Consider the following 121,896-nt stretch of genomic DNA (forward strand, 5'->3'; position numbering starts at 1 on the left):
CCATAACAGTAACAAAACAATCCATAACAATCCAAATAAAAACACTAGCATCGTTTTTTTAAAAAAACTCATTAAACAGCTAATAGACAAAGGTTATAATATGAGGTAAAGGACTTTACCATTATTGAAAACAAAAAGGGGTAAAGCTACTTTGCCTAGGTGAGGAAAGATGGAAGCTGGTGGTTTATGGAAACAAAGCAGGGGGTCGTCACCAACAGAAGCTGCAGGATAAGCAGCTGAGACTTTGTATAAAAAGTAGGTGCCGATGCTGGTGGCTTTGGCTCCTTGTTTGTGGTTGTTTCTTTTGTACTAGCATTTCTGGGCTTATCTTACTACCTTCTTTCATTTAGAATCCGCTTACAGAGTTACAATCTTCTCCCACAAAGCACAGACTACACCACAATCATGTTTTTCTATCACTGCAAATGCATCTCAGCAGAAGACACCTAGGAAAGCTCTTGTAGGGCAGCCTGATGACATTTTTCTCCCGTGCTTTTGAGGAGCGCATCAGCAAAAAAAGTTGTTGCCGCTCTTGTGTAGAATCAGCCTACAGCAGCACCTTACTAGTCTTGTCCTCAAAAAATTCTTGAAGATCAGGATAATTATTTCATAAGCACTTCAAGACAGTGAGTCCAACTAAGTGGAGAGGAAGGAGACGCCATGATGAACGGCATCATCTAAGCATCATATTCCCTCAGCTTGTTCGGCTCTATTGCATTTGGAACTTTGCATTCAGCTGCTGCTACTCAGCGCAAAACATTCACGAACTGGGACAGATACAAGTGACACAATGCAGATTCCACGTTATGCTGACACCGTTCCCTTGTTTATTTGCCGGAAGAAGCACTCTTTGCCACAGTAGAGACACTGAAGGGTCTTGCTTACAATCCCGCCCACCATCTGTCCCGTTCAAGCCTCAATCCCAAATAGGGAACCACTTTCCTTAGCTTCTTGTGTACTTTCCAGCTATGAAAATATCAAGAGATTCTTGGTTCCCATCTCTCTGTTTTTTTTTTAAAAAAACACAAAGATAACCTATTCTACAGTTTTTCACCTTACTCTTTCCACTTGCAATATATCTTTGAGATCTTACCAAAGTACACAGAGAACTCCTGCATTGTGATTAGTTTTTCATTGCGTAGTATTCCTGTGTGTGTGCGTGTGTGCATAAAATTTTAGCCAGTCTAAAACTGATGGATGCATGGATTATTCCCAATCTTTTGTTAAGACAAACTGTAATGAACAAATTTTATTATGTTTTGCATGTATACAAGCATATCTGTAGAAAGAATTCCAAGAAATGGAACTGTGGAATTGCAGGGTTTAAAGGGTATATACATCTACAATTTTGACATGCACTGCCAATTGTTTTTCTAAATGTTTGTCCTGAGTTGGATTCCACAAACAATAAATGAAAGGAGGCCTTGTTTCTTCACAGCCTTGCTAATCAAGTACATGCCAAACTTTTCAATTTTTGCCATTCTGACAGCAAAAAAAAAAAAGAAAATTCCTTGTATAGTTATTTTATTTGCTTCTTCTTTATTATGAGTTAGGTTGAGCATTTTTTTTCATCTTTCAGGCTATTTTGTTTTCCCTTGCTGTGTGAACTGGCCATAGGGCTCTTTTATCAACATGTAACATAACAAATATTTAATTTATATTTCGTCCATTGTTTGTCTTCTCCCAATTGAATGCTAGCTCCCCTGAAATTTTTGTCTGTCTTGTTCTGCTGGAGCCCCAGCATCTATGAAAGGACTTAGCACAAAGTAGGTGCTCAATAAGTACTGGAGAATAACTAAATGAATAAATAGCATACGATTAGAGCTGGCACTGGGGCAAGGAAGAGCTATGCAATAGATGGTCCTGGGATAATCAGATAACCATCAAGGAAAGAGAGAAACAAATCCATATCTTGCTCCAAACACGCTGCTGCTGCTGCTGCGTCGCTTCAGTCGTGTCCGACTCTGTGCGACCCCGTAGACGGCAGCCCACCAGACTCCCCCGTCCCTGGGATTCTCCAGGCAAGAACACTGGAATGGGTTTTCATTGCCTTCTCTAAACATAAAAATGAATTAATCCAGATATACTAAAGGCTTAAATTTGAAAGACAAAACTTTTAAGTTTTATAAAATAATTTTGGAGATTATTTTTGTGATCTCAAGACAGGAAAGAATTTATTAAACTAGACACAGAGTCCACAACATAAAGACCAATAAATTTGGCTACTTTAGAATGAAGAACTTCTCTTCGTCAAAAAAAATCAAGACAAGCCAGAAACTGAGAAGGTACGTGTAACACAGGAAGCCAAAATCGTTTTTCCTGCAGCGACTCTCTACTGCCCTCTAGTGCCAAAGCTCTCTGCCTGCTGGCAATGGAAAAATATTTAAAGGGCTCAGGTGCATTTTTGGAGCTGAGAAACAATAAATTCATAACAAATCCCACGGGGAAGGAGTGATGAGCATGACAATACCTGAACCTTTCATCACACTTGCCATCATTCAAAGTGGGATGGAGGTCATATACCTCTTTGTGTGTTGCAGTAGGTACAGGAGCACTTATGAAATATTTCTTGCCTTAATAAATGGGACCCAAATCTGATAGAGTCTCTAGATCTAAGAATGAGCTACAAGAAATACAAAAGACAGAGATACAAATTAATGGACATTATGAGGAATCCAGGTAAATCCAGACTGGAACATTTTACAGGATAAATGAACTGGTTTCTTCAGCAAATTAATAGTATGAAGCTAAAGGGAGGGTGGATTGCTATAAATAAGAGGAGGATTAAAAGACATAATAATAAAACAATGTATTGTCAAAGTATAATTTTTAAAAACTTAAAAATAATGGTCCTATACACATATCAAGTGAGCATTTATCAAGGAAAGATAAAGGGAACCAGTAAAAAAAGAATTACAGCAAAAATAATTCAAAAGATTCAATATATGTGGGCACTGGACATATGTCTTTTATATCTCTACTGACCAATATTCATTTACATTGCTATTGACCAAGAAGCATTTGCATCTGTGTCATTTTTCTATAAATTCACGTCTATCCTTAAAAGAGTACACTAAATACTCTAAAATAACAAGTCACAGTAAAGCTACACTAGAGAATGAGATAATCCTTCCACGGGCCTGTTGGCAAGCACTCCAGTGTTACACAGAAAGGACACACAGCCATCAGTTTGCCTATGTCCAAGTTTGGGATTTTTTTCCTTAATAGTATGGACTTTGTTTGCATCTAGATTCCTACAACTCAACTGCCAAAAAACACCTTTGAGAAAATCAAGGAGTTTAAATATGGTCAAGTAAAGTAAAACATGTCTATAATTTGCTTTAAAATATTTGAGTTAAAAAAGAAAGTAGGGGGGAAGGAATAGATAAAATAAACTAACATGTTGATAATTGTTGAAGCCAAGTGGTTCATGATATTTCCTCTATTTTTATGTAGGTTTGAAAAATTCCATAATACTTTCAAAAAATATGTCATGATGGTATTCTACTTCACGCTGTGCGGTAACTGCACCCTCACCACATAAGGTTTAGAATTCTTAATTATAAAGTTAAAAGTTGAATTTCTCATTGTTTACTAAACAGCATATTTTTACTAACTTTTGAACAAAAAGATGTTTATATAAACATACCTAAAATATAAATAAAATGTAAATGGAATATAAAGTATTTTAAAGAACCACTGAAGTCAAATAAGAGATTGGCTCAGTCTACACCTTCTTTCTGTTCAAAACCCAGCAGTTAATGCTGTTAGCATTCAAAATGCCTTTTTTTCCTTTGAAAGGGGACAGTGAAGCCTGTGGCTTTTTAGCCTGTAGCCAGGTCTTAGTACAAAAGCAGTCAGTTGTTAGCACACATTTATTTCTTTATTCATTAAACCTTTGCTAGAAAACAGACATATAGGCTTAAAGCCCTGTTTAGTTGACATAACTTTTAGCTTTTCCTTCAGATATGTCATTTATTTATGACATGTCATGGCCTTGATAACAAGGTATCCTTCATACAAAAGACTCAAATTCTTTGCCTCTTTACCAATGTGAGCTTCGTATTTTTAAGTATTCTGGTTTAGAGGCCTCTTTCCAAGCACTCTAACATTCTTAAGACCTTGAGATTTCTGAAAACCATATTTTAACTCAATAAATACCATAAATAGTAGAAACATATCTACTAAATTATCTTGCTTGATTTAAGATTCTCATTTCAAATGCAAATAGTGATATCCTTTGCACTAGTCAATACTTATTGCTTCACAGGCTTTATATATTATCTCATTTAATCCTCACAATGATTCTATGAAGTGGATATAATTATTATATCTATTTTTCAGAGAAAGAATCTATTGCACATAGAGGCTGAGCAACTCCAAGAATCATGAAAAAAGTGGTAGAGAGGAGGATTTCCACTCATGCAGAGACTTGACTAGAAAGCCAAACTCCTAACCAGCCCCATATGATGCTTTGGTCTCAGGTGGTATGGCTGGAGAGCTGGAGGAAGGAACTTTGGCTCTGCCTTCAGACACTCCAGGGATAGTGAGTTTGAGCAGCCAGCAGCTACAGGGGCAGTTATCTCTGTGTGCTGCTCCAAAACTGCCATTGACTGTAAAGCAAGCCTTGGAGGGACTTCCCCAGTGATGCAGTGTCTAAGACTCCACGTTTCCAATGTAGGGGGCCCAGGTTCCATCCCTGGCCGGGGAACAAGATCCCACATGCTGCAACTAAGATTTGGCATCTCAAAACTAAGGATCCCGTGCAAATAAGTAAATTCATTAATTAATAAAAGCAAGTCTTGGAGTCACCATTGCCCTTACTTGATCTTGAGTAGCTGCATCAACCAAGGTGTAGTGTGGTGGGAGAGGGGAATGTGTAAGTGACACTGCAGCCAAGCAGAGCCACAGGGCTTTAGAAAGCTTCCAGAAATGCCCAAGCAGAGCCTGTTCATTCACCATGTGTGGGGAACACAGATGATGTCTCCACCCTCATGGCTTACATTGGTGGGTCGGGGGTGGGTGATAAAGAAATGAACAAGATGCTTTCCAATGATGAGAAATGTACAAAGAAAGTGAAACAGAATGCTGTGTCATGAACTGATTTAGACTGGTTGATGGAGGAAAGCCTTATGGAGATGCCAGCTGAGCAGAGACATGACTAACAAGAAGCTGGCAGCTATGCCAGGGGCTATGGCAGAGAGTTTCAAGACTAGAGAGGTTGCAGCACCGGGACTTAAGGAGAAATGGCAAGAGGGAAGTCAGAGAGAGAAGAAGGCCGGTTGTGTCAGCCCCCCAGGCCCTGCAGAAGCCTTCCTGTCTCTCTAGGTTGGCTGGGAAGATGCGGAGAATTTTAAGCAGGAGAAAGGACCTCTGTGGCTGGAGGATGCACAGAATGGCTTGTGGGTGGAGCAAGTACCTCCTCGAGACAGAAAGTGAAAGTGAAGTCGCTCAGTCCTGTCCGACTCTCTGCAACGTCTGTAGCCTACCGGGTTCCTCCGTCCATGGGATTTTCCAGGCAAGAATTCTGGGGTGGGTTGCCATTTCCTTCTCCAGGGGATCTTCCAAACCCAGGATTGAACCCAGGTCTCCTGCATTGTAGGCAGACGCTTTACCGTCTGAGCCACCAGGGAAGTCCTAGAGACAGGGAGAGGACAAATTAGTAGCATGAGATCATTTAAGGAACATTTTAAACATGTCTTCCAAAACACTAACTAAAAAGAATAGGTAGTTGGAGGGCCTATGTGCTGACCGCGGTGACTGTCCTGACGGCCCAGGGGAGATTGTGCCTGGGACACAGTAACAACTGCAGAGGAGTCGCTGCACAGCAGTGGAGCGAGCGGCCCGGACACTGGGGCTGGTCAGCTTCCCTGCCTGGCGGCGGGGTGGACTTGCATGAGCTTCTAGGAAATCTCCCCACCAAGGATCCTGGGACCCTGAATGCCCGTCCGTTTTTCAGGCTCTGTGGTTTCTGAATCCAGCACCAAAGAGGGAAACAGTCCAGGCCCCTAAGCTCTTGGAATCTCAGTTTTCCCTTCTGTCAAATGGGGACAAAAATGCCTGCCTGATTTAAAGATAGTTTATGTAAAGCGCCTTACTCCTCGTAGACACCTCAGAAACGGTAATTAATTTTTGTAAATAGACCCCTGAGACTATCAGTTTGCTGAGATCCTGCCTGATCCAGGAAGCAAATGTAGGCCAGGTTGGGTCAGGGAAGTGCAGTTGCTCAGTAGTGTACAACTCTTTCTGATTCCATTGATTGTAGTCTACCAGGGAATCGAACCCAGATCTCCCGCATTGCGGGCAGACGCTTTACCCTCTGAGCCTCCCGGGAAGCTTTAGGGTCATGGAGTCCTATTTAATGTTGAGCACCTGGCAAACGCCACTTATATGCCAAATGCCCTCCCGGTGGGGCGGAAATCGGGAGGCGGGGAGGGTTTCACCCATTGCAGAGTCCTACAAAGGGGTCTCATGAGGCCTTAAGTTTCGCCTTCTTCCACCCTGCAGAGCAGGTGCGCGTACCACGCGCCAAACTCAATACAGCAGCCGCTAAACCTAGGCTTTGCACCATTTCAGTTTCGGTTTCTCTGACCCTGCAGTCCCACCCTCCGCGACGGCCTGGGGATTTGCCCAGTGATCAGTGACGTAAGGGAGCTAAGGCTCCCATTGGGAGGCGGCGTTCAGCAGCGACCAATCCGGGTGCGGGTCCGGGGGGAAATCTCGGTGGAGGGCTCCGGAAAGCCGGGAGATTACCGGGCGGGGACGCGCGGTCGCCCTGGGTGCAGGCGGTGGAGCTCGACCCGGAACTGACCGCTGAGGGAAAGATCGACCCCAGCTCGGGATTCGCGGCCCGGAGCTGGGGACCGGTGAGTAGGGGGTGCCCGGTGAGAAATGCTGCAGAGCAGCAGTCACACACGCGCCCCGGGGTCCGAGCGGCCGAACGTGGCCGCGCGGGCAGAATGGGGCCGGGCTGTCTGGCGCGCTCGGAAGAAGGGTGAAGTTCGCGCCGTCCTCCCTGCCGGCCTAATCCTCCTGCTTGGCTTGGGCCTCCATTCGCTCTCTCCTCGTGGGTCTTCCTCGCTTTCTCGTGTCCAGCTCGGGCACCCATCCATTCTTGTCTCCAGATGACGGTCTCGTTTCTTGGAGCCGTGTAAACTGCCAGTCTGGCCCCAGGACCAAAGTCATGGTGTTTTTTGTTTTGTTTTGTTTTGTTTTTTAATTGGTCAGAATAAACCGGTTTAGCCACGTATACCTGGAGCTTTGCATTCACTCCTTCCTCTGGCCCATTAGTTCAGCATTTTCCCTGCTGCTTTTCACCCTTAGAAAAGTGAGTAAATTTATCTTTGTGGAGCAAAGGAGAAGCAAACACCTCCAAATTCCCAGTACATTATAGAGTTTGGCACTACGACGGTTTGTGCGCGCTTCCCGAGAATGATATTGGTTCATTCAACAACAAATATCAATGTCAGGGACCCTGAGCTAAAAATCAAGATTCTTAGAGTTACCCCTGCCCCAAGTTTAAAAGAATCAACTGTTTAAAAAATTGACTTTATTTTGTACCTCAAATTGTAATTCCGTTTTTTTTTAATAGACTTTATTTTTTAGAACAGTTTTAGATTTATAGAAAAATTGGGAAGCTAGTACAGAGTTCCCAGTACCCCCAAACCTTTCCCCCATTCATTTATCAATATCTTACATTAATATGGAACATTTCTTAATGATTAGTGAACCTGTACTGATACATTATTATTGGCCAACATACATACAGAATTCACATTTTCATAGTTTTTACCTAAGTACTTTTTTTGTCTCATCATTCTACCCAAGTTACCATATTCTAATTAGTTCTCATTATGCTCCCCTTGGCTGTGGCAGTTTCTCAAACTTTTTTTATAATCTTGAGAGTTTGGAAAATACTCCTTATATATATTATATTATGTTATATTATAGGCTGCCCCTAAGACTGGCTTACGGGTTCTTGGGAGGAAGACCACAGAGGTAGATTGCCATTTTCATCACTTCACATCAAGGGAACATGCTTTAGGACTTGATGCTGGTCTTGATTACCTGGCTGAGGCAGTGCTTGTCAGGCTTCTCCATTGTAAACTTTCTCCTCCCCCCTCCCCCACTCCTCCCTGCCATACTGTACTCTTTGGAGAGTAGTCAGACCCTGTGCAGAGGAGTGGGGAGTGTGCTCCACCCTCCTTAAGGGCAACTCTGTACCTGTGTTATTTGCAATTCTTCTGCATGAGAGATTTGTCTCTCTTGCCTTATTTATTAAGTTATTCATGTATTTTTATCAGTGTGGGCTCATGGATATTTATTTTATACTCAGGGTTATAATTCAGTACTACTTCATTTTGTTGCAACTTTAGCCACTGGGAGCTCTTTTCGGTTAGCTCTTGTGCTCCTTTCTAGGATGTATTTTTATAGCGTATTTTGCTGTTGAGAACACTTTTCACTTGTGTGACCTCACATGAAGTCAGCTTGGCAAACTTGACATTATTCTTTCTTGTTAAGCGGTAAGGAAACTGAGGAGCAGAATGTGGCTTCTTAGATGTCACTTCCCCCAAAGTGGGGAGGGAGTGACAGGCTGGGCTCAGACAGCTGCAGAAGACCCTGCGACTGCAGTGGAGAGCCCATAGTTGGAGTTGAGGCTTCTTGGGGTGACTTCAGACTAGGCTCTGAATAGAAAAATACATGGAGAATGGGAAGAAATTAATTTTGAAAAGCAAAGGCTTATTGGCTGGCATCCAGAATGAAGGACTCTGCTTGCAATGCGGGAGACCGGGATTCGATCCCTGGGTCAGGAAGATCCCTTGGAAAAGGAAATGGCAACCCACTCCAGTATTCTTGCTTAGATAATTCCATGGACAGAGGAACCTGGTGGGCTACAGTCCATGGGGTAGCAAAGAATTGGACACTACTGAGCAAGTAACACTCACTCACTTACTCAGAGTGAGTTCAAATTTGCCAGGTTGGTAGAAGTGCAGTGACCCTCCCCACCCCCCCACTCCCAAACTATATGCGTGAAGAGAGGAAAGCTGGGCCAGGAGTGTCTAATCTGAGGGGAGCCCTTGGAGCCTCCTGCTGAAATGAGATTGCAAAGTGGGAAGGGGATTGTGTTGACGGGAGAATGAAGAAGATATGGGACTCTGGAATCATAGGATAACATTTAGCCTCACAAACATTTACAGACTTTGTGTCTAATATTGAAGATATGGAAAGATCAGTGAGACATGACCCTTGGGTTCACATCCTGCTTGGGAGAAAGATGGGTAAAAATATCAACTAGGAAGCAGTGTGACTGTAGCTATAATAACAGCGTCTGTAGGAGCTTCCTGAGGGAGGGAATTCATTCAGCTCAGAGGTGGGATGGTCACTGGTAGGACCACAGATACTGGGGCATATCTAATTCAGGCTTTCAAGGATGAGCTGGAGCTGACAAACTCATGTACAGGAGCATGGGGTGGGGAGTAGGGGTGGTGAAGAAGGGGCTGTCTTTCTGGCTCACTGTCTCTAACATTAGGCTGAAGCAGGATTCAGGCCTGGTTGGTAAGTGGGGCCCAGATTATAGGGGGCCTGCGTGTCCTGCAGTACAGCTTTGACCTCAGGAGTTTTGAAGCAGGAGGGTGACAAGATGAATTGCACATGTTGGATGACCCTGGCAGCGTTTTATACAAGATAAATGCTACGTTTCATCAAATCTAAGATGTCATCCATTGTTTTATGTTTCACATAGAAAAAACCTTTTGCCAGTTATATTGTGGCATGTCAGTGACCACATTTGAAAGATGTAAATGTGTGATGACATAGGTGTCTCAACTTTGATGTAAAGTAGTAACTCCCTAGCTGGTGGCTTAGGGCCCTCCTGCCTCTGGAGGTTGAATAAGACTGTCTCCACCTCACTAACCCATAGTTGTTGATTTCACTGACTCCGTTTATGATCTTGAAAAAACTAAATTTGTTAAACTGGCTTTTTCCTGCCTAATGGCCAGTTGTCAAAATGAAAGAAACCAATTTGGTGACTCTTGATCTCAGCAGTGACTTTATGTTGCACAGTAAAAATGCTGGTGTCTCCAGTTTTACCTGGTTCCATGGAATCACAGCCAGCTTCCGGTTTATTGAAGGGACAGAGGACCTGTCCACCCTGAGCAGAGGTGAATGGCCTCTGGTAGAAGGTAGTTCATGAAATGACTTCCTCAGGTTTCAGAATTCTCATTTGGGTAAAGGGAGTAGGGTGGACCGTGCCATTGTGAAGACTTTTTCTGGCTCTTATTTCTATGGTTCTGTCCTTCCGAGAGCCAGGAATGGCGAGGAGAGTGATAGTTTTACCCCTTATTGTGGACGTCTGTCGAGATCATCAGGCTATGCTGAAGGCACAAGTGATAGAAAGGGCAGAATCACAGGGGAGCGTGATAAGCTAGGGAGGGGTTTGCCAGAGGGTCAGTTTTGCGTTGGCTCGAAAGGGCTGGCTATGAGGTGTGAGTGGGTGTTCAGGTCCACCCGCTCTCGTACAGGAACCGCACTGCCTGTTGAATGTGAGGAGAGGGTGCTTTCACTCAGCATCAGCAGTAACACGTGCCCCTTCTGTCAGCACACTCCTGTTTACAAAGCCCTTCCATTGAGATGACCTCATTGGCGCCTCCTGACAAAGGAGCTGGTATTAGGGCCAGTTGTGCAGCTTGCCTGGGCGAACAAGGGAGTGTAGTGGACTGGGCCGAGGCGTCAGCACCAGACACTGCATCCTTGCCACGTGCTGTCGGGCAGGTTGCTTCCCTCTGTGAACCTCAGTTTCCTGAGAAGAGTATCCTGAGCGTTAAATAACATGAGGTGCGTAAATGGCCGGTAAGGTGGATCCTACAGAAATACTGTCACCAAGACATTGTCAGTCACCAGGCTGTTGAACCTAAACCCGAACCTGGATTCAACCCAAGGTTTACACCTTGGATCTTACATGTTTTCAGCAATGCCAGAGTAAGCTGTCTTCAATATTTGTTATGCATTTGTGATGGAGCCTATATAATGAAGCAATGGGATTGAACATAGAAATGTACCGCGTTTCTTTTATTAGTTTCAGCAGACTGTCAAACAAATGCATATGCAATTAGCGTTGCCTTCCAGTCCTCTGAATTTGATCGTTTGTTCAGCACTTGTGTCTTGAGCTTCTACAAGTGTCAGACACAAACATCTCTCTATTGTGATTTCCAGGGTCTTTCGTAGTTACAGACCCTTGTACAGATTATTTTAAGAAGGATGGAAAATTCTAGCCCCTCACTTCAGAATTTTTCAGATTTTTATTTTTTCTTGTTGAACTATTTAAAAGTAAGTTGTAGTGGTATTATATTATACATGTGCATGAGTGCTCAGTCTTCCAGTCATGTCCAATTCTTTGTGACCCCATGGATTGATTGTAGGCCACTAGGCTCCTCTGTCCATGGAATTTTTCAGGCAAGAATACTGAAGTGGGTTGCCATTTCCTACTCCAGGGGATCTTCCTGACCCAGGGATCGAACCCGCATCTCTTACATCTCCTGTATCGGCAAAGTTCTTGGCTGGTTCTTTACCACTAGCAACACCTGGAAAGCCCCTGTGCAGTCCTAAATCCTGTAGCATGCATAGCCTAAAAATACGGACATTCTCATACATAACTTTAATAAATGCCATTAAAAATCAATAATAATTTCTCAATATGATCCGAAACCCAGTCTTTAGTCAAGTTTCTCCTAATTGTCCCCAAAGTGTTTTATAACTTTTTAAAAAAGCCAAGATCCAATCAAAGTTTTTGCATTTGGTTGTTATTTCCCTTTAGTCTATTTATATCAAGAACAATCCTGCTTTATTTTTCATAGCTTGACTTTTTAGAAGACCATGCCAGTTGTCTTGGGGAATGTCTCATGTTCTCGATTTATCTGATTATTTCCTGATGATGTGGTTTATAGCTCATCTCTGTCCTCTGTATTTTTGGTAAACTGCAAGTTAGGTCGAAAGATTTGATTCATTCTCGTCAAACACTTTTGGCAGGGCTACTGCAAAGGTGACATTTTACAATTCCTGTGGCTCCACACTGAGAAACATATGCCAGTCTGTCCCTTTATTGGCGATGCTGGATTTGGTCACTGGCTGAAGCCATCACCAGATCTCCCTTATCAAGGTGCATTAGGGAGTAACCCACTGGGCGGTACCTTGGCACCATGGTACCATCCTGTCCCCTGGTACCCTTCATCTCATGGTTTTAGCATCAGATGATGATCCTTGTCTTATATAGTGGGGGTTGCAAGATGATGTTTTTCTAATTCTATTATCCCTCCTACACTTTTTCACTGGTGTTCTTCCATAATCCCTGGACAGGTTTGTTCGTCTAGTACATATGCGATCATTCATATAATGTTGGGGGTTTAAAGATGCATCAAAGTCCAGCATGGAGCCTGGGTTAAGAATCCCTGCTCCAAGTGATGAGGGTATCAGGTTTTGTGTGGAGTGGGAGCCATAGCTAAGCTCTTCATAGTCATTTGCAACAGAATTAATTTCCTAGCCCTAAAGATAAACACATGCCATTCCCCATTACCACAAAAGAAACAAATAACCTCAACCTTTGAACTTCCAAGCCCCTAGCAAAGTGATTGCTGAAGGGCTCCAGTGCCCACAGGAATCACCAACACTGCCGCCCACCGGTCCCAACCTTGTGTTGGGACGACAGACGATGAGATGGCTGGATGGCATCACCAACTTGATGGATGTGAGTTTGAGCAAGCCCTAGGAGTTGGTGATGGACAGGGAAGCCTGGTGTGCTGCAGCCCATGAGGTCGCAGAGAGTCAGACATGACTGAGCAACTGAACTGAACCTTGTGTTACATTTCCAAGTGCCGGGTTAGGCTCACTTCCTCAACAGACAAACCAGGGAGTTGCACCAGGCAATTCCTAGACTTTATACCATCCTTATTAACATTCTAAAAACTTTATTACCTGCATTTACCAGTTAAATTCTTATTTCATTTGAGCTTTGTAGGTACAGGTCTTTTCCACACTCGTTACATCTCTTAAAGTCACACATTTCTAAATCTGTTGGAGCTTCTAGTTGGAGTTCATTGTCAGTAGTAAAATAATCCCTTACATTTGTACAGTACTTTCACTTTATAAAGCACTTTTTATATACTGCTGTGTTAGATCCTCAAGTAGACTTTGTATTCCTGTGTTGTTTTCTCTTTGGGGCTTTATTTCTAGCTCATTTGTGTCAGTACGTGAAAGAAATTGAAGGCCACTGAACTCTGTTGTAATGAACTTTCATGTACATAATAAGTAATCAGATTGATTTGCCTGTGGTTCCAAGAGCTTCATTCCAGCCTGGCAGTTACCTGTGTGCCCTGTCTGCTGGCTGTCTTCCCAGAGACTGCTCCGGTGGCCTACCATGGGTCTCTCCACGAGACTTTAACTCTGGAGCCCATGTGTCACCGTGGCGTTTCATCCACTTCCTCTCTTGCTGCCACTTTAAATTTCCACTCTTGCTTTTCTTGTGCTTTGAATACGCACTGGATTTGGGAGCCAAGGGTTCTGGATTCTCTTCTAGATTCCCCCTCAATACCACGCTTATGCCTAATACTTCTAGCATAATTCTTTTACTCAATCCATGTAGAAACCCCTTGAAGGTAAGTATGACTCTCCCCATTTTATGGATGGATAAACTGAGGCTCAGAGTACTTAAATGAGTTTTCTCTTGTCACACCGTGTAAGGGCAGGAGGCAGCTGTTGGTTTAGGTGTGCTGAGGCTCCTAACCTCAGACAGGAGGTGCACCAAGGCTGCAGAGGTAAACAGAACTAAAGTCCTCTGTGCTCAACTTCTGTGCTCCCTCTGAGGGCCACGCTCTCATCCGCACATCCCTGTCAGAGCCACCTGAAGGTTCCTCCCACGTTGGTTTCAGTCACGCTTGTTAGCAGTAGGGCGACCAGGCCAGCTGCATGGAGGGGCACAGCTGAGACCAAGTCCATTGTGGCCTGGCAGTGCTCTGCCAGCAGACTGCGTAGGTAGGGACCAACTCTCTAGGGCAAGTGAACCCAGTCAAAAACTCACACAGCCCAAGGAAACATCTATAAAGGAGGACACCTGAACTCAACCTCTTGATGCTCCTTGAGTCTTAGTAAAGAACCTCAGGGTACTTAGTCTTTGCAACCTGAAGTCTGCAGGGCAAACAAAGGAGTCTCTTGACTCTGTCAAGGCCCCTCATGAACAGCTGTGCAGCCCATGCACTGCACAACTCAGGGAGCATGGTGCACATAGTAGGTGTTGTGGATTTGTATATTATGACAGTTCAGCAGGTAGTTATCTGGTGTCTTGTTCTCATAATCGGTGCATTAGAGCAATTTTCCAGCAGATGGAAGGAAAGGGTCTGGAGATAGGAGTGTGTTCCCAAGAGTACGGCATGGGCTGGTACCTGCACTGCTCTCCCTTCTTCCCAGCTACACACTCTGGGCCTCAAGTTTCCTCATCTGTAAAATGAGGGCGTTGGACTTGAGGATCAGTAAGGTCCTTTCCCTCTGATTCTGGGGGAGCCTCATAGGAGCTGCAGTTGACTGGTCGATTGCTTGGGCACGCAGCCCCATGTGAGGCTGCCACTCCTGCCCCTCTGCTGGGCCTGCTGTTGACTCCGTGTCTGGTCCCCAAGGAGGAGAAGTCCCAGCCGGTGAACAGGGGCCCCTCTGAGTTCGGGATACCATGGCCGCATCGGCACCGCTGCGGAGTCTGGAAGAGGAGGTGACCTGCTCCATCTGCCTCGATTACCTGCGGGACCCAGTGACCATTGACTGTGGCCACGTCTTCTGCCGCAGCTGTACCACTGACATCCGCTCCATCTCAGGGGGCCGCCCCGTCTGCCCCCTGTGCAAGAAGCCTTTTAAGAAGGAGAATATCCGGCCAGTGTGGCAGCTGGCCAGCCTGGTGGAGAACATTGAGCGGCTGAAGGTGGACAGGGGCCGGCAGCCAGGGGAGGTGGCCCAGGAGCAGGCGGACGTGAGGCTGTGCGAGCGGCACCGGGAGAAGCTGCACTACTACTGCGAGGACGACGGCAAGCTGCTGTGTGTCATGTGCCGGGAGTCCCGGGAGCACAGGCCGCACTCGGCCGTCCTGGTGGAGAAGGCGGCCCAGCCTCACAGGGTAAGCCCTCCGCTCCCCCGCAGGGAGGGATGCTCTGCTCGGCACCCACCCGGAGGCGAGGCCTGGCACAGGCCCCTTGGAAGGCTTCTTGTTGGCCAGGGACTCGGCCCGAGCCCACCCTCCTGCCTCAGCCCAGAGCATCCCCACTGCTTGTCTTTCTGCAGGAAAAAATCCTGAACCACCTGAGTACCCTAAGGAGAGACAGAGACAAAATTCAGGGCTTTCAGGCCAAGGGCGAAGCTGATATCCTGGCTGCGCTGGTAAGTGAGGCTGTCAAGGGAGAGAGAACCCTAAGGCAGGTATCAGCCGTGCAGATCAGGAGCTCTTGAGCTTGTAGAGACACAGCTGGGAGGCTGCTGGCTCCCTGGGAGAGGAGCCCCGACCGGACTGGCAGTGGGAGACCTGGGTTTTGGCCCACGCCCTGCCAGTCTGAGGTCTGCGGGCTTGGCCTGCTTCCTCATCTCACAAGTGAGGGGGTTGCCTGGATGTCGGCTAAGGTCCTTCTGTGATTCACCTCAGCTGCAGGGCCTGTTTGCTCAGCAGAGTCAGGGTGTGAGCAACTGAGGAAGGCCTGGCTTTGTCCTTCCTTTCAAAGAGCGGGAGACATGATTCCTGAGAGTGAGGGGAGCCAGAGGGTTTGGAAGGAGGGAACTGGCTCCAGGAGGAGAACTGAGAGGGGTGGGCTTGGCCAGGCCTGACCAGCTCTGAGGACGCTGTGTGCAGTGAGTCCATGGTTGCCTGTAGTTAGAAAACAGAGGCAGCACATCGAGTGCTTGGTTAGAGAGGTGATCAGGAAGGGAAAAAACTGATAGGAGATTCCAGTTTTCTCGGGCAGAGTCTGTTGGGGAAGCGGGCATTGGAGGGTGGAGGGGTGTTGGGGCCAGTCCATGCAGTGAGCAGGTGGGCCCCGGGAGAGGGACGGTGAGGCAGGAGACAGCCCAGCCCGAGCAGTGCCTCCAGGCGCCCCGTGTGCGAAGATGCTGACCAGGTCCCAGCCTGGACTCAGCAGGGAGATTGGGAGACAAGAAAGAACGTGGTCCCGGTCGAAGACATTCCAGAGTTTCACTGAGGAAAGAGGAGATAGTCCTGTGTGGCAAGGGTAGTGTGCACGCAGATATTTTACACGTACCGGGGAGGATTCTGAAGAGAGGGTTAGTCAGGCTTGAATAAAATTAATCAAGGGAAATGTCCTGGAAGAGGCAGCACACGCCAGTTGGAAACTGTGTTGACTCATAGTGTTGTTCAGAGGGCCCCGGCACATACTGGTTTACCTAGAAGAGCTGATGGTAGGCACTCAGGCTTCCAGTCCCGTGAGGGGACTGACCTGGCTGACTTATATGTCTTTCCTGAGGAAAGGAGGTTGGCCCAGGAAGGCTCCGAGCCCCTTCCAGCCCAGACACTGTAGAACTCATGAATGGGGTTAGCGAAGGCGAAGAGCCAGCGTGTGTACTCCACGCCAAATCCTGGAGGGGTCTTCCCCTCTGGGGCGGCGGTGTCACCCCCTTCTCCCCCTTCCCACCCTGCAGAAGAAGCTCCAGGACCAGAGGCAGTGCATCGTGGCTGAGTTTGAGCAGGGCCACCAGTTCCTGAGGGAGCGGGAGCAGCACCTGCTGGGCCAGCTGGCGAAGCTGGAGCAGGAGCTCACAGAGGGCAGGGAGAAGTTCAAGACCAGGGGCGTCGGGGAGCTTGCCCGGCTGGCACAGGTCATCTCCGAGCTGGAGGGCAAGGCGCAGCAGCCAGCTGCAGAGCTCATGCAGGTGAGAGACCTCCCCGGGGCAGGGAGCCGGGAGACCAGGGCGGCAGGCATGGCCCTGCCTCTCCCTCAGGGGACCTTAGAGAGTCTCTTCTTCCCCGGGCCTCCGTTTTCTCATCTAAGGCATGGAGACGATGATCCTTATCCCCACCACTCACTGTGGCGATTGCGTGAGCGTAAAATGAGACAGTTGGCACGGTGTCACTTCAAAAAGTAAACTTTCTACGAGCAAGAGTTTACAGTCTTGAGAAGTGCTATAGAAATGGAGGAGAAGCTTATTAGTATTTTCATTACTGTCCTTCATTGTCATTACTGCTGTCACGAGCCTGTCTTCCAAAGTCACTGGCAGATGCTGGTTAGGGGGAGGCTTTTTATGGTTCTGGAGATGAAGAAGTCTGTGGGGTTGGGGGTGGCTGAGGGATGGCTGAACGGCGGCTTCTCTTAAGAACCCAGAGGATCTGGAGGAGATGGGCAGCTGGGGAAGGGAGTCAGAAGGCAGAGGTTTTCTCTGGGCCTGTGACATCAGCCTCGGGGAATCGGGTGGAGAGCAGGCAGGGTGCCTCTGGGGCACCTCCTGGAGGAGGCAGCTTTGATGCTGAAAAAGGGAGGGTCATGGGTTGGAGTCATGGATGGTTGCTAAGTTGAAATGACACCACAACCCCTTCTACCGGGAGCCTCCCAAAGGAGTCACACTGCCTTGAACAGGGCTTTGAACTGCCTTTGGGTGGAGCATGTGTGATCCCTCTGCCCCCGACCCCACAGGCCGGGAGAAGGCCTGTATAATGAGCTCCTCTACTTGCATGGTGCGGGGTGGCTGGCCTGTCTGTCGGCAGCGGGACCACCCAGGATGTCTAGGGAAACGCTGGCCCTGGCCCGTGGCAGGGCAAGCCGGTGGCGGGATGTCAGGGGAGATGGTGAGGCCCCCAGGTACGTGTGCCGTACAGGTGGCCCCTGCCTGCCTCTCTGTCATTGTGGATTCTGACTCAAGCATTATGAACTCTTCCGCTCCAGCCCTCAGTGATGAAGTCTCAGAGGACCAGAGGGTGGAAGAGTTCGTCCCAGGCTGTGGGGCAGATCAGGAAGTGAGTCAGAGCTCCAGCCCGGGTGTCCTGACTCCCAGGCCTCCAGCCTCTTGCTCTTCTTTTCTCTCACTTTGTCCAGAATGTCTCTCTGGCTCCTTCCTTTCCTCCTCTGTCATTCTGTTCCCTCAGGTTTGTCTCTCTGACTAGATCACTTGCTGTCTCCCCTCTCCCTCTCTCCCTCCCCTTCAGGGGTGCACATCCTTCCTCTCCCCACAGCGGCCAGCCACTGCCACCGTGTGGGTATGCACTTGTTGTGCAACAGAGAGGGGCACAGCTAGGGTGCTGGGGCGCGGGGATCTGGTTGCGTCTGCCCAGAGGGGAGCTTCTCCCCAGTCCTCCTGGAAGAGCTTTGTGGACCGACAGAGGCCCAGCCTTCAGAGCCTCTGAGACCACTCAGATAGAAGGCACCCCTGGGGCCGGGTGGGAGGGGAGAGGGAGAGAAAGTGGGTGTCTGCTGGAGGTCAGCACGGGAGTGTGGTGCTGGTGAGTTTTGTCTGTGTTTGGGTCTGCCTTTGCTGAAGGGAATGGGACAGCTAACTCCTGCCCTGGCGTTAGTATTTCCCCAGAGATGACTGTCAGTGGACAGTAAGGATGAGGCCCTACTAAGATGCGGGTCCTGATCCAAAATCTGGTAAAGAAATACAGGTGAGGGACAAGCAGCAGGACAGGAGATAAATACAGAGGCCTTTTGACAGAGGTGATAGAACAGGAAAGATCTCTGGAGCGGCTCTGTCAGGAGGAGGTTTAAGGGAGCTAGGGGAAGTGGGGGCACCTCGAGGGTACCAGGAACCAGCTCCCTGGTTCAGCCCAGGGTGGGCCTTGCAGGGTCGAGTGGCAATTGGTGACTCTGCCTTCCACTGTTGGGGGCCATCCACACCCATGAAGAACCTTCAGATTCTTACTACCCAGCATTGCTGTGACTCCTGCCCCAGGCTTGCTGCTCTGACTGCCTCTTTCACCACAGCCCCAGGAGCTGGAGGTGGTGGGGGAGGCCTCCAGGAGCCATGGGCAGGTGGCTTCCCTGTGGAGGCCCCGCGTGTGAGGCTGCAGGTCATCTCAGGACTTCCAGGTCTCCCCTTGTGCAGCCTTTGGGAGACGGGCTCCTGCACTGGTGCTCTGGGCCCTGTCTTCTCTGGGCGGCTCACAGCCTGCCCTTAGATGAGCCTCAGTCTCTCTCTGTGAGACTGCAGTAGTAACTCCTGTGTCCCACCATGCACCCTCTTCGCTCCCTAATCCTGCCCACCTCCTGCCCATTTATTTGCCTTTTTATGCCACGTATCCCTTGCGGCTCAGCTGGTAAAGAATCCTCCTGTAATGCAGGAGGCCTGGGTTTGATCCCTGGGTTGGAAAGATCCCCTGGAGAAGGGAAAGACTGCCCACTCCAGTATTCTGGTCTGGAGAATTCCACAGGCTGTATAGTTCATGAGGTCGCAAAGAGTCGGACACGACTGAGCGACTTTTACTTTCCTGGCAGAGCTGTTGTCTCAGATTTATCACCACTCTGGAACTGGCTTGGACTTGTTTTGAGGGGCCGAGTAGACGGGCAATAAGTCTCTGGGCAGTTGCTTCATGGTGGCACACCCATGTAGCTCTCACCTGTTTGATGGCCTCTTGGGAGCAAGACCCCAAGTTCTTCCTGAGAATTTGCTGAAACAGTCCGTGATTTCATTTGTTTCCCAAATTTCACTCTCTCAGAGGTCACTCTGCCCCCACCCTTACCCAGTACCCCTCCAGACTACTCTCTTCCTATAGCACTCATCACTTAATGGCATCATCTCATGGATTTGTTAGGTTGATTCTTTGCTCTCTGCTTCCCCCTGTTAAGAGATTTGTGTCTCTTTTTTCTTGCTCTATCCCCACTTCTGGAGTGGCACCTGCCACACAGGAAGCACTTAATATTTGTGGAATACGTGAAAGGAAAGCAAAAATTAAACAAAAAATAAAAAAATAAAGTGTTATGGAGGCTTTAGCTCACAAAAAGGAAATGACCAGCATCTCACAAGAACCGCCTCCCCATTCTACCATGTCCTGCCACTCAGGTAGCACCATTCTCCATCCTGCACAGACTGTGGCCTGTCCGTAGTTGTCCTTTACCAGAATGCCCAGTCTGTTCCACACCTGGCGTGTGCTGCCTCCCTGGCCACACTGTACTGCCCTAGTCAGGGCATCATTACTCTTGCCGGTCCACAAAACAGTCTCCAATCTGCCCCCCATGTTGGCATTGCTTCTTTTAATCCATTCTGTACAGGATGGCCAAGAGCTTGATCACTTAGGATTTTGGCTAGCTACTATACCAAACAAATTATTTCTCTCCCAGTGACAGTTCAGACACGAGGGGTCTAGAGCTGTCAGGGCAGCTGTCCATGTGGTCAGCCAGGGAGCTGGTTACTTTCATCTGGTGGCTTCACTAACCTTAAGGGATGTTGTCCTCAGCTGTGTAGCCAAAGTTGGGCTCACCCTTGTTTCCAAACCTGAACCAAGCAAAAAGGGGAAGAAGAATGGAATTTTTTTTTTTAAGGGCACAACCCCAAAATTATAGCCATTGCTTCCTTTTACATCCCATTGGCTAGAACTTAGTCACATGACCACACCTGGTTACAAAGGGATCTGGGAAATGTAGTCTTTGGTAATGCTCTGCCCAGCTGTTACTTCACAGATTCTGTTACTACAAGGAAGAAGGGGAGAATGGATTCTAGAGGGTTCTTAGCAGTCTCAGTCACTTTGAAGCAGATCACATACAATAACTCCCCTATTTGAAACTCTTTGGTGGCTTTCTTCTGAATATGGCACAGAATTTGAACTCCTTACTGTGCCTGCCCAGCCCTGCATGATTCAGCCCCTGCCACCTTTGCCAAGCCCTTGCGCACCCTGCTTTCCTGCAACTCTTCACATCTGAGCACAAGTGTCATCCTCTCAGAGAAATTGGCTCAGTCATCCCCTGGCCCCCCCTCCATTCACTCCGTCATTGTGATTATTTTGTTTGTTTTCTGTTTTATCCTTTGCTGCCGCTAGAATGTCAGCTTCATAAGGAAAAAACTATTTGTTCATTGATGCAGCCTGGTCTCTAATAGTGTTGATACATATGAACGAAGTGTTCAATTCACACTGATGCTTGTACTTTCTTCCCTTCCAGGACACCAGAGACTTCTTAAACAGGTAACAGAGTTTCGTTTTCACAGTGTGCCTCATTCCCTTGTGCCCGTGTCCCTTCCCTTGTTCCTTGGCCATGATCCGAATTAGTAGCATGTGATACGGGGTTAGACGTACCCACATCCCAGGGTTCATCACAATGACCTTGTCTCCTGGAAGCAAGTGCACATCCTTGAGAACTGGTGGAGACTTGGTCTGTACTAGGGCAAGTTCTCTGTGTAATCTCCACTCCTGGGCCCACTATCCGCGTCTGCGACCGGACAGGATGGTTCAGGGACACACCTTGGTAGACAAAAGGGCTCTGGATGTTGAGTCTGCTGGTGGTCGTCAGTCCTGGCTCAGCCTTGGACTGAGTACCTTTGAGGGCCTGTTTCTCTGTTACCTGGGATAATCATACCTATCCCTCCTCCTTCATAAATTGTCACAAAGATTGAGAGAAGTGTAAGAGGAGCTAAGTAACAGGTTTGTCTGTCATCTCAGGTATCCACGGAAGAAGTTCTGGATTGGGAAACCCATTGCTCGAGTAGTTAAAAAAAAGACAGGAGAGTTCTCAGATAAACTTCAGTCTCTGCAACGGGGCCTGCGAGAATTCCAGGGTAAGGGTTGGGGAGGGTCTTGGGGTGGGATCAGGATTGGGTGCTGCTTTGAGAAGAGGGTATCTAGTTCCTTATTGTGTGTCTCTGACCTCATTCCTCTGAGGTCTCCTGGGGTTTTCTTTCTCCATCTTCTTCACAGATGGACCCTTGGCACAAAATTAGTACTGACAATTACTGTGAGAAATAGGCTCCTAAGTTTGCTGAGCTCAAGGGTCATTGCTGTCCATTTTTCCTCTCCAGGGAAGCTGCTGAGAGACTTAGAATATAAGACCGGTGAGTATCCAAAGGGTTGTTCTCAGACAAAGAGTGCTCTCCCCACAGGGTTGTGCTGCCCCCGCCTGCCCGCCCTCACATCCAGCAGGGCGGTCTCCCAGCCGCACATCTGCAGCCCCGCCTTGTATTTTCTGACCCGTCTGCTGCTCTTCAGGTGGGAGGAGAGGCCTCCGCTTGATAGTCTGGCCCCTCCTGCCCCAAGGTTGGTTATTTTGTCCTCAGAAGTCCTGCTACCAGTCCTTTGACTGAGTCCCTGTGACTGACTTCTTCGCATGTGCCTGATCATGTGGCTCCTGTATTCAGAGCAAACTGCTGTGGCTTCGTAAGACCAGAGACCTCTCTGTCCCAGGCCCCACCGTGTGCTCCCTTTGGCCCTGCCTTCACTGCAGACCCACGAGGGGCCTGCTCACACTGCCACAGGTGTGGCACATACCCCTTGGATCATGCAGCGTGGCAGCCCTGCCATGGAGACTGGGGTCCCCTCCCGGCCTGCTGGTGACACCGTTGCTTCTTCCTCTGTCCCCACAGTGAGCGTCACCCTTGACCCACAGTCGGCCAGTGGGTACCTGCAGCTGTCGGAGGACTGGAAGTGTGTGACCTACAGCGGCCTGTACCAGGGCGCGTACCTGTACCCCCAGCAGTTTGACTGTGAGCCGGGGGTGCTGGGCAGTAAGGGCTTCACCTGGGGCAAGGTCTACTGGGAGGTGGAGGTGGAGAGGGAGGGCTGGTCCGAGGATGAAGACGAGGGGGACGAGGCGGAAGAAGGGGAGGAGGAGGAGGAGGAAGAGGAGGCCGGCTACCGGGACGGATATGATGACTGGGAGACGGACGAGGATGAGGAGTCGCTGGGGGATGAAGAGGAAGAAGCGGAGGAGGAGGAGGAGGAAGTTCTGGAAAGCTGCTTGGTGGGGGTGGCCAGAGACTCGGTGAAGAGGAAGGGAGACCTCTCCCTGCGGCCGGAGGACGGTGTGTGGGCGCTGCGCCTCTCCTCCGCCGGTATCTGGGCCAACACCAGCCCTGAGGCTGAGCTCTTCCCAGCACTGCGGCCCCGGAGAGTGGGCATCGCCCTGGATTACGAAGGGGGCACCGTGACTTTCACCAACGCAGAGTCACAAGAACTCATCTACACCTTCACTGCCACCTTCACCCGGCGCCTGCTCCCCTTCCTGTGGCTCAAGTGGCCGGGAACACGCCTCCTGCTGAGACCCTGAGCCCCAGCTCCAGGCCCACACCCACTGACGCTTCTCTTCTCTGGAATCCTGGGCTCTGTGACAGGAGAGGCGGGTCTGGCCAGAGCACCTGGAGTAGGCGAGGGAAGGGGCCCCATGTCCGTTGCCGTTCCCTCCCTGTGGCTGTGGCCCCTTCGGGACCTCTTCAGTGCTCTTCTACCCATCCTGCCCTGGGGCTCTTCTCCCTGCCCCTGGGGTTCCTGTGCTGACTTCCAACTCTGAAGTCCACGAGGGCTCCTCCCTCCTCCTCCCCACTGCCTTTGACCCAGCTCTGCCCTCCCTCGCCCCAAATGGCATCCCGTACCAGCTGTTCTTGGGAAAGACCAGTTGACTATTACCCCCAAGGCCATTTTACTGCCCTCCAATCCTATGGCTTCCCCTTTGCCCAAATCCCCTTCTGCTGCCTGCCTCCGTAGCACTTTGAGCACGCCTCCCGCCACCCCAACTCAGAGTTAAATGTACATGAAAATGTCCCAGGTCAGTTACTTGCACTGGAGTGCAAGTAGAAAGCATCTCCTTTTAAGGTACAGGGCAGAGTCCATGCTTCTCTGAGACCAGGGCTGAGGTTTCCATCACTAGGAGGCGGGGCTCCCTGAAGCCATCTGTGGTTTCAGGGGAATTAATCTAGATACATATGTCTTTAGGGTAACAGTTGTGGTCAGTGGTCAGTAAATTATCTGAGTTGGTCCTTGTGAGGAGAGTCTCTAAAAGAATCCAGAATATCCTGCTCTTGGTCGGTTCATATAGAAGCACCAAGGCAAATATTCAGTCAAAACCTCCCCTGCCTTGGAAGCCCTTGTGGGTGCTACAGCGGAATATTAAGTTTCTGTCACTAGCTTTCCTCAATATCCAGATTTTCCTAGGAGTGAGGCTGTGAGAAGGGCAGCAAGGGTCCCCAGCAACGCCCCAGGTCTGCCTGTCGAGAGGGATCACAGCGTATCCTCGTTGCCCATGGGCCCAGCCCCCAGTCCCAGCCTCTGTCCAGGCTCCGCTCATGCCCACGGTTTAGCACAAGCTTGTGCTGAATTACCAGATTACCTCGCAGCCTTTATTCTTATCCATTCCAGGCATTCTGCCAATCTCCCGCTGACTAATTTTAACCCCTCCCCTGCTCTAGGAGACTGTTCCCAGCTGCTGTGGATCTCGGGGTCTCTTAGCTGCCTCATTGTCTGAAGTTGTGCTCTTTGTATATTTCACATGCTGCCTGAGTCACGTGTACATTCTGATTTCTGCCTCTAGTTTTGTAAGCTCATCGAGGACAGATACCATGTCTTCTACTTCTCTTGTATTCTCCATGACACCTAGTTCAGTGCTGCGCACAGAGTAGGTGCTCAATAAAAACTTGCTGAATGAACAGCCTGGATTCATATATATTTAATTGTGACTCATATCACCAGACCTTCACAGTCTGTGGCCACACAAAGGTTCCATTGATAGGAACCTTGGCAGTAGGCCAAGGTTTTTCTACAGTGCCTCTTCTGGGTCCTTTAAAACTGCAGCTTTGCTCACTGCCCTCAGCCTGCACACACATGCTGTCATTGCTGGAAGTCCCCAAAGAAGAGCTTCACCTGGGGCACAGACCAGCCAATGCCAAGGTTCCAGCTTGTTCTTCCTCTCCTGCAGTGGTGACCCAGTGCTGAAATCTAGCTTCTGTAGAGCAGGGGCTCCCATGAGAAGGTTGACATCTGTACAGCACCCCCACAATCCTTCCCTGAAAAATAAGAGTGCCCCAACGGAGATATAACCTACAGAGCCAATTCTCCCTCCTTACATTCAGTTGTTTGACCATTTCTTGTCTGCTCTTTTTTGATTTTTTTAAATTGTCATCTAAAGGTAGGAAAGGGAGGATTACAGAAAGTGCCTCTAAGATTATACTAAATGGCAAAGACCATATTTCCTCCTTGAACTCACGTGTGGGCTCATTAATGTTTTTCCTTTTTAAAATATTTTATTTTTTCTTTCTAAATACATATATGCAAAATGTGTTGATTCCTAGAAATGTTATGCATTAATTATAGTAAGGTCTTAATTCACATTTGAATCTTGAGAGAATGTTAGTTTCAGGCGTGCAGTAAAGTGATTCAGTTCAGTTCAGTTTAGTCGCTCAGTCGTGTCCGACTCTTTGCGACCCCATGGACCACAGCACACCATGCCTCCCTGTCCATCACCAACTCCCAGAGTTTACCCAAACTCATGTCTATTGAGTCAGTGATGCCATCCAACCACCTCATCCTCTGTTGTCCCCTTCTCCTGCCTTCAATCTTTCCCAGCATCAGGGTCTTTTCAGGGTCAGTCAGCTCTTCGCATCAGGTGGCCAAAGTATTGGTTTCAGCTTCAGTCCTTCCAATCAACACCCAGGACTGATCTCCTTTAGGATTGACTGGTTGGATCTCCTTGCAGTCCAAGGGTCTCTCACGTCTTCTCCAACACCACAGTTCAAAAGCTTCAATTCTTTGGTGCTCAGCTTTCTTTATAGTCTAACTCTCACATCCATACATGACTACTGGAAAAACCATAGCCTTGACTAGACTGACCTTTGTTGGCAAATACCTCTGCTTTTTAATGTGCTGTCTAGGTTGGTCATAACTTTCCTTCCAAGGAATAAGTGTCTTTTAATTTCATGACTGCAGTCATTATCTGCAGTGATTTTGGAGCCCCCCAAAATAAAGTTAGCCACTGTTTTCCCATCTATTTGCCATGAAGTGATGGGACCAGATGCCATGATCTTAATTTTCTGAATGTTGAGCTTTAAGCCAACTTTTTCACTCTCCTCTTTCACTTTTCTCAAGAGGCTCTTTAGTAATATTGAGCTCTACTCAATATTCTATGATAACATGAGAAAACAATCTGAAAAACAGATTTATGTATAACTGAATCACTTTCATGAGAAACGCTGGGCTGGAAGAAGCACAAGCTGGAATCAAGATTGCTGGGAGAAGTATCAATAACCTCAGATATGCAGATGACACCACCCTTATGGCAGAAAGTGAAGAGGAACTAAAAAGCCTCTTGATGAAAGTGAAAGAGGAGAGTGAAAAAGTTGGCTTAAAGCTCAACATTCAGAAAATTAAGATCATGGCATCTGGTCCCATCACTTTATGGCAAATAGATGGGGAAACAGTGGAAACACTGTCAGACTTTATTTTTGGGGGCTCCAAAATCACTGAAGATGGTGATTGCAGTCATGAAATTAAAAGGCTCTTATTTCTTGGAAGGAAGGTTATGACCAACCTGGATAGCACATTAAAAAGCAGAGACATTACTTTGCCAACAAAGGTCCGTCTAGTCAAGGCTGTGGTTTTTCCAGCGGTCATGTATGGGTGTGAGAGTTGGACTATAAAGAAAGCTGAGCACCGAAGAATTGATGCTTTTGAACTGTGGTGTTGGAGAAGACTTGAGAGTCCCTTGGACTGCAAGGAGATCCAACTAGTCCATTCTAAAGGAGATCAGTCCTGGGTGTTCATTGGAAGGACAGATGCTAAAGCTGAAAGTCCAATACTTTGGCCACCTGATGCGAAGAGCTGACTTACTGAAAAGACCCTGATGCTGGGAGGGATTGGGGGCAGGAGGAAAAGGGGACAACAAAGGATGAGATGGCTGGATGGCATCACCGACTCGATGGACATGAGTCTGAGTAAACTCTGGGAGTCGGTGATGGACAGGGAGGCCTGGTGTGCTGCGATTCATGGGGTCGCAAAGAGTCGGACACGACTGAGAGACTGAACTGAACTGATTCCACATATAAATGATATCTTACGATATTTGTCTTCTCTGATTACTAGCATATCCTTGAAAATTTAAATTTATTTTGTTGGTTAATATGAGCTGTACCCTAAAATACACTACTAATTATTTATAAAATAATTTCATCATTCTCAAAATGCCTTTTATCCTTTCTTAAAAAGAGCTTTTATACAATGAGAGACTTTTTAAACTTTCTAAAGTGATTACTATATAAAAGCTGCTGCTGCTAAGTCGCTTCACTCATGTCTGACTCTGTGCAACCCCATAGACGGCAGCCCACCAGGCTCCCCCGTCCCTGGGATTCTCCAGGCAAGAACACTGGAGTGGGTTGCTATTTCCTTCTCCAATGCATGAAAGTGAAAAGTGAAAGTGAAGTCGCTCTGTGGTTTCTGACTCCTAGCGACCCCATGGACTGCAGCCTACCGGGCTCCTCTGTCCCTGGGGTTCTCCAGGCAAGAGTACTGGAGTGGGGTGCTAGTGCCTTCTCCGATATAAAAGCTAATACTTACTAAATAGGGAATATTTCCATTTGAGCAAAATGTTAATGCCTTCAGGTCGTTGTTTTAATGAGTTATGAGTGTCATATGTCTAAAATAAACTATAGAAGATAAATTGTCAGCATATAAGACCCTTGCAAAATAATAAAAATGTGTGATAATAAAAATGTATGATGCCATCTTAGCACAGAAAGTTGCCAGCAAGATTTACTCAACAGATGTTTTTGAATTTTTAAATTTTTTGTATTCTTTTAAGTCTGTTTGTTTGTTTTTTAAACAGTGCCTTGCCCTATTCCTCTCCCCAGTCACCCAGTTTATCCTTTTTGGCAGACTACTTCACTGTTCACCTTCATTTTTTGTAAACAGCATGGATTTGGGGCTCTATCTAGCTTTGCACTGTGGAGAAGGAAGATTTAGCTCTGTTCTCCCTGTTCCTTATCACACACACACACACACACTCACCACCTATTCCCATCCCTTCAGTGTAGGCCTAGCATCAGTTAGATAAGTACTAAATATGTTCTTTATCATGTTATGTCCAAGCGATTCTATACCTGAGTCATAAGGTAAACTATGAATACTTTTGCTTCCCATATAGGTTTTCTTTAATATTTTGATGTCTGAAATTACACTTTGATGTCTGAAGACAATCTTGTACACACTTTGTTGTAATATACCCCCAATTAGTCACTATGTCATTCTGCTTCTGTCTCTGCTTATGGCTTAATCTCTGTCTCTGCTTATGGCTGCCTCTTGCATCACCTCCCTCTTCCTCCTGGGTTTAACTTTGCTCTTCCTGAGAGGAAAATGTTAGGAGATCTCTCAGCAAAGGTTTGTGGTAAACTACATTTTCTTTTCTCATTTTGGAGCTAGAGTTTAACTGAGTGGTCGTTTAGTTTAATGGCATTTCTTTCAGAAGGTCAGGGACTCTTCCACAAACTCCCTTGTTGCTGTTGAGAAGTCTGCTGACATTTGACTTGCTTGCTCCTTGGGATATGTTCTCCTTCTCACTACTTTTCAGATTTCCCTGTCTGTCTTTTGTTCACGTTCTGTCCTAGGGGTAGGCTTGTCTTTATCCTGTTCAGCACCTGTGTTTCTTGAATCTATGCTTGGTAGCTTTTATCAGTTCTGAAAAACTCACACTTAATGTCTCTTAAAGTATTACTTCTCTCAATTTCTCTCTTCATTCCTCCCAGAGATGTCGACATAGATGTCGACAACTTACAAGAGTTCCGGGAGGAGAGAAGAGAGAAATTGAGAGAAGTAATATTTTAAGAGGCATTAAGTGTGAGTTTTCCAAAACCTAAAAGTTGAGAGTTACATTTTATTCTATGGAAATTTTTAGGACTCCAAGCCGGGGAGACAGGATCTCAGGTAACCCTGAGAAGACTGCTCCAGAAAGGCGAGGGGAGGAGCCAGGTTATGTAGATAAGTTTTATAGCAAAGGGCAAGTAGTCTGACCATCAAAAGATTATTGTTAATTAAAGAAAACCAGATGTCCCTAGTTAAGGAATTTAGCACTTTTCTAAAGTAAGGGAAGATGCAAAAGTCTAGACTCACTGAAATCATTCCTTTGATAGACACCTCAGCTGTCTGGGGCCATTATCCCGTTTTCACATCCTAAGCTTCCTTTTCTCAGGGCTCACTGCAGGGAGCGACTGTAATCTGGTGGCTGCTAGATAGCAGGTATTCTCCTTCCTGAGTTCCTTTAGGGCTCACCAGCTCACATCTGAGGGCTGTAGTCACCGGTGACTGTGACATTCTTATCTACTGATGTGGCGGGAAATATTCCATTTCTCACAGCCACCAAGGATTTAAAGAGCAAAATGAAAATTCTTTGAGCATGTCAGTATACTCATCTGTTTTCTTGTGAAACTAAGAGAACAGTTCTAACTGACCACTTAACTCACAGTGCAACTGGAAGAAATGTTATTTTTGTTTTTATAACACAATGGTTAGCTTACAATATGGTGAAGCTCAGGATGAGTTCTACTCATCAGCTGTAAATTTAAGATGAAAATTTCAAAAACTCCTGTAGCAAGTCCACAGTGCCTCTATGATCATGGTGTGTGCTCCAGCAGGGAGAGAATGGGGCCTTTGAGGAACACAGCCCCGATAGTTCTTGACTTCCTTAGGGGGGGAAAAAAAGGTCTTTTATTCAAACAGCTCTTGTTTATTGGAGGAAATACCTATTTTCTCAGTACTTAAATTTTCTTTATTTCAATTGCCTTATCTGTAAAATGGACATCAGATTCTGGCTGAAGATAGAAGCCTGGATCTGATCATCCCTTGAGGCTCTTCCCAGCTCTAAGATTTTAAGTCATTGTTAGCAGCAGCAGGGCTTTCCAGACCAATGCAGGAGATGTTAGAATCCCTGGGGTTGGGGAGATCCCCTGGAGTAGGAAATAGTGACCACTCTAGTATTCCTGCCTGGAATATCCCACGGACAGAGGAGACTGGTAGGCTAAGTCCATGGGGTTGCAAAGAGTTGGACACGACTGAGCGACTGAGCACACACAGCAGCGTTGTTGACACTTACACTGCACCAGGCAATGTGCCCAGCACTTTTACATGTATTGATTTCTGATAATAATCCTAGAGTGGATTTGAGGTAGGAGATAGATGGGCTCCAAGCTAGGTATTTACAACTGGCTGCCTGTTCACACCTGGGGTGAGATGATGAGCCCCAGGCTGTCCATTCATCAGCAGCCCCTGTTACAAATCCTGAAGCACTCCTGCTTCAAATGGGCCCTAGGACTGTATGTTTATGACTGAACTCCTGTCTATATTTTGAGATCTATGTTGTGGTCTGTGTGGGGGTTGGAAAAGAATTTCCAGATGTGAGGCACAATGAGAGGAGAATAAAGTTTACTAGAGTGGGAGACGGAGAAGGCAATGGAACCCCACTCCAGTACTCTTGCCTGGAAAATCCCATGGACGGAGAAGCCTGGTGGGCTGCAGTCCATGGTGTCGCTAAGAGTCAGACACGACTGAGCGACTTCACTTTCACTTTTCACTTTCATGCATTGGAGAAGGAAATGGCAACCCACTCCAGTGTTCTTGCCTGGAGAATCCCAGGGATGGGGGAGGCTAGTGGGCTGCTGTCTCTGGGGTCTCACAGAGTCGGACACGACTGAAGCGACCTAGCAGCAGAGTGGGAGAGGCTGTTAGAACAGCAGCCCAGCTCAAAGGAGAGCTAACACTTTCAAAGACTTGCAGTCAATTTTTATAGCCTTAAGACAGAGAAAATTTCTACTGAAATGGTGGCATTAGGTGATTAGTTAGGATGCTATAGGGTGGATGGTAGCGTGGGTATTTTACATAATATGGGGTCAGGGAACTGGCTGGTTTTGATCTGGAGGCTCATGGCAACTTTTGCTTTTGGGGCTTGGTCAGTTCCAGAGATTTTTATCCTGTGACCTTGGTGCAGGGTTCCACAAGCTACACCTCAGTATAAAAACCAGCAACAGGGCCTTCCCTGGTGGCTCAGTGGTACAGAATCTGCCTGTCAAGGCAGGAGAGTGGGTTCAATTCCCGGTCTGCAAAGACCCCACATCCCATGGGGCAACTAAGCTCGTGCAACACAACTATTGAGCCTGTGCTCTGGAGCCCAGAAGCCGCAACTACTGAAGCCCCCACTCCTTGGAGCCCGTGCTCCACAGGAAGAGAAGCCACCACAATGAGAAGCCTGTGTATTGCAACTAAAGAGTAGCCCCCACTGGCCCAACCAGGGGATCCATCTTAACTGAAGGATGCGTGAGTATCCAGGGAAGGGTCCAGAGGCAAATTAACCATGGGGTCAAAAAAATACAGTTGGCCAAAAGAAGACAAATACGTGGAAGACTGCCTCCTAATAGATTTAAACTTCCCAAAGGTGTCTCTCTCTCTCTCTCTCTCTCTCTGAGTTCGCCTGTCTTTCTGCAATATAATTTTCTTTTTGATAAACTTTCTACTTTTACCTTCTGCCTCTTCACCTGCATTTGTTTTTGACAAAGCAGGCAAGAACTAGAGACTCAGACGTAACTGCTGACCCCTGTGGTCCAGTGGTAAGGACTTCCGGTCCAGGGAACGAAGGTCTTGCTTTCAGCTACTGCTCACTGCTGCTTGCTGTTGCCTACCTCTGAAATCAGGTTCTTGTTCCCAGTTTTCAGACCAGGAGTCTACAAGCTCAAGGAGATAAAGTAAACCTCCCTGAGGTCACACAACTAAAATCTGAGTCAGGATCTGAATCGGGGTGTCCCTGTTTCTAGAACCCATGGTTTTCACTGAGCACAAAGGTATGAGGTCATTGCTTTCCCAGGAGACTTAGAAGGAAGAATCTGCAATCTGTCCCCATTCCTATGAGAAACAAGGGGTAGAATCAGCACTCACTCTTCAGTCCCTCAGATTGACAGCTCCCTGGGGATAGGAGGTAAGTCATGAGGTCTTGGAAGGGATCCTATTACTCTTTAGGCCCTGGGGAAATCGGTTGATTTTTCCAAGGTCAAAGTCATTGGCTGAACCAAGACCAGGACAGGAAGCCTTCACATTCCCAGGGTGGGTACCTTGACTTATTTGCATTAACTGTTTCTTCTCTTGGGGCCATTCACCCCGTCTCAGAATCCCTATACAAAGAGACTGCTATGAGGGGATGATGCTGGTGGCAATGGCTTTATTGTCATCATAAGGATAATTAGCTCTTGTGTCTTCTTTCTAATGAGGGGTGGGAGGGAGAGAATTTACAAAAATAATATTCACTGGTGATGTTACTGAGTCCAAACTCGCTCTGCTTGCCACACGACAGGCCATTGAATCCAAGAGACGAGGTGTTGAGGCAAGGAAGAGACTTTAATCGGGGAGCTGGCAGACCAAGAAGAGGACAGGCTAGCGCCTCAAAATAACCATCTTATTGGGGTCTGGATGCCACGTGCTTTTATAGATCAGAGAGGAACTAAAGTTAAGAGGCAGGATAGAGAGGGAGATGCAGTGGGGAAGTAAAGCAAAACGGTCTTCAGTCTTGCAATGTTGTAGCCACGCGTTCCGGGAAACAAACTCACTCAGGACAATGCAGATGGTGGAGTGCAGTTTATTACACTGGCAGGCCCAAGGCAGAGTGTCCTCTTAGCCAAGGACCCTGACCAGTTTTCGTGAAAACCTTATATACCCTAAGTGTACGTGCTCAAACCCACCTCCCCAAATTCTCTGAAACTAGTCTGAACAAAGGAAAAGAAAGATACAATCCAAGTTAACCTGTGATTTGTATGACTTAATCCTAGGTAGTTAACAGTGGACAATTATCAATAGGCCTGTGGTCATACCCCAATAAGCAAACTAGAATTTATGATTCTATTCAGTTACACAGATAATTAGGGTATTCTTTTAGGCAATGGAGAGTCTAGGTACAAGCCCTGGGGCTCTTCCAACCTGGGGTCTGATTTTCCAATTGGTATGTCATTTCCATAGATAATGGGCATATAGCTCAAAGTCCACAGTCCGGCCCAAGATGGAGTCCTGCTTTCAAGATAGGGCCCTGTTCTGTTTGTTTCCTCCTTCAATGCTATTTCCAGGTAGATAGTGTCGGAACTGAGCCAACTTGTAGGACACCCAGCTGGTGTCCAGAGAATTGTTGATGTGTTGAACTCCCTGCTGCTATTTCACATTGGAATAAGGTTCCAGAATCATATTATATTGTTAATCCATTTTTAAATAAAATCTTTTTCACTTAAAGAGACTAAGATTCAGAGGCCTTATGTAACTTGCCTCTGGCAGGATGAGAGTTTGGACTTTCTTAATAATGAAGCCAAAGGGCTTTGAACTGTACCAGGGACCTGGCTACAATGATTGGCCCTGAGATGGCTACCTTATTGTTGTAGGAAGGCGGGGGCGGGGATGGTGGAGCCCTCCAGGGCCCCAAGAGCGGGCTCTTGTCTAACACTCAGAAAAGAATTGTCCGAGGAGACATGTTGACAAAGCAAGAGACTTTATTGGAAGAAGGCACCCGAGCAGAAAGCAGTAGGGTAAGGGAACCCAGGAGAACTGCTCTGCCATGTGGCTCGGGTTTTATGGTGATGGGATTAGTTTCTGGGTTGTCTTTGGCCAATCATTCTGACTCAGAGTCCTTCCTGGTGGCTCACGCATCGCTCAGTCAAGATGGATGCTAGCGAGAGGGATTCTGGGAAGTGGTCGGACACGTGGTGTCTCCTTTTGACCTTTCCGGAACTCTTCTGGTTGGTGGTGGCTTATTAGTTCTGTATTCCTTACCAGGACCTCCTGTTGTAAAACATCTCATGCGAATGGTTACTAGAGAGTCTGGCCAGGGTAGGTGGTTTCAGTCACTGTGCTTCCCCTAACATTATCAAGGGTCATCCAGACACACTCTCTAGTGACCTGCAATCTGGCACAAAAATCAGCACTGAGCCAATCAAAAAAGCCTTTCTCTGGAATTTGGAGTTTGAATAGCTCAGGTAGGACCTGAAGAGTAAGAGTTGTGATCTTGTGGTGATGATAAAGACCTTAAAAACATAAATAGCAAAGTGAAAATTTATGAAATGTATTACCAAAACTCAAGATTTTAACCTAATGAATAACACCATTATCAGAGCTAATGAGTCAGTTTCAAGTCTAAAATGAGCAGGAGATGAATGTCTCAAATACGCAAGGAATTCTGGAAATCAATAAAGAAAAGATGGAAAACTGAAAAATGAGAAGAAGACCTGAGAGAAAATTCCAGAAGAGATAGGCACCCTCATATGTAGTCAGAAAATGAGAAAAATAAAACAATAGTGAGAGATCACTTTACAGTCAGGAGATTTTCAGAAATTAGCAAGTTTGATAGCACCTGTTTTTGGGGTGGGGATGGGGGAGCAAGAATCTCAGAGGTCCTCTGGTGGAAATGTAAACGGGTATGTTACCAAATTGAAGCTTGGTCTGCTTGCCGCAAGACAGGCCAGTAATCGGGAGATGATGTGTTGAGGCAAGGAATATCAACTTTATTGGAAATCTGGGTGTCCCAGGAGGTTAATGTCCTAGAGTACCATCTTATCAGGGTCTGGACACCAGTCTCTTTTATAGAACAGAGCTGGGAGAGGTGAGGAAATATAGTATAAAGGCCATAAATCTTACAAAATATCTCCTGGCCAGACCAGCATCAAGGAGGGAATGTGTTGATTTCTTCTTTTCTGCAACCATTCACAGGTGGACAGGGTCTGAATGTCTCCCTTGGAGCTGAACAAGGGCACCTTAGCTTAACATTCAGGCAGAAGGGCTGGGTTTCCCAAAACAGGCCATAATGTATGTTTACAGCTATAGACAGCATCCTTTTAGTGGTTATAATAACAAAAGCAATGGAGAACAAAGGTTAAAGTGAAAAGAAGCAGATCCAACATGGAGTCAGATTTGTTCTTCCTTGTAACAGATATAGTTCTAGGGAGCAATTTGGTGGTGCTTGAGAAATTAAGAGGGCATTAGCAGCCATCCTCTTCTGGGCTGTATCTGAGGCCTCTTATGCAGGGAGGAGTACTAGGCTCTTCATCCCAGTATTGCTTCCCCACCCTTCTCCACACTGTGGCATGTGGGATCTTGGTTCCCTGACCAGTGATCTATGGAAGCACGGAGACTGAACCTCTGGACCGCCAGGGAAGTTCATCACACGTTGCTTATTGCCAAAGGCAGATGGAGGTAACCCAGAAACCCTTTGCCAAAATAAAATATGATAAAATATGGTACTGTGTATTGTAGAATACTATTCTGCAATTAGAACCTATAAATTAGATGTATAAACAGCAACATGATTAAACTTTAAAAATCATAGTACTGGGTTTTAAAAAGTAAGAAACAGGTCTAGTACAGTACTATTAATATATTCAAAGATTGTTCTGTATCCAAGGATACATGGAAAACATTAAAGAGTAACTGCCTGCAGGGGTGAGGACAATGTGAGAACGGAGATACAGGAGAAAATATAAATAAAACAAGAAGACCTTGCATGGGCTGATGATCATGTTCCTAGAATGAAGGAATATGATTGCGTTAACTCTGCACTGAAAGCCAGAAAAAAGGAAAGGACTGAAATGAGCAGGAAAATAAAGGACATGAGTAAGGACAGAAAGCCCCACTGGTAGGCTCAAAAATGGGCCCTGCACGGAGAGCAAGGCAAGAATCAGAGACAATGCACTGCCATGGCTCCTGTTCCCATCACAACCAGCCCAGCGTAATCACCATTCTTGGGCTTCAGGTTCCCTATAATCACCCCTCTAGTTCACTAAGGCACCTTGAGTGTATGTAATCCAGCAGCCTGGCAACTCTTTCGTGGGATATCTTTGTCTCTCTCTCTTTTTTTTCTTTAGCCCAGTCTCTCAATTATCCCATGCCACCCTCTGCTCCCTTGGTATCCATACATTTGTTCTCTAGGTCTGTGTCTCTATTTCTGCTTTGCAAATTAGATCATCTCTACCCCTTTTCTAGATTCCACATATAAGTGTAAATATATGGTTTTTCTGATCTATTTCACTCTGTATGACAGTCTCTAGGTCCATTCATGTTTCTTCAAACTATACAATTTCGTTCCTTTTTATGGTCGAGTAATATTCCATTAATAAAGTGTCAAAACAAAAAAAAAAAACTTTATTTTTGGGGGCTCCTAAATCACTGCAGATGGTGACTGCAGCCATGAAATTAAAAGACGCTTACTCCTTGGAAGAAAAGTTATGACCAACCTAGATAACATGTTGAAAAGCAGAGATATTACTTTGCCAACAAAGGTCCATCTAGTCAAAGCTATGGTTTTTCTGGTGGTCATGTATGGATGTGAGAGTTGGACTGTGAAGAAAGCTGAGTGCCGAAGAATTGATGCTTTGGAACTGTGGTGTTGGAGAAGACTCTTGAGAGTCCCTTGGACTTCAAGGAGATCCAACCAATCCATTCTGAAGGAGATCAGCCCTGGGATTTCTTTGGAAGGAATGATGCTAAAGCTGAAACTCCAGTACTTTGGCCACCTCACGCGAAGAGTTGACTCATTGGAAAAGACTCTGATGCTGGGAGGGATTGGGGGCAGGAGGAGAAGGGGACGACAGAGGATGAGATGGCTGGATGGCATCACTGACTGGATGGACGTGAGTCTGAGTGAACTCCGGGAGTTGGTGATGGACAGGGAGGCCTGGCGTGCTGCGATTCATGGGGTCTCAAAGAGTCGGACACGACTGAACGACTGAACTGAACTGAACTGAATATTCCATTGAATATATGCACCACATCTGCAGAATGACCATCATCAAAAAAAAAATCTACAGACAATGAATGCCGGAGAAGAGGTGGAGAAAGGGAATGCTTGTACACTGTTGGTGGGAATATAAATTGATACAGCCATTATGGAGAACAGTATGGAGTTTCCTTTAAGAACTAAAAATAGAACTACCATATGATCCAGCAATCCTACTCCTGGGCATATACCCAGGAAAGAAAATCACGGTTCAAAAAGATACACACACCCCAATGTTCATTGCAGCACTATTTACAATAGCCGGAACACGGAGGCAACCTAAACATCCATCAACAGAGGAATGGGTAAGGAAGTTGTGAGATCTCTTTTTGCCTCCTGCCCAGTAGGGGACGGGCTTCCCAGGTGGTAGTAGTAGTAAAGAATCCACCTGCCAATGCAGGAGATGCGAGACGCAGGTTCGATCCCTGGGTTAGGAAAATGCCCTGGAGTAGGAAATGGCAACCTGCTCCAATAATTTTGCCATGGAAAATTCCATGGACAGAGAAGCCTGGTGGGCTACAGTCCACGGACTTGCAGTGAGTCGAACATGACAGAGCAACTGAGCACACTCTCAGTAGTGGACAAAACTCAACACTCTCTTGTTCCCAGGAAACTGCAGTGCTGACAGAAATATCGAGATCAATGGAGATTGTGCCAAAGATCCCACAGAGAAGATAAAGGATGGCTTTACAGCACAAACACTGCAACACAGATATTCTCCAACTTTCCAGTGGGGCCATCAAATGGATTATTTTCCTCTGCCTTTCCTCCAGATAGCTCCCAGTCCTCATCCTTGGGGCTTATGTACTCCTAAGCCTCCGCTTCAGGCTTCTGAATCTTTTCTTCATTCAGGGCAATTTTATTTTGGCCCAGAGCCTCCACATGTGCATATCCACAGCCCTCTGTCTGCTGGTCCACCCTAAAAGAAGTACTAGAGGCCTGGAAATACAGTGTAAGTCGTTCATTTGTTTTTTTCTATTTCATACTCAACTGAAAAAGTCTTGTCTGTCTAAAACAGTAGTTCAGGACAGAGGAAAAGAAACAAAGCCCCATCGACCTGTCTGGCAAGTCTGAGCTTCTTCATCAGGTCACCGGCCTGAGGATTCCACTTCCCGCAGGTTACAAAGACCAGCTGAGAAGCCTGTCAGACAGTTCCTTTAACTTGTGCCAGTTTTCTCAGCCACGGGATGAGAAAAACAAAGTAAGTCCTCGTATTTCGCAGGTTTGTCAAAATGTTCAAAGGAAGATATGTATTTTTGAAAAATAACTTTTGATTTGGGTAATATTTGACAAATGTTACAATGAGGCATGTGTTGCGTATCATGAGAGGGGGATTGCAAAGAGTATTTATGGAATAATCTCATAAGTTCGTTAAAAAAAAAAGGTTAAATACACTTGTCTACAAAACTGGCAGTATACACAAAATGTTTAACCAGGGTTTTATGAGATGTGATAAGAGGAAGTAAGGAGAGTGGGACTTTTCACTCTGAAAATGTTCGAATCTTTTAAAAACCAGGAGTATATATTGATACAGCTTTTATAATAAACATTAGGTAATACAGCTGAAGCAGAAATTGCTAGACAGTATAAGACTTTGAGACCTCAATTCATTTTTATTAAATTCAATTTTTCTCTTCTTAAGTAAGCATCTCACTCAATTTTCAGGCATTCAGAGGAATGCTTCCCTGGTCTGGAGGATCATAAAACATTCAGACCCAGGAAAAGACAATCATTAACTGCTGTCCAGTTTATCAAGGAGAAAAACTCCAGGTAGACAATTAGCTACAATTAGCTCCTAAACAGACATCTAGCTCCTAACTAATGAGCTGGGGTCTTGAGAAAGGGTCAAGGGATGGCGTCGCAATGTCTGGAGAAACTGAGAAACTGGGGGATCCAAGAAAACCATAAACTGACAAACTGGACATTGAGACATTTAAACTAGTTGGTCAAAAAATGCCATATATTAAAGTCATGAGCCAACCAAAAATGTACAGATCAATACTAGTAAAGATACAAAACTGCTGTAATCCCTGCCTTTTGGGGCCTCTTCACCCCCTTTCAGTGTCTATACTGAGGGCTTTGTATCTCTATCTTCTAAAACAAACTTTGCCTGTGTGAGTGTTCGAGAGTTAGCAGAATTTATTCTTCGGCTCTGTGAACAGAACTCAGGTTTCATGTTTCACTACTACTAGTACTAGGTTGGACAATCAAACAATTTGATTTTTTTCTGGGTTAGACACAGAGTGGTTCTGCCTGTGATGACAGAAGAGCCTCGGATTCGCTTCTTTTGTATCAAGGACTTATATTAATCTACTGAAATTGGCAGTAATTATTCACATCACAATGATTCATATTACAGTTTAGTAATGCGGTTCACACAGGGTACAAGCACTTGGAGTATCTTGAAAACATCTGACCCCATAGTTCAGGAACAGGGCTCATAGGATACAAAAGGTAATTTTGTACATAGATTTCTACTAGAGAGACCCTGATAGGGGAAGAAGGTAGATTTTTTTTCCAGGGTTGGGATGGGAGGATGGGAATATAAGTGTTAAACTTGAAAGGAGAGAGCTAGAATCAGAAAGTATAGTCGAGGTGGTGATGGTGGTAGTGTGTGAATCGTCATCATTCTTACAGAGATTCATACTTTGTGAACTTACTTGAATGTGTAGTCAGATTCTGTGTCCAATAACAACAGTAACAATAATAAATGTTTAAGAGGTGAGTTGGAACTGAACACAAGCCTCCTCTTATTGAAAAGTAAGGTCTGGCTAGCCTGCCCTCAGGCAAGTCCTGAGTAAAAGGGACAGGATATGTATTGGTCACAGAGATTCCACTGGCCTTTCTGTCCACCCCAGCAGCACCGATTAGACACATGGGACGCAGGAGTCTGGGTGGGTTGCACACTTTATTAGGACATACTCTACAAGAGAAAGGACCAGAAAGAAAGGGGACCTGGGTCCACTTGGGGCTGGATGAAGAGACTCTAAGATCAGAGAGACGAAAGCATCTCCATGTGTATGTCCAAAAAAAAAAAAGTCAACTGGATACATTAATGCAAGCTCCACACAGTTCTGGCTTTTCCCATGATAGTTATTTCGAAACTTTAAAAAGTTTTATTTTAGTCCCCCACAAACCAAAAAAAAAAAAAACCACTGACTACTCAACTTTGGTGTCTTGGTGGCAACCTGCCTGTCTCTGGTTCTTCCCTAGGGAGTGCACAGAAGGCAGGAGCGTCAGCAGGGTGACCAGGGACTTCTGAGAGTTGAAAGACATACGATAAATAAAATGAAAAAAATTACAAAACTATAGGGACTTGGAGATCCCATGTCCTAACGAATCTTCCAAGGGTCGGCGCTGGATCCCCGGGCGCCGCACTGCCCATCGGAAGGCCTGCTTCAGCCTTTTAAGGTAAGGCAGGAACCCTTTTTCCAGACAGCGAAGAAGGGAAAGACTTTGCCGGAGAAGGAGGCGGTGAAGGTGAAGATGGGCGCCTGGGTGTCGGCGTCCAGCAGGGCCACGCGCCCCGCCTCGTAGTCCAGGGCGACGCCCACGTGGCGCGGGATGTCGCTCAGCGGCAGGTCGGTCCCCGGGGAGGTGCTGGCCCAGCACTGCTGGTGGGAGAGGACCACCGCCCAGACGCCCTCCTCGGCGCTCAGGCCCTGCTCCCCCTTCCTCCTCACCTCCTCCCCGACCACCCCCACCGTGCATCCGCCGCCGTCCCCCAGCTGCACCTCCACCTGCCAGCGATGGCGCCCCGAGGAGAAGCCAGGGGACCCCAGCACCACCGGGAGACCCTCGAAGCGCAGGGGGCTGTCGGGCAGGTTCTGCTTCTGCCGGGTGTACCTCACAGACTTCCTGTCCTCGGAGAGGACCAGGCTCCGGCTAGCGGTCTGAGGGTCCAGAGTGACGACCCCTATTGGGAGGAAGGCGTGTACATCAGAACTGGCGGCTCCGAAAATGCCCCTAGAGGGAGCACTGTGAGTGGGAGGTACAAAGAGCATCCGCCTTGTGCAGCCTGTCATTGTCCCGCTTCTCAGAACCTCAGTTTTGTTCCAGGAGGCAGAGGATGACATCTATACCTGACTGGCAAGGGGTGCTGCAAGGCTTTGCTTCTCAAAGTGGGGTCCATGAATCAGGACCATCACTTGCCTGGGAGCTTGTTAGAAATGCAGAATCTTGGGCCCTAACCCAGACCTACTGCATCAGAATCTGCATTTTAGTAAGACCCCCCCACCCCCCGCAGTTGAGTTTTCTACAAGTTAAATTTGAGAAGCAGAATAAGGTGATGCTTTTGGAAATAGTTTCTCAATTAAGCACCAATTTAAAAGTCGTGTCTGACTCTTCGTGACCCCATGGATTGTAGTCTACCAGGCTCCTCTGTCCATGGAATTCTCCAGGCAAGAATACTGGAATGGGTTGCCATTCCTTTCTCCAGGGGATCTTCCCATCCCAGGGATTGAACCTGGGTCTCCTGCATTGCAGGTGAACTCTTTGCCATCTGGATCACCAGGGAAGCTTAAAAGTAAATGCTATTTAAAGAATTGTACAGTATTTGTCCAGGTCAATCAAGAGTCTAGGACAAATTTGGGCAAAAAGACCAAGCATTTGATAAGTATTTTAAATAAATAATATGTATGTGTAATCTAACATTAATTGAGCACTTACTATGTGCCAGGTATTATACTAAGTTTACTAATACATGAATTCATTTACCTTCAACTACTTATGGGATGGGTACTATTATATTAATTATAATAGTACAAAGAGGGACAAAGAAGCTTAATGACTTGCCAGTGTCTCATAACTAGCAAAAGCTAGAACAGAGAACCCAAGCAACCAGGCTCCAGAGTTTGTATGTTTAATTGTTCTGTCCTTCTGTCTTGGAGTGGATGGATGAGTGCACGAAGGGATAAATGAAAAAATGGCTCCCAAGGCCCCCAAGTGTTTACCTGATTCTGTTTCCAGATGATGCACCAGATTTTCTGAGGGAAGCAAAAATAGAAAGACCTGCGACTTATTACTTCTTATAGGCCTTATTATTATTAGATTTATAGGACTTATTAGTTCTTATTTCAAATAAATAAGCACAGTGTGTCCTGGGAACAATGTGAGGACAAGGACAGAAGAAAGGGGGCTTCTGCTGTGAGAGAGACGATGTCCTCACCTTTCTGACTCTGCCGTTCCCATCCTTGGGGAGAGGAGATGCTCAAAGGAATGGTCTCTCTGGGCAGAGTAGGATCACTAAGGGAAGGCTTAAGGGATGGGAGACGCCTTGAGCCAGGTTGGGAAGGTGAAGATGGAGCTTCATGGAAGGCAGATGGGAAACTGATGGGAATGGGGGAAGTTGCTGTCCCCTTTCACTTACCAGAGAACGCCCTCATCATCTCTGGGAGGGTGAGTATTTTCCTGTGGAGATCGCGGATCTTTTTGACAAGGTCAGGAGAAATGGCCTCTGGACTCACAAAAGTCTTCATCTCACACCTGCAGACAAGTTGGTAACCAGTTAGGTTCTAATTCCAAAAATAATGTTTGGGTCATTCAGACCCAATGAGGCTAAAATCTGACTCAAGAATCTTGGCATCTGTGGTGAATAATTAGATTGAGTGACATCTCTTATCTTTGCTGGAAATGTGGAGTTACTAAAGCAAGAAGCCTTTCAGCTAGACCTAAGAGGAACTAATGGTAACCACTTCTCAGGAATTAGATACAGGTGCTTTAAGAGAATGTACCCCTGGGGACCAAAAGAGAAAAGATCACCACCCCTATTAGCCTCTAGAGGGCGGTACAGTGCCATTTGAAAAACAGCCTTAAACAATCTAATTTGCATGATGTTTGGTACAAAGGGAAAGGGGTTGAAGAGGGATGAAAAAAGGAGATGAAAGAAATCCTACACCGCAGCGAGAAAGACCTCAATGCTGGTTCCGGCTCAGTCTTTGCTTGTCAGTCTCTGTGTGACTGACAAGCAGTTCTCCTCTTCATCAGACATGAAGACCTCAGAAAAACTCTTCTAGATCTAGATCTCTGACACTCTTTGGAAGTATGTTTAGAGAACTTCCTGATTCATGGGCACCTGACTTCAGCCCCCCTACACACACATGGGCAACAATACATGAGGACTCTTCCCTAGTCACTGTGTCTCAAGTTGAGTGGGAAAAATGATTGAAAGAATAGACTGGTCTTCCTGTTTTGTGCTTCTCATATTCTGTACTAAATATTTCCCCTTTGACTGACATTTTACATGGTGTTAAATACTGACTCAAACACTAATAATTCAGGAATTAAATAAGATGTTCCTGGATCAGTTCAACATAATTATTATTTAATTTTTAAAATTATTACTATTTTGGCCGTGCCACATGGCTTGTGGGGTTTTAGTTTCCCCATCAGCCATTGAACCCAGGCCCTAGACAGTGAGAGCATGGAGTTCTATGCCAGGGAATTCCCCATGATTATTATTTATAACTTCACTTCTAAGGGGAAGAAAATGTGTCCCCAGTACCAGTTTAAAAAGGAGCCTTAGCATACAGACCTGAGTAAACTGGGGCTGTTTGTGTGCGAGAGGATGACAGAGTGTCTGTCGAAGTGCTTTTGCTTCTCTGGGTAACCACATGTAGGTGCGAGGTGTAGGAGCCTGCACCTTCAGTCCCACAGTGCATGCCTCCCCCCTTCAGTCTGGGAGAGTGGGGCCTACCTGCTCTGGTTGACTCTGACATCCTACAAAAGGAAAAAAAAAATGCACTTAGTTTCTATACATCCTTCCCATCAGGGCTTCTGTACATCCTTTCTTCCTTTTCATATCAGCTCAAAACTCTCCCCTCCAGAGAGCTGATCTGTTTAATCACCTACTCATAGACTGCTCATTTACATCATGCTTCCTTACTCACGTGGGACTGTGTTGTCAGTTCATTAGCTGGTTCCTCTGTCTCAGCCTCATCCTAGGAGTGTGTTCTGCCTCCAACTATTAGGAGATGGTGGAGAGCAGGGACCAGGCCTTGAGTTACCAGCCAGAAGATATGAAACAGGATAATGTAGTGATAATCACAACAGGCACTGTTTTCCGAGTCCTTTCAGTGAGCCAGGGACTATGGTAAGCACTTTGCATGAAATTTTTTTTTATGGTCTTTGCAACAAAATTATCTCCCCATGTTTAGAGAGGTTATGAGATTTGCCAGTGTCACAGCTGGCAGAGCTGACTGACACTGAAGCCCAAGACCATCAGACTCCAAAGCCTTTGGCATGACCACTGTATGTGACATGGGAAAGTCATCCAGCTCTTTTGAGACTTCATCTCTGTAACCTCCCTGGGCCAAAGGAACCCAATAACCATCAGTCCCTCTCATTACACATCATCTCCGCTTCCCTTTCCTGTCTCTCTCCAGCATCTTCCAGCCCCCAGCATGGTGTCCCCTTCCTGTGGGTTCCCTCTCCTATCCCATGAGCTGGTGGGGTGTCTCTCACTTGCAGAAGCTCACTTGCTGGCTGCTGACACTTCTCCTCCAGCTCCTTGACCTGGGCACCCAGCCGGGCCACTTCCTCAGAGAGTTTGGAGAGATACTCATCCCTCTCCTTCCATATCCGCCGCTCCAGCTCCGTCAGCCTGGCCAGGAGGAGGCGCTGCTGTTTCCCCAGCTCCTGCTGCAGCCTCTCAAAAGCCGCTTCCACCTGCTGCTTCTTGCTTTCTATCTGAGTCTGCAAGGGGTAGAAAGACAGGCATAGTTAGGGAGAAACTCACAGAGCTGGGTTCCCGGAGCCTCGTCTATATCCTTACTGTTGATTAAAAGGGTCAGGGAGTAAGCAGTTCCAAGATTCATCCTCCCAAATAATATTATGGTATTAATACAAGTAGGTAGGTGTCAGGATAAACTTACCAAGGATGAGAGTCATGCTCTCATCTCGCCTAGGGATTCTAATAATAATGCACATCATGCTCTCAGAGCCAGGATTTTCAAACATACTTCCACATCTGCAATACCATCCTAACCCTCCCATACCATCTCTAGAGTCAGGTGGAGATGATCTCTTAGAGAGCAACTGAAGCTAGAGGAGGCTGTGATTAGAGCACAACTTATGAGAAGAGAGGGCTTCCCTACTGGCTCAAGTGGTAAAGAATCCACCTGCAATGCAGGAGACACAGGAGACACATGTTCGATCCTTGGGTCGGGAAGATCCCTTGGAGAAGGAAATGGCAACCCAATCCAGTATTCTTGCTGTGAAAATTCCACAGACAGAGAAGCCTGGGGGGCTACAGTTCATGGGGTCGTGTCCATGACTGAACATGCACGCACTGTGTGAGAGAATGGTGTGGCGTTGGTCTTAGCCACCGAGGTCGCCATCTACAGGGCATGTTTTGATGGGCATTCAGGGATGCTGGAGATCTTCCTGTCCCCAGACTCTCTCTCCTTGGTCAGAGATTCCACAGTGTGGATTTCCTCCTGGAGAACTTTGTAGCACAAGAAAAGAGATGGGAGGGAGCCAGATACCGCCACACCATCAGCCCACTGTCCTCGGGGTCAGCCTTGTGATCAGTCCTAGCATGCAGACACTGGCATACATTTTCTGGCCCCAGGCTTCCTATGTGAAGGTAATGCTTTCAGGTAGACAGACTGTAATGGGAAGAGCAATGGATTAAGGGTTAAGAGAACCAGGCTTTAGTCATTTCATCATGAGCTTGGACTTTTCCATGTGGCCTTGGGAGCATCAATTTTCTGGACATGAAGTTTCTGCTCTGAAAAATAATGGCTGGCAAGATGGGTCTCGGATTAGAAGATGCCAGAACCACTTCCAGCTCTGATATTCTGGGATTCCTCAACTTGACCCCAAATGCCCTTCTGCAGAGACAGAGGCAGAAGCAAGTCAGGGAGGTGAATAAGAACAGTCTGCCCATTCTTCCCAGCCAGGCAATGGACACCAGATAACAAGCTGCCCCAGAGTCTGCTAAGAAAACCCCTAAATGGGGATTTCCAAGTGGGAGAAATGGGTAAAATTTTTGTTTAAATAAAGTGAGTTTTAAAAACAAATAAACACAATGTGTTAAATAACTTTATTCTAAAGTTTGACTAGTCAGGTAGACTTGTGAAAAGCATTTTTGAGCACTTATCAGAATATGGACATAACTTTCAAATACTACAGAATATTATTTTAATATTGCAAGGTTTTAGGCCTAAAAATGTATCATTTACTTTATGAAATCCTACAGCAGAAATCCTATAGGTCATATTTTCTCAGCACTGGGAATGACAATAAAAATATTAGTTAAGATATAACTAATAAGTACTATATAGCTGCAAGAAAATTGAATTTAGGATCATTTTAAATAGCTACCAGATTAAATAGCAAATCCAAACTGATATTACTTTTGCAGAGTCAAAGGAGTGCTAAGGAGGAAGCATTGAGACTAGAGATAAAAGACTAAATTCACCTAATTCTACCAAAACTACCTTAATGTCACAGGAAACAATGTATGCTGCTGCTGCTAAGTCGCTTCAGTCGTGTCCGATTCTGTGCGACCCCATAGACGGCAGCCCACCAGGCTCCCCTGTCCCTGGGATTCTCCAGGCAAGAACACTGGAGTGGGTTGCCATTTCCTTCTCCAATGCATGAAAGGGAAAAGTGAAAGTGAAGTTGTTCAGTCGTGTCCGACTCTTCGCAACCCCATGGACTGCAGCCTACCAGGCTCCTCCATCCATGGGATTTTCCAGGCAAGTGTACTGGAGTGGGGTTCCATTGCCTTCTCCAACAATAAGGTTTAAAGACATGAAAAAAACAGGAAAAAGCTTAATTTGAAGGAGAAAAAAAAGGAACTGCAAAACTGTATTTGGAAAACAACCAAATAGAAAGCTCTGTGAAAACTAAGATGAAAATTAACAGAGTTGAAAATCATGTTGCATATTTATTTCTCAAGTATACCTTAATAAAAGCTGGGGTGGAAGGAGAAAATGCACCCTGAAAAGAAAAATAGTAATTCTGGCCATGTACATGCCTTATTCATTAAAGTGGAGGATTATCACATCAGAAATTTGTGCAAACCATAAAAACACTTTCAAGTATTAGGAAAATAATTATAGGGCTTCCCTAGTGGTCTAGTGGTTGGAAGTCTGCCTGCCAATGCAGGGGACATGGGTTCAGTCCCTGGTCGGGGAGGATCCTACATGCCACAGGGCAACTAAGCCCATGCTCTACAACAAGGGAAGCCACTGCAAAGAGAAGTCCACACACTGAAACTAGAGAGCAGCCCCCGACCACCACGACTAGAGAAAACCTGTGCACAGCAACGAAGACCCAGTGCAGCCAAAAATAAATATATAGAAAATAATTACACTCTACAAGTAATGTTATTATATGATATGTGGGGTGGGGTGTTCTAAATGAAGAAAATCAGGATTTCTTATGAGACGCTGTTCTGCCACGAGTGTCTCTGTGAGACATTTTATTCGTGGATGCTAGGTGGATATTTGATGATTTAGAACAAAATTATACTTATTCCCAAAAGCTGTCTAATGCAGACAACCAAAAATTCTCAAAGGTTACAAGAATCCTTAAAATGTCCGACGGAGCTGATGGGAAGCTTGGGGAATGTCTCAGGACCATAAGTTATTAAGAGCAGGATCCAGAAGAGCGATCAAACTGAGAGGTCAGGGCTCCATCCAGATACTTGACTGATCACATGGCCCTCACTCCCGTGTGGATCGTCCCCACCCTGCCCCCTCGGAATAAACAAAGAAAGGTGCTGACTGGAGCCACCCCAGATGTGGGACCCGAAATGTGAGACCCACAGAAAAGTGCACAAGAAAATAAGTTACCAAGGTGAAGGGTTAAAAGAAATTAAACATCACGTAACCTTCAGATACTAACAATAAGGTTTGCTGCTGCTGCTGCTGCTAAGTCGCTTCAGTCATGTCTGACTCTGTGCGACACCATGGACTGCAGCCCACCAGGCTTCTCAGTCCATGGGATTCTCCAGGCAAGAACACTGGAGTGGGTTACCATTTCCTTCTCCAATGCATGAAAGTGGAAAGTGAAAGTGAAGTCGCTCAGTCGTGTCCGACTCTTTGTGACCCCATGGACTGCAGCCTACCAGGATCCTCCATCCATGGGATTTTCCGGGCAACAGTACTGGAGTGGGGTGCCATTGCCTTCTCCAACAATAAGGTTTAAAGACATGGAAAAAACAGGAAAAAGCTTAATTTGAAGGAGAAAAAAAAAGGAACTGCAAAACTGTATTTGGAAAACAACCAAATAGAAAGCTCTGTGAAAACTAAGATGAAAATTAACAGAGTTGAAAATTAACAAAAAATGAGAAAAGAAAATCCCCAAAGGAGAAGACGGCCTATGGGGACGTGGCCTTTACCAGGAGCACTTGGAGCTTCTGGTCTTCCCGGCTCTTCATGTCGTCAATCTCATCTCTCTCCGTGCTCAGAGCTTCCAGCCGACTCCTGAGACGGTCCTGTGGATAGAAGAATAGGCAGAAGGAGGTAGCTTAGTTCATGATTTGACTCAATTGTCTACCATGTTCCTGGCACATCGTCATGTGCTGAAGAAGTCAAAGGTTAAAAAAAAGACCCACTTCTTGTCTGTAAAAGACCACTATCAGGACTTTCTTGGTGGTCTAGTGATTGGGACTTGGCTCTCTCACTGCCTGGGCCCAGAGTTTGATCCCCGGTTGGGCAATAAGATCCCATAAGCCATGCTGCTCAGCTCAAAAACTGAAGAAGAAAAAAAAAAAAAAAAGACCACCATGTAGAGATGGAGTCTGTCACAAGTGAATGACATACAGACAAATGTAACAATTGAGGTGTGTACACAGTGAGATGGGTGCACAGCAGAGGGGGCAATTCTGCCTGCAGGGGCAAGGGAAGGTTGTAGAAAGCAGCTACCAGTTACAATGGGCCATGAAAGACAAATTTCCAGTTGGGTAAGAGAAGGGGAGGAAGGTAGTTAATGCCTCTGAACTGTACACTTAAAATTTGGTAAAATGGCTTAAAAAAAAAAATAGTGAAGCAGACTTAGTGAATTTACAGTTGCTGGCAGGGGGAAGGGTGGGGTGAAGGGATAGTCAGGGATTTGGGGATCAATACTGATATATTTAAATATGTATAGTATATATATTTTTATATATATAAAATAGTTAAATATATATAGTACACACTGCTATATTTAAAATGGGTAACCAACAAGGTCCTGCTGTATAGCACGTGGAACTCTGCTCAATGTTATGTGGCAGCCTGGATGGGAGGGGAGTTCGGGGAAGAATGAATGCATGTATATGGATGGCTGAGTCCCTTCACTGTTCACCTGAAATTATCACAACATTGTTAGTTGGCTATACCCCAATACAAAAAAAGAAAACACTAAGGGGGGAAAAAAAAGAGTGAGGGGAGTGGAAAGCTTTCCAAGAAGAAGAAACTACTAAAAAGTATTAGAAGTAGGAAAGAGTGTTAATTCAGCAAACAGCAGGTATATAAGGGTCAGTCTGTCTGGACGTGCCTGGAGAAGGTGGCTGACAGATAAAGGCAGGATCCCGAATGCAAGTGGCCTTGAATGCTAAAGGCATGGGCTTTCTTCAGACACAGAGTCAGGATCCACAGGATGGTTGTGAGCAGGGGAGCGACATGATGGGCTTTGTGATTTGGGAGGCTCTGCCTCGCAGCAGACTGGAGGGTGACCGGAAAGGTGAGAGTGCAGACAGGGCCCTTGATGGAGCCTCTGTGACAGACGGGGACAGCCTGGATTCCATGGTGGTTGTGGTGATAATGCTGAGGGAAAGATGAGAGATGGTTCCAGGGAAGCCACTTCCAGACCTGGTGACTGGGTGACAAAAGGGACCTGAGGGGCAGATAGGAGTGGATGGTGTCCCCAGGACAGGGACTACTGTACTGCCACACCCCACTTCTCGAAAAGAAGAGCAGCTCTTGTAGGATGACCTCCCCATCCTGCCTCCCCTCTGAGCCCCAGCCGTCGGGGCCTTGCTAGGTCCCATACCCAGTCTGGATCCGGGGAGACCAAGGCCACCCTGCCCATGACCTACAGGAGGACAGCTGCTCTCTCTCCTTTCCAGTGAAGCCGTGGCTAGAATGCTCTGTGCTCCATCACTGTGGGGTCCCCTCAGGGCTGGAGCTGAAGTTCTCCAAGACTGTGAATGGCCACACATCCAAATGGAAGGAACCATGTCTCACTCAGCCTGGGGCTGCCCCAGGTCCCAGCAGCCTGGGGTTGGTCTCCTGATACGGACCATGGCCATATCCAGCCATGGCTCTTCCTGGAGCTCTCCGCTCCATCCCCTTCACCACCTCGGGACACTGTCCTGCCCCAGATGGCCCGAGCTGATCCCACGCCTCTTACCCGGTAAGGCTGGATGGCCTCGTCCAGGAAGCCCACGACGTGGGCCTGGTGGGAGGGACCCTCCCGGCAGAACACACAGAGGAACTCAGCGTCATTCTCGCAGAAGAAGTAGATCTTCTCGCCGTGCTCCTCACAGTAAGTCTCCCCGAGAGGGCCCAGGGGCACAGGGACCAGGAGGGTTTCTCTCGGCTCCTCCTCCTCGCAGAGGGCACAGAGAAGGACCCTGCCGGAGGGCTGGGCCCCCATCTGGGAGGGTGGAGGAAGGCACAGCCGGCAGAAGGCGTGTCCGCAGGCGGCGGTCACTGCATCCTCCAGGGGCCCTTTGCACTTGGAACAGGTAGCCCCTTTGTGGGAGGGGGTCGAGGGCATCACGGTGTCTTCCCCAGCCCGTCCTCTCAGGCCTCTGCCTCAGTCCACATGAACCCTCTTTCCCTGAAATGGAATCACTTTACATGAGTCACAGAGGAAAGGAGTGGGAGGCTGAGAGAGGGGAAGGCAGGGGTGTCTGGACAGAAAAGCCACCTGGCTCCACCTCTTGTGCTTCCCAGAGTCCCGGCTACCACTTATCAGCTGAGTGGGTTCAAACTCCAGGGCATCTCGAATTACCCAGCATTCCCCAACAGCGGCCCTGGCAGCCCGTTCTCCCCTCGTCCTAGTCCTTCCGGCCCCTGGGGTGGGGAACAGAGCACACCATGAGGTCACAGGGAGATGGGGTTTCCTGGAATCCTTCCCTTGACCACTGGCGGGTGGGGAGAGTTGGGGAGGAGACCTTGCTTCCTGTCCGGCTGAGCAGGTGGGAGCCATAAACTTCAGGCCCTGAGGTATGCACAGGTGTGCACACAGCGGCAAAGTCCAGCTGGAGTGGGAGTGCTCACTTCCGGGAGATTGTTCTGGGGGCTTTGCTCAATGCTGCAGGTGTGATGATCGCCCACCAGGACCCCTCCTCTGCACTTCCATTTTAGCTTTCAACTGCAGCAAGGAGAAGGCAAAAAAGCATAATACAAGTGATCTGTGTTGATACAATTTAGAAAAGTCAATAAAAAAAAAAGATAAACAGGTTCAACCACATTTATCTAAGGCTTAGTATTTTCGTATTGTTACATCCAATCTGATAACAGCCCTTGAGAGCAGGTGATGATTATAGGAAATGTAAAGTGAAAGGTAAAGTGACCTTTCCTGAGTCACAGAGCTAGAAAGCTGCAAGGCTGCAGTCTACTCAAGTCTCCTGGCTTCTAAGCTGCGTGCCCTTCCTGAACTCCCAGCCAGGACAAGGGGATCAGACAGTCATGGGTCTTCATCCGCTCACATGCATCTGTGTATAAAACCAAGGAAAACACCTCCCATAACCCCACTGGAGATCAGTCCTCCACCCTGTCTCACTCCCTTTCCACTCCAGCTACTTTGTGTATCGACTTCCCTTCCCCCCACCTACACCCTCTGCCCCCAAGAGTGCAGTCCCTGGAGCTGCAGTGTCCAGCACAAGAGCCTCTAAATGCCCGAGGCTGCTGGGCATTGAATGTGGCCGGTCCCAACTGAAAAATGCCGTATGTGTAAAATACGCCCTGATTCCAGACTTTCTTGTTGTTTACTTGCTCAGTCGTGTCCAACTCTTTGCAGCCCCACGGGCTGTAAGCCTCCAGGCTCCTCTGTCCATGGAATTCTCCAGGCAAGAACACTAGAGTGGACTGCCATGCCCTTCTCCAGGGGATCTTCACGACCCAGGGATGGAACCCATGCATTGGCAGGTGGATTCTTTACCACTGAGCCACCAGCGAAGCCCCTTCAAAGACTTTAGCACCATATAAGAAGAATGTAAAATGTCTATGACTAATTTTTTCTACCGATTACACACATTGGTACTATTTGGGGCTAAATATTAGTTTCCTGTCACCCTGCTTGTTTAATCTATATGCTGAGCACATCATGAGAACCGCTAGGCTGGATGAGTTACAAGCAATGGAATCAAGATAGGCAGGAGAAACATCAACAACCTCAGATATGCGGATGACAACACTCTAACGGCAGAAAGTGAAGGGGAACTAAAGAGTCTCTTGATGAGGATGAAGGAGAAGAGTGGAAGAGCTGGCTTAAGACTAAATGTTAAAAAAAAGATCATGGCATCCAGCACCATTACTGCATGGCAGATGGAAAGGGAAAAGGTGGAAGTAGTGAGTGACAGATGTCCTCTCGGGCTTCAAAATCACTGTGGATGGTGACTGCAGCCTTGACATCAGAAGATGACTGCTTCTTGGCAGGAACGTGATGACAAACCTAGTCAGTGTGTTGAAAAGCAGAGGCATTACTCTGCAGACAAAGGTCTGTATAGCCAAAGCTATGGTCTTTCCAGTGGTCACGTACAGTTGTGAGAGTTGGACCGTAATAAAGGCAGAACGCCAAAGAATTGATGCCTTTGAACTGTGGTGCTAGACAAGACTCCTTTAAGTCCCTTGGACAGCAAGGAGATCAAACCAGTCAATCTTAACGGAGATCAACCCTGAATATTCACTGAAAGAACTGATACTGAAGCGGAAGCTCTAGTATTTTGGTCATCTGACGTGAACAGGCAACTCATTAGAAAAGTCCCTAGTGCTGGGAAAGATTGAGGGCAGGAGAAGAAGTTGTCAGAGGATGAGATGGCTGGATGGCATCACTGATGCAAAGAACATGAACTTGGGCAAACTCCAGGAGACGGTGAGGGACAGGGAGGCCTGGCGTGCTGCAGTCTAAGAGTCGGACACGACTGAGTGACGAAACAACAACAATAATTAGTTTCACTTATAAAAAAATATGGCTACTGGAACTTAAAATTGCATATGTGGCTCACATGGTATTTCTGTTGGACAGCATGGCTCTGAGATTTACAAATCTGAGTGAAAATTATGGCCTCTCATCTCCCTTTCTGTGTGCCTTGAGCAAGCTAAGTAAACTGGCTGAGCTCAGCTAATATCGTAACAGCACTGACGTCACAGAGCAGACTGGAGAAATAAATAAGATGGCGTGTTTAAACCGCTTATGTCAGTATGAGGAATATGGTTATCGTAAATAAACTCTGGCTGGTGTTATTTTTCTTTCTCCTCCCCCACGCAGAGTACATTCCAACCCCTTGCGCAGCCAAAGGCAGGCCGGTTGGAGCATCACTGGTGAAGTTGCTTGTGCCCTGATCCACCGCCCCTGCCCCGGGCACAACACCCTTATCTGAGTCCCCACACTCCCCTGGGTTGGCTGATACCTTCAATCTCCCTGGAGACAGCTGGTCATACTGCAGGGAGGCTGGGTGGCATCACTGCTCTGTGACCCAGTCTCCCTCCTGCTCCCAAAAGAACAGTCTCTTCTACCCATGGGTGGTTAAGATACTTCTACCGTGAGCGTCTCTGGATGGACGGGACGAGGCAGCAACCTGCTGGTCATGGGCACCAGCTCAGACAGTAACTGAGGTCATCTCTGGGAGGCTGTCACCCCTTCTTCTTCCCCTCCTCTGCTATTTCTCTGTTTCTGCCACTGGAGGTGTGTGTCTGTTCCTTTGGGAGGGGGAAAGCAGAACCCTGGCTGCCAGGCGTGCAAGTGGGTGCCTTGCTCTTGTGTGCAAGTGCAGGTGTGTGTGTGTGACCATGAGGCTGTCACTGGGTATGTAGGATGCCCCTGTGTCTGGCCGTGTGTGCATGTGGGTGTGTGAGTGAGCGCTGTGCGTCCTCATTCTTCTCCCAGCCCTGCCCCCAAGCCGAGCAGAGAAGGTGACCTTGAAGAGATCACAAGCAGCAGCAGCACCATGGCCTCAGCTGCTTCCGTGACCAGCCTGGCAGATGAAGTCAACTGCCCCGTCTGCCAAGGGACCCTCAGAGAACCGGTCACCATCGACTGTGGCCACAACTTCTGCCGAGTGTGCCTCACCCGCTACCTGGAGATCACCAGCCCGGACCCCGAGGAGCCCCCGACCTGCCCACTCTGCAAGGAGCCTTTCCGCCCAGGGAACTTCCGGCCCAACTGGCAGCTGGCCAACGTGGTGGAAAACATCGAGCGTCTCAAGCTGGTGTCCCAGATGGACTTAGACGAGGAGGATGTCTGCCCAGAGCACGGGGAGAAGGTCTACTTCTTCTGCGAGGACGATGAGATGCAGCTGTGCGTGGTGTGCCGGGAGGCCTGGGAGCACCGCGCCCACACTGTGCGCTTCCTGGAGGATGCAGCGGGGCCCTACCGGGTAGGAAGGGGAAACTGCGGGCTTTCTGGGGGTGTGTCTCGAATGGGACTAGACTGAAAGAAGCAGAGCGGAGGGGTGGATAATTTGGGCCACTCTTTATTTTATCATCAGCCAGGCAATAGACCCAGGTATGCAAGATCATGTGTTTGTGTTTTAAGTATGTCCTATATTGTTTCCTTATGGCCAACACAGAATAGTAGCTCAACAAATACCTGTTGAGTGAATGAGTCACCAAAACACGAGCATGTGTGTCTGGGCCCTGGATCAGTCAGGTGTGTCTGAGGATGTCTGGGTTTGCACTTGAGGAAGTGATTGCATAGTGTGTATTAGTATTAATGTTTGCACGTTTCCTAGTGGGTACAGTGTGTTTGGGGGGATCTGACAATTTGAGTGTGTATGTGTAACTGAGTGCTCATGTTTGTGAGTAAATGAGTGTTTACATATATGCAGGTTGGGTAGATACATATAGTGTGTAATTTTCTCTGTCATTAAATGAGTGTATGCTGCTTTTAGTTGTTTATGCATCTTGTTTTATTACAAGTAGGTGTCTGTGTTCATGTGTCAGCTAGTTAATTAGCATGTATTGGTAAGAGTTCTAAATATATTTTGCAGTGTATTTTTATGGCCATTTATATGTGTATAACTGTTCCTAACTCTTCTCTAAAGCAAGAAATTTTTTGTTTGTTTGTTTTGGGAGAGTGTTTTGGCCACATCGTGTGGCCTGTGGGGATCTTATTAATAGTTCACCAACCAGGGATCAAACCTGTGCCCCCTGCAGTGGAAGTACAAAGTCTTAACTGCTAGACGACCAGGGAAGTCCCCAAGAGCAAGCAGTTTTTAAAACAAATCATTGATTATTTTTTGCATCATCCATGTTTCTTGTTCCCTCCAGATCGTACTCAGAAAGTTGATTCCATTCATAACAGAGGTTGTTTGGAGGTATTCCTTTTGGGAGATGTGAGAAAGTTAGGATAATTTCAAAGAAGGGCATATCAAATTCAGGACAGACCCTAGATACCATTTATTAAAGGCAAAATAATTTAGAGTGTGTTTAGCCTGATGACAGGGCTTCCCCGGTGGCTCAGCAGTAAACAATCTGCCTGAATGCAGGAGACACAGGAGATGAGGGTTCAATCCCAGAGTTGGGAAGATCCCCTGGAGGAGGGCATGGCAACCTACTCCAGTATTCTTGCCTGGAGAATCCCATGTACTGAGGACCCTGGAGGGCTACCGTCTGTTAATTTGCAAAGAGTCAGACAAGACTGAAACGACTAAGCACATTCACACAGCTTGATAACAGGAAGGCTCAGGTGGGAACATGGAATCATAGCCTATAATGGCACAGATTAAAGGGGGAAAGCCCTGATCAAAATTCTTGGAGAGCCAAACAAGAGGAAAAAGACCCAAAGAGAGTCAGCTGTTAAGGACAATAACAGCCTAAGCTTTGTCAGCTGAGACCCAACTCCTTCCGTTGGGTCACTCTATTCCAGGAGACAGAGATGACACTTCTTAACAAATCATTGTTTCCATCTTAAATATTTTTTAAAAATTAATTGAAGTATAGTTGATTTATAGCTTTGTATTAGTTTCTAGTGTACAGCAAAGTGATTCATATTTTTTTCAGACTCTTTTCCATTATAATTTATTTCAAGGTATTGAATTTGGTTCCCTGTGCTGTACGGTAGGTCCTTGTTGTTTATCTGTTTTACATATGGTAGCTTGTATCTGCTAATCCCAAACTTCTAATTTATCCCTCCCCCACCTCCATCTTAGATATTTTATGCCCCTTCTTTCCAGGAACAAATACAAAAGTGTCTTGAATGTCTAAGAAAAGAGAGAGAGGAGATTCAAGAAATTCAGTCAAGGGAAAATCGAAGGATACAAGTCCTCCTGGTGGGTCATCATCCCTTCCTTAGCCCTCTTGCCTTCCTCTGGCTCCAGTGCCTATCTGAAATCAAGGAAACATCACATATAGTGGCTTTGAAGTCCTTCTGAGTTTGAATCCTGAAACAAATTAGCTCTGTGACCTCAAACAGCTCTCTATGCTCAGTTTATTTTTCTGTGAAATGAAGATTAAAAATTGTCACTATCTCACTGAATTTCTGTAACGACTGTCCCTTAGTGACACGCACATTGTGTGCACTTGGTAAATGGCAGGAAGTTGGGTGTCCTCACCCCTTCCTTATATCTCCTCCCGGAAGTGGCAGGGCAGGTGGAAAGGAAACCAAGTCTGTCCGGGGACCTGGAGACTAGGGGGCTCTGACTTTACCACCAAACCTTGGAAGATGTGGATCTGGGCCAGGAGGGAGACGGGAGTGAATCAAGGAAAAAGAAGGAAAAGGAAGGGGAAAAAGAGGAGGAATAACTTCCTGGCCTCTTTCTTCTCCTGCCCTCTCAGACTCAGGTGGCCACCAAGAAACAAAAGGTGATTTCTGAGTTTGCACATCTGAGCCAGTTCCTGGAAGAGCAGCAGAACATCCTATTAGACCAGCTGGAGAAGCTGGATGAGGACATCCTGAAGCATCGGGATGAGTTTGATGTCCTGGTCACTGGGGAGATCGGCCGGTTCAACACCCTCATTGAGGAACTGGAGGAGAAGAAGGAGAGGCCAGCGAGAGAGCTCCTGACGGTGAGAGCTGAGCCCCGCCCCACCCACCATGCTGGCCTAGGCTTTGTGGCATCTTTAGCACCTGAGCCATCTCTTCTTCACTCACAGATCTGTGTACCCCAAGTGGAAGATGGGTCACAGGACCACAAATTCTGAATTCTAAGAATCCTTGCTTCCCCTAGAGCTCCCAGGTCACTTTGCTCTGATTGTGGTCTCTTCATCCTACCATCCATTCAGATAGGGAAGATGCTTTATTTATCTCACAAATACTTTATTTATTTGTGAGGATCCTACAGTAAAATGCAAGTGAAAGTAGCACTTTGAAAAGCATCAGGCACTAAGCAAACAAATGTCAGGTGCTGTTTTCAAGGCAAACCATTCTCTGTGTCACCACCCCCCAGTCAGGAAGTTCTTTCTAGTCTATTTCACTTTGTCTTGCTGGAGGAGAGATACTGGGGTCCCAGTATGGCATCACAAAGGCAGCATGACTTAGGGGGACACACTTGGGACTGAGAAGCAGGTGACCTTGGGATGGGACTTGTCTTTGCCTCTGAGAGCCAGGTCACTTCACTGTCTGCATCTTATAAAATAAAGGAGTTGGGCTCCAAGATCCCTGAAGCCTCATAAACCCTAAAATGCTGTGACTCCATGGATCTGGTGTCCTTTTCTATCTAGGGCTGAGAATACAGTATTTTTGTCTTTTCTTGTGGGAAGGAGAAGTGGAAACCAAGTCTCTGCTTTCTCTCTTTTTCCTAGGATATCAGAAGCACTCTAATAAGGTAAGTTTGTCTCTTCTTTCCCCACATACATAAACAAACAGGCACTACACGCCTGGTTATTGCCAAACAAACATACGTTCTCACATTACAGATAAAACTCACATGTAAACTTTCACATCCTCAATTGCATTTCCACGTATAACCATAGGTACACACCCAGCATGGCACTGCCCGAGAGTGGGCAGTGAGGAGAGGAAGGGGGTCCATCCTAGAGGAATGATGTCTGCCCATGGGGACTAGCACCTCCAAGCTCAGTTAGAAGAAGATGACCAACTGAGTCTGGGGGCATCGCTAAGGAGGATAAATCCCAGACCCCGCCATTTCTGTGCCCCTAGATGTGAAACCAGGAGGTGCCGGAAACCAGTGGCTATATCTCCGGAGCTGGGCCAGAGGATTCGGGACTTCCCCCAGCAAGCCTTCCCGCTGCAGAGGGAGATGAAGATGTTTCTGGGTAAGAGGACCCCATGGAGCACAGGTGGCCATGAAGCCTGGGCTTACGAGTGGCCTCCATGCCCTGCTTCCCTACGTTTGCGTGACCTTTGACAAGGCTCAAGCCTTTCCAGTGCCTTGTTTTCCTTATTTGCCAATCTTTATAAAGTCTGTTTTCAGAATAATGTGACAAGGAAGTGAGATAAGAAAGCTGAAGCTTTCCAGAAAAATTTAACTATTTTGAAAAATAATGAAACCGATCTAACCACTTGTCATGAAGTGACATGTAAGATAATGATTAACAAAATTAGTCACTGTCAATAATTTAAAAAAGCCATAGGGGCATTTGTGATATATAATGAGTTTTTTTTATAATTGTTAATTAATAGCCACTGAGAGTATTTTTCTGTGCCCTGTGGTAGCTGACTTCCCTTCCTCCTTTCCCTGGCTTTCCCCCATCCTCCACCCCATTAGGCTGGTTCTCAGAGTTGAACTGCCCATGTGGGGACCATGACCCCCTTTTCTGAGACAGGGAGTGGTGATAGGTGAGGGAATGGAGGGTTTGAAATGAGAGTCAGAAAAGTGGCTTGCTGCCAACACCTCCCCCTCATCCCATATGACATCATGTATGATGCCACCTAGTTCTAAATGACCTGCCCACAAAAAAAGTCACCTTAGAAGAGTTTTCCCCTAAGTCCACTTCCTGCAAGTAAGTGGCCTAGCAGAGAAGGAAATTTTACTCTCGTCAAAGGCTGACCTTTGACTCTCCCCTAAATTATTTCCAAGCAGAATGAGAAACAAATTAACCCGTTTATCTGTTCATTAAGTAGATGTTTCTTGAGCATTTACTATGTCCTGGGTTCTGTGGGAGGCATTGAACGTAAACATGGTCTCTGCCTGCTCAGAGCTAGACAGTGAGGCTCAAAACGAAGTCCCAGCCTGCATCAGCATGCCCTGGGAACTTGCCAGAAATGCAAATCTTGGCCCCACCCTGGGCCACTTGAATCAAAAACAAGTGCTCCGGGGGCTCTGATGCAAGTTCAAGTTCAGAACCACTGGTCTAGAGGGTTCCACCTGCCATTCTTCTCTTTGTCCCTTCCCTTCCTGGGGCCTCAGTTTCCTCATCGGTAAATGTTCTGTGGTTTTGTAAGACTAATGAAATTGCATCTTGTTTTACTTCCTCTTTACAGAAAAACTCAGCTTTGAGTTGGATTATGAGCCAGGTAAGTTGCCTCTGTCAGTATGGGAGGGAGTGAGGAATCTAAAGTTGAAAAGGACGGATAATTTTGCCGGGTTCCACACTGGAAAATGTACTAGTCAAATACATATATATCATACATATATATATATATATTATATATATATATAAATAAATGTACACACACACATAATGTCACACATGGCAGTGATATATGTCACTGCCTTTATAAGGACTGCCTGAGAACCATGAAGAAGGAAAATGCACACACTCATACCACGTACCTGACAGGAAGTTCAGGTTCTGATCTGCACTTGACAAGATAGAAAGATTAAATGAGCCTGGGCCAAGGTCTATCGGGAAGGGCTTCCTGGATGAGGGGAACTTTGATCTGGATTTAGAATAACATTCTTAGAATTGTCAGGACCCCCCCCCCCACTCTCTCTTGGGTGTTGTTTCATGGATGATAGGCGTGCAACCTGTGGGCAGGAAAGGAATAAATTCTGGACCCCTCTCAAGGCCATTGTTCCTAGTCTATCAGCCAAAGACACTGGGAAGTCGTGGGGTTCTTGGAAGCGACTCTAATTCATGGACATATCAGAATTCACGTATTTGTCTCAACTTATGGATACTAAAAGTAGCACTATGCAGAGATCTGCAGAAGTTTTGATGTCAAAAAGTGGCCCTCAGACAGCCTGATTGTAGATTCCTGAGGCAGAATGAATACCCCGTGGGTGAGTCAGGGAGCCTGACAGGAGCGAAGAAGACTGAGTATATGAGTCATATGCACCCAGGGAGTGATCATGAAGTTTGGACTGGGAGTGGGGGGATGTCCCCGCCCTCTGAGATACAGGAGGGATAGGACGTGATGTGTCAGCAGAGGAAATGAGAGCAGGCACACACAGCTCTGGGCGTCAGCCAGTTTGCAGGCGGCAGAAGTGCTTTTCAGGGGACTGCAGAGAACCAGATGAGAGCCTGCATGTCCAAACTAACACACTAACCAACTGACTAATGCTGTGGTCAACATAGACAGCATATTAAAAAGCAGGGACATTACTTTATCAACAAAGGTCTGTATAGTCAAAGCTGTGGTTTTTCCAGTGGTCATGTATGGATGTGAGAGTTGGACTATCAAGAAAGCTATGTTGGAGAAGACTCTTGAGAGTCCCTTGGACTGCAAGGAAATCCAACCAGTCAATCCTAAAGGAAATCAGTCCTGGATATTCATTGGAAGGACTGATGCTGAAGCTGAAGCTCCAGTACTTTGGCCATCTGATGCAAAGAACTGACTCATTGGAAAAGTCAGCATCAGTACCACCCTGATGCTGGGAAAGATTGAGGGCAGGAGGAAAAGGGGACAACAGAGGATGAGATGGTTGGATGGCATCACTGACGCGATGGACATGAGTTTGAGTTGGCTCTGGAAGTTGGTTATGGACAGGGAAGCCTGGCATGCTGCACTCCATGGAGTCGCAGAAAAGAGTCGGACACAACTGAGCGACTGAACTGGACACATCCTCTGAAGCAGGTGTTAACAGGTTCAGGAATCATTTACGGATTGTGCTAAAATGCAGATTCCGTCTCAGGTGGTCTGGGGTGGAGCTTGAGAGTGTCACTAGCAAGTTCCCAGGAGATACCCATGCTTCCTGTGTTTGTAGGCACTCTACACGTTGTTGGGAGTAATGCTAACGTGAATGCCAAGGGGAGTGGTTAGACCTTTCTTGAAGGTGATAGTGTGTCTGCTGACATGTGCATCCCTTTTGTTTTCCCCACAGCACACATCTCTCTAGACCCCCGGACTTCCCACCCCAAGCTCCTGCTGTCCGAGGACTACCAGCAGGCTCGTTTCTCCTACAAGTGGCAGAAGTCGCCAGACAACCCTCAGCGTTTTGACCGGGCCACCTGTGTCCTGGCCCATGGTGGCTTCACAGGGGGGAGACACACGTGGGTGGTGAGTGTGGACTTGGCTCACGGGGGCAGCTGCACCCTAGGCGTGGTCAGTAAGGACATCCGCCGGAAGGGGGAGCTTCGGATGCGGCCAGAGGAGGGGGTGTGGGCGGTGAGGCTGGCTTGGGGCTTCGTCTCAGCCCTGAACTCCTTCCCCACCCGACTGACCCTGGAGGAGCAGCCCCAGCAGGTGCGGGTGTCCATCGACTACGAGGTGGGCTGGGTGACCTTTGCCAACGCCGTCACCCAGGAACCCATTTACACCTTCACTGCGTCCTTCACCCAGAAGGTCTTTCCTTTCTTTGGGCTCTGGGGCCGAGGGTCCAAGTTCTCCCTGAGCTCCCAAGAGGGTGCAGCTACCCTGTCCTAAGCACAGGGCTCAAAGAGGGGACCTAAGGACTTGACCCTGGCTGGGTCACCTGAGATTTGAAATGACTGCTTTAGATGATGTGGTAAGAGTCGGGACTTCGGAGAGGGACAAGGTGGGATGAACTTCAGTCTGCTAATCAAGCCCTTTCCTCAATGCCGGGTGGATGGGACTCAGACTACTGCTAGCCCTCCTCACCACCATCTCCACCAGGCACAGAAGTACTGTGTAAGAGGAAGGAATACTGGATTTGAGCGAGGAAGACTTGGGTTCTAGACTCAGCCTTGCAATGAATTATACGATCTTAAACTAGGCATCTCACCTCTTTTCATCTTGTTTTCTCCCCTAAAATATTAGAGTTCACCTACTCATATCCTTAGGAAATATTTGTTGTGTGCTAATTATGAGCCAAGCAGTTTGGTAGCCACTGGTGACATGAAAGGGAAAAGAAAAAAACGAACAAACAATAAAACCCCCACAAAACTTGTCCTGTATCTGAAGGAGGTCATGAGAAGAGACAGTGACCTAAGCAGGAAATGAGAGCACAGTGTTGTGATGGGAGTCTGATCTGGGCACTAGAACAGCCCAGAGGAGGGGTATAACCCATTAGGAGGCAGGAGGTGAGTCAGGGATGGTTTTCTAGAAAGGGGAGTCTAAAAGATGGGTATAGTGGTCCAGTGGTTAAGACTCCATGCTTCCAATGCAGGGGGTGTGGGCTTGATCCCTGGTCAGCAAACTAAGATCCCACATGCCTCAGAGTGTGGACAAAAATAAATAAAGAAATAAAACCAAAAGATGATTATAGTGAATGAGGAAAAAAGGGGAAAAAGCATCTTAGGGAGAAAGTGTGGCAGAGAAATGGATGGATGATCTGTGACCCATGGGATACTGGGTCATTTGCACTGTCTTCATGAGCTGATTGCTCATGACACCCACCCCTGACACTACTCAATGCCTTCTTCTGGCTGCGATGAAAATGCAGGGCCTTGGTAGGAAGGGGTCAGGGAAGTTGTGGACATAAGCCACAACCTGAGGTCCACACTCATCCTCTGGAAAATCAGGAAAATCCTGTTCCTGATCTGTTGATCACCATCTGACATTGAGAAATGAGACGAAAGGAATAAGATGGTGAACAGGAATGAGTCCCAAATAGCTCAGCTGTGGGAGCAGAGATAGCACTGTAATAAGGTTTGTACTGGGGAAGGAATCTCAGACAGAGGCAGGGGGTGAATTGCCCAAATGGAGTTACAGAGGGGGACCTGTGACTTGTAGCCCAAAGCACTGGGACTGCTCCAGGGCTGGATAAGAAGTGTCATCTGAGGGACTGGGCAGAAGAAGGGAGAGAATCAGGACTTTGTAAAGATGTGTGGTTTTGGGTAGAGACCTTGTAGGGGAGCAGGTTGTATTGGCAGAAGTTGTGGCTGCACATGGTGTGAAGAAGCTGAGTGTTCATGACTCCAGAAGCCACCCTGCCTGGTGCTGGTTCAGGGATAAGAACTAACACGTGGCTGCCTTGAGTTTGTAAGATGATTTCTGTCATTCCAAGGAAGTTTAAATCCTATGTACAATAAAAGCATTGTCTTATATTTTATTTTTAGTTCTTGGTGGTGTGTCATTTATTCTGCTTAAATAACCTTTCACTTTAATACTGTCTCTGTTGAATCTGCTCAGACATAAAGTAAAACGTTCTATCATCTCCCCATTGCGGCCTCTGGGAGGAGCAAACCATCCAGGTGCAAACTCTAAGGGGAGATAGGCACAGTGTCTTGAGGCCCAGACTTAGAAGTCACCCCAAAAGTTCTGTTATTTACCCTCTTCTTTTTTTCCTCTTTTGGCCAAAAGGCTTATAAGATCTTGGTTCTCCAACTGGGGATTGAACCCAGGCCCATGGCAGTGAAGCTGGCATCCTAACCACAGGACTTCCAGGGAATTCCCTGTTGTTTATCCCCAGTTTAGTGGTGGTTTAGTCACTAAGTTATGTTCTACTCTTGCAACCGCCTGGGCTGTAACCTGCCAGGCTCTTCTGTCCCTGGGATTCTCCAGGCAAGATTACTGGAGTAGGTTGCCATTCCTTCTCCAAGGGATCTTCCTGACCCAGGAATCGAACCCAGGTCTCCTGCATTGCAGGCAGATTCTTTATGGGCTGAACTATGAGGGAAGCCCTCAGTTTAGCAAGTAGAAAACATGGGGAGATCAGGAGTGAGGAATTGGAAAATGAAGGTACAATTGCTTTTCCTGGGAATGTTCAGTATTTCATGTAAAATGTGTAGTCAAAAAAAAAAAATAGAAAAAGAAAAAGGCACATGTAAGTCCTTATATAATGGTAAAACATACCCCAAGTCCCCAGACCTGGGATTCCACCAAAACATGGATTGTCTTTTTCTGTTTATTTTTCACTGGTTTTAGTTGTGTTTTTAAAAATGACGATTAGCCTCTAGGGTAAATGTGTATGAAGATCCCAGCCTAAACAAGATAGCATTGTAAAGCAATTATTCTCCAATTTAAAAAAATGTATATATATTTAAAGAATACATTAGAACTTAAAGAGAGATCTTGGCCTGTTGAAGGACTTTACATGTATTATGTCACTTAATCTTAGTGACCCTGCCAGGTAGCTCCTATTATTATCTACATTTTAAAGTTAAAAATGCTGAGGTCTGGTGAATTTTGGGCACTTGCTCAGCCAAAATCATGCACCCAGGATTTTGATCTATGTCAGACCCAAGAGCTCTTAGCCACCAGGCTACCTTGTTCAGAAATGGGTCCCCCGGTAGGTGTGAATATTTTATTATTGGGCATGCTCCTAACAAGGGACTTGGATTCAGAAATAGAATTTATATTTCTTACACTAAGAAATAAAACTGCTAGTGAGTGAAAATACTCGTGTTGGTCTATCAGCACTTGCAGGGTAATTGAAGTTCATTTGTTTGGAGTGTGGACTCAGTGCAGAGGAAGTGGATTGATCCTAAAACACGGTGACTTCAAGATAAGGTAGCTCCATGAGCCTCCACACTCTGCTTGTCACAGTCTGGTCTCAAGGTTCCCTCCTCCAGGAAGTGCTGGAGTCCAGAGCCCCAAGCTCCCCATCACCCTCTCCAACACCCTCAGAGGATTGTGCACACTTGGTTTTTTCACAGCTTACACTGTAGCAGCTCTTTCTAGTAAAAGGAATGGCAACTCACTCAAGTTAGTTCAAATAACAGAAAAGTTTATTATAAGATCAGACATGTAAATAAGGAAAATGGGACTTCTCCACCACTAACCAAGCTTCATGGGAAGCTATGGTGAGGGTGCTGGAGGGGACACAAGTAGTTCTCAAAGAAAGAATTAAAGATTTAAAAAATGTTAGTAATAATAACGAACACATATAGAGCTCACTCTGACCAGTCACTGTAAATAAATATTTTTTAATATATTAACTCATCTAATGATCACAACAACCCTATGAGGTAGGTATTATTAATAGTCCCATTTAAAAAAATAGTCTCATTTTATACATCAGACAAGTGAGATGGATGTGGGTTGGGTCACTGTTATTACTCACCCAAAGAAGTGATGCACAAATAATTAATATACAAAGGTACTATTCATTGATCTGTATTCATTATATCATAGTTTCTATGACGTCTGTTACCTCACAGTTTCTGTGGATCAGAAGTTTGGGTTCTCTGCTTAGGGTCTCATGAGGTTGCAATCAAGGTGTCAACTGGGCTGGGTTGTCTTCTGGAGACTTGACTGGGGAAAAATCCACTTCCAAGTTCATTTAGGCAGTTGGCAGGATTAATTTTTCAGCAGCTGCAAGACTGAGGGCCTCTGCTTCCTGTTGGCTGAAGGCTGGAGGCTGCTCTCAGCTCCTGGAAGCTGCCTGCTGGCCGCAGAGTCACTCACATCATCAATTCAGCAAGGAGAATCTCAAGAGGGAGAGTGTTAACAAGGAGGCGTCCCATTTGTGTAATGCAGTCCGTGCAGTGTCAGCCCATCCCCTTTGCCATATTCCATTGATTAGAAGCAAGTCACAGGTTCTGCTCACACTCAGGGAGAGGGGATCACACAAGCGTATGAACACCATGAAGGGAGAATCATGAGAGGTCACTGTAGAGTCTGTCCATCACAAAAATAATAAAAGTGCCAGACGAGTGGTACAGATACCAGGTGCTACAGGAGCTCAGAAGAAATGTTCCTTCCAACAGATGTGCATGCTCCACATGCAGATGTGGTCTCACCATTGTGAGCTCATACCATTCAAATGATGCTCTCATTTCAATATGAGATGGTGAGAGATGGGTGCTACCATCAGTTCACAGGAAAACAGAGGTCTTGGGTCCTGACCCCTGCAGCGGGAGCCAGAGTACAAGCCTGGTTCAGGAGAGAGGCTATGACTATTGTCCAGGGGTCTGAGGGTCAGGCATCAGGTCACAGCTCTGGCGACGAGGAATGGAGGTCATGTTCAGGAGATGGCAGGTCTGAGGGGCCATCGGGCAGACCTAATGGGAGGCTGGACAGGTTGGGGGAAGGAGAGCCAGGAGGGTGAGGTGAGTCTGAGATGAGATGGCCCAGGGATGAACAGGTCAGAGCCGCTGAGGATGGCTGGACAAGTGACTCATTGATTCTTTCCTCTAAGTTGGGATAAATAGCCTCTAATTGCTCTGGAGCACTCCTAGAAACAAAAAATCCTTCAGTATATTCTGTTGACTCTTCCACTGTCCATGTAGCATGAAGATGCAAGTTAAAGGAACAGTGGAACTCCTTGACCTTGAGAAAGCCCCCACACACATCTAGGTTGATGTGGGTTTGTGTGTGGAAGCACAGGTAGGAAGGGAGATGGGATAGCTCATACCTGTTCAGTAGGTCACCGGCATCCTAGGAGAGAGAAAGAGTGAGAGTCACCATCAGTTCTCAGGTTCCTGTTCCCTCCAAGTCCCCTCTCCACCCCACTAGTGGATGGCACTCGGGACTGCCACCTTGAGGACTGGAGGGGTGCACCCCTTCTGTGTACCCACTCTGCTGCAGCAGCATTGGGCAGCCTTGGACAGGCCACCACCACATGTCACAGAGAAGTCTCTTCTTACACCTCCCAGAGGGATACTACGGGTAGGCTGCCCACTATTTGGGGAGAATTCCAGGCTTTGGAAGGCACCCACGCACCTTCAGCAGGCTGGTGTCCAGTTTCTTGGCCATCCCCTCCGGATCAGTGACCAGGCTGCTGAACTGAAGTAATGCCCTGGAGATGCCAGGGCTTCTGGACAGCTCTGCTGACACATCCCTCCGCTGGTCTGGCCGCTGCTGAGCGGGGGCATCCAGCTGTCTTCTGGTTTGGGGTTGCTGCTCCAGCTCAGCCTCTAGCCTGTGGGTCCCATGGTCTGCCTGAAACTCCAGAAAAGGAATTCTGTAAGATCTGATGTCAGAAGGCTCCGCCTAGCCCTCCGCCTCTGAGCATTGAGTGAGAATGCTGATTTCTCAGTCCTCCTCCCTTCGAAACATTGACTCTACCTGTCATGGGTGTTAAAGAGGCAGCCATGTTCTTCAAAAATGCCGGGACACCGTCTCCCCACCTAACACCCTTGTGAACATCCACACATGCATGTTACACACACCCCCAAACCGCCCCCCCCCCCACACACACGCACAGACTCTGCTTTATCCTCCCACTGCCTTTTAACCCTCTCGGGTCATAACGTGAGGAGAGACCCCACACTGAAGTGAGCAAGAGAGATAGAAGGGTAGATGGTCAGAGACAAAGAAACCTACGGTTTACGGAGTAATTTTCAATTGATAGTCTGCTTGTCTCTGATTCTTGCCTTGAACCAGGTGGAGCAGGACTGGCTTTCATTGATCATATAAACCACATGAAGTTCAGAGCGTTTGACTTGCCCCGGGCCACTCAGCCAACAAACCCCAAGACAGAGCCCAGCACCCATGTTTCCAGCCTCCAGGCACTCCCCTTGCAGCAGGCTGCTCCAGACAGACAGATGGCCAGACTGGAGTCCTTCCTGAGACTCTAAGAAACCCACCTGCATTTCCTGCAGTATCTCCTCCTGAATTCTGAGCTGTCTGCGCCTCCTGATCCTGCGGTTGAGTCGTTTCTAGGGAGACAGACATGCTTGATGATGAGACCACGGGGGAGAGTGATGCCCACGGAACACATTGGGGGAGTGGTGGGTGTCCTGATCCCAGGATGAGGCTAAAGGAAAATTCTGCCTAAAAAGAGGCAGCTTTCTATGTGTCATCCTTGGGGGAAGAAATACAAGAGTTTATTTAATGGATAATGATGGTGAAAAGAGGTAGTTTGGGTTTTTTTAAGCCTTAACTATACAGGAATAACAGATAGTAACAGAATCTTTTCTACTCTGACTTCAGGGTGTTTTTCTCCCAACACCTAAAAGTTTTGTGCTGATCACTGGCAACTCTTACTACTTCTCATTAACAAGTGAAGCCAATCTAGTGAGAACTGACTTAGGAGATGCAAAGCCTCTGGTACCACTCCCCCACCCTGGCTGGGATGGACAAGAATCCTCTCTTAGAGGTAAACCTGTAGCCCAGGAAGGCATGGGACCTCTCTCTAAATCTTAAATCAGTGTCTGGATGGGTCATTGTGTCCAGGAAACTAAGGATATAATGAATGATTTCAGTTTCTAAAAAATTTACTTTCAGGTTTTTGAAAAACTATGTAGGAGGCAAAAATAAACAAAGCTGATACAGATATCAACACAGGCCTTTAATCACTCAAAATGGAAGAAAGGTACAGGGTGGGGGTGACAGCGAAAGATTCTGGAAACAATCTCCTTGTCATCCCTTTTTAGACTGGTGACAAAATGTATTTGCCCTGCTAAATAAAAGGGCGTACAAAGCTTTAGCAATAAAACAGTATGGTGCTGGGGCAAGAACATTTAGAAAATGAAAGAAGAGAGAGCTCAGGGAGAGACCCATGTTTACAAAAGACTTTAAAAAGAAAAACTACAAAGAAATGAGTCACAGGTATGAAATGTACAGTGTGGAGGGATATAGTCAGTAACTGTGTCATATCTTTGTATAGTGACATACTGTAACTAGACTTGTCCTGGCGATCATTTTGAAATGTATAAAAATATTGAATCACTATGTTGTGTAAGCAGAGAAGGCAATGGCACCCCACTCCAGTCCTCTTGCCTGGAAAATCCCACGGACAGAGGAGCCTGGTGGGCTGCAGTCCATGGGGTCGCTAAGAGTCGGACAAGACTGAGCGACTTCACTTTCACTTTTCACTTTCATGCATTGGAGAAGGAAATGGCAACCCACTCCAGTGTTCTTGCCTGGAGAATCCCAGGGACGGGGGAGCCTGGTGGGCTGCCGTCTCTGGGGTCTCACAGAGTCGGACACGACCGAAGCGACTTAGCAGCAGCAGCATGTTGTGTAAGAGGAACTAACATATTATTGCAGGTCAATTGTACTTTCAAAATGAACAAACAGAAGAAAGAAATCAGATTTGTGGTTATCAGAGGTAGAGAATAGGAAGAGGGTGAATTGGATAAAGACAGTCAAAAGGTACAAGCTTCTAGTTATAAGATAAATAAGTACTAGAGATGGATGTGCAACACGATAAATATAATCAACACCGCTGTATGTTATATATGAAAGTGGTTAAGAGAGTAAATCCTAAGAGTTCTGATCACAAGAAAGTTTTTTTTTAATTCCTTTAATTTCATGTCTATAAGAGATCATGGATGTTCACCAAACTTACTGTAATAATCATTTTGTTATGAATATACATCAAATCATTACATTGTACATCTTAAACTTTTATACTACTGTTTGTCAATCATATCTCAATATAACTGAAAGAAAAGAAAAGAAAAAGTAGTATATAGATCAGTAAGAGAGGAGACAAAATCTGTAGGAGATGGTGTTGAGAAACTGGCTTACAACAACAGAGAAAAATAAAGCCATATGCTTATCCAGAACTCTAGATGGATTAAAGACAGCATGAAAGGAAAACTATAAAGTTAATAGAACATAATATTAAAGAATAAATTTGTGGCCTGGGGGTAAGGAAAATTTGGCTTAAATAAAATCCCCAAAGCACAAACCGTGAGACAATGATTTAATTTGATGACCTTAAAAATTAAATATTTCTGTTCAATAACAACACTATGGAGAAAACTAACAGAGAAATGATGGACTAGGAGATAATATCTGCAATGTCTAAAACCAACAAGAGACTTATTATATACAGGACATCAGAGGAAAGCCTAGGGACCTCCCTGGCAGCCCAGTGGTTGAGATTCAATGCTTTCACTGCCGTGGGTCTGGATTCAATCCCTGGTTGGTGAACTAAGATCCCACAAGTTGCACAGTGCAGCCATAAATACATAAATAAATAAATAAAAGGAAAGCCTAGAAATAAATAAGAAGACAGGAAACCAAAAGAAAAGTTGGGAAAGAATATGAACAATTAATTTACAGAAGAAGGGATGCCCAAACTCATCAGTGATTAGAGAGATGGAAATTAATACAAAGGAATATTACTTGACCCTTATCAGATTAATAAAAAATTAGACAACGGATAACACCTGGGGAAGGTGGGGTGTACGTGGGTGTGAGAACCACACTGCGGGCTGGTGAGAGGTGGACTAGCACAGCATTCTGTTGAGGATCTTGGCCACCGAGGTGTGCTTACCTCTATGATCCGGTGGTCCCGTTTCTGGGTAAAAATCCCAGAGAATTCCTCACTCAGGTTCTCAGATACTGTGTATGCTACAGCACTGTTCGTGGTAACAGAGTTGGAATCACGTAGAGTCCGTTCCTGTGAAATGGATGGGTAAAATGAGGAAGGCGTCTGCTCTGGAACACTGGGCAGCTATCAGAAACAATGGACCGTGTGACCCACAAAACGTGACCTGATCTCAAATCATGGTAGAATGGAAAGCAAGAAGTAGAGACTTCCTGGTGGTCCAGTGGTTAAGACTCCACGCTTCCACCACAGAGGGCATAGGTTCAATATCTGCTCAGGAGTTAAGATCCCACAAGGGGCCCAGTTGAGGGGGAAAAAAGAAATAGATGAGTCCCATCATGTAATTTTGTTAATTCAATATATAAACACACAGTGCAGCGATGTGTGTTTTGCAAACTGTCTACAAATGAAAATATAACAAACACTAAGCAGTTACCCATGGAGGAGAGAGGAACAGTGATTAAATTAAATGGAACAAACAAAACAAATACGGGATTTGTGGACTAAAGGTAGAAAGTGAAAGTCGCTCAGTTGTGTCCAACTCTTTGTGATCCCATGGACTATACAGTCCATGGAATTCTCCAGGCCAGAATACTGTACAGACCATGGGAGTCTCCAGGCCATAATACTGGAGTGGGCAGCTATTCCCTTCTCCAGGAGATCTTCCCAACCCAGGCATCAAACCCATTGGGGGTGGATCCTTTACCAACTGAGCCACAAGGGAAGCCCAGACTAAAGATAAGAGTGTGCAATTAACTGAAGAGTGTGTGTTTCACTAAATAAATCTGTTTCAACTCAGGTGAAAAAAAAATGGAGGAGAGGGGATTTCGTTGTTGTTGGCTGTTCATGGGGGATATTTCTTTCTTTTTTTTCCCTGTCATTTTGCTTCACTTCCTCTTTGGAAAAGAAGTGTCCTGCATCACTGGAGACGTACAGGTAGAGGCTGGGGTTGGATAAGATGACTTTGAAAGTTCTTTCTGGCCCTGAGATTCAGAAGATAGAACCAAAGTCAAAGGGCTGTGGGTGAGACATCAGCAAGGACATTCAAGGAAACAACAAGTAAGCAGAAGAGGCAGTGATGTCACTAGGAATTTATTAAAAATTTGTCACGTCATGGGTGTTACCTGCATGCATTTCCCCGCAGAGAAGGAATAAAACAGAAGGAAGGGCATGTGAATTTTACTCAGGGGCCTCGCTGGTGAAGGTGGAGGCTCAGGTGGGGTGGAGAATTGTGTAAGTATGAACATTCAGGTCTCACAAAGTTGAAACAAGCAAATAACCTTCACCGTGTTACCCCTTCCATTTACTCTCTCTGGTGTCACAACTACATTTCTTGAAGGAGTAGGCGGTTCTCACTGTCTTCACATCCTCGTGCCCTTTTGCTTCCCAGCATCTGCCTTTGCTTCTTATCACTCTTTGGAAACTGCTCTCTCCAAGGTCACCAGTGAACTCCAGGAAAGAGACTTCAGAGGTGCCTTCTTCTCAGGCTCCTCTTCTTTGATGTGATTCTCCCCACCCCATTCTACCCACCTCCCACACCCTGTCCTTCCTTGACCATTGCGAGGTTGTTTCTTTAACCCGTTTCTTTTGCTGAACTATGTCAGGCTTCAGATTTTATCATAATTTCCTGAAAGATGTTTGTCCTAACAGTCAATCCTATTTCTAGCTGAGACCTAAGTATCTCCCACTGCTCTATTGGCAGTTCAAGCTCAGTCTGGAGTAATCAAACTCAGCCTGGAATAATCAAACTCAGTCTGGAGTAATCAAACTTATCTTCCTATTCCCCACCCTCTTTCACAATCCACTACTCTTGACTGCCATATTTCTGTCCTTGGACCCACTATTCTGCCTGTCATCCAACTTGAAATCTTAGTCATGTTTTGTCTTTTATCTGTTTTACTCCTGTCTGCAAAAGAGTTTCTTATTCAAAGATAAGTCCAAACTCCTTAACCCAATATCCAAGATCCCCCTCTCCCCAATAACCCAATTATGTTTTCTGTGTTCCCTTTCCCTACTTTCTCCCTTTTCTTCACAGGAGCCAAATGGAGTTGCTTGTGGTTTCCCGAACACGCCCCATATAGCCACACCTCTCTTTTACTTCCCTCTGCCAGAAATGCTATCTGTTTCTGCCTGTCAAAGTCAGGCCTGTTCCTGAGATCTGGTTCAAAACATCACAGTCCTGTCTTCTGGAGTAGCTTTAATGAAGAGTTTATAGTCAACTATGAACATTGGGTAAATAAAAAAGGAAGCAAAGATAGCAGCAATAAAGATAAATGCATGAAATAATCAAAGATAATTCAGATCTATCATTTATGGTATTCAAAATGAATAAGGTAAAGTCCTTTTTAAAAACAAATATTTATTCATCCAGTTTTGCAGTAAGATAATATTTAGTGTGTGCATATTATGTGAATAAGGTACTCATTAAAATTAAAAAGCAAAATTCTACTAACTTTTATCTTACTAAAATATTCCTCAGGGAGTTTGAGAGAAAAAAGACAAATTGAAAGATAAGCAATGGTTCAAGATCTGTTTTGAATTAATAAATGCTTTTTTTAAAGTCTGTGATCCTAAAATGTGATTTCACAATAAAAAAATTTTGACCAAAAAGGGCAGTAAGTAGTGATGAAACATGAGAACCTAGCAACATTGAAAATCCTCTCAAATGACTTACTAACAACATGCATCAAACAAAAAGTGGTTAGAAGGCAAAAAGTTACCTTTCCCTATACAGTCACCAAAAAAACAAAAAGACCAATTTTCAAAAAACATGCTCCTTACAGAACAAGTCCCAAAATATAGATAAGAAAGGTATAGTCTATTATATTTTATGAAGAAAAATGGTGTTGATGACTAAACCTGACAATGTCCACATGATCATACATATAGAAAATGTCAGGAAATTAAGTTAAAGGATATATGAATTCAGCAAAGACTCTCATTTGGATCTACAATGTACCAATTGCCAAAAAAATTACTCTTATAAAATATATGCTGCTGCTGCTGCTAAGTTGCTTCAGTCGTGTCCGACTCTGTGCGACCCCATAGACGGCAGCCCACCAGGCTCTGGTGTCCCTGGGATTCTCCAGGCAAGAACACTGGAGTGGGTTGCCATTTCCTTTTCCAATGCATGAAAGTGAAAAGTGAAAGTGAAGTCGCTCCGTTGTGTCCGACCCTCAGCGACCCCTTGGACTGCAGCCTACCAGGCTCCTCTGTCCATGGGATTTTCCAGGCAAGAGAACTGGAGTGGCTACTCTCAATATGAGATTTAAATTAAGAAGTGTAACATCTGATTCACCGACATAAAGGAAAACACTTAGTGATATTAATATATCCCGCTATTGGTCAAGACCATGTAGGCCCATAAAAGTAATAATTCTTAATGTAGGCAACAAATTTAGTGTGATACCAATTAAACTTTCATGGACTTCTCCATCATGCTTAGAAGCATTGCATAAGAAAACCCTTCTGAAAAGACAGCAAGAATATCAGGGACAAAAATTACTATTTGGTGAAGATGCTACTACATTTAAAAATAAATCAAAAAGCAGTAAGTATCAAAACTGCATAATAACTTTCGAACAGAAAACACTAAATCCCTAGTTTCAAAAATCAAGTTGGTGCTCCATGCCGCATTCCAGTCCCACTCAGTTTCACTCACAGATAGATTCACTTTTCCAAACTTGACCTACCACAGCTTCACTCTTTTCAAACCTTTCACATCCCCACCTCTAACCACACAGCTGGTGTTCTTTCTCAAATATTCAGTTCAGTTCAGTTCAGTGGCTCAAATCACAACACGTGAGTCTCCTCCCAAACTGCAAGACTCCCTCCCCTTGCAGATGCCTTCTTTCGTTCCCCACTGTTTCAATGGAAAGAGTGTGCCCCCTCCCAGCCCAGCATCCACTTCTTTGCCAACGCCCATCTAACTAGATGGCTCAGCATCATTCATTGTACTCTGCAGTCACTTCTTTCTTAGCGTCTGGAACACCACTTCCCTAGCTTTTCTGAAGCCTTGCTAGTGGCTCAGTCCAAGTCTCCCTTATGGGTCCCCCTCCATCTTACGTCTAAGTGATGGCCTTTCTCAGGACCTTGCCCTGGAAACTCTTTTCTCCCTAGACTCTCTCCTGGGGATATTGCAGCAATTCCCTTAGTTTTAAATATGATCTTTTAAAATTTATTTTATTTACTTTCATTTGTTTTTTTGACTGCTCTGCGTGACTTGTGGGATTTTAGTTCCCTGACCAGGGAGGGTTAGGATGGAGTCCTAACCACTGCACTGCCAGGGAATTCCCTTAAACATTATCTTTATTTTGATGGCACACTGTCCTAGGTTCTGGGAATACTACCTCAGACTCTCTTTGGAGATTCAGATTTCTTAGCCAGCTGCATATCTAAGATCCTGCTTTGATGTGTCTCAACTTGGACTCGACTTGTCTTAAATGAAACTTGATGTTTTGTTCAAACCTGTTCTCCTCAGCCCTTATCTTTCCATCATCCATCTAGTTTCTCACCCTAGAAACTCATGAAGTCATCTTTTGATTCCCTTCATTCCCTCACCCCATTTCTAATCTGTCAGTAGATGCTGTCAATTCACACTGTAATTATAAACTCTTCAAGTACAACAAGACTTTTCCAGATCTGGGGCTCCCCAATCTGAATCTCCTCCTGCCCAGTCTTCCCACTGGCCACCTTCTCTTTTCCCTGGTCTCAGCACCAGTGCCACCTCCTCCGTGAGGCCCTCACTGACCGCATGGGTCACCCATTACTCTCCATCTGTTTGTTTTCTTCCTAGATCATACAAGACTTGTCATTTGTTTGATTTCTTGCCTGTCTTTCTTTGGAAAATCCCTGGCAGGAGGGATGGCATCTGACTTGTTCAGCATTGTATTCCTAGCATGCATGGTAGTTACTGATACACTGCAGGAACTTACTCAAGTCTTTCTTAAACAAATATTGCTCTTTATTTACTTCAGGTTCCCTGTCATAATTTAAAGGTAGACTTGAGGACAGAGATTATGAATCATCTTTATAGTTCCAACAATGCCTGGCATGACATCATACGCAAAGCACAGACCTGAATAAATCATTGAGTGAGTGAATCGATTTTCCCATGTATTCACTGGCCCATCAGCAGGTGGGAGGCCTCCCTCTGCCCTCCTGTGATCCCCCACACTTAGAGGGGATGATTTAAGAACTAGAGAACTTGGCCTCTTTGGTTTTCTGAGTTATTTCTCTCTCTTCCCATAGTCACCCTTGATCTGGACTCCTCACTTTCTCATTCTGTTTCAAAATGTGTTCAAAAAGTCAAGAATCTAAAAGAAAGCTTTGGAAATTCATCCTTCATTATTGATAGAAAGACACCATGGTGAAAATATGTCAATTTTCCATCCAATCAAATGGAAACTAAATTGGGAGTGGGAGAGGGGGAAGATTGGTTTGAAAAATGCTAAAGCTAATTGGCAAAATAGGCATATATAAATATCCACAAAAATTCTGAAAAATAAGAATATTCTGACAGTTCTAAGACCTACCTGACACTAAAATACATTGAAAAAGGACAGTTTAAAAAATGGTTTTACACCCAGGCAGAAATAGAATAGAATAGAGTCAAGAAAATATGCAAGTCTATACGCACCATGGCATATTACAAAGTTGGGATTCAAATCAGTGGGGGACTATGGGTTATTCAGTAATAAATGATGACAGGAAAACTGATTATAATTTGGAAGCTATCTTATTATTTCATCAAAATATATCTTGGATATTCTAAGTTCTTTAAAATAAATGTTGAAGGATACTCGTTGCAACATTTCTTGTGATCTCAAAACAAAACAGTAATGTATAGATAACTCAATACCAGCCAATTTATGGTACATTCATAGAGCTGAACACCATGCAGTTGTTGAATTCATAAGATCTAAAGGTACTGGTGGGAAAATGAAATAATGTCCAAGATGTATTTTTAAATGATAAAAATAAGTCACAGAAATATATGTAGAGAATCCTTATATGTCTGTGTTTTAGACAGTGTGTTCACACACACACAATTTTTTGAAAGATTTATACACAAAAATCTAACAATGGTTACTTCTAGGTGCCGAGAATAGGGGAAAACAGGAAGAAAGATTTTTAGTTTTGACTTTATACATTACAGTGTTATCTGAATGTACCACTTTGATGATAAAAGTTTTTAAAAATAAGATAAAAATAGTTACTGTAGGAAGGAAGGGAAAAAAGACAAAGGAAGAAGGAAAAGAGAGAATCATGTACTAATTTCCAAGTTTCAATATATTTACAGGATAATTGGTAACATATGTAAATATGGCTCAGTGGTGAAGAATTCCCCTGCCAAGCAGGAGATGTAAGTTTGATCCCTGGGTTGGGAAGATCTCCTGGAAAAGGAAATGGCAACCCACTCCCGTGTTCTTGCCTGGGTAATCCCATGGACAGAGGAGCCTGGAGAGCTACAGTCCATGGGGTTGGAAAAAAGTCGGACTATGACTTAGCGAATAAACATCAACAAAACCTGATTATGTTTCTGGCCAATATCCTAGTACTATCAATCAAGGGAACCATATAGTCTTAATATTAAAAGGGTTTTGCCTTATTTAGTCCAGCTCCTTCATACTACAGATGAGAAGTGTGAGGAGGTCATGCCTCCTGGGAATCTGATGTCACGTGACAGTGTCTCCTCTCACTGAGGATTCATTGTATTAATACATTGAAACTTTAACATCAGTAGCAAAATATACACAGGGAAATGAAGACAAAGGTCTAAAACAGGATGAAGCAAAAGAAACAAAGACAAGTGTCAGTTATTGAACCTCTATGACATGCCTGGGATCAAGGACAGGGAGTAGAAAGGAGTAACTCGGGGAGGTGGTGGTAGGGGGATAGCGACGATGACCTTGCATTACCTTGTAGTGGCTGATGGCATTTTCAATGGGCAGTTCACAGTGAGACTTGTGTTCAGGGGTCACCCGGCATTCCATGCACAGAAGACGTCTGCTCTCCTCACAGAACCAGTATGCCTTCTTCTGGGGGCTGTCACAGGTATAGCCGGCCCCCAGGACCCCCTCGGAACAGGGCTTCCGGCAGAGGGGGCAGCTGCGGACTCCTGAGGCCGAGGCCTTCTCCAGGTGCTGGGCCAGGCAGGCCCGGCAGAAGAGGTGGCCGCAGTCGGTGCGCACTGCCTCCTTCAGGCACTCCTGGCAGATGGGGCAGATGCCCTCTTCCTGGCGGTCCTCCCGCAGGGAGCCCATGGCCTCCACCGCACGCTGCCAGCGTCCTGTCTACTAGGGCCTTCTTCCCCACAGGAACTTCGGACGGCCTGCCACCCTTGACAGTCCAGCTAAGGAGGAGGCAGCCCTGGAGAGGCTCAGAAGACACAACTCAGCCCTCCAATTTCAAGCAACCGCCTGCTCTTCATCAACAGAGCGTAGCATGAACCACAGAAATCACCGTTCTGCAACAAGTTCCAGAAATATGTCATCTTTCACATTACTCTCTGGTTTCCTAGTCTTTACTAGACATAAAATCACTCTTTTCATACACCTGGAGGAAGTAGGTGATTCAAAGACCATGTTTCCTCTTCAGAATTTTCTGTGAATATTTTTACAGCTCAAAGTTAAGAGGCCAGAATGTCCCTGTCAGAAGCCAGAGCTTCGTAAACTTCAAAGTTGAAAGTCTCTGATTTGCCCTCAGTTGAGAGAAGCTGCAGGAACTGGTCGAGAACCACACTGCGATACTTGAAGGCTCGTGGTCACACTCTAAGAGTTTAGCTACTGCTGTCAATTATGACTTGACATTTGCATCAGCACCTCTGTCAGCATCTCTGTCAACCAGCATCTCTTTCGGGGTTATACAAATTCCACAATCAAAGGGACAGAGAAGAAGAAAAGGACAGAGAAAAGTCCAGAGACCTTTTCCCTTCTTTTCAAACCACCTCCAAAGACCCAAGGAAGAAAGTACTCTCCTGTCCCTATGTCCCTTAAAACACTGCGTTCAACTCTCATCCCCTCATCCCCAAGCCTCTTGTCTAGTCCTCCTCCAGAAAAGCTCCTCTGGTATCCTACCTCAGTTTCTCCCGTGGCGATTTCAGGTCGTGTCTCACGGTCCAGATCTGGAGAGATGGCCAGCAGGCGACTGGCTCTTTTTAAATCATGCGAATTATATATGCTCACGTGTTAGTAAAAATGGGGGAAAGGTGATGAGGCCCATCCTCCCTACAGCTGCGTGACTAACCGAGGGGTGAGATGGACTTTGGTTGGTGAAAGGTGTGGCTTGTTTGCACATAGGAAGGAGGAAAGTCTTGGTGCCTCCGACGTGAATACGACACGAAGCCAGTCAGGACACAGAATGATCCCAGAGCCCAGCTGATACCTCGGGATCCAGGTGTGGTCGGTGTCGGTGACACAGAACCATGGCATCTGCTCGTGATACCGGAATGCCCGGTGCCCACCCACTTCTAGTCAGGCTGGCCTCAGCACTCACCCTGGGGGAGCCCATGGGGAATAACACTAATAAGAGTTGCCAGTTGAGGCCTTTTTTTTTTTTTTTTTTTGCCACCCTGTGAGATTTGTGGGATCTTGGCTCCCCAACCAAGCACTGAACCCAGGTCCTTGGCAGTGAAAGTGTGGAGTCCTAACCACTAGACCTCTAGGGAATTCCTGAGGCTTTGTTAAAAGGTCCAACATTCTTGTTCAAATCTCACTCCATACTATCCTTCCTCAATCCCACTTGGCCACTGTCTGCTGTGGGGTTCTTATTAAAAAGTCACTTTCCCAGGCTTCCTAGGTGGCTCAGTGGTAAAGATCTGCCTGCCAATGCAGGAGACATGGGTTCAGTCCCCAATCCAGGAGGATCCCACATGCCATGGAGCAACTAAGCCCGTGTGCCCCATCTATGAAGCCAGTGCTGTAGAGCCTGGGAGCTGCAACTAGAAAGCCCATGTGCTACAACTACTGAAGCCTGTGTGTCTAGAGCCTATGCTCCACAAGAGCAGCCACCACAGCGATAAGCCCTAGCACGGCAGCGAGAAGTAGCCCCCACTCAGAGCAACTAGGGTAAAGCCTGCAGAGCAATGAAGACCCAGCACAGCCAAAAATAAATAAATAATAGATAAAAATTATTGTTTAAAAAAAGTTACTTTCACCATAGTCAGAGTTACTTGGCCTTTTAATCAAAGGCAATGGCTCCCTCAAATCTCAGGGTGACAGATGGAATGAGCATCTTACACACTCCCTACCACCACCTCCTGAGCGTGATGCCCCAGAGCCAGATAAAAATACCTGTGTGTGGAGCTCTGGCTGTCCACTTTCTCCCTCTGCCTTGCTGTCCTCCACAGAGCCAATTCCCCCGATTTGTTACAGATGAGCCACGGAGTCTTGTGAATGAAGCTCATGGGCTCTTCCCCACCCTACCTTGCAATCCTGCTGTTGTCCTGGGTGATTTCAAGGACGATGTAGTTGACCATCAGGCCTGAGGCCCTTAAGCTCCTTGACTTGCTCACATCCAGTGACGTTTCCTTTTGGGGACCACGTTGGTAACCATTCTCTGGTCCTTGTCAGAACAGCCTTTACCACCCAAAGTCACAAATCCAGGCATTAGACTTGGCTTACATCTCTCTCCCAAGCTTCTTACTACATCATCTGGTCATCAATTTCTAATTCTTGACCCCTCCACATTCCTAATTTGTCACGTCTCATGAGATAATATGAGAAAGGAAAATGAGGAGAGATTAAGTAACCTGCTGAGTCCATAGACTGGTAAACAGGGAGTTGGGATTTAGATCTGGGTGTCTGTCATTTTAGCCCATGGGCTTCTTCACCACAAAATGTCATCTTTTTACACTTTTCCTTGTCCTTACAAAAAGATCAATAAAGTCTTAATAAATGGAAAGATGAATTGTCAGATAGATTGATAATTATCTGACTTGGGAAGTTAGTGGTTGGGAGGATCCCTTGGAGAAGGGAATGGCAACCCATTCCAGTATTCTTGCCTGGAGAATTCCATGGACAGAAGAGCCTGGAAGACTACAGTCCATAGGATTGCAAAGAGTCAGACATGAGTTAGTGACTAAATGACAACAACAAAGATATCTATTTAAACAATTACATGTAAAGAAGAAAAAAAATCTCTGGCTAGAATGAAAAAAATTTTAACTACCCCAAAGATCTGGATTATGGTCCTAATTCTGAGATTCGGAGCTTCACTGCCAAGACAGCCACAGTCTCAGCCTCCTTCCCAGGAAAGCTGGGAATGGATTCTGGATAGATAGATGAAAAATAGCACTTTGTGCCACTTTGGTTTACTGATCATATGGTAACTTCTTCTACAGTTATTCAGGTACTTTTCTTGATTTTCCTACAAGCTTATTGAGCAACTTGACGGTAGAGACACACTTAATGCCAACTTAAGAATAATTCAAATATAGAAGTCATAGAAGAATAGACAAATAAATTCAATCATATTTTAAAAGATCTGAGTGTGTGGGGGGGCGGGAATTGCGAAAGAATGTCAAGAGACAAGTGACAAAATGAAAATGTAAAACGAAAACATACTTAGAATTATCATCAAAATCAAAGGGTTACGACTTCTCTGGTGGTCCAGTGGTCGAGAATCTGCCTTGCGATGGGATACGGGTTCCCTCCCTGGTTAGGTAACTAAAATCCCACATGTGGCAGGGCAACTAAACCCATGAGCCACAGCTACCGAGCCCGTGCTCCACAACTAGAGAAAGCCTGCAAGCCCCAGTGAAGACCCAGGGCAGCTAAAAATAAAATAAAATAAAAATGGTAGTTTATAAAAAAAAATCAAAGGATTAATTCCCTTAATGCATAGATAACTCACACACACAAAAATTAACAAGTATGAAACTGGACAGAGGAAATACACAGACACTTCATAAGAAAAAAAGTCTCTAAAACATGTGAAAAGATGCTCAATCTCTCTCCCATGAAGAAAAGGCACATTAAAATGGAGAACTGGGGTTGGAAAGGGACTCTTCTTTACGTTCCCATTGTACCTTTTAAATTGGGAACCAAGTAAGAATATCAGAGTCAGACACGACTGAGCGACTGAACTGAACTGAAGAATATCACCTGGGTTTCCCCTGTGGCTCAATGGTAAAGAACCTGCCTGCCGATGCAGGAGATGCAGGTTCCATCCCTGGGTTGGGAGGATCCCTTGGAGAAGGGAATGGCAACCCATTCCAGTATTCTTGCCTGGAGAATCCATGGACAGAAGAGCCTGGAAGACTACAGTCCATAGGGTTGCAAAGAGTCAGACATGAGTTAGTGACTAAATGACAACAACAAGGATATCATCTATTTAAACAATTACATTTAAAGAAGAAGAAAAGTCTCTGGCTAAAATGAAAGAAATTTAAACTACCCCAAAGATCTGGATTATGGTCCTAATTCTGAGATTTGGAGCTTCATGTTCCAAGACAGCCACAATCTCAGCCTCCTTCTCAGGAAAGTGGATCAAATGTCACATCTGGGAATGGAGATGCTTCAGAAATTACAAACCAGTGCACAATGGTTAGGGGTGATTACTATTTCCCTGCCTCACAGACTATTCAGCCTAGTTCCTTGCATATAGAGAGCCATTTGAATGAGTGATCTTGTCTAATTTCACCTACTTTAAAATATTGGAGCCAGGGGCCCAGTGATTTGCATCTCTTCCCTCTCCTTTGGTCTGGCTCTGCTCTGACACTTTCCAGCGGAGAAGCCCCTTACCTCTTCTTGTAGCTGCTTCAAATTCTTAGAATCAGTTTAAACTTAGTTCATGTCCCAGTTTCCTGCATGAAACCTTCCTAACTACTCAATCTTCATCGTTCCAGGGCCTCCACTTACAGCTGGGCAGGGTGTGCACTGTACAAGAACACTTGGGAGATGGGATGAGTCAGCAAGGAGACCCAGCCCACAGTCTACTTACAGAGCCGTGAACCTCGGCATCCCATAGCAGCATTGCCCCCGATGAAGGGGAGGGGACATTCTAACTTGTACAAAGGTTTCAAAGGGGCTGGCAGGTCTATATGCATCACTCTTTTTCCTGAATCACCTCCTAATTTCTTTTAAAATTATCTTTAAAATTATCTTTAATTAAAAATTATCTTTTGGCCACTGATCAGGGATCTAACCTGTGCCCCTGCATTGACAGCACCAAGTCTTAACACTGGACCACTGGAGAAGTCCTTGTTGTTGTTTAGTAACTAAGTCTCTTTGAGACCCCATGGACTGTAGCCCACTAGGCTCCTCTGTCCGTAGGATTTCCCAGGCAAGAGTACTGGAGTGGGTTGCTATTTCCTTCTCCAGGGAATCTTTCCTACCCAGGGATTGAACTCATGTCTCTGGCACTGGTAGGTGGATTCTTTACTGCTGAGCCACCAGGGAAGCCTAGAGAAGTCCCTGAGCCATCTCCTAATTTATGTCTCGAGGAAGACATATCTTTTGATGCCTAGCCCACTGATGGGTATCTTAAGCCAGTCTTTCAAGGCTCCAACTAAATCCTAAGAATGTTTTGTCAGTCCATATCCAAACTGATGACTCTGAAACATGAGAGCATCAGCAGTCCCTTCCTTGAAATTCTCACCTCTGCTGCCTCCTGGGTTTCCTTTCACCTCTCTGACCATGCATTACAGGGGATCAACTGCATCCTAGCACAATGAGGTGGAGCTGCATGGACTTTGAAGGCAGAGGGGCCAGATTCCCATCTCTGCTCCACCACTTTGCAGCTGCGAACCTTAAGAAGGTCCAGTAAGCTCCCTGAGCTCCACTGCCATCCAGATCTTTATCTACGGTCTTGATGTACTTACCAAGTTAAAATTCCTGTGCATCCTTGTATGTCTCATCACCATCTCAACTTCAATTCTGAATTATTCTTATCTGGATTGTTTGCCACCTTACCCAGAACAGGGCTTCCCTGGTGGCTCAGACAGTAAAAAATCTGCCCGCACTGTGGGAGACCTGGGTTAGATCCCTGGGTGGGGAAGATCCCCTGGAGAAGGAAATGGCAACCCATTCCAGTGTTCTTGCCTGGAGAATTCCATGGACAGAGGACCTGGTGGGCTAAAATCCATGGGGTCGCAAAGGGTCAGACACGACTGAGCGACTTTACTTCACTTCATTGGGCAGTAGGTGGCGCTGTCTCCCAAGACACGACGCACCTTATTTTCATCTCTGGGAGGCAGAATGACTCAGGGCCCTGGGACTTTTCATTTTAAAATGAGTTTCATACCTGGCCTTGTAATTCCTCAAAGCAAGACATACCTGGCTGTGGAAAGTTAGCTCTGATATATGCACATTCAGGAAGAGGGAGGGAAGAAGGAGAAGGGGGCATAAAACTATATAAGAGGAAGAGGGGTATAGCCCAGGAGAGACAGCCTGCAGAGGAGCAAAAGGCAGGGACCAAGGAAGAAAGTGCCAGTGAAAGATATCCGACAGCAGAAATAGCCAAGAATTTTAAAATGCAGAATGTCTAATGCTGAACCTTAATCTATCTGCTCCACGATTATGAAAAAGGAAGGGAGGGGAATAGGAGCTCAAGACTGGAGACTCAGAAAAAAAGGAGAATTCAGCAGAGGCCTTAGGAGCTGCTAGTGAAAGTAACATGTTCTGGGACCTCCTGGATTCTACCCAGAGGCATGGAGGAAACAGCCTGAAATGTACTGAGGCTATTAGTCATTCACCAGGTTGATAGAGTCCTTATTTTGAGTCCTATAGAAAGACTTCTCCTGAGAAGCACAGCCAGATGGAACTGTATGAATGCTTTGGTTGTTGAGGTGGCAGAAGGGGCTGAATCCACCCTGCATGGAAGGTGTACAAGTGACTGACTGACCATCGGTACTTGGTTGGACACACCTGTTTTCAACAAAAGGATGAAACTATACGATAAACAAAATAGGGGAATTTATGAACTTCCAAACTCACTGAGGCTTGAAGAAGAAAGAAAAGGAGCCAGGAAGAGCAGAGATTGACATTAGGTGAGATGGAAAGTCAGGGGCAGATGGATGTGAGACCCCAGTAGAGAGACTTCAGAGACAATCTTGCTGCAGTGGCAGGGTGCACAGAGGAGGATCCTGAAGCTCCTTACCTGCTCTGGCCCTTTCCAGTGCTCTGGGACAGGCCCTAGCTACGCGTTTAACAGGGCCACGCTCTTCTGTAAAATTTGCAAAAGTAATATATTTTTAACCATAGGTAAGATTGCTGTCTCTTTCCTGGTATCAGGTGACTTTGGGGTGTGCGATCTAGCTAAGGATGAGTTAAGTTGGGCTTCCATTGTTCAGGTTTGTTAAGATTCATCAGTTATTGCTTAATAAGTTCATGAGTTATTGCTGGGTGTCCTCCATGTAGAAATGGCTTCCAGGAACACCTTTACCACTCACTGAGACAGCTCCCCTGACATCAGAGACTAAAGTGCAGGGTCAGAGAATATGTCATGACACATGTCCTGTGACATATGGTACCAGACATCTGTGGACAGGGGAGTCAATAAATCCCTTCTACATCCCTAGATGTAGAAAATTGTAAGTATAGGATTTAGTTTCACTGAGGTCTAGTCAAAATGGAAGTGCTTTTCTTCAGGAATATATTTAGCAATGTAACATATGAATATGTATACATGACAAAATAAAATTATTTTTAACATATTTCTACATGAAATCAATTGAAGTTATTCTGACATCAAAAAGCAATTTAGAAGAAAAAAATTCAGATCAAACCAAAATCAATAAGTGATGGGAAGAGATGAATTTTAAATAGAAGTAAAGAATAGAGTCCTAGGTTTTTTGACACTCAGTTGGCAAAGAATAAACCTATAAACATATTACATTTTTAAAACTTTATTTTATTTTTTAGTTGTCCTTTCTTACTGACTTGGTATGAAATATTGGCATCTAGAATCTTAGAATTCACAATACCTTTTTAGAACAAGGAATTAGCAATAAACAGGTCAGTGACCTTTAGCAATTTAAAGAGCTATTTAAGATTAATCACTGGAGTGTTCTGAAATCTTAGAGCTCACAGAAGAAACTCTTAACAGAAGTTTCCCCAAAGTTAATGAACTAAAAGTTGGCATATTATTATCAATAATGATTGTGAAACTGAAATAAATTTTTCTTAACTTTCAATTTAAAAAATTACTAACCAAGCTAGAGGAAACACCAAATTGCAACCACTGGGTGTTGTTTCACTGGGGACTTCAAAGAGTTCCGGGACCACAGCTCTTTATATCTCAGCGCAGAAAGGAATTCAGAGAGAGGCAAAGTAATAGATAAGAAGTGATTATTAAAATAGGAAGCTTGTGAGGTTTACAAGCGGACAGGTGAGAACGGACGAGAAATACAATGCCCTAAGAGATTCCTGGGCTACAGTTTTATAATCAAAAGAAAAGTGGGGAAGGGGAAAACTTCTTTGTCTTTCTTGAATAGACATCATGCTTCCATCATCAGCTCCTCCTCCAGGTTGAGTGGGGGAGTTTTCTTGTCCCTATGTGGTCAAGCTGGTCCACAGATTATTGTTTTTTCTGTGTGTAGAGAACATGTCTCAGGGATCTTTAACTTCCTGAGCTCATTGGGCAGGATGTGGGCCTCATGCCACCATTTTAGGGGCATGTCTCCAGTGCTTCTGTCGCATGGTTTTGTTGCTAAACAAGCCTGCTTGGCTTTGTGGCTAAGCACACCTTCTTTCTTGAGTAATCATTAACTTGCAGGGATCTCATATTTTTTCTACTTACAGTCCCCTAGTAAGATTAACTATTTAATCACCTTCTTTGTCCCTTTACTCTGTCCCTATCAAAATGACTAATTAGCACCAGAGAAAATGTATTACAAAGTTGTCAAATGAAGGAGACAAAAGTATAGAGAAGGGGCGAGGCTTTCTGAGGGGCTGAATCTCTCTTCGTCTCGTGTTGGCCTCTGAGGGGGCTTTGTGGCAGCTATGCAGGCTCCAGCCGACCCCTCCAGAGAGGTGGGTTGTGCAGGAGGCCAAGGTGGCCAGCATGGCCAGGTGTGGGCACAGGCAGTGGTGTTGCCCCTCCTGGGTGAGGGCAAGGCCAAGAACCCACATCTGAGCCAGAAGACCCTGGGTCCATACGCATCAGTCCACCTTGAGAGTGCCTGTTCCTGTCTTCCCTAGAGGCAGAGATCACCTGCCAGTCCCTGGTTCCTCATGAGGAGCCTCATCTGAAAGGCCACTCAGAAGAAACTGTGGCAGCTTCCCAGTTGTGAGATGGACTGCGGAAGATGCCCGGCTTTTTCTGAATTTCCTTCACTTCCTTTCTTGGCCACCTTTTCCTGGTAGTGGGGACCATTCATTGCCTTGAGCCCCTGTTTGCCCCTGAAGTCTCTACCAGGAAAAGGGGGCTGAGGCCTTCTGTTCCATGTCAGGCAACGCTTCCTTTCCTAAGGCATTGCTTCCTGCAGTAGATGCCACTTCATTGTTGAAGCCTACTGGTTTTTTGCCTATACCAGCTCTTGAGTGCTTGGGGCCCACCTATTTCCTTGTTGCTGGAGGAGGGAGATGATTAAATGATTGTGATTGCAAATAAAACTGAGCAACTAAAAAAAAAAAACAGTATAAAAATACAGGGAAAATATAGTGGTGACCAGTTATTTTAAAATATTTGAATTTTTTGATGTTTATGCCAACTTTTTAAACCTTGTAATTTGTTGCCATTGCTTTTTTCTCATTCTAAGTAAATATTCACTTTGATTTCTAATGTTATATCTGTAATTTTGTGTCCTTTTTCTTGAAAAGGCCCCAAGAATGTGTGAGCTTCAGGCTCCACAAACCTAACGCCCCACCCCCTCCTCCACCCCCATCCTCCACCAACCCAATCCCCCAACCCTCCCCATCCCTGCCTGCTATGAGGTTTTTTTTTCTGGGGTGGGGGGCAGTGATGGTCTGAGGTTGGTGGGCGCCGGTTTCCATCAGGAAGCCGTAAAGGAGATCTGAACAGTGAAAGAAGTTGCCCGGGAGCACTGCTGCAAGGCTCCGCGGACGGAGTGACAGGTGAGATGGCACGTCCGCGCCCTGGCCAGAGTGCCCGACGGCCAGTCCACTCAGAAGTCCCTGCGGCAAGTTCAGAACCGTCACCGGGGCGGGGCCGAGGCTCCACGTGCTCAGGTGGGTTGGGTTCCTCTCCTTGCAGCGATTCCAGAATTCCAGAAGCAAGGCGTGGACCTCGCGATTTGCAGAAAACCTTCACCAACAGGCAACTGAGCCCTCAAGTGTTTCCAACCATCTCTCAGGGATTTTTTTGGGGGGGTGGAGGGAAGGGGGGGTAGCTTTCCTGGTCAAACATGTGCTTTGGAATTAAAAAAAAAAAAAATCCACCTCAACTGAGACAATATTATCAGAATTAACCACCAAATCGGTTGCTTTTTAAAAAACGCTGTCGCTCATTCTCAGGTCGGGGCGTGTGCGCGCCGCGCGCCCCGGCTCATTCCAGAGCGCGCTCACCGGCGGTCCTCGGCCCAGTCACCCTAACGGTGCCCAACGGCCCCCCGAGCTGCCCCACTGGCCACTCCCTGCCCAGCAGCTCCTCCGCTCACTCCGCGGGTTGCCGCGGCCAGCACCCAACTACCCCTTTCACATCACCCCCGGGTGGTCTGAGTCCCCGCGCGGCCTGCTCCTGGCTCTTCCTGACCCTGCGGATTTCGGGGTGCCGGCGTGGGTGCCCCACTTCGGTCCTCCGCTCCTCCGACCTCTTGCCGAGGAGTCATCTCCATTTTGCCCGTGGAGAAACCGAAGGCTCTCAAAGGCGGACCCCGAAGACTCCTGAGAGTGGTGATCAAAAGCATGTACTGTTAGTGACTCACCGTGGGAGGATTAACACTTAAATTTCCTACAACAGACGCAGCCTCAGAAAACCGGCCTCGGAACTTTCTCCCCTACAGGACCCTCAGTCCTTCCAGACGGCCCTATGCCGACCCATTTAGCAAGCGCTCTGGGCACACAGCTCACCCCAAACCAAGGAATGAAAAAACTTTGTTTAGAAGTGAGGCCTGCAGAAACCTTAGGCTACAAACTTTAAATGCATCATTCTCTCAGAGTTTTCTGTTTGGCTGCTCTTCTGCCTCTAGAGCTGGCTGCAGCTCCAATCTCCTTGTCACATCCTGGTCTGCAAACTGAGACCTATCAGGGGCCCTTATGCCGTATGCTGTGCAACTCCTTATGTTGCACTGAAGCTAGAATCCTCACAGCCACCATGAAAGCTCGTGCTTTCCAGGCACCAACCTGACAATGTGCAGGAACAGGCTTTTTGTTTCTGAGCCTAGTAAGGAGGGCCGCTCTGACTCCAGCTCTTTTTGGAATATTAGGTGTGCAGGATGCAAGATTCTATTTCAGCTCTGGGAGTAAAAGGGCAATGTGTGTGTGCACCAGCAAGAAAAGCCCATATAGACTTTATTACTAATGGGAAAAGGAAAAAAAGAGGAAAATACATTTTCTGAAAGCTAAGGTTCAGAGAAGAGCAAACTACTGCAAAAACTGAGGCCTGAATCAGAAAGTTTTCTGCTCTTATTAGTGGACTGAGTAACTCAGACTTCTTCCAGGTGAAGATAACTGAAAAAGCTGGATAAAATATTTTTCAGGTATCTTAAAAATTCAGAGGGCCAGTAAAGAATGGCTGGGCCAAAGTTTGCGAAAGGAATCTGTGGATCTGAGCCCAGAACTTAAAAGTTGCTTCTGTCTGGGAACATTTGCTGATCCTGCATGTTGCTGAGATCCCACCCAGACAACATTTTTGACAGCCTTTAAAGGCTTACAGAACTAGAAATAGAGTCCCCAAGCCCCCAAAATATCAAGTGTTGCATTTGTTTAAGGTGACTCTAGGCTGCAGCGTCAAAAAAAAAAAAAAATCCTTCTGGGAAGAAGCTCACATAATCCTAGGCTTTGAATTATTTCTACAAATATGTCTTCAAATATATCTAGCACACAGGCAAAAATAACCAGGCACCAGAGGAACAAGAAACCCCACCAGTAAGGAAAGCAGGGACGACAGAATTAGATTCACAAGGATTTCAGACACTGCCATTATTGGCAGAGGCTAACGACTTTGTATATGCTGTGTTCAAGGAGATACAAGCCAGACTTGAAAGATCTGGCAGAGAACCAGGAATTTTAGTAAGTGGCATAGCAGATGTTAAAAAAAAATAACTTTAGCCTGAGAGAGTCACGGGTACTGAAGTTATGAAGTCATGGAAACTCAAGTGTCGTACTCTTGTTGGTCTGTTTGAAGATCACACAGATTTGGAGACAGTAGTTCCTGTTTCCAGTTCAGCTTTTGATATCACAGAATGACATAAACAGAAAAATAAAGCATGTAATTTGAACTATATAATTTTTAAGGGTTGTACATTCATCTGGTTCAAAAAGTAGTATATAAGAACTATGTACATGATTTGCAACCATCCACCCCTTTTCATCTCATCTGCCACTACCCACCCCCACCCCTGCCCCACAGGTAAACACTTTTACTAGTTTCTTGTGTATCCTTTTGATAGGGATAGAATAGGATAGTTATACAAGTAGTTGTAGAAGTCCCCAAAGGGGCCTATAGATAGGGAAGGAAACCTAGGAAACTTTGGGAGGCCTTTGTAAGTCAGTGATGGCTCAAAAAAGCTATTGGAACATTATTCAATGAAGCAGTCTTGCTTAATTATAAAACCATACACAAAACCACAAGATATGCCAGAGGTCACTAGATGGAAGACCACCACCCTTTTACTAATACGATAATCCTAGTTTGACCTCAGAGGGTCAGACAATTTCCTACCTAATATGAAGGAGGAGTTAGTGAAGGAGGAGTTAATGCCTTAACGTCTGCATTATGTCTGCCTGAAGAAAGCGGTCTTTTCCCCTCTCCCTTTTTCCACTATAAATTGTAGCCCACTCAATTCAGGGCAGAGCTACCTCGCCTGCCCGCTTGCATCTCTTACAAGCGTCCTGTGTTAGTAAATCCTATCACCTTGCCTCTCGCTGAATTCCTTCTGCGCTGAGACACAAAGAACCTGAACCTCAGTAAGTCCAGACATTGGGTGAGTGATTCTAATTAAAAGATTGTGGGTTCAAGTCCCAAGCAGGGTTTTGGCCGGGTTTGAGTCCCAACCATGTGGGTTCGAGTCCCAAACTGGGTTTTGGCTGGGTTTGAGTCCCAGCAAGTGGGGTCAAGTCCCAGTCTGAGGTAAACAGTTTCAATGTTTATGTAGGTAGAAGTAAATACAAGTGTATTTATACTATATATATATAAACATATATAGATTTGTACCTTTTCCCCCTTTAAAGCGAAATTTTGCCTGCCAAATAATATTCTTTTTCACTTTTATAGCCTAGCTATCTTTGTCATGTCAGTACATAGAGCCCTTATAAATTGGTTCAGTTTAATATGGCAACAAAATTATCTTGCACCAGGTTAAGTGCTGAAGTGATCAGATGGAAAAACATTGCCATGAGTAAGGACTTTTAGTTCCCACTGTCTTAAGGGGAAAGTTTTTTCTACCATGTGGCTTTGGGAGGGGTTTTCTAGAATTTGTCCTGGGTGTTTATCCAGCTGCTTCCCCATCTGTCTTGTGATTTGGACTCACTGGAGCAGCTGGCCAGCATTAGATTTGTTGTGGACTGGAGATGCTGGAACTCCAGTACTTTGGCCACCTCATGCGAAGAGTTGACTCATTGGAAGAGACTCTGATGCTGGGAGGGATTGGGGGCAGGAGGAGAAGGGGACGACAGAGGATGAGATGGCTGGATGGCATCACTGACTCGATGGACATGAGTGTGAGTGAACTCCGGGAGTTGGTGATGGACAGGGAGACCTGGCGTGCTGCGATTCATGGGGTCGCAAAGAGTCGGACACGACTGAGCTACTGAACTGAACTGAACTGGAGATGCTGGACAGTAGCCCAGGGGTTTCTGGCAGCCTGGGCGTCACAGCTTTTCTGTGTCAGGTCTGGGTCAGAGTACCTTGCTGTCTCCTAGGAGAGAGGAGTATCAGCTTTCCCCCTGCAGACTTAGCAGAATCTCTGAGTCAACTGAATAATCTGACTCAGGTCAACTTTAAGGTGCTCTCAGGTCCCCGTGGAGCTAATGAACGGGATAGGGGACAATGGGTGGGTCAGACAAATAGAAATGTATTCTTATTTGGAACAAAAGCTGTCCATTTTAAAATCCTCAAGTTATTCTAAAAAAAAAGGCATTGCAATGTAATTTTTTTTTAACACTCTTAGGTTAAAAAAAAGTTACTAAGGACATTTTACCTGAATTAAAATAGCAAAGATTGGAACAAATGTCCTTTAAACTAAAATAGTTTCTTTTGGGGAAAGAATTTGAGAGCCTTGGCACTTTCATCTGTTTACATGACTCCAGGGTCAGGGCCCTCCAATCAGAGGTGCATTCTTTATCTACTGGAGGGTCACAAGTCCAAGGAAAGGGGGAGCCCCTCATTGTGGCCCACCCTCAGCCCCTGATTACCTTATACAGGAGCTGACTGAACTTATATAGGCGTGCTTTTCTGTTCCACCCACCTCTTCTTCCTCCTCCCCACCCTTGGGCTTAATTGGAAAGGTTTGGGAAGATGGAAAAAAGATTATTCCAGCAGATGAGGAAAGAACACATGTAGTTTTGCCAGCTAGAAATCAGGTGTCTCAGTTAAACTTGAATTTCAGATGATTTCATAATGTCTTTAGAAAGAAAGAAAGTGAAGTCACTCAGTCGAATCTGACTCTTTTCGACCCCTTGGACTCCAGCCTACCAGGCTCCTCTGTCCGTGGGATTCTCCAGGCAAGAATACTGGAGTGGGTTACCACTGTAGTAGTCACTGTTCATCTGAAATCGCAGATTTAACTGGCTGGCCTGTACTTTTTATTTACTCAATCTGGCAACCCTACTGGCACACATGGGTCATAGAGTATCAGCCTTACTGGAAAAGACAGTTTATCTTGAAGAGAAACTAAAGATAAGCTTAAATGGAAGGGAGGAGGCCTTTAAACATCAGCAGTTTAGATTTTGTCCTGTAGAAAACAGGACTGACTGAAGATGGCTTTATAAAAATATTTATTTTGGGTTGTTTCCCTACCTTGTAGAAATACATTAATTGTAATATATTTGGCAAGTACAGAAAAGTAAAAAAGAAAATAAGTAGCCATAATTCCACCAACCAGCAATAACAACTGTTGCCATTTTGCTGTTAACTGCCTTCAAATTGTTGCCTGATTATCACTACATTAGTTAGGCCCATTTTGCACTTCCTGGGTGGTGCAGTGGTAAAGAATCCCCTTGCCAGTGCAGAAGATGCAAAGGACAGAAGAGTTCGATCCCTGGGTGGGGAAGATCCCCTGGAGGAGGAAATGGCAATCTGCTCCAGGGGTTTGCAGAGTTGGACACCACTGAGGATGCAGGTAGGCCCACTTTGACCATCTATTGAAAACCCCGCTTCCTGCCTTTTCTCCATAATATGTATTGCCCCTTAATGTATAATTCATTTGGTTAGCTAATTTGTTGGGCTCTTCTCAGTGAGTGGGGCTTTTGTCTGCTTTGTCACTATCGCTAGTCCTAGAACTGTGCCTGGCACATATAGAAATACTCAGTATCTGTAGGACATGGGATTTTTGGACATGGAATTGCTGAGACAAAAGATCTTATGTGCATTTTTAAAGAATTTTATCTAGTATATGTTGCAAACATGCAGTTCAGAGAGGTTGAACCAGCTCATGTCCCACCTAGAGCTTGGAATGGAAGAACAGCCCCGAGTGCTGCTGTGTCCCATGCGAGGTGGGAGGGGTAGGGAGACCCCTTGTACAGAGTTGGCAACTCAGAGCTAGGGGTGAGGTGTAAGGTGGGCTTTACAGCGACATGGGCATTAATCTGTGTATCAGTGTATTAATTTGCTAGGGCTGCCATAACAAAATACCACCACCTGCGTGGCTTCAAGCAGAAGAAATTCATTTTCTCACAGTTCTGGAGGCTAGCAGTCCACCATCCAGGCTGTTTCCTTTGAGGCCTCTTTCCTTGGCTTGCCACTGGCCGGCTTCACAGCCTTTCCTCTGCATGAGAGTGTCTCTGATGTCTCTGTGTGTCCTAATCTCTCTTCACAAGGACACCTGTCAGCTTAGGCCCCCCTCAATGGTCTTATTTTAACTTGGTTACTCTTTAAAGGTCCTGTCTCAAAATGATAGGCACCTCCTGAGGTACTAAGAGTTGGAGCTTCAACATACAAATTTGGGTGGATGTAATTTGGCTCATTACAATCTGCTTGGAAGACAGGAGGGGTGGACATTCACTTCAATTTTCCTAATGTTCAGAAGGCAGCTTTCCTGTCCTCCCGAGGCTCCTCAGGCCAACACCAGATCCTCACCCCCATCTACTGCGATTGGATTTCAAAGCTGTTCACTATCCTAGTGTCCTCCTGAAAAGTCTGTGGTGTCTCAGAGTGAGGAATTAAGAACTCTGTGCTGGGCTCTGAGCACAGTACTTCTATGGTACAAAATATTACAAAGTCTGATGTCTTCTGCTTAGGGGTATGTTTAGATCCTCAGCTGCAACCATATTTTTACTTCTTTTTGCCAGTTATCTTTGATGTCATTTACTGCCCAGGTAGCCTAATTATGGAGGGTGTGAGTTGAGGGTAGACAGTCTGTATTAGAATTCTCCAGAGAAAGAGAACCAATTGATGTGTAGAGAGACATTTAAGAAATTGACTCGGGAGTTGCCTGGTGGTCCAGTGGTTAGGACTTGGTGCTTTCACTGTCGTGGCCTGGGTTCAATCCCTGGTTGGGGAGCTAAGTTCCCTCAAGAAATTGGCTCATGTGACTGTGGGTGCTGGCAAGTTCAAATTCTACAGGGCAGTCCAGGCAAGTTGGAGACCCAGGGAAGAGTTGATGTTGCAGCTAGAGGCAATCTGGAGTCAGAATTCTCTCCTTCTCAAGGGAAATTTTTCTCTTTAAAGGCCTTAAATTAATTGATGAGGCCCACCCACACTAGAGAAGGTAATTTACTCAAAAAGTCTACTTAAATGTAAATGTTAAATATTAATTGTTAATCCCATCTGAAAAATACCTTCATAGCAGCATCTAGACTGCTGTTGCCAAATGTCTGGGCACCATAGCCTAGCCAAATTGACACATAATATTAGCCATCCTACAGGTCAATCCAATACTTTACAATTGTTTTAGGTAAATGAGTCAAGTGAAGACCAGGTCTTTTTGATTTCTTCTCTTCTCCTTGCTCGTACTTCATCTGGAGTCGAGTTGTTTAGGAAGCCTGCAGTTTCTCCTGAAAGAGGGAGACAGACAAGCCTGCCATTGGGATTTTTCTATTTCCATTAGCATAGCAGCCCTTTAATTATCTCTGCATTTATGCTATATCTTGTAATATTTATTTATTTATTTGGCTGTACTCGGTCTTGGTTGTGGCATGTGGGATCTAGTGACATGATCAGGGGTCAAACCTGGGCACTCCCTGCATTGAGATGGTGGAGTCTTAGCCGCTGGACCACCAGGGAAATGCTATGCTATGTCTTTCACGTATTTTTTATTTTATCTCTTTTAATGAGTGTAAGGAAGAAAAGGAACATTACATTTTGTTGTGTTTTTTTTTAATCCAACTCTTTTTTTGAGTGACTCAGTCCCATGTTTTATTGAATGCTGTAACTATTACTTATAAATTGATTTCTGTCAACCCATGCATTTATTTTTATGGTTATTTTTCTTTGCTCTCTGTGTGATATGATTTCTATAGAGGACTTTAAACTCTTTACTCCTTTTAAGTGGGGTTATAGGTTAACCTCATTCAATTTGCCAACTTGGCAAACATTTTATTTTATTATTTAAAATATTTACTAAAAAAAAATTATTCAGTTGTACCGGGTCTTTGCTGTGGCATGTGGGCTCTTTAGTTGTGGCTTGCAAACTCTTAGTTGCTGCATGTGGGATGTAGTTCCCTGACCAGAGATCGAACCCCAGCCCTGTGCATTGGGAGCTTGGAGTTTCAGCCACTGGACCACCAGGAAAATCTCTCAGCAAATATTTTAAAGGCAGTAAGTGAACTCCGGGAGTTGGTGATGGACAGGGAGGCCTGGCGTGCTGCAGTTCATGGGGTCGCAAAGAGTCGGACACGACTGAGCGACTGAACTGAACTGAACTGAAGGTATTTTAAACAGAATTGTTTTTGTTACTTTCAATTTCTATTTTTAACTAAACAAAATCTGTCTCCTAGGGAGACCATTCACAGGGTATCTCTGTGTTGGCTATCCCTTTATTAATTTTTAAAAAAATGTTTATTTGGGGCTGTCTCTGATCTTCGTTGTGGTGCACAGAGCTTAGTTGCCCTGCAGCACGTGGGATCTTTGTTCCTGACCAGGGAGGGAATGCACACCCGCTGCATCGCAAGGCAGATGATTTACCACTGGACCACAAGGGAATTCCTGGCTATGCCTTTAACTCTTTCTCACTCCACAGTCCTTGACTTATCTTAAGGTCTGAAAACCTTTTAGAAACCCTGTTTACATATTACCTTTCTTATAATGTGCTTTTTAGTCATGAGCTGATTGCATTTTGTATCATTTGCCTGATTTTTTCCTATATGTGACCTTACCAGCAACGTATGAAGGACTCATCTTTCCACATCCTCATGAGAGCTGAACATTAAAAAAACATTTTTTTTGCCAATCTGATGAGTACAAAGTTTTATTTAATTGTTGTATTTGTATTTTCTTGAGTAGTAGAGAGGTTGAATTTTTTTAATTTTAGAATTTAAGAATTACTTTGAATATCTATATCTACTGTGCATTTCTTATAGTTTTCCTTTTTAAACTAAATTATTTTGAAAAAGTTAACGTAGGAAAAAAAACACTCATGTAACAATAACCTAGAATTAACAAAGGTAACTGTTTTGCCACAGTATTTACAAAAATAAATTAAAAAAAAATAAAATTAAATGTTACCAATTTGAAGCTCCTTTTGTTCACTTAGTTTTCTTAGTTGTTGTCCTCAAATATTGTCATAAATTTAGTGTTAATCCTTCCAGGCCATCCGTGTGTTTATACTTCTATCATGTTATATAGAGAGCCATGAATTATCTGGAGCACTGTTTCGTGTGTTTTTTAGTGTATATGAATGGCCTCACACTATTGAGACCTAGCCATATGAGTACTTACAGATCCGTGGTTCTCAGCTGGCAGTTTTGTCCCTCAGGGACATTTGGTCATGTCTGGAAACACTTGTTTGTCACATTGGGACAGGGGTGTGAGGGGGAAATACTATGGAATTAAGTAGATAGAAAGATGTTGCTAAATAGCCTACAATGCACAGGACAGTCCACACAACAGAGAATTATCCAGCCTAAAGTGTCAGTAATAATGTGGTTGGGAAGCCCTGATACAGATTTTATTTGATATTTTGATTTTGTAAACAATACTACACTTAACATCCTTATACACATCTCTGAATGCACACACGCACAATTTTTAGGCAGAATCCTAGGCTCTGGAGTCTAGTTGGGTTCAAGTTTATAGTCCACCATTTTTACTAAATAACCTTGGAATAATTACTTTATCTCCCTTACCTTTGGTTGACTTGTCCTCAAAGTGACATTAATACTTCCCTATATAAATAATTATTTCACTAATAAATATAAAATGCTTGAAACTGTGCCTAGTACATGGTAAGTATTCAATATGTGTTAGTTTTTATTTATTATTATTAGTAGTAATGTTTCCATTATCATCATTATTATGTAGTGTAATCCTGAAATTGCACATTTTAAACTCTAACTGCACATTTTGAACTTTTAACAAATTTCTGTAATTTATACTCTCACTAGTAAAGTGTAGGTGTCTCCATTTCCCCATGTCTCTGGTCATGTTTGATATTCCCAGACTTCTTAATCTAAGGTATAAAATGATATCTTGTTTTAACTTTGAAAGATTACTATTTCATATGCTTATTGATTGATTAATTTTACTGTTCTGTGAATTTACAGTTCAATCTCAGCCCATTTCTTATCACGCAATTCTGTGAAAACTTAAAAGCATTTACAAAGTTAAACCTTCACAAAATAAAAAATTTATATATAGTAAAAAGTCTTTACCACCCCATCCTTCAGCCAGTCATCTGCTTCCTTAGAGGCAACCAATGTTAGTAGATCATTATTGTTCCAGAGAGGTTATATTCATGTTCAAGAAAATAAGAATTTTTATCAAAATGATTCATAGTACATGCATTATTCTGTGTCACTTTTTTTTCCCCCACTTAATGACATAACTTGGTGATATTTTTTTATCTATAAATACAGAACTTCATTGTTAATTTCTATTCAGGTATGGAGCTGGATTGTAATTTATTTAAACATTTTCCTATTGATGGGCATTTAGGTTGTTTCCAATCTTTTGTTAATACTAACATTACCACAAATCCATACTAATTTTAGGTGTGTGAGTAAATTTATAGGATAAATAAATTTCTGAGGTACAGTGGTAAAGGGAATAACAAAGTAAAGTGAAAAGAAAGTGAAAGTTAGTCGCACAGTCATGTCCGACTCTGTGATTCCATGGACTGCAGCCTATCCTGCTCCTCTGTCCATGGAATTCTCCAGGCAAGAGTACTGGAGTGGGTTGCCATTGCCTTCTGCAGGGGATCTTCCCGACCCAGGTATCAACCCAGGTATCCCGCATTGCAGGCGGATTCTTTACCAACTGAGCCACAAAGGAAGCCACTTACAAGGCAAAAGCACTTGTAATTTTGAAGCATACTGCAATGTTGACTTCCATAGAAATTGCACCAATTTACATTGGCCCAGCAATGAAAGAATCTTTTCCCCTGACATTGGCCATCACAGCGTCATCAGACTCCTGGATTTTTACCAAGTAAAAAATTGTATTTCAGTGTCATTTTAATATGCATTTCTTTCAATGTAAGTGAGGCTGAGAATTTTTCACATGTTTTAAACATGTTTTCACATGTTTTAAATGTGAATTGTAGAGCGACTGATGTTAAGTTTCCATGTTACTCTCTCCATCTCACCCTCCCCTTCCCATCCCACCTCACCCCCCATGTCCGTAAGTCTGTTCTCTATGTGTGTTTCTTCATTGCTGCCCTGCAAATAAATTCATTGGTACCATCAAAAAAACAAACAAACAAACAACAAAAAAAAGTGAATTGTATTCTCTTTCCTGTGAACTGTCTGTTCATGTCCTTGGCTCATTTTCCTATGAGATTGTTGATCTCACTGATTTGTAGCAGCATTTTTTTTTAATGTTTATTTTTGGCTGCACAGGGTCTTCATTACTTTTGCACAGGCTTTTTCTAGTTGTGGCTAGTGGGGCTACTCTTCATTGCCGTGTGCAGGCTTCTCAGTGCGGTGGCTTCTCTTGTGGAGCACAGGCTCTCAGTGCTCAGGTTTCAGGAGTTGTGGCATACAGGCCTAGTTGCTCTGCAGCACGTGGTTATCTTCCCAGGCCAGGGATCGAACCCATGTTTCCTGCTTTGGCAGGCAGATTCTTATCCACTGCACCACCAGGGAAGTCCCTGTAGCAGCTTTTTTTTTTTTTTGGTAGCAGCTTTTTTATGTTTCAAAGAAATTGATTCTTAATCGTTGATTAATCTACAGATCAAATTAATAGTTCTCCCAGTTTTCATTTGTCATTTCAATTTATTTTTATAAATTTTTTCATGTAGAAATATTTTTATTAAACATTTTTATTTTTTAAATTTATCATTTAAATTTATCAATATTTTCTATTTTGTGTCCTATTTATAAAGACCTTCCCACTCTGAAACTATAAAATAATTCTCCTGTGGTTTCTTCTAGTGCTTTTATACTCCCCATTTTTTTTTAAACTTTAAAATATGTCTGTTTGGAATTTAGCCCAGTTTAAGGTGTAGGGAGTGCATTCAATCCATTAATTTTTTTCTAAATCGCTTTCTTCTTGTTCCAATTATCATTTATTCAGTTACAACTGGAGATGGGATCTTTGTTAAATACTAAATGCCTGTATGTATTTTGGCTGTTTCTGAACTTTCTACTCTGCTGTATTCCTGATCTTGTGTTCATGCCATACTATTGAGTAATATGAATCAGTAATATAATGAGGTCATTTTCACCAACATGTACTTTTTTTTTTTACATTCTTTTCCATAATTCCTCTTTTTCATAGCTACTCTTACTTATTTTTTCTTATGACCTTTATTTTCTTGGTTGCCACACAGGGGATTTTTGATCTTTATTGCTGCACGTGAGATCTTTAGTTGTAGCATGTGGGATGCAGTTCCCTGACCAGGGATCAAACCCAAGGCCACCTGCCTTGAGAACACAAAGTCTTAGCCATTGGACCACCAGGAAAGTCCCCACACTTCTTATTTATAGCCCTTTCCAACTCTCTTGCCTCCTGTTTTGTTTTTAATTTTTAAAAATTATTTATTTTAATTTGGCTGCACCGGGTCTTAGTTGTGGCATGCGAGATGTAGCTCCCTGACCAGGGATAAACCCGGCCCGCTGCCCTGGGAGCACAGACTCTTAACCACTAGACCACCAGGGAAGTGCCTTGCCTCCTATTTTACTGGCTAAATTTTCTTTATTAATATTTTTCCCTTTGCTGCTTTGAAAATTATAATTTCTATTCCTTTAGTACTTATCCTTGAATTTTTATCTTATGTCATTAACTTCATATTTTTGTAACAAAGTCTAAAAATTTTAAGCATCTTTAGACTCCTAAAATCTTAGCTCCCTTAGGTAGGTCTTTAGCTATCCTCCAAACTTCCCCCTGCTTCTAATTCCTGTATTATAGTTGTCTAAAATTTTAGCTCTACTTTTTTGAAGGCAAAACTTTTGTTTCTAATGTTTTTTACAGTCAGTGGTATATAATATTTACCCATACTGTTGAATTCTGTTTTCTTTGCTTTGTGCATCACACTCCCATCGTGGAGCCTTTCACTCTCTCTCTTTTTAAAAGATAACTTTCAGGTTTTTCAGCAAGATTCCAAGGATCTCCTGTGACTTCCTTGGCAGTCCAGTAGGTAAGACTCCACACTCTGAATGCAGGGCATGAGGGTTTGATACCTGGTGGAGGAACTAAGATCCCACAAAGGGAAAAACAGAATTCAAAGAGGAAAAAAGAAAAGATTTCAAGGATCTCCTGGTGGAAAATTAGTTTTTTTAATGTCCAAAAATATCTTTATTTTGCTCTCATTTATGAATAACAGATTAAATGAATATAGACACCTTGGTTTGGTAATTTCCTCCCACTTTTTAGAAATATTAGTATCAGTTCTAAAGATTTACTTGCATGTTGATGTACGGCAGAAACCAACACAATATTGTAAAGCAATTATCCTCCAATTAAAAATAAATTAAAAAGATTTACTTGTTCTTTGATAGGTACCCTCCTACTTCATTCTGGCAGCTTTTGCAATTTTCTCTTTCATTCTATTCAGTTGCATTACAAGGTGTTTTTAGTGTGAAATTATTTTTCTCTTGTTGTGCTTGATATTTGGTGCGTTTTCAGGGGACCCGTACATTCTGAAAAAAACAAACTTGAAGGCTTTTTCTCTTCATATTTTGCTCCTGCGTTTCCTCTCTGCTGTTCTTCTGAACTTCCGACTGGACACATGTTGGAGCATTTTGATTTATCCTCTATATCTCTGACCTTACTTGGTTTCTACCGCTTAGTGATTCTCTGTTGTGTGTTAGTAAACTTCTCAGAGGGTGCTGACCCAGCACTATCTTACATTCATGAATTCTCTCATTGACTGGTTGTAGTTTTTTACCTTTAAAAAATATTATATTATTAGTATGTCTTTGAAAGAGGAGGGAGTAGTGGTGGCCACATGAATTTACATCCTCATCTTGACGCCAAATCATTTTTCTATATTACTGCTATTAACCCTTGACACGTCATATTAAAGCTAGTAAATTCTCTTTTGCTATTATTTGTCCTTTGATTTTTTTATGGCATTATTTTCCATGTTGAAATTTTTGTTTTGTTTTTGGTAATCTGTCAATATTTTAATTTTATGTCTTCTGTTTTTTTTTTATGTCATTATGCCATTTTTTTTATGTCATTACCCTCTCTCACATTAAGGGTAAATATTATTCTAAATTTTAATATTTTCATATTTGATCTTTAAACCACCTAGACTTTTTGTTTATGGTGTACAGTGCAAGTCTAACTTTGTTTGCTTGCAGATAGTCAATTATGGCCAACAAGTGGGACTGTATCAAGCTAAAAAGCTTCTGCATAGCAAAAGAAACAATGAACAAAATGGAAAAACAACCTATGGGATGAGAGAAAATATTTGCAAGTCATATATCGAATAAGAGGTTAATATCCAACGTGTTTAAGAAACTCTTACAGCTCAATAGTAAAATCCCACAAATAATCCAATTAAACAGTCTATTGAAGAGACTGGGGCTTCCCTGGTGGCTCAGGCAGTAAAGTATCCACCTGCGATGCTGGTGACCCAGGTTCGATCCCTGGGTAGGGAAGATCCCTGGAAAAGGGAATGGCAACCCACTCTAGTGGAGAATGCAATGGCAACCCACCCCCATTCTTGCCTGGAGAATCCCAGGGACAGAGAACCCCAGCAAGCTGCAGTCCATGGGGTTGCAAAGAGTCAAACACAACTGAGTGACAAATACTATAAGAGACTGAATAGACATTTTCCAAAGGAGACATACATATGGCCAAAAGGTACATGAAAAGGTGCTCAACATCACTAGTCATCAGGGAAATGCAAATCAAAATCATAATGACGTATCACCTCACACCCGTCAGAATGGCTATCATCGAAAAGACAACAAACGCAATGCTGCCAAGGATGTGGGGAAAAGGGAACCTTGGTGCACTCTTGGTGAATGGAAATTGGTGCAGCTACTATGGAAAACAGTATGGAAGATCCTCGAAAAAATTAAAACTATAACTACCATAGGATCCAGCAATCCCACTTCTGGGTGTATGTCTGAAGGAAATAAAATCCAGAATTCAAAGAGATATCTGCATTCCCATGTTCACTGCACTTTGTTCCCAAAAGCCATGACTTGGAAACAACTTTAAATATTCATCAACAGACGAATGGAGAAAGCAAATACCATTGTATGTGTGTGTTTTATTTATTGAAAATATTCATTTATTTGGCTGTGTCAAGTCTTAGTTGTGGATAAAGCAAGTACTGTATACAGCTAGTTGTGGCACGCAGTATCTTCATTATGTCACGTGGAATCCTTCCTTTCTGCACAGGCTCCCGAGCACACATGCTTTCATAGCTGCGGCACATGGGCTTAGTTCCTCTGGGGCCTGTGGGATCTTAGCTCGCCAGTGGATTCTTAGCTACTGGATCACCAGCAAAGTCTCTCGAATGTATTTAAAGTCAGCCATAAAGGGATGGAAATCCTGACATTTGTGACAATAAGAATGGACATGGGGGCGTTAGGCTGAGTAAAATGTCAGACAGTGAAAGTCATGTCTGACACTTCGCTACAGTCCATGGAATTCTCCAGGCCAGAATACTGGAGTGGGTAGCCTTTCCCTTCTCCAGGGGATCTTTCCAACCCAGGGATTGAACCCAGGTCTCCTGCATTGCAGGCAGATTCTTTACCAGCTGAACCACAAGGGAAGCCCAAGAATACTGGAGTGGGTAGCCTGTCCCTTCTCCAGGGAATCTGCCCAACCCAGGAATTGAACCGGAGTCTCCTGCATTGCAGGGGAATTCTTTACCAACTAAGCTACCAGGCAAGCCTGTTATGGCAGACAAATGGCAGACAAGAGAAAGACAAATACTGTAGGATTTCACTTGTATATGGAAACTAAAAGCACCCCACTCATAGACATGGATAGAATGCTGGTTGTCAGGGTCTGGTTGTTGAGGGGTGAGAGAAATTTGAAGACGTGGATCAAGGGGGTATAATACAAAATTTCAGTTATAAGTTTCAGGGATGTCATGTACAGTGTGTGACAACAGTTTATTATATACTCAAAAGTTGCTACAAAAATAGATCTTTAATGCTCTCACCATAGCAATGACAACAACAAAAAAGTTATTTATGTGAGGTGAAGGATGTGTTAACTAACCTTATTGTGGTAAACATCTCACAATATGTACATGTGCCAAATCATCACATCACATTAAGCCTTCACAATGCTATATGTCCATTATATCAATAAAGCTGGGGGTGGGCGAAGGTGAGATGTCTTCAGGACCCAGGCAGACAAGAGGCAGTAAGAAGTGGTAGGGAAAATAAAACATCCATCCTCTCTAGAGTCATACAAATTATTATGTCTAAAATCACTATGTCAAATGAAACCTACCTATAAGTTAAATTCTGCCTCCAGGGGACAGCAGTTTAGGATGAGAATAAACTATAAAATATTATACAAGTGTCAAGATGCTTTAATTTCACCTCAAAGGAAACAAAGAGGAAGGCCTTTTCATAATATTTCTGAAATGAAGGTGTAACACTTCTGAAAGCCTTGGCTTCCAACAGTTTCTATAATTAAGGTAAACATATAATTCATCATCCAACCTGGATACTTTTGAGAATGGAAGGATGATCTATTCATTACATCAGGTCAACCTGAAACCCAGCACTGTCCCAAAGTAAGCCAAAATATACAATCACTCTGATTATAATCATAAATTACCCACAATGCCTGTCTGACCTAAATATTAAGATCAGATAAAGATGAAAGATGTGTTTCTTTTGGGAGACAGATGGCAGATGCTGGAGAGAGAGGAGATAAGGGTGGCAGCTGGGATCCAGATGAAATGGGAAGAGAGGAAGGACCCTTCCCTTATATAAGAGGGAAGGAGCAAAGGTTGTGATGCAAATGTGTGGAGCTACAGAAGGAAGTGGTGGTGGTGGTTGGGGGAAGGCAATCCAGGGATCAAGTAAGCACCAAGAAGCAGGAAGAAACACAGAAAAAGAATGAGCATCGACACACCAGAGTGTTGAAGATGTTTGGGGAAAAAAAAAAATAGAAGAGAACAGATTGATCCAGGTGCTACGGGGAAGTAACAACTAGGATGGAGAACAGAGAATGACCTTTCAGCAAGGAAGTTCCTCGCTGGTCCCACTGTACTAGGAATCTCCCCAGGGGAGGAATGGTTGCCTCTCCTTTTAACTGGAAACTCCCTGAGCGGGTGATTATATGGTAGCCACGCGTTCCAGGAAACAAACCCACTCAGAAGGACAATGCAGATAGTGGAGTGCAGTTTATTACAGCGGTGGGCCCAAGGCAGAGTCTCCTCTTAGCCAAGGACCCTGACCAGTTTTTGTGAAAACCTTATATACCTTAAGTGTTCTTGCTCAAACACACCTCCCCAAATTCCTTGAAACTAGTCTGGACAAGGTGAAACAGAGATACGATCAAAGTTAGCCCATGATTCATGTGTCACAAAACTAGATAAACAGTGGACATTTATCAACAGGACTGTGGTCATATCCCGACAAACTTAATGGAATTTACGACTTTGTTCTGTTATAGAGATAATTAGCATATTCTTTTAGGCAACGGCGAGTCCAAGTACAAGTCCTGAGGCTCTTTTATCCGGGGGTCTGGTTTTCCATTGGTATGCCATTTCTATAGACGCCCGGCACAAAGTTCAGAGTCCATTGGGAGGCTGACCATGCGTGTAGCCTAATGTTCGCAGCCTGGCCTAAGACGGAGTCCAGCTCTGTCTGTTTCCTCCTTCAATATTTTCCACGTTTGCACAAAATATTTAAAAGTGTGGAACTAAATTACAAGAGATAGAGAATTACTCCCTTCCTTTTCATATATTCTCCCAAGGTTTGGGCTCTGCATGAAAGAGATGCTCAAATCATTACTGGTGAACTGGCTGTGACCTTTTGGGAAGCGTTTTCCAGTCCATCCACTCCTTCCCTGAACCTCCGAGAAAGGACTTTGGTGCCCTGGTCCTTCTAATCTCAGTTAACTGCCTCATAAACACCGTTAAGTAGTCCAAGGTTCAGGAATACTTACCTCATTTTATAAGCAGTGTATATTCATTTACTACATCTATTCATTCTTAAGAGGCAGTGAAGTAGCATTGCCCATCTGTTTCCCTCTTTATAATATTTCCTACCTTCTAATTTTGACTCTTTTCTACTATTGTTTTTTTCCTCTCTCTCTGATTCTCTAATTAATAGACTCTGACCTCCATTGCCTCTGTTATCTTCTCTTTTCTTAGAATCAGTGCCCACAGCTGATTTCTCGACTTCCTACAGACTTGAAGAAGCCTTTGGCCCCATCATGGCCCATCAACAGTTTACCGGTAAGCTTCAAGAAGAAATGATTTGCCCCATATGCTTGGATATTCTGCAGGACCCTGCTACCATTGACTGCGGGCACAACTTCTGCCTCAGTTGCATCACTCAGAGCGGGGAAGCAGCAGACAGCGTTCTTAAATGTCCCCTCTGCAACAAAATTGTGAAGAGGGACACGATCACGCCCAACTGGCTCTTGGTAAATCTGGTGGAGAAAATCCAAGCTATGGATCCCTCGGACATGCAGCCAGAAACCGAAGAGCTGAGATGTCTAAGGCATGGAGAGAAATGTCATTACTTCTGTGAAGTCGATGGCAAGTTCCTCTGCGTGGTGTGTCGTGAATCCAAGGACCACAAAACCCACAACACAACTCTGATAGAAGAAGCTGCCCAGAATTATCAGGTAGGCATTTCGGGGTCCCTTCCCTGTTCCCCCATCAGATCAAGAGTTCAGTGAGGACCTGGAAACTGTCATTTCCTCCCTCTGGGTTTGTACCCATGGCCCCATCTTTGCACCTGAGTAGAAAATGTGCAGTCAGGCCCGTAGGTTCAAAAGTCTAAGGTTGGAAAACTGATATTTGTTGCAACCAAGGTATAATGGAGAATGGAAAGAACACGGAATTTCGAGTCAGAGGTGTAGGTTCAGGTTCAGACTCATGAACTTTTTATAGAGCCTTCAAGGAGTCACTTTACCTCTCTGAGCTCCAGGTGCCTCCTCTTTAAATGGGTCAAACAAATTGTACTTCTTAAGAGTTGTAGGTATGACAAATGAGAGAAAGTTTGTGGAAGTCCTTTGATAACCCCAAAGCACATCCAAATATTAGTCATAATTTATTAGTTATAATTTATTACATTCCTTTCTTGTAGGTCACTTAGGCTCCATAGTTCTTCCTCCCCGTCACACCCCAGCCCCCAGCTTGAACAGGAAAGGGGGATCTATTAATAATGACACAAGGACTTGCCCTCCATCCCAAGAAATAAGGAGGGCATCATGAGGTCAGGAGATCTCCAGGCACGACTTGCCAAGACAACTCTCTCCCCACAGGGGCGGATCCAATCACAAATCGAGGTCTTGCAGCAAAAGGAGAGGGAGATAATTCAGGTGATGGCACAAGGTGAACACTGTATCAAAGTCTCTATGGTAAGAAAAACTCAGGTGTGGGTCTCTCTGTCTATGAGCTTGAAAACAGAAATAGTATCTCTGCAAAACTCCTAGAACTCCTTATTACACTGACCACTCAAAAAGACCTTATTGACAAAGGAACAGATACAGAATGGGATGGAGTGTAGGAGGGACAGAAAGAATTGTGGCATCGGGGGTAAGGGTGTGCTCCAGCTTTCTCCTCCTCTACAGCGTTTGGTTTGCCAGTGCTAGCATCTTCCACGTCCAGCCTCATGTTGTTGGAGTAGGTTGATTGCTTTGGTCTCCTCCACCTGGGGACAGGTAGTGTAAGGAAAACTGGTGCTGGTCTTAGAATAGGAAATACCAGTTTTAAGACCCATGTCTGCCCCTCACAGTCCCTTACTTACCTAGAAACTGACTTCTCAAGTTAGAAAATGAAAACGCTATGAACCCACTCAAATATCTGTATCTGTTTTGTGTGTGGGTGTGTGTACAAAGGAAAAAAAAATCTATGTGAAAGCAAATTATAAACTGAAAAGCCTACTGGAAATATGAATACTTAATACTTAGGTATTAAGTATTAACTACCTATCCTTGAAGGCAAAAAATATGAATAAATAACCTAAAATGAAAACAAGGCACATAGTAAGGGCTTTCAAAAGCTTGTTCGCCTCCCATTTCCTTTCCTCCGTGTCTGCCATTGCATGTTGCTCAGAATAAACTTAATAAAATGATAACATTGAATAAAATGGGATAGAAGGAACTTTGAGGCCATCCTTTCATCTTCTGAATGTCCACTTTCTTGCCCCCAGTACCAGGTGGAATTAGAGAAGGAGATGGTCATCGAAGCCTTCAGACAGCTGCGTAAGGTGCTAAAGGAGGAGAAGAGCTTCCTCTTATCCCGGATCAACTGGCTGGGTCAGGAGATCTCCAAGGGGGAGAAATTATATGTCACTTCCACCAAGTCGCAGCTGAACTATCTCAGGAAGCTGAAGGATTCCCTGAAGTCCAGGCAGTGTTTGCCGCCAGGCCAGCTGCTCCAGGTGAGTGTCCCTTGGGGACCAAGTTGTAAAAACACAGTGACCCCTCCCCAGTTACAGATCAGAGCACTGACCATGTGGCAGGATACCAGAGTTGCCTCTATCTTCCTTCCCCCAGCTCAGTGCTGTCCAATAAAAATACTGTGTGAGCCATAATTTACAAATATATTTCACACAATGTATATAATTTAGAAGTACAATGTGAGCTATATGTGTAATTTAGAATTATTTTGCAAGCCACAAATATGACTTAAACTTTTTTTCTTGTAGCCACATTAGCAGGGTAAAGAGACACAGGTAAAATTAAGTGAAATATTTTATTTTACCCAATATATCCAAAGTATTATAATTTCAATCAGTAACCAATATTTTTAAAGTATTAATGAAATATTTTATGAACCTCTTCCTTTAAAAAAATTGAGTCTTTAAAATCTGGTATATGTTTGGCAGATCTCAGTTCAGATATCATGTTTTGAATGGTTGAATTAAATGTACTCTGACCAAATCAATATAGTTGTGGTCAATGGAAAAAGTATTTTATACTATTTCAGTTTTTTTTTTAATTTAAATTTGGATTGGTGACTCTCATAAAATTTAAAAATTTGGTTCCTTGTCGTACTAGCCATGTTTCAAAGTGTTCAATAGCCATGTGTGACTGGTGGCTGCCATACTGGACAGTGTGGTCTAGGTGATGCACAGGATAAGCTGAGCTCCCTCCTGACTCCATCTCCCATTCCCACTAGTTCAGAAATCCATTTCTTTTCTTTTTTTTTGTAAAGAAAGACCACACAAAGCCATTCCAGCCCTTTTCCTGTCTCTCTTCTCCCTTCTCTGGTTTAGTCTCAAAGACAAAACTTATTTTCAAACAACTCAGTTAGTTCCTCTCGAGGTCTGATCATTTTCCTGCCTACTGGCATATTGGACACTTCCTGGAGGAACCCTTTGTGGAGATGTTCATATAGGAAGAGAGATGTTCTCATTCCACCTGTTCTACCCCATGCCCTGCATGGTCAGTACCTTCTCCTTGGCTCCCATGAATCAGCCAAGTGCTAAGACTGTGCTGTTTCTCTTTCTCTTCTAGGACATCAAAATTGCCTTGTGCAGGTATGATGGGCCACCCCAAGTGCATTTTGCCCACTGATTCATTCATCTTACAATACTCAACATACATTCAAATACTACATTCAAATACTCAACATTCTTTCCTCCCAAGTTCCTGTCTACTCTGTCTAACTGCAGTCAGGTACTTAGGCTGCAGCTTAAGCTGAGTTGGTTACTAAAGAGAAGAGCTGTTTTCTTTATGTTCCAATTTCTTCATCACAGATTTTCCTATTTCCTTGCACTTCCTGCATGACCCCTTGCTCAACTAGATGGCTCCTGGGTCCCCTACCCCATCTCTCTGCCCTCTTCCTCTCTGCTTTTTTCTGGCTTATCTACCGTCTGCATTTCCGTATCATACTATGCCCCACCTCACCCTGGCCCCATATCCCTAGCCCTGGCCTCCTGACTCTCAGCTCACTATCCTCTGATTTCCTTCCCCACCCTCAAGGCTCCATCACCTCATCCCCACCTCTTTGTCACAGCTCTTTCTCCCCTGCACCCCATTCCTTGATCTCACCATCCAGTTCAGCCATATCTTCCTAGGAGTGAAGCATTTCGCTTTCTCAACCCAACCCCTGTTTCAATGGACCTAGAGAAAAAACTCAGTGACATCAAATCACGGCATGATTCCCTCACAAAGAGCCTGAAGAAATTCAAAGGTAAGGAAGAGGCTGTCACCAACTCAGTTCACCTCCCTTTGGGGGATTCTTCCTCCATCACCCTGAGGAAATGGAACTGTAACTCATCCATATCAATAGTAATTATATAGGATATTTCCAATGCCAGGCTCTCTGCTGGGCACTTTCCAGGCATCTGTATCTTTCTTTTCAGGCATTTCTTTCACTCTGTCTTCATCATGTTTCACCTGTTTGCATCCCTGACTCTTCTTGTGAAAGCTGCAAGAGGTTCCCATGCCTGGCACAGTGACTGGCAGGAAGGTGGTAGACCAGTTGTCTGGTGGGCCAGAACTGGAGTTCAATCTATTTCTGACTACAGAATACCAGAAAATAGATTCAAAGTCAATGACATCTTAGGGAAATCCTTCTTGCAGCCTTGCAGGGAAACAGAAGTCAGACAGAAGTAGATGACTTTGGCTTTAGATTTTTGGTCAGGTGTTTTTCAAAAACATGTCTGGGTTTACAACTAGGAAGACAGCTGGGTATTTGTAAGGACTCCCTTCACAGCAAGGGTTGTGCTTGTCTAAACCAGGAGTAGAGAGAGCTGGATGGAGTTTTCTCCCAGGAAATATCACAAGAGTCTCCCACCCCAAGACCCCTCCCATACGCCTCTGGAAAAAGAGGACCACGACAATGCCCCCAAGAATACCACTTGTTCAGCTAAGAATCTCCACTCCCCAGACACAGAGTTTTTGTTCTTAATTTTATTGTTTTGAACTTTTCTTTTCCCTAGTAACTGCTTTGCTTTGTTCAGTTCTCCCATCCCACGTGGTGTAATCTCATGTAATCCAACAATTTCATAGTCATTACAGGTTTTCATAGTCATTCCAATTTGGTTCTGAAGTTCCCTGGTGGCCTAGTGGTTAGGATGCTGGCCTTTCACTGCCATGGCCTGGGTTCAATCTCACATAGAAGAACTACAATCTAAAAAATAAAATTAAATAGTTTGGCTTCAGTTTAGAATTTCAATAAAGGGGTTTATTACCTTTTCACTTTGGCACAGGCTGGGATTGGACATGGAGAAGGGGGCTACAAATACACTCTCTACCTTTTGGCACAGATGAACGTGGTCTGCTGTATTTTCTTCCCCACCCACCCCTACACACAGTCCCCTAACTCCCACCTGGCCCTCTTAGATATAGTCCACTGGATGGAGGGGGTTCTGGGGGCCTACTTACAACACTGGTCTAATCTCCATAGCTGCCTAGTTTGAGGATGGTTGCCTCTTGTTGGGGAATGACTGGGTGTGGGAAATCAGAGGTGGAGGGGGTTGGTGGCTGGACCCTGAGGGCCCTTGAAGCATAGCACTCCTGACCAGTGTCTCCTCTGGCTCCAGGTGTGCAGACCCCTCATAAGAGGGTCGCTGAGCATTCACTATGGCTGGGCTGGTGGCCCTCAGAGGAGATCCCCTGTGTCTCCCTCCACCTATACCCAGGGCTGGCTCTCTCCTATCCTGGAGCTGCAGGGCACTAGAAGGGTGCAGAGGCCCAGAGGAAGCCCCTTATCTAGGGGTCCCACTCTATAGCTCTTCCCTTAGTCCAGCACCCCTACAGCAAGTGCAGGCCAGACACAGGCCATCGTCCCCGAGTTATGGGCTCATTCTCCAACCACACAGTCTTTTGTCCTCTGCCCCTGTTTCCATGAGGGTACACAGACGTTGACAGCCCTCCATGTCTGGGAGACGGGGGCACAGAACTCCCTCCTTGGGGAGAACTGGGACAGAGGGCACCAAGCGCCTTGGTCTGGAGCTCCCTTGCCTTTCTTGTCTTGAGTCTTCTCTTGTCGGGAGGAGAGGGATTGCACCCACGCTTTAAGTAGGTGGGACCATCCTTTACCACACCCTGTGCCTGAGTGGCTGGCACCACAGCAGACCTTCTTCTGAAGCTAAAGCGTGAGGCCAAATGGCACCTTTGTCCCTCAGCCCTTTCTCCTCACTAGGAAGGGACTAGACTTGTGCTGCCTAATATGTTAGCTACTAGCCACACATGCACTTGGGCATTTGAAATGTGGCTCGTCCAGTCAGGTGTGCTGCTAGTGAAGGAAACATGTCAGATTTCACAAGACTTAGTGCGAAAATAGAATGTAAAATATAGTAATAACTTTTTATAGGTCGAAAGGCAATATTTGTTAATAATGGTTTAAATAGAAAATAGAATTAAAAATTAATTTTATCAGTTTCTTTTTACTTTACCTTTTGTAATGTGACTACTAAGTAAGTAAGTAAATGTTAGTCGCTCAGTCGTGCCTGACTCTTTGGGACCCCATGGACTGCAGCCCACCAGGCTCCTGTGTCCATGAGATTTTCCAGGCAAGGATACTGGAGTAGGTTGCCATTTCCTTCTCCAGGGGATCTTCCCAACCCAGGGATTGAACCCGGGTCTCCTGTATTGCAGGCAGATTCTGTACTGACTGAGCTACAAGGGAAGCCCTTTCCTTGTGACTACTAGAAATTTTAAAATGTTATTTGTGACTTGATTGTATTTCTACTGGACAGTGCTGGGCTAGAGAGCCACTCCAGGATAACAGAAAGGGCATCTCTCAGAGTTTTACACCTTGGTCCACTAAGACTATGAGAGTCAAGTTCAAGGCATTTGAAATTTGATGCCTGCTGTGTGATCATGGGTTCCTTGTTCAAACTCTCTGAATTTACTCCATCTCATTCTGTTCTCTCCCCACAGACATTCTCCAGGCTGACAGCAAGAAAGATAAAAGCAAATTCCTCAGTGGCTTGTCTGAGGAAGACAGAAAGAGCTGTAAGTGATGACTGCTCCTGCCGTTTGGGGAAAGTGAAAAAAGCAAAGGGGAAGAATTCTGTCTCTCTGATTACACGGAGGCCAAATATAGGTGAATCCCCATTCCTCATAAAGGGAGAAGCACAGGCATATGGATATGTTTTATTATTTTAAACTCAGGTAACTCACAAAACAGAGACTAATCCCAAAATTTAGAAATATTTAAAAGTAACAGAAAATTCTGGGACGTCCCTGGTGGTCCAGTGGGTAAGACTCCATGCTTCTAATTCAGGGGGCATGGGTTTGATCCCTGGTTGGGGAACTAAGATCCCACATGCTGGACAGCATGCCCCCCCACAAAAAAAGAGTAACAGAAAGTTTCAAATTTATTCCTTCATTCCTCACAGTAAGGGAAGAAAAGATAAGACAAGGAGAAGACAAAAGCAGCTCGGTCTCTGTAGTAGTAGCTGCCATCAGCCATTGGCTGGGTTTCTGGTTGTAAGTCAGGTCATGACAGCCCAGGGGAGGGAGAACCCCAGTAACCGCAGCCTATGCCCAAGCCATCAGAGATGGCCCTGCTATCTGAGATGGTAACACTAGAAGTACCATTTCTTCAAGAGCCACCATGTGCTAAGCAGTCCACATCTAAAAGTTCAAAATCTCACTACCATCCTCCTAGACAGGTGGTATTATTGGCAATTTACAATAAATAAGGCCCCTGCAACTTCAGAGAGGTGAAGTAAATTACCCAAGTCATGTGAGTATTTAAGTGGAAAAGACAGCATTAGAAATCATTTTGCCAAAGCCAGAAACTACACAATGCCTTCCAAAGCCAAGAGCAGAACTTGAGATTCTGTTCCACGAGTGTTTTTCCACCAGAGGAGCTGTCGGTGTTTGCACATGGTTAAGTCTCCACTGTGCTCTCTGCCTTGTGGTCTGCTGAATCACATCCCAGGCCTCAGGAAACATTCTAGGCCAATAGAGTACCCCCTCCTTTGCAGGCACTGGGACAACCTGAAAGGCTACTACACTTCCTCATGACCTAGGGGGCAGCCCTTACTGAGAATCACCAATTCTTGTTCTTATTGATGGTGGCAGGCTGTTTGGTTTTTAGTTTGCAGCTTCAGGTTATCAAGACCAACATTGGTTTTCTCTCACCAATTCCTAGGGTACCTGGCAGAGAAAAATGATCCTAAGACGAACAAAACCTCGGAGCCTGAGTTGAGCCCTCCAGGTAAGAGTCCTGCCCCTGAATGCTGGTGGCTTCTAATGGTGGAGTCAAGGAACCTCCAAGTCTACAGGAGGTCAAATGCTATCCCCTCCCAAGCACCTGGAGGGTATGCAACTAATGGTAAAGAATCCGCCTGCAATGCGGAGATCCAGGTTCTATCCCTGGGTCGAGAAGATCCCCTGGAGAAGGGAATGGATGCCCACTCCAGTATTCTTGCATGGCGAATTCCATGGACAGAGGAGCCTGGTGGCTACAGTCCATGGAATCGCAGAGAGTCTGATACAACTGAGTGACTAGCACACACACACATGCAATTAAAAGGAAAAATTACAATTAGATGGAAAAAATAACTAAAGTAAGCTTAACCAGTGAAGACACCTTACAAGTAGAGGGGTTTTAATAAATTGTTCCCTTATCTATCAATCATTCAGTAAGGCAAGCCCAAGAATTTCTGTTGATCCCCAGCTACTGGAACCATGTGGGCAGTTTCACTTTCCTGAGTCTACCTCTGATTCCTCCTGCTGTGTCTAGAGCTCGGAAGCACTTTCTGACATTGCTGCCTTGCCCCCACTGACCTCTCTTCTCTCCTCCCCTTCTCCCTCAAAGTTGACAGAACAACTAAACCAGTGCTGCAAAATCCCAAACTCTCAATTTCACTCAGCCCACTCTTCCGGAAACGAAACAGGGACTCTTTTGTTTCTTATTCATCAAACCGGGACAGCTCTGAGAACCTGGGGAGCCCAGGAGCTACGAATATTGAAGAGCTCAAGACGATGATAGGTGAGTGGCTGAGAACACTGAAAGGTCCCTGAGGGTGTGGAGATGGGGATGGAGGTGAGGACTTGGAGAAGGGAGCAGGTGTTCTCAAGCAAAAGGAGGACAAGGACCCATCACTTGGCTTCTGCTTACTGCTTTGGCTGTGGTGCCCCCTGGTGGATAAAGAAAGTCACTATAGTTGACTGCTCCGGTCCACCCCCCCTTTTTTTTTTCAACTACCAAGGCATCAGTTTAGCCAGGGTGGAATCTAAGAGACCAGTAAGAACTACCTCGGCCCCAATCCACCTAACTCATCCTCATGATTCTAACCACTCTTTTTCCTCTTCCCCACATTCCCACATCCTCCATCTCTCCTAAATACCCCATCCAGCAAGGAAACATTAAGTCATTTTAGAATAAGAGGAGGACTTCCCTGTAGCTCAAACGGTAAAGAATCTGCCTGCAATGCAGGAGACCAGGGTTTGATCTCTGGGTCGGGAAGATCCTCTGGAGAAAGGAATGGCAAGCTACTCCAGTATTCTTGCCTGGAGAACCTCATGGACAGAGGAGCCTGTCGGGCTACAGTCTGTAGGGCTGCAAAGAGTCGGACAGGACTGATAGAGTAACACACACACAAGAGTAAGAGGATGAGGCCCCCATTCCTATGTCTTTGGCAAGGCCTGGAACCACAGCTTCTCAAGCCACTGTAGGCCTTCTACCTTTGACAAACTATAACTTAATATCCAAACCCAATTAAAAGCGTGTGCGGGGCAGGCTTCTCCAGTGGTTAAGACTCCATGCTTCCACTTCAGGGGCAGTGGGTTCCAACCCCGGTGGGGGAACTAAGATACTGCATGCTGAGCGCCCACCGCACTGCCCCAACCCCCAAAGTGTGCCTATGTGGTGAGAAGGGAGGGGGCTGACCGTTCCTCCTTCTGCACTCCACCCCTCCACTGAACCTTTGAGGGACTGTACTTTAGAAAATTACTCGAGCTCAGACAATCTGAACCTCGACATCTCTTATACAAGCCTCAAATCTTGTTCTAGATATGAAGACCACAGGAAACAGGGAAGGAAGAGGAGATAGTCTCAGTTCTGAGTGTTGAAATGACACCTCCCCACCACTCTCTCTCTGAGGGAGACCACCCTCAGAGCTGCATATGGTGAAATTTAGGGATTAATGTCAAGGAGGGGGCGGGGGGGGGGGGTAGGATATCTCTCGGGGCAAAGGTGACCTTGACTTCTAGAGAAGGCCATCCTAAAGGGGGCCGGATGGCTTGACCTGGGGTTGCCCCTCTTTCTCCTCATCTTCCCTCAGACCCACTGACCCTGGATGCGGCTTCGGCTCACCCTGATCTCATCATTTCCCAGGATCTGAAGACAGTGACGCTGAAGCCGGTTCCTCAGAGAGTCTGCGCTGGGGACACCGACCCCGAGCGCTTCTATCCGTTCCGCTGTGTCCTGGGCTTGCCAGGCCTCTGCTCCGGCTGCCAGACCTGGGAGGCGGAGCTCCAAGGGCCCGAGGGCGGAGGCTGCGTGGTGGGCGTGGCCTCGGAGCTAGTGCCTAGGAAGGGCATGCTGCAGATAGAGCCTTTGAGTGGCTTTTGGGCGCTGCGCATCGCGGGCTCCGAGTGCCAGGCGCTCACCGAGACCGGCACCCGCGAGGATCTCTCGGTCTGTCTCAGGAAAGTGGGCGTCCACGTGAATCACGAGTGCGGCAAAGTCGTGTTCTACGACGCCACTACGAGCAACCACCTCTACACCTTCCACGCCTCGTTTCCAGGGCAGATCTTCCCCTTTTTCCGGCTCCTGGTTCCCGGCACTCAGATCACCCTGAGTCCCTAGAGTTGTTCCTTTGCTTTCCTCTGCGTCTCCTCCCCGTTATCCCCTCGCTTTGGGATGTGTGGGATGTGTGCGGTAGGGTTGAAGCTAGACTTCCAGGAACACTTTAGGAAGGTTACACTCTTTGGCTTCTTGATCGAGGCCTGATATTTCTGACATTCCCCCCACGGCCCCCGCCCTACTCTTTACATTTACCTTGTTACTTTCAGTCCCTCTTTCTCCCCAGTATACCTAGGTTGAAAAGGAAGCTTCAAATAGACAAGGCTATTTATTGTCGCATTATAAATCAATAGGTGATAGTTGAAGATTCTGCAATGAGAATGTTGGTTGAGATGCAGATTTCAGGGGACCACACACTGATTTGAAGCTGTGGCTTTTATCCTCGATGTCCTTGAGAGTGTGTGCAGGCTTGGCCCATCTGGACCTCATCCTTTTGAGGGACCTGAAAAACGACGCTGGATCGCTGACTGTTGTCTCCCCAGATGACTCAGTTTCGCAAGTGAGGACTGTCTGTCTATTATTTTAGGATGACCTCCAGGATATATTCAGTGAAAAAAAACCAAGATGGAGAATAGTGAACACAGCATGCTACACTTTACCTAAGAAAAGGGGAAATGTGAATATATATATATTTTTGCTTATATTTATTTTTTAAGTGGAAGGATAAACCAAAACCTAACAAAAACACTAACCTTTGGGAGGAGGGGAAACCAAGTGGAAGACATGGAAATTAGGCTTTGGAATTATGTAAATGTTTTACATCATTATAAAACAAAATTAAATTAAAACAAGAGGAACCTAACTGTGTAAGTAGTTGGTAGCTTAAATTCTCTGTAGTTGGTAACTTCTTAGGAGTTATTTTAGGTGACTTTAAAACACAGTAGTTTAGCTGTATCTCTTTTGTGGAATATAGCCTAATGACAAAAAGAATTGAAAATAAAACTAAAATTTTTCAGTTATCATCTTGGTAATAATATTTTTGTTGTTATTCTGAATTTATTATGTATTATGTTGTTTAGTCCCTAAGTCATATCTGACTCTTTTGTGACTCTATGGTTTCTCTGTCCATGGGATTTTCCAGGCAAGAATACTGGAGTGGGTTGCCATTTCCTTCTCTAGGAGCTATTCCTGATCCAGGGATCCAACCTATATCTCCTGCATTAGCAGACAGATTCTTTACCACTGAGCCACATGGGTAGCCCATGTATTATGTACATGTACATATATACCCAAATATATAAGGTAAAGAAAATAAGCAATTATGTTAACATTACCAGGAACCAAGATTTTCAACCTGAAAGATTAGTTTTCTCTTATTATTATGAAATAAAAGAAGAGAAATAAAAGCACAGTGATCCCAAATTTGAATTGGAAAATCATAATGTGATAAACTCATGATGCATTTTCCTTAAAAAAATAATAAAATGCATTTCTTAGCTTCTTTCACAAAGAAGCCTTATTATTATTAATAACAGCCTAACTGGATGCACTGAGCAAGCCTTGCTTATACCCAGATGAAAATCTTATTATTTCCCGCCCAAAAGAAAATGGCTCCTTGAAGAACTGGCTAATTCTAGGTCTGGGAGAAGAAATATACAAGATGATCCTGGAGCACTTTGTCACATCAGATTGTGAGAAAGCTACTGGGGCCATGTCTGGTTAAAGATGGGACACTTTTAAGCATGAAGGAGGATAATATCTGCAATTGATTAATATATGTCAACTATGCAAAAAAAAAAAAAAAAATTCCACCAGTTCATCATGACAACTAAAAACTCACTGGTCACTTTTGGAAGATGCTAGAAACTGACCTGTGATGGTCGAGTGGTTAAGGCATTGGACTCGAAATCCAATGGGGTTTGCCCGGGCAGGTTCAAATCCTACTCACAGTATTCTCCTTTGGGCTTCCCTTGTGGGTCAGCTGGTAAAGAATCCACCTGCAATGTGGGAGACCTGGGTTCAATCCCTGGGCTGGGAAGATCCTCTGGATGAACGGAAAGGCTTACCCACTCCAGTATTCTGGCCTGGGGTTACCAAGAGTCAGACACGACTGTGCAACTTTCACTTTTCTTTCAGAAACCTTTACTTCTTCTTGAACGCTGGTAAATAAAGACATAGTTTTTATGCCACCATTCTTGTACAAATATATCTAAGATCACCAAATGGTTGAGGGACAGTTCTTTATTACAAATTCCAGCTAATAAATGAAGACAAGGTGGAAGAATATCATTCTTTTAATGCCTAATGAAATAAAGGACTGATGCAATAATCAACGGCTGCTAGAAACATATGTGAAAAGCTTACAGGGAATCTTACAATGGTGAATCATTCCGACAATACTTGAACCCACGGATCAACCCTAGCATCATAAAAAGAAAGACAATCCAATATTATGTGCTGTCCAATGTAATACAATAGGAAGTAATGACTTGATGTATACTTGCCAAAAGTGATGAACCTAAAACCCATCTATCAGAATCATTTTAACAATGCTAACAGAAATGCAGTCGGCAAATCCCACTTTGGGAAAATTCACAGGACAGAGAATCAGTTATCTTCATCAGATAAATTTCCAGAAGAAAAGGGGTTGAGGTGCAGGTGGGGGAGATAAGAAAAAGGAAACTTAAAGATTGAAAGAGATATGAAGCAAACGCTATGGTGGACTTGTTTGCATCCTGGTTTGAATGAATTAATTGTAATCTAATTTTAAAACATGAAACAAAATTTAACAGACTGTACATTTATATTAAGGAATTGTGCACTTTTAAGGTGTGATAATTGTACTCTTTAAAGTGAGGTTTTGGTATATTGAAGTTTTATTAATAAAATACACCTGGAATTTGCTTAAAAATGACACACTGTGGAGAGGGGGAGGATGAGTGGGAGGCAGTTGATGAAACAAAGTTGGTCATGAGCTGGTCATTGTCCATGGGGGTGATAGTTACACAAGAGCTCATCATATTAATTTCTCCACTTCATGTGTGTTTTAATTTTTCCATAATAAAAAAGTTGACACAAAAAATTTAAGACATCCTGTAAGTGTGGCCTCCCGTGGTCAATATTTGGGAGTGGATCTAATGCAGAACCCCAAAATCCTTTCAAAGGTGTGAAAAGATTTTAATTTTTAGAAAGACTGGCTTAACCTGGAGTATGAGAGGATGTCGTTTCCCTTTCAAAGGCAAATCGTCTGCCTTTTTTCTTCCTTAATTTCCTCAAAATTAATCTCAGGACCAGGTGCACCCTCCTAACTACCCACCTCCCCACACCACCACCACCACCAGCATCGCGCGCAGCAAAGACCTCTGTACAGTGTTGCCACGTGAGGGATGGAAGTTAAACTCAAAGAAGGACTGCCCCTGTTTCCAAGATGATCCCGTAAAAGGAAGAGGCGAGAGGCTTGGAAACCTAAGCCAAGAGGATGACAAGATGACGGAGAGCAAGACTCAGGATTTGCGCCAGAGTTCCAGAGTATTACAGGTTTCTTCCTCTTCGACTCCCTTCAACCGGGTGGAGAGCGGGGTAGTCGGATAGGGCGGGCTTCCCGGGCATTTCAGCCAACCGGTTCCAGTTGGGAAACGGCTGGATTACAAAGGCATGGGGAGCCGCCCGCGGATCTCCGTGTGGCCGCGCGCGCGTCTCCGCAGGGGCAGGGCGCATCCAGGTGTCCGGCCCGGGAGAGGCAACTCCCGCAGCGCAGATTCCAGGAGCGCGCAGTCAGCCCCAGCCCGGCTCCCCCATCCTGTTTCCCGCGTCGCCCTCAAGGCACCGTCGATTACAGAAGCATCTGCCTGTTAGGCGACGACAGGGGACAAGGTGACCAGGACCCACATGCCCGCCCCTGCCCTCCCCTCACCCCCTGCATTCCTGCAGAAATCTTCCCGGGGCAAAGTTCACAGTCACCATATCCGGTATTCAGAGTCCGAGTGGTTGACGTCACTCTCTTTATCTCAAAGTTGCCTTTTCTGGTATGCAGATTTAGCTTCCCTACAAGAATGGGAGAGCTTCCCCAAGGGCTGAATGCAGATTTCATACTTTCTCCCTCTCCCGACGCTTCGCACAGATCCTGGAATGAGGTGGTTGATAGCATTCACTAAGTGGAAACCGTCTCCTAATGCTTCTTTCTCCGGAAGGACTGGTATCTTGGCAACCCCACTCAACTGTTGTGGAGCAGCTTCACCTCACCTCCTCCAGGACACCTTCCCTAGTCGGGGTTCCTGGCTCTTCCTGTAGGAAGGTCCACACTCCTAAGCCATCGCACTCACTTCGGTAGACTGTGAAGTCCTTGAGGGCAGAAGCTGCCTCTTACTCATCTTGGCTTCCCTCTCCCACCCTTCTTGCACAGTTCTTAGTGAATAAAGGGACATATTGTGACATGGTTTAAATCTGGGAAGGTCTTCCCCCCTGGTCCCTAACCTTAAACTGTGACCTGTCCCTCTTCTGTCCTGTCTGGAGAGAAGCACTTTTGAATCTTTCAGAAGCTGACAAACTTGAATTGGGTCCTGGCCACTCACACGGTGCTATGTTTGGAAAGTGAAGCAGTCACTGAGGCCAAGGCCTAGCTTTCCGTTCTCTAGTTCAAGGTGTTTTCAGCTCCTCCACATCCTGATAACAGTACTAATACCTTCTTTACAGAGTTTAACAGTTTATCAAATGGTTTCATACACCGTATTCCATTTGTTCCTCACAGCCTCTTGAATTAGGTATTGGCCTTGATGCTCAAACTCAGGCTTTTAACAGAAAGCAAACACAAAGCCATATTGAAAAGGCAAAATATGGTTAAAATATGTGATAGTATGGCATAATAAATAATAATCTTTCCATGGTAGTGCCTTCTACCTCGACATCCTCAACTCCTGTATTAATTTCCTAAGTCTGCTCTAACAAATTGCCTCAAACTGGGTAGATTAAAACAAGAGAAACTATTCTCTCACTGTTCTGGACGCTGAATGTCTGGAATCAAGGTGTCAACAGGACCATACTTTCTCAGAAGTATCAAGGGAAGAGCCTTCCTTGCCCTTCAAATTCCTGTGTTTACTGGTAATCTTTGTCCTTTGTCCTTCCTTGGCTTGGAGATGCATCAGTCAAGTCTCCCTGCCTCTAGACTTCACCCTGCTCAATCCATCCTCCAGGACAGAGGCCAACATAACCCCCTCTCCAAAGTTTATTACAAACATTTTCAAACAGAAGAGTTAGAATATTTTATAGGGACCACTCAAATATCGACCACTTAGATTCTATCATTACTTGCTTTATCAAGTGCTTTTTCCATCTATCCTCCCCTTTATCCATCCATCAGTACATCTTATAATTTTATGCTTTTTTAAGTAAGTTGCTTAGGAGCTGCAGGTTCGATCCCTGGTTGAGGAACTAAGATCCCACATGCCACTCAGTCAGAAAAAACAAACAAACAAAAACCCCACAAAACCAGACAAAATCAAGTAAGTTGCAGACTTTCAAATGATGTTTAAAAACATAATCTCATCATGTTAGGACTTGCGGAACATTCAATGGACATTCCATGATGCCTTCTTTGGGGCAAGCGTAAAGCCCAAACCCGTTTGTAAGTGCCTCCAGCCTAATCCCTACCCGACACTGCTTCTTACTTTCCATTCTAGTGAGATCAGTTGCAAGTAAAATTCCCACTCATCATGCTATTTGTCACCTCCCTGACCTGCTCATCTTGTCCCTTCTCATGAGATGGTCCTCGACCTCCAGGGCCTCAAGAATCCCCTTCCCCAGAAAGCCTTTCTTGGTACCTGCCTCACCACAGGAGGGTCGATGCACCTCTTCTCCCCCAGGGCATTCTTCCCTCAATCACTGCACTTAGCTCTATAGATCATAGTGATCTGTTTAGGTGTCTT

At 45.1% G+C, this 121,896-nt stretch overlaps 5 protein-coding genes, 1 long non-coding RNA gene and 1 other non-coding gene across 11 annotated transcripts; 4 read left to right on the plus strand and 3 right to left on the minus strand.

The window, feature by feature from the left end:
• Window positions 1–6,743: 6,743 nt before the first annotated feature.
• On the plus strand, window positions 6,744–24,585 carry LOC785873 (tripartite motif containing 26). The gene is made up of 8 exons (XM_002697339.7): window positions 6,744–6,866; window positions 14,661–15,148; window positions 15,313–15,408; window positions 16,675–16,905; window positions 21,117–21,139; window positions 21,614–21,729; window positions 21,970–22,002; window positions 22,531–24,585. The coding sequence occupies exons 2-8, from the start codon at window positions 14,711–14,713 to the stop codon at window positions 23,211–23,213; spliced, it is 1,620 nt and encodes a 539-aa protein (XP_002697385.1). The 5' UTR covers window positions 6,744–6,866; window positions 14,661–14,710; the 3' UTR covers window positions 23,214–24,585.
• A 15,520-nt stretch (window positions 24,586–40,105) lies between these two features.
• TRIM15 (tripartite motif containing 15) lies at window positions 40,106–50,417 on the minus strand. Its single transcript, NM_001205764.1, has 7 exons — window positions 50,049–50,417; window positions 48,058–48,153; window positions 44,169–44,399; window positions 43,402–43,424; window positions 42,076–42,191; window positions 41,660–41,692; window positions 40,106–40,623 (listed from the first exon to the last, which is right to left on the minus strand). Exons 1-7 carry the CDS (start codon window positions 50,415–50,417, stop codon window positions 40,106–40,108), a joined length of 1,386 nt encoding a protein of 461 aa, NP_001192693.1.
• Window positions 50,418–53,340: 2,923 nt separating this feature from the next.
• On the plus strand, window positions 53,341–63,162 carry TRIM10 (tripartite motif containing 10). Of its 2 annotated transcripts, NM_001015607.1 has the most exon segments (8): window positions 53,364–53,482; window positions 53,754–54,243; window positions 56,041–56,136; window positions 56,642–56,872; window positions 57,608–57,630; window positions 57,966–58,081; window positions 59,250–59,282; window positions 61,033–61,952. In NM_001015607.1, coding segments are annotated over 7 exon segments (1,470 nt in total). In that variant the 5' UTR covers window positions 53,364–53,482; window positions 53,754–53,814; the 3' UTR covers window positions 61,575–61,952.
• A 1,796-nt stretch (window positions 63,163–64,958) lies between these two features.
• On the minus strand, window positions 64,959–78,399 carry TRIM40 (tripartite motif containing 40; the record flags this gene model as incomplete). Its single annotated transcript, NM_001103306.1, is given in 5 exon segments — window positions 64,959–65,927; window positions 66,409–66,431; window positions 66,717–66,935; window positions 77,199–77,746; window positions 78,357–78,399. Coding segments are annotated over 4 exon segments (645 nt in total), but the record flags the coding sequence as incomplete, so codon positions are not given.
• A 12,415-nt stretch (window positions 78,400–90,814) lies between these two features.
• TRIM31 (tripartite motif containing 31) lies at window positions 90,815–116,997 on the plus strand. Of its 4 annotated transcripts, none has more exons than XM_005223704.5 (10): window positions 90,815–91,061; window positions 105,458–105,936; window positions 106,579–106,674; window positions 107,469–107,699; window positions 108,778–108,800; window positions 109,341–109,456; window positions 112,153–112,227; window positions 113,375–113,440; window positions 114,044–114,217; window positions 115,512–116,997. In XM_005223704.5, the coding sequence occupies exons 2-10, from the start codon at window positions 105,520–105,522 to the stop codon at window positions 116,036–116,038; spliced, it is 1,725 nt and encodes a 574-aa protein (XP_005223761.1). In that variant the 5' UTR covers window positions 90,815–91,061; window positions 105,458–105,519; the 3' UTR covers window positions 116,039–116,997. The 4 variants fall into 4 exon arrangements, with proteins under 4 accessions (XP_005223761.1, XP_024839804.1, XP_059736613.1 ...); XM_024984036.2 differs by lacking the exon at window positions 90,815–91,061 and adding an exon at window positions 91,068–92,680; XM_059880630.1 differs by lacking the exon at window positions 90,815–91,061 and having other exon boundaries at window positions 91,068–105,936.
• LOC104975670 (uncharacterized) lies at window positions 110,164–115,633 on the minus strand. Its single transcript, XR_814859.4, has 2 exons — window positions 115,544–115,633; window positions 110,164–110,398 (listed from the first exon to the last, which is right to left on the minus strand). It is a non-coding gene; the product is annotated as an uncharacterized lncRNA (long non-coding RNA).
• Window positions 116,998–117,845: 848 nt separating the features above from the next.
• On the plus strand, window positions 117,846–117,927 carry TRNAS-CGA (transfer RNA serine (anticodon CGA)). The gene has a single exon. It is a non-coding gene; the product is annotated as a tRNA-Ser (tRNA).
• Window positions 117,928–121,896: the final 3,969 nt, after the last annotated feature.

The sequence above is a fragment of the Bos taurus genome, chromosome 23, assembly GCF_002263795.3.
Source record: "Bos taurus isolate L1 Dominette 01449 registration number 42190680 breed Hereford chromosome 23, ARS-UCD2.0, whole genome shotgun sequence".
Taxonomy (NCBI): domain Eukaryota; kingdom Metazoa; phylum Chordata; class Mammalia; order Artiodactyla; family Bovidae; genus Bos; species Bos taurus.

What these genes read in the sequence shown, in the direction of transcription:
- LOC785873 (XM_002697339.7), top strand. Translation starts at nt 14,711, where the DNA reads ATGGCCGCATCGGCACCGCTGCGGAGTCTGGAAGAGGAGGTGACCTGC. An exon ending in CAGCTGCAGAGCTCATGCAG is followed by an intron (nt 16,906 to 21,116) that starts GTGAGAGACCTC and finishes CTTCCCTTCCAG; the next exon opens with GACACCAGAGACTTCTTAAA. An exon ending in GGGCCTGCGAGAATTCCAGG is followed by an intron (nt 21,730 to 21,969) that starts GTAAGGGTTGGG and finishes TTTCCTCTCCAG; the next exon opens with GGAAGCTGCTGAGAGACTTA.
- TRIM15 (NM_001205764.1), bottom strand. Translation starts at nt 50,417, where the DNA reads ATGCCCTCGACCCCCTCCCACAAAGGGGCTACCTGTTCCAAGTGCAAA. An exon ending in CAGCAAGTGAGCTTCTGCAA is followed by an intron (nt 43,425 to 44,168) that starts GTGAGAGACACC and finishes TTCCTTTTGTAG; the next exon opens with GATGTCAGAGTCAACCAGAG. An exon ending in GATGATGAGGGCGTTCTCTG is followed by an intron (nt 41,693 to 42,075) that starts GTAAGTGAAAGG and finishes TGCTTCCCTCAG; the next exon opens with AAAATCTGGTGCATCATCTG.
- TRIM10 (XM_059880337.1), top strand. Translation starts at nt 53,815, where the DNA reads ATGGCCTCAGCTGCTTCCGTGACCAGCCTGGCAGATGAAGTCAACTGC. An exon ending in GAAGGATACAAGTCCTCCTG is followed by an intron (nt 56,137 to 56,641) that starts GTGGGTCATCAT and finishes CTGCCCTCTCAG; the next exon opens with ACTCAGGTGGCCACCAAGAA. An exon ending in CAGCGAGAGAGCTCCTGACG is followed by an intron (nt 56,873 to 57,607) that starts GTGAGAGCTGAG and finishes TCTTTTTCCTAG; the next exon opens with GATATCAGAAGCACTCTAAT.
- TRIM31 (XM_005223704.5), top strand. Translation starts at nt 105,520, where the DNA reads ATGGCCCATCAACAGTTTACCGGTAAGCTTCAAGAAGAAATGATTTGC. An exon ending in ATCAAAATTGCCTTGTGCAG is followed by an intron (nt 108,801 to 109,340) that starts GTATGATGGGCC and finishes ATATCTTCCTAG; the next exon opens with GAGTGAAGCATTTCGCTTTC. An exon ending in GCCTGAGTTGAGCCCTCCAG is followed by an intron (nt 113,441 to 114,043) that starts GTAAGAGTCCTG and finishes TCTCCCTCAAAG; the next exon opens with TTGACAGAACAACTAAACCA.